At 42.9% G+C, this 124,174-nt stretch overlaps 3 protein-coding genes and 1 pseudogene across 5 annotated transcripts; 2 read left to right on the forward strand and 2 right to left on the reverse strand.

Annotated features, from left to right (window-relative positions):
* Positions 1–12,866: 12,866 nt before the first annotated feature.
* EYA3 (EYA transcriptional coactivator and phosphatase 3) lies at positions 12,867–87,178 on the forward strand. 2 transcript variants are annotated; one of them, XM_080921862.1, is made up of 18 exons: positions 12,867–12,956; positions 30,392–30,491; positions 35,243–35,286; positions 38,739–38,818; positions 41,963–42,029; positions 44,930–45,066; positions 54,823–54,960; positions 61,521–61,606; positions 62,904–63,087; positions 64,860–64,996; positions 68,985–69,068; positions 71,228–71,317; positions 74,877–74,935; positions 77,151–77,311; positions 79,513–79,627; positions 80,949–81,070; positions 82,923–83,023; positions 83,679–87,178. In XM_080921862.1, exons 2-18 carry the CDS (start codon positions 30,459–30,461, stop codon positions 83,757–83,759), a joined length of 1,719 nt encoding a protein of 572 aa, XP_080777988.1. In that variant the 5' UTR covers positions 12,867–12,956; positions 30,392–30,458; the 3' UTR covers positions 83,760–87,178. The 2 variants fall into 2 exon arrangements, with proteins under 2 accessions (XP_080777988.1, XP_080777989.1); XM_080921863.1 differs by lacking the exon at positions 54,823–54,960.
* LOC308424720 (NADH-cytochrome b5 reductase 2-like) lies at positions 50,986–51,798 on the forward strand (annotated as a pseudogene). Its single transcript has one exon. The product of its transcript is annotated as an NADH-cytochrome b5 reductase 2-like (transcript).
* Positions 87,179–90,739: 3,561 nt separating the features above from the next.
* On the reverse strand, positions 90,740–95,336 carry XKR8 (XK related 8; the record flags this gene model as incomplete). Its single annotated transcript, XM_080921251.1, has 3 exons — positions 95,022–95,336; positions 93,888–94,084; positions 90,740–91,452 (listed from the first exon to the last, which is right to left on the reverse strand). Exons 1-3 carry the CDS (start codon positions 95,312–95,314, stop codon positions 90,740–90,742), a joined length of 1,203 nt encoding a protein of 400 aa, XP_080777377.1. The 5' UTR covers positions 95,315–95,336.
* Positions 95,337–95,719: 383 nt separating this feature from the next.
* On the reverse strand, positions 95,720–116,154 carry SMPDL3B (sphingomyelin phosphodiesterase acid like 3B). Its single transcript, XM_080920612.1, has 8 exons — positions 116,029–116,154; positions 107,708–107,921; positions 106,349–106,446; positions 103,562–103,705; positions 101,823–101,995; positions 100,428–100,608; positions 100,172–100,305; positions 95,720–96,403 (listed from the first exon to the last, which is right to left on the reverse strand). The coding sequence occupies exons 1-8, from the start codon at positions 116,105–116,107 to the stop codon at positions 96,038–96,040; spliced, it is 1,389 nt and encodes a 462-aa protein (XP_080776738.1). The 5' UTR covers positions 116,108–116,154; the 3' UTR covers positions 95,720–96,037.
* Positions 116,155–124,174: the final 8,020 nt, after the last annotated feature.

Below are 124,174 nucleotides of genomic sequence, written 5' to 3' on the forward strand. Positions count from 1 at the left end.
AAAATAATAAAAATAATGATTTGGGGAATTATGGGGTCTCTCTACGGGGGGCGGGGGAAGACGAGTATAAACTACAGTCTTGGAAATGTACCCAGAGAGCCTTCCAAATGTAGCAGGGAGGCCTGAACTGTTAATGTACCCAGGGTTATATTCTTCTTTATTCTTTTATTATTATTATTTTTTTTATCAGACTTCCTTTATGTAGCCCTGGCTGGCCTGAAACTCTCTATGTAGACAACGCTGGCCTCAAATTTACAGAGATCCAGCTGCCTCTGACCTCAGGTTCTTAGATTACAGGCATTGATACCATGCCTAGCATTCATACTTGAAGTGGAAACTTAGAGAGTTTCTTTGGAACGTCAGTTGTGTTGGATGGTGTTTTGCTGGGGCAAACAGATGAAGGAATGTTTTGCTGAAGCAGACACAGGTGGAAGGATGTTCTGCTAAAGCAGACATGGGAAAGGACATAAGATGTTAAGAAGGACCCAAGCGACAGTGGGTGACACTGGATGACATTGGTATGTCCTGCCATGCCTGAATGGTTATCATATGTCATGACTTCATAGAAATGCATCAAAAGCCTCTGGTGGTGTTCTGGCAGCTTTGGACTCAGGTCAACTGGCAGAGTGATGTCAGCGGACACAGACTTGTGTGGAGTTTTGCTAAGACAGACTCACGTGGTGTTTTGCTGAGATAAGACCATGTGAGGACACGTGCTATTTGGAGGGAGAATAAATCGGACTCAACAGACAATGACAGGGACTTGCATAGCTAGCTGTGCCAACGCTTTGTTGGTCTTGTGTCTTTGTTTTTGCCGATCTTCACTTGGTTGGGACAGGCACAGCAGAGAACTTGTTCTGGTGTCTGTGCTGGTCCTGGTTGTTCATGCTGACTGGTACTGATCAGTGGAGGCCTGGCTGTTTCTGCTGGGTCACGCCACTGCTGCTGGTTTGCTGGTTTGTGTTTGCTATTCTGACGATACTGAACTGGACTCCTGGCATCCTGACAACTAAAGACTAAAACTGCCCCAAAGAACTATTTCTAAACAGGTCCATTTCCCCCATATCCTAATAACCTTTCTTTTCTACTACCTCTGGTAAGGTGGGCTAGAAGGGAGATGATGGACCCATGCTGAGGCATCTCTTCTCCCTGAGGGACCAGCTACACGATGGTATAGTACAGAACAGAGTTTATTCAGGGCATGAGGAGGGGAGTTAAGAAGGCAGTAGGGGCAGAGAGAGAAGAAGAGAGGAGTAGAGAAGTAGAGGCTGGCCATGATTACATGGACAGAGAGTGGGGAAGGGAATGGGGAGAGGAGGAACAAAGGGAGAGAGTAAGAGAGGGAGAGCAAAGAGCAGAAACACAAGAGAGAGAGGAGGGGGCAAGCACCTCCTTTTATAATGTCAGGTAACTTCGGTGGAGCATACTTGGATGTTGCCAGGTAACTGTGGGGTAAGGTTTACAGAATCCCAACAATACATACTTTGTGTGTGTGTGTATGTGGTGTGTATGTGCTCTTTGTGTATGTGTGTGTGTGTGTGTGTGTGTGTGTGTGTGTGTGTGTGTGTAAACCAGAGGTTCATGTCTTCTTTTTTTAAAAAAATAATTATTTAAAATATATGAATACACTGTGGCTATCCTCAGACACACCAGAAGAGGGCATCAGATCCCATTACAGATGGTTGTGAGCCACCATGTGGTTGCTGGGAATTGAACTCAGGACCTCTGGAAGAGCAGTCAGTGCTCTTAACCACTGAGCCATCTCTCCAGCCCCCATGTCTATTTTTATTACTTTTTACTTATTAAATTTTATTTTTTTTCAGTTTTATTTCATGTGTTTGGGTGTGTTTTACAACACATATGTCTGTGTACCACAGGTATGTAGTACTGTCAGAGGCCAGAAGAAAGCATTGGATACCTTAGACCCAGAGTTATGGATGACTGTGAACCACTGCATGCCTGCTGGGAACAGAACCTGGGTCCTTAACCCAGTGCTCTTAACTGCTGAGCCATCTCTCTAGCCCCTAAATATTGTTGTTTTTTAAAAGTGTTATGTGTACAGGTGATTTGCCTGCATGTGCATCTATACAAGTGATGCCCCACAAAGTCAGAAAAAGTCTTTTGATCTCTAGAACCAGTGTTATAGACAGTGGTGAGCTGCTAGATGTTTGTTGGGAATCAAACCTGGATCTTCTGGAAGAGCAGCCGATGCTCTTAACCATTTAGCTGTCTCTCCAGGCCTCTCCACCTTATTTTTGAGACAGGGTCTCACCAATTCTCTAGATTAGCTGAATCCTAGGGCACCTCTTGTCTCTTTCTGTCACAAACCACTGGAATTACAGGCTCATGTCAGCATGCCCAAGCTTACACTGGTTCCAGGGATCCAAACTCAGATCATAATGGCTGTAACGTAAGACTTTTACCCACTGATTCATCTGCCCAGCCACCCTCACCTCTTTTAAAATGTGTTGTGTTTGTTTTTGAGGCAGGGTCTTTTACAGCCCAGGCTAGCCTTGAGTTTATTACATAATCAAGGATGAACTTGAATCCTTGATTTCCTGTACCAGGTGACCTGGCTCTTACAGAGGGGCGTTTGAGTGATTTTATTTGGGATTTGAACTATACCCTCTTGAAGGAAAGGAGGAGGCACATTCCCAGCAACTCAGGACAGGAATCCCCTGCAGGCAGGCCAGTGGACGCCCTGTTACTGAGAGGACTCTGCTGTGTGGGCACAAACAGAAATGCCTTCTACGAACACTGTTCTCTTAGGGGTGAGGTGTAGGATTCTAACTTCTCCAGACACCCTCAGACTACAAAACAGTTGGTGCAAAAAACATTTCTATCTTCTCTTTCAAACTACGATTGTATCCTTTGCTACATTTGCTACATTTTTTTTTTTTTTTTTTTTTAGATTAGCACTATGGAGACCAGGCCTGCCTCTAACTCACTGAGACCTGCCTGCCTGTGCCTTCCAAGTGCTGAGAGGATAGAATATAAGGCTCACCAGAGCTTCACACTGAGTCTAGCCTGAGTTACAATCTGTCTCAAAGCAGGGAAAATGAGGGCTGGAGAGATGGCTCAACAGTTAAAAAGCACTGGCTGCTTTCCAGAGGACCTGCCTTGGATTCTCAGCACCTACAGGGCAGGTTACAACTTTTAAGTCCAGTTCCAGGGGATCTGATGCCCCCTTCTGGCCTCTGTGGGCACCAGACATGCATGTGATGCACTGACATACATGCAGGCAACACATTTATACATAGAAAATAGAAATATACATTCTTTCTTGTTGGCAAGAAACTTTCAGGTGACTTCAGTTTGATGCAGCTCACACTGGAAATGAACAGGGATAAGGGTGAGGCTAGTTCAGGTTAGTTGTAGGCAGCTGTCAATCATCCCTACATGGGGCGCCAACGAAGAAAGCAATGAGTATTGACAGATGGCCAAATGGAGTCACGTTAGGATTTGATAAGGTTGAAACAGTGACAGAAATCAGGAATCCAGACGTTCAGCCAGAAAAAGTAATTTGGCACTGATATGTCAAGGAACTGGCTGTGGGTCTAACGTTGTTCATGAGGTATCCCACTGTGCCAAGACAGCTGTTACTGGACATCTGTGCAAGAAGACTGTCTCGAGTGTGTTAATCAAAATAGAAAGGCATCCTAGGAGAAGAGGATTGGACATCGCAGGAGGATGGGGCTGTGTGTGCACCAGGCTCCCAACAACTGTCAAAATAAGGCTGCTGCAAGCAGTGCAGAAAGACCCCGGGCAGAAGCTTGCAAACGCCATATCCTGCCTGGCTCTCCTCCTCCTCCCTCACCTCTTCCTCCTCATTCCTTTACCTCCCTACTCTCTGGTTTTGTTGTTTTTGAGACATTTTGTCAGGTAACCCAAACCTGCCTAAACTGTTGTGATCCATCCTCCTGCCTCCACCACCCCAGGGTTGGGAATACATACCTTTGTCACCATACCTACCTTGAATGTTTGTTTGAGGCTCTGTTAACTAAGTCTTAAACATTATCTCGGGGGATGGGAATGTGGCTCACTTGGTTAAGAGCTTACCTAGCCGGAAGCCCCGTGTTTAACTCCAGCATTACATAAATCAGGTCAGGTGTCACATGCTTGTGATCCTAGCACTCTGGAGGTTAGACACCGGAGCATCAGCTCTAGGTTATACTTGGCTACTTAGTGTGTTTGAAGCCAGCCTGCGGGTATATGAAGCCCTGTCTCATAAAACCCCCAAACACATTTAAAACATATTGAGGTCTGGGGTGACACATGTAGCTCAGGTGGCAGTTGTCTAGCATGCACAAAGTGTTGGGTTCGGTCCCTAGCAACTTAACCTCATCACCAAAATGGTGAAGACGTGGGAGTAATAAATTCAAGGTTAGCCTCACCTACACAGCAAGTTCCAGACTAGCCTGGACTACATGAAAAACTATCTCAAAAAATTGGGATCCCAAAGGGCTTTTACTTATATGGTTTTTATTTATAATTTCTTTTCAAAACTAAAGGTGACTAGTTTTTAAAATACAATACACTACCATGGTGGGGCACATTTTTTTCTCCCTTTTTAAAAGGATTTGCTTATTTCTGTGTATACCTGTGTTCTGTTGCATGTCTGTTTGAGGGTGCCAGATCCTTTGGAACTGGAGTTATAAACAGTTGTGAGCTGCCATATGGGTGCTGAAAATTGAATTTTAGGACCTCTGAAAGAACAGCTAGAAGTCTTAACCACTAAGCCATCTCCCCAGCCCAGGTGGCACACATCTTTAAATCTAGCATTCAGGAAGCAGAAGCAGACAGATCTCTGTAAGTTCTGAGGCAAGCTTGGTCTACAGAGCAGGCTCCAGGACAGCCAGGGCTACAGAGAGAAACCCTGTCTCAAAAAAGCCAAACCAAACCAAAAAATACATGGGCAAAGGTACCATTACAGTGCTTAATGCAATCAATAGGTTAGTGTAGCCAGATTTTGGCTACTTTGTGGGTTCTTCTTTCAACTCTTTTCCACCTTTCCCACCCTTTCCACCCCCTAACACTGGATAGAAGAGAAAAAAAAGGATAGAAAGGGGTTGACATTACTGTTAAGACTACTTCCTGCTGATAAGGGGTGTCAAGTTCATTGGAGCAAGTTTGATCCTTGACTACTTCACAAACTGTGACCTAGAGCAACCAACAACAACCCACAACAACCCTCACAGAGGCCCTAGCACTTATATACCCTCTGAAAAGTCCCCAGAATGCCAAACATCATACAACCGCAGAAACTATTTGCCACTGGCTAATCCACTCCCCTGCTACAGCGTGAAGTAAATCATGGTGGGCAAATCATAGTCAGTTGCTGTAGAAAATCTGAAGTAGTCTCATTTTCCCACACCTGGGATTAAAATGAAAACATAGTCCCATAATGTTTCTGTGTTTTATTTTTAATGAAACCAAATCCCCAAATTGTCACTACAGGTTAGTATTTATTTAGTTTTTTCTCTGGTTACATATAACTATATCATACATATAGATTATAACACAGTTTTGTAAGGAATGTTGAACTCTTTATATTCTATAATTTGTGTATGTGTGTGTGTGTGTTGAGGTTAGGCGTTAACTTTGTGGAGTCAGTTCTCTCTTTTCATCTTCAGGTGAGTTTGGGGGATTGAACTCAAAAGTCACCAGACTTTCTTGGCAGACCCCTTTATCTGCTGAGCCTTGTAATGACCGTTCTTCATACTTTGCAGAAGAACTTCAGATGTACAGACTTTATATAATATTCATATCATGGGACATTCACCTCTAACTACTATGTGGATGCATTTCAGTTCTTTAGAACTTAAAAACTCACTGGCAAACATCAGGGGAACGGAAGAGTACACAAGTTTGTTTTACATAACTGCTTCAAAAATTAATTCAAGAAGATAAAGAGGCCAGCATATTTTCATAATCCCTGAGGATGGCAGTACCCAGTTTGGAGAGGTGATCCCTGAGTCCAAACACTTAGGTGGATTCAGGGTCGTGAAATCCTCAGTTTCTTTCTTTCAGACATGGTGTTGCCTATCTCCTTAGCACTATAGCCTGTGTCATTGATAACCCATGAAAGCAATTACAGATTTGAGCTATACTTTCCCTCTACTGTCCTGGAGCTTTTTGTTGTAGCTACTTGTTTCTTGAGATGGTGTCATAGTTAGGGTTTCCATTGCTGTGAACAGACATTAAGACCAAGGCAACTCTTATGAAGAACGACATTTAATTGGGGCTGGCTTTCAGTTTCAGAGGTTCAGTCCATATCATCAAGGTGAAGCATGGCAGCATCTAGACAGGCATGGCATTGTGCTGGAGGAGCTGAGAGTTCATCTTGTTCAGAAGGCAAACAGGAGAAGACTGGCTTCCAGGCAGCTAGGATGAAGGTCTTAAAGCCCACACCCACAATAACATACTTCCTCCAAAAGGGCCACACACTCCCTGGGCCAACCATACTCAAATCACCACAGATGGCATTTCCACTTGGCATGAAGACTAGACTGGTCTTGAACTTGTGGCGATCCTCCTGTGTCTGATTTCCAAATTCTAGGATTATGGAGGAGACTACTACACATGCTTCTAAAACTGGCTAGACGACACTTTATTAAACCAGCGAGTTCTCCCAAGGCTGCATCCATCCAAGTGCAGGGCTGGACCTGGTCACGGGTACTTTTATTGGGAGAACTAGCCCGTCTGGTGCTGGTAGCAGAGGTAAGCTTGTCTTCCCTCTTCTCTGCATTCTCTCTATATCCTCCAGAGTGATTCCTCTGTCATCTCTGCCTCTGATCTCCCAACCCTTGCTTTGATCATAGATTGAATTTTCTTTTTTTTTTTTTTTTTTCTTCCCTGAGACAGGGTAGCTTTGACTGACTTGGAACTCAATCAAACTCACTGAGATTACTTTTTTTTTTTTTTGCCTCCTGAGAGTTGCGATTAAAGTCATAGCCAGCCCTAAATTTTTTTTTTTAGGAACACTATTTGCTGTAGTGTCTGCACCAATTTTCAATCCTGTAACTTTCATTTTTTTTTCAAACCTTATTTGTAATGATGGTTCTTAAACACTTTAACCTTTCTTTTTTGCTCACCACCCATCACAGGGAGTGGGGGAAAAAAGGACACGGAGGGTTGGGGGGAGGTGGACCTGTTTAGAACAGTTCTTTGGAGCAACTCTCGTCTGTGTTGTCTGGAAATGGACCGTTCAGTTCACAGGTCAGCAGCGGCAGCTCCATCCACTCACAAACACCTCACACATACAGCAGCAGTCCGCTAGCTAGAGTCGGGTTAGCATAAAGAATCAGTCTCAGCCTAAGCTACGAGTCGGCAGGAGGGACACCCAGAGTTCTTTGCTGTAGCTCTCTCAGCGAAGTGAAGATCAGTGAAGACTGGAAGATGTGAGACTTAATGACCTCAGTATGGGTCATGCCTCAGCTGACATCACTCTGTCAATCAGTCCAAGTCCTTGGAAGTGGCAAGAAACTACAGCACAGCACCAGAAGTTTTTTTGGCGCATCTCTCTTTCTATAGAGTGCCAACAAATGCAGCTCAACTATGCAAAGTAAGATGAACCAATACATGTGTGTTGTTAGCAAAGAACCCTTCATCACGTGTCCTTTCACATGCTTGCTTTAACAGAACATCATTTCACCTGTGTCTGCTTTGGCCAAATGTCCCTCACCAGCTGGCCCTAGCCTTTCACACCTGTGTCCACTTTAAATGTTCCTTTACGTGTTTGCCCCAGCAAAACACCATCCAAACTGACTTTCCAAAGAACCCTTACGTTTCCACTTCACAATCCCACTATCAACCGATTTTAGAGGATCCCTGTCATATGAAATGCTTAAAACAAAATGGGAGGAGAAAGATGGAGTGCAAATCTGTAATTCCAGTATTCAGGAGGCTGGGGCAGGACTATCAGAAGTTGAGAGTGAGTCTGTGCTACACAGTGAGTACCAGGCCATTCAGGGTTATATAGGAAAGAAGGCTTTATCATACACAAAACTGGGCATGGTAGTACACAGTGCAATCACAGTACTTGGGTGGGTGAGGGCGGGAAGAATCAGGAATTCAAAGTCAGTCTGGGTTACCTAGCAAATCTGAGGTTAGACTGGGCTACATAAGAACATATGCCACTAAGCTAAATGGTATCTAGAAGTTACGTTGAGGCTGAGATGTAACTCAGCGGTAGAGAAGGAGCTTAACATAACTGAGGCCCAGCCAGGCTTTACTCTGTAATCCCACAATCCCAAATGAAAAATGTACCAAGGACCACGGATGGCCCAGGAAGATGATTCAATAGGTGAAGCCCAAACTTGAGGACTAAAGTTCAGATTTTGAGAACCCCTGTAAGACCCAGGTGGGTATGTTGACCCTGCTGTAATTCCAGTGACAGGAAGGTGCAAACAGGAAATCTCTGGGGCAAGATGGCTAGCCACACCAGCCAAGAAACTGAGTCCCAGGTTCAAGGAGAGACCCAGTCTCAATCTATAAAGCAGAGAGTGATTGAGGAGGACTCCCAACATCTGCCTTGAACTTTCATATGTCCATGCACCCAGGAGTCCATGCACACAGGTGTATATGACACTGCACACACATGCACCCACACATATGAGCATTCACCGATACACGAACTTACCACGCATATATACACATACACAGAAGGATTGAAAACACTGGCATATAAACTCAGATCATTCCTCTTCAGCCATGTCAAGCACAAAGCTTTACACTGACGACCATTATAAACATGGATCATACATGATCTTTTAGCTGGAAATAAGCTGGGAGTGGTGGTACATGCACTTAGTCCCAGTACTCAGGAGGCAGAGGCGGGTCGTATTTATAGGAGTTTGAAGCCAGCCTGGTCTATATATTGAGTTCCAGGACAACCAAGGCTATACAGTGAGACTCTGCCTCAAAAAATAAAGAAAAACAAATTAAAAACAAAACAAAAGAAAACCTAAACTAGAAAAATTCAATTCAGAGGTCTTACAGTCAGTTTTTAGTATAGTTAATTTTGTATTTTGATTTGTGCCTTGACTGTGTTTAGGAATATCTGTCTATAATAGTCTTCTTTTGTGCTAAATTTTGAGTGAATTAGTCCTTATCTGTAGAAAAATAGAAAACTGTATAGATATGTGAGTATTTGCAACCAAGCTTGAAGAAACCATATCAGCATTTTTGTATATTCATTAGGTTTGTCCTCAGAAATACTGTACTAAGGCAGGGGAAACAATACTCACAAAACATTTCCACTGACTGTAATAAATATCAAAGAAAGGGGTACTGCAGAGTATGCCTGGATTCTCTCACACTGGGAAGCAAAGATGGAAAGACTTTTAGGACAGAGAGAGATAGCAAATCCTGTCTCAAAACAAAAACCAGAGAGGGAAGGGGGAAAAAGAGGAGGAGCAGGAGGAAGAGGAGGGTGAGGATGAAGAGGGCAAGAAGGGGGAAGTGGAGGGAGAGGAGGAGAAGGAGAGAAGCATGAAATCTCTGAGAAACTTGTATACAAACCTCGTCCATCCTTGCCTCTCCTGTTGCTCTTCCTGAAGTGGGAGAGACGCGTGACCCAGCAGTTTAAGATCCTGGGCTTTGAAGTCATCCTGACCTAGTTTAAGTCCCTTTGACTGTTTAGTTTTGTTCTTTTTATGTTATTACTAAGTTCAAGAATAACGTTTTTAGAGCTTAAGAGAAAAGCAACAGGGCAGGCAAGCTGTGAGTCTTGGCAGCTGCCAGGAGTAGAGACAGAGCAGAAAGTGCCTTTTGAGTTAGGTGCAGAGGTCAGCAATGATGAGAGCTGGGCCCTGGAAGGATGCTTCGGAGGAGGAGTGAGAAAGCAGAGTACCAGGGAAAACAGGCATGTGTCTGAAAGAAAGAAAAAGAATAAAAAAATGGAAAAAGGAAAAGGAACACTTTGGGTGGGCTGCATGTAGAGGCTTCACTGGCAATGGTTGTTCTGTGGTTTTCTGAAACAAGGCCTATGTAGCCCAGTTGTTTTGTTTTGTTTTTTTAAAGATATAGTTCGCTTTGAGTACACTGTAGCTAACTGTCTTTAGACACAACAGAAGAGGGCTTCAGATCCCATTATAGATGGTTGTGAGCCACCATGTGGTTGCTGGGAATTGAACTCATGACATATGGAAGAGCAGTCAGTGCTCTTAACCACTGAGCCATCTCTCCAGCCATTTTTTTTTCTTAACTCTTATCTATTTACCCATGTATACGTGTATGGGTGTAAGTATAGCTTGTAAGGGGAGGTCAGAGAACAGCTTGCAGAACTTGGTTATTCCCTCCCACCATGTGGGTCTTAGGGAGTAAACTCAGGCCATCCAGCTTGAAGGGCAAGTATCTTGTTGGTCCCAGAGTGTTGTTTTTAATTGTTAATAATGCACAGGATTGATGTGTATGTATAATTTGGGCATAGTGTCTAGGGACATAACACTGTTTGTGGGCTCCCTCTGGTGGAGTTGATGGCTCATGTCAGTTTAAAAAAAAGCAATTAATCTAGTCTTTCATGTATTGGCTGTTTACATGTAACATACTGTGTTTTATTGTTAAACTAAACACACACAAAAATAAACATCTGAGCAGGACATAGAATCACACCTATGATTCTAGCACCTGAGAGGAGGAGGCAGAGGAATCAGGAGTTCAAGTCCATTCTCAACCACAAATTTAGTTGGGACACAAGAGACCTCATTTCAAAAATACAAAACAAAAACCAAACAAACAAACATGCCCCTAAACCCAAATCCAAGCCTTGTGGAATTTATATTCTGGTGGGGAGGCATTGAGCCAAACCCCCGGGCACCTTGTTGGACAAACGTCATTTGCACAACTATCAGGGGGTAAGAAAGTACAAGGGAGATAGATAATCATGCTCCCACTTAAAGCAAATCATCAGAGACGGTCTCAGTGAGAAGGCATACTTGAGGCTGTAAAGGAGGTGACAAGGTGAACCACAGCTGTATGAGGGAAAAGCACTCCAGTTAGAGGCAACAGAAAACAGACTGCACCCAAGCCTACCTGCAGGCCGGAAGAACAGTAGAGGCCAGTGTGCCTTAAGTGGATGGAAGATAAGACAAAGTAGGTTAGAGTTTTACTCTAGCAGACTTAAGTCTTGTGGGTCCTGTAGGCGATGTAAGGATTTTGGAATTCACACTGAGACAGAACCACAGGAAGAAGCACATGATCTGATTAAGGCTTTTATGGGAGGCTCCTGCTTCTGTGCTGAGTCTAGGGTAGTAAGCATATGAATAGGACAGTCAGAATTACACACCAACCGTGGTTTATACCAACACTGGTGGAAAATAATCTGCTTCTACAAAGACTTTGAAGACAGTATCTACTGATTGTGCTAATTAGGTGTGAGGTGTAAGAACAAGTGGTTAAGACGCTCCCCAAAAGTAGTTGCTTAGAAAATTGTTGAAGTAGAAGCAGTTAATAAAAATATTTTGTTTTTATTTGTATTTAAAAGCTAGGTGTAGTGGCTCTTCCTGGTTGTCAACCTGACTAGATCTGGAATGAACTACATTCCAGAATTAGAAGGCTCACCTTCGATACTGGTCCTGAAGCCGGGACACACAAGTTTCTGACCTGGATCTTGGCATGGAGATCTTCAGGTAAAGTGGCTATGAATCCCAGGACACCAAGGCAAGGAGATCTCTGAGATCAAGGTCATCTAGGACAAAGCAAGTTCCAGATCCAGGTCTTGGTGGTACACACCTTTAATTTGGGACACACTTTCTGCTAGAGACCTACATAAGGACATTGGAAGAAGGAAGACTTTCTCTTGTTTGCCTTGTGGGACTGAGCATCTGCTAGATCCTCAGACTTCCATTCACAGCTGCTGCTGACCATTGTTGGTGAGGTGGACTACAGACTGTAAGTCACTAACAAATTCTTACCATATGGAGACTATCCATAAGTTCTGTGACTCTAGAGAATCCTGACTAATACACTAGGTTTTTGTTTTTTAACTTGTGGTTAATCTAATATTGTATTTGTAATTCAGGGTCTTTTTTCTTGAGAATCTTTTCCTTCTTAGACTGAATACACTGAAGACTACACAAAACCTGCTTTTTCAACTCCATTCCTTGACCACACTTGAGTTGTGTTTTAAAATTAATAAAGCATTAAAGAAATGTTTGAGTAGAGAAGGTGGATCTTTGAGTTCGAGCCCAGTTGATCTATATAGGTAATTCTAGGTCAAGATACACAGAGAAAATCCTTCTCGAAAAAACAAAACCACCACCCCCAAAAGCAAAAACAAACAAAAAAATTATCCTGAAAACAATATTCACAAAATGTAAATAGCTGCAAGAAAGTGTAATATAATACTAGGTGTAAAATAAATTTTCGGATAAAAATGTTCACTTTGAGTTAGCTTTCGGGAATATCCATTTTTCTCTCCTAGCTTTTATAAGTCGACCAAGTGCAGTCAATAATTTTCAACCTCACCGTCCCTTGATGGTAGGCATCACACACAGTTTTTTTTAGAACTCACTTTCAAAGATGAGAGCGGTGGCTGGGCCATGGAAATTCTGAGTTCGAGACCCGCCTGAGCTAAACTTTGTTTTGGAGACGGGAAAGGGCAAGGAAAGGAGGGCAGGAGTACTTTTCACGAAGGTGGCCTCAGTTTAGTAGTACCAGCATCCAGAGAGGCACTCAGAAAGGCGTCGAGTATGTAGGAGCCAGGAAACCAATCTCACGCCCCTGCCAGCGAGGTGGGCGGAACCTAGGCCTTGCCCCGCCCCGAGAAACCTGACGCGTACTGAGGGTTCGGGCGGAACGGGGTGTGGATTGTTAGGCGGCCCCGTACAGCTACTTCCGGTTCCTAGGCATGTGCATCCGGGTCACGCTAACGCCGCGGTTTCCGCCACTCTGTTGGTGCCAGAGTGGGTCCGAAGTGGTCCCATGTCGTGCTGTGGAGTGTCTGCAGCCGTCTGGTGAGTCTCCGCCGCCGCCGGGGTGTGAACGCGGCGGCTCGGGTGCAGCCGTCAGGGCCCCGGCTGAAGAGTTCCTCCCCGGCCGTACTGGGTAGGGGTCCCTTCGCCGTTCCCTGGTCCCTGCCGGTCTGCCCGCGAGCATTTTCCGTCGCTCTGGCCTCGCCCCTTTTCACCTCAGCGCCTCGTCTCTCCCTTCCTTTCTCTTAAGCACTTCTTCCGAACCCGTGTGTTGAGAACCCACTGTTTTTCCACCCGGAACGTTGGGGTTCAGCTCTGTCCCCTCCTCTCTTCACCTGTGACCTTTCTCCCCTCCAGGGAATAGTAGATGACAAAAGTGTTTCTCCTGCCTTTTCGGACCGAGTCGAGGGCTTCTTCAAAGTCCAGTTCCCGGCTGCACGGGGCAAGTTCTGCCTTGAGGCTCGAGGTTAGACTTGAGGTCGCTTCCCCAGTTAGAGAACAACAAAGGCGTTCCCCGTTCCTCACTCTGCCTCAGTTTGCTGGGCTCTCTGAACAGCAGCGAACAGGTGGCGGGCTCGCTGTTGGGATTGTGTGATTTCCTTAATTGACAGGTCTTCGTCCTGTCCGTTTTGTGTCCTCTGTCCCAGGACATGCACAACTGAGGCCAAAATGTGGATGTTCTGCACTCTACATGGATTTAAAGTTAGAGGACTCCGGGTTTATAAACTTTTAAAACATTTTAGTGTGGTGCTGCTGTTTTCTGCCAAGATCCACCACTGTAACATAATTTTCCTTATAAGCCAGACATTATTTCTTAGAACATTCTTTTAACTTTTTTTCTTTAGTGTTGCTACCGTGATTTCGAAATCATAATCTTCACATTTTAAAATTTAAGACATTTTTCTGGAAGTTTTAAATCGTCTATAATGTAAAAAGGGTTAGACTTCATAATGGTTAATGTCCTGTTTCTCAAATTTTGTGATCTAAGATACATCTAGAGGTAAAAGTTTGGATAGTATTTTTTTTCTCCTCCCTTCAGTTTTATGGATGTTTGTAGCATCTCATTGGAGCTGTCATTTTCCTGTGTGTGATCAGTCTAAAATTCACTATTAATAATTAAATATGAACAGAACAAATACTGCACTTATTGGTTTCTCTTGGCGCAGTTCTTCCTCATATACACATGAGAGTATAGCATAGACTGGCATATTCCAAAACTGGACTGCTCTCTTCACCTATTTTTAGCAAAGAACTTTGGAGCTTGGCCATGCTAGTCCTAGATGCAACAGAGAAAGACCCTTCTGGTTGGCTTTCAGGATTAATCTGGCCAGGGAAGCTCCTATGAGCATTTATCCGTCTTCCCCTGCACCTACACCGACTGGAAAGAGTTGCCTTTGTTCAGCCTGACCTCCTCATTTCCCACTAACCACCCCTGTAAATGTGGCTACTTCCTTGGTTTCTTTACTTCAAGGTTTGACAAATATTTCTTTTTTTACATATATGGCTGATGCACAACCCTCAACTTTGTTTCTGAACTTTATGTTCCTTTCCTCCCCTTCACTACCTTCTTTCCCTCCTTCCCTCTGTCTTTTGACCCTAGGCTGACCTGGAACTTTGGGAATTTGCTATGTAGTTGAAGATGGCATTGGAGAAGATGTGATTCTCCTGCCTTCTAAACGTTGGGATTATGAGTCTGTGCTACTGTGCTTGAGTTTTTGGGAGTGGGCACGGTTGGGTTTTTTTGTTTTGTTTCTCTGTATACCTCTGACTGTCCTGGACTTTGTAGACCAGGCTGGTTTTGAATTTACAGAGATCCTCCTGACTTTGCTTCTGCAGTGCTGGGATTAAAGGCACATGCCACCATGCCCAGCTTACTTGATTGCTTCTTAAGCATATTTTCAGTCTGAACCTAGTGAGGGTGTTATAGTCTATAGCCAAAGGGAATTTAGAGTTCAAATATACTCCTTCAGTGATAACTCAGTATTAAGAATTAATGATGGACTGGTTGTGGTGGTATATACCTTTACCCCCAGCACTTGGAAGGCAGAGACGGTTGGGTATCTGTGAGTTTGAGGCCAGGCTGGTCTGCAAAGTAAGTCCAGGACAGCTAGGTCTATGTTACCCAGAGAAACCCTGTTTCAAAAAACAAACAAAAAGACTCTCCTCCTCCTCCTTTAATTTTTCTTCTTGGACTAGAGAGATGGCTCAGTGGTTAAGAGCACTGACTGCTCTACCATAGGTCCTGAATTCAATTCCCAGTAACTACCTGGTGGCTTGCAACCATCTGTAATGGAATCTAGTGTCTTCTTCTGGTGTGTCTGAACACAGAGATATACATATATGTAAAAATAAAAAAACAAATCTTTTAAAAAAGTTTTCTTCTTTTTAATATGAGTGCCTGGTGCCCTCAGAGGCCAGAAGAGGGCGTCAGATTTCCAGGAGCTGGAGTTACAGATGGTTGTGAGCTACTATGTGGGTGCTGGGACTGAAACCTTGGTCGTCTGGAAGAGTAGCCAGTGCTCTTAACTACTAAACCATCTCTCTAGTCCACCAAGATCATTTTAAAAGATCTTCTGCATTTGCATTCAGAGTGATGAATTTTAGTTCTCTGAAAACTGTAGATGAGTGAGCACAGCATAGGATTGGTGGGTGATTTTGATGGACTGGGTACACTGTCTGTCTTCAGACACACCAGAAGAGGGCATCAGGTCCCACTACAGATGGTTGTGAGGCACCATGTGGTTGCTGGGATTTGAACTCAGGACCCCTGGAAGAGCAGTCAGTGCTCTTAACTGCTGAGCCATGTCTCCAGCCCATAAGTTAGATTTTTAAAGTGCTACTTTCCTATTGTGATCTGTATTTAACATAGAAGCCCCTAAGTGAAGTAAAGATTCTATATTGTCACTGGGGCATCAGTGTTCATGTCCCTGGATGTAGGACAGAACATATAGACTTTCTAGGTGCTGAAGAACCTGCCTTTCTTACTTAGCTGCTGTCTTGGTTAATGTTCTGATGATGGGAAGAGACAGTTTTATAGGGTTAATTCATGATTATTATGGCAGGAAGCAGATGGGAGAGAGAACATGCAGGAGCTGAGTCTGAGCCTTGTGAACCTTAAAGCTTACCCCCAATGACCACCTTCTCCAACAGCTCATCCTCCAGCAAGGCCACACCTACTTCAGCCAGACAGCTCCCAGTCCTCCTCAGTTTTATTGAGGACCAAGCGTTTAAAACACATGAGCCTATGGGGGCCATTTGCTTTCTAACCACCCCAGCTGCCAACTCTCCAGACGCTAGAGACACTGCTTTTAAGATGTGGAGAGAAATGGCTGTAGGTTTTCTGTAGCAATTTTTACCTTATGTTTGTTTCAGTTTTTAAGTCTGAGTACTCAATTTAAAGAGCATTTCTGTATGTTTTATACTTACCATGTTTTCTGGGTTTTGCTTGATCATTTTTGGTTATTATTTTTGTCAACTTCCCATTATACTTTATTACAGTGCTTTTAATTTTTTTTCCTTGAAAACTATGATATTTAAAGGATGATGCAGTTTTAAATATTCAAGAAGCAAAATATACCTCCAACACACCCTTACATTGTACCTTGGTTTTGTGATCTGCCTACGCTACCTCATGACTTCATTCTCTACTTTTACAAATAAAGGGCTCTTATAAAGCTTTTTAGTAGCTTTAGTAGAAGCTTTTCATATAAAAGATTCTTGTGTATTGCATGTTATTGTGGTTTGTGCATCATTTAAATGGAGGAATACTAGTTCAAATAGAAACATACCATGCCAGGATATTGTCCTATAAATTCACCCAAGTGCTTTATACCAAAGATTGAATTCTATTTATAATGAAATAGAACAGCTGGGCTTTATATTCTGGTTAACTTAGAAATATAACTGCACGTTCCTGTTCCAAATGCGTGTCTTAAGTCTAAGACACATGAAATCTTTTATATCAGAGTACATAGCACATGATAGAACATACCGTCTTGATTTTGTTTAGCACAATCAAGTCATAAGGTAGCTGGATAGTGAATGTAGGAGTATTTTATTTATAGAAAATTTAAAAATTACACATTTAAGCCTGGTGGTGGTGATGCACTCCTTCAATCCCAGCACTCGGGAGGCAGAAGCAGGCAGATCTCTGTGAGTTTGAGGCCAGCCTGGTCTACAGGAAAGGGCTACAAAGAGAAACCATCTCTTGAAAAACAAACAAAATCAGACATTTAAAGTATGTGCCTTATATTTGTCTTCAATGTTTTTCCCCCTTTGAGTGTGCAAAATCATTTTAAATGAGAAGAAATCTAGTTTTAAGTATGACTTCTTTTTTTTAAATGAAAGTCATATATCCCAGACTGACCTCCAATTTCCTGTATAGATGAGGATGGCCTTGACCTCTTGACCTCCTGCTTCCATCTCTCAAGTGTGGGATTGTGTCAGCACAAGTACTGGAATAGTGGTTTATTTTTAGAGAAGTCTCCAAATCAGTGCAGTACAGTTATTGTTGAGTATCTTAAAGATCCCCCTGTAAACTGTGCTGGGTGCACTTTAACTTACTAATTTGGTTAATATTTATACCAGCTAGATTTTTTCTTCCATTAAAATAATGAACAATAATCTTTGTAATGTGGTTCTTTCAGTAAATATAATTTGGGTGTTTACTGTGTTCATTATAACACTACCTATTTAGACTGCTTACATGAATTAGGTGTTCTTGTGTATAGAACCAGCAATTAATTTAAATCTGAATCTTGTTCATAAATTTCTGAGTTAAATTTAAGAATTAATAGAATTAAACTAATTTAGGAGGAACATTGTACACATTTGTAATCCTGGCACTTGGGAGGAAGTAGGAATTTTGGTGAGTTTGAGTGAGATTTTGTCACAGAAAAATTGACCCAAAGTAAAATCGAAACTAAACATACAGAAAATGAATAACTTTTAGACATAAGAATGTGTTAACAATGATGATGGTGTGTGATTTTTTTTAAAACTAGATTTATGATTTCATATTGCCTTGAAACCATTTAAAGATTGTTGTGTAAGCCTATCATAGCTTAATATAGAGATTTCTTTCTTTATAAGTACAGTTATTTTTCATTTGGTCACTTTTTTTTTTAATAACTGAACCATAAAAATCTGTAGTAAAGAAGAAAAAAGAAAGGAAGAATAGTGAATTCAGGTGGGTATAGTGCCCGGGCTTGCACTCTCAGGACTCAGGCCACAGAAGGAAAATGGTGATTGTGAGTTCCAGCTGATCCTGGGCTACACAACAAGACTTCATCTTAAAATAAATACATACATGCATACATATATACCGACACAGATATCAAACTACATGGCATTAATGCCTGGCATCATTCTTTCCTAAATGGTCCAGACATTGTTAACTCCTGTTCTTACAGCCTTATGAAGTATATTCTCGTTTTCTCTGTGAAGAAACAGAAGCACAGAGTGTGTAACTTGCCCAGAGTAACAAAGCTGATTAAGCAGATTTGAATTTGCTCTTTGTGGCTTCAACTTCCTAACAGTGTGTGTTTGTTTGTTTGTTTGTTCGTTCGTTCAAGAGACTACTATTTTAATAGTGATGCATTGCAGTGTTTTCTGTTTTATTATATTCATTTAAACAAAACTGCTGGTTGCTTATCCGTCACAAAGTTGCTGCAATAGTTTATAATGCACCACCTATATTTTGAAAAATTCTAGTTTTTTTGTTTTGTTTTTTAACATTAGCTTTTGTGGGGATTGAAGTTGGGTTTTGGGAGATGTATTTTTAATTATGAGTGTTATCCGTGTCTTCCTGTGGGTGTGTGCACACTATTACAGAGGCAGTCGATTCCTGCTGGAGCTAGAGTTACAAGTAGTTGTGAGCTGTTGGGCATGGCTGCTGGGAACTGAACTAAGACAATTCAAACTTTTCATTGTTAAGTCATCTCTCCAGCCTCTGGATTTACTGGGTTTTGTCCTCTGAAAGTTACCTTGATTTTGTAAAGATTTTAGCTACATAATTAGGTGACACAATTGAGAGGAGACCCTACTCATGGTCTTAACTGCAGTCTACTAGCAGTGCATACACTCCTTGCTCTTTGGAAGTACTGTTAGGCAAGTCCAAGAGTTAAGGCTCATCCACAACTACAAATAGAGTTCAAAGCCAGCATCTGCCTCAAAAACCAGAAACAATGAGAGGAGTGACCATGATCAAAATGACTTACATACATAAATGAAAGTGCATTGTAAAACCCACTGTGTGTATAATTTATATTTTTTATTTTTATGTGTATGTGTGTATAGCTACATGAGTTTTTGTGTACATGTGTGCAAGTCCCCCCAGAGAACAAAGAGCATCGGATCCCTTGGAACTGGAGTTAAGGGCCGTTATGAGCTGCTTGATATGTGTGTTAGGAATGGAACCAAGTCCTCTGCAAGAGCAATATCAGTCTTAACTGCTAAACATTTTTCCAGCCCCTGTATATAAATTAACAGAATAAAAACATTTAAAAATTAAAAGTACCTGCACTGCTGCAGTAATCTTGAATCCTGAGGTTGTGAGAGTACTTGAGCTAAATAAAGAGTATCATTAGGATGGTTTCTGAGTTTCCACAGAACAGTCAAATTCAGGCCCATTCAGTGCTGCTTTTGTTCTGACATGTTATCAGTGAGTGGCAAAGCTGTGTTACTCTTCCTTTCTTTTCTCTCCATTTCAGACATTAAAGCAAATACATCATACTTCTGTGCTAGGCACCCTTAAGTTTTACAGACATAAACACATTTGATTCTGATGAGAAAGGTACTGTTACTCATGTTGTACACACAAAGTAACTGCAGTCCAAGAGGCCTTATCTGAGATTTTATGCCCCTCCATAGTGTCAGAGTTGGTAAATTCTGGAGTGTGATCCCACAGTGTACACCCAAGATTCTCATGCTTGCCAGGCCTGCTTCTTACAGGGATTGCTTTGTTGAAAAGGTGCTGTAAGTTAAAACTGCCTTCCTTGCTGTTCTTCACTGTGTAGGTTGAAGCAACAGAACTGGGAAGGGTGGTGGGGTTTGTTTATACATCTTTGAAGTAGAGTTTGGTGATGTGGCTAACAACTGTCTAACCAGCTTGCTCAGGGGATCTCATCTACACCTTCCCAGCACTGGAATTACAAATGGCCACCACACTCACTCATCGTTCATGTGGGTTCCAGGAATCAGAGCTCTAGTCCTTATGCTTATGCAATGAGCACTTTTACTACTGAGCCACTTCCCCAGCTTCAGACTCATTTCTTATCAGCCAATTCAGATTAACCCATTCCTTAGTTCTTTATACTGTGGCCTTACAGTGTAGTCCGAGTCTATCTTGAATTCGCAGTCCTATCTTTGCAGCCTCTGTGCTGAGATTAGGGGCATGTCCCCTCACATCAGGCTGTGTAGTTCATTTGTAGTCAGTAGAGGTGGATGAAGATGACTAAAACCTCCATTCAAAAACAGCGGAAGAGATTCTTACCTACCTCCTCTACTCCAGGGAAAACTGGTTAAACACATAACCTAGACTTAATAGTCAATTGTGGGGAACAAATAATTGAGAGAGGTGGCCATGACTTGTTTTCCTAGCTTGTGGCACTATTTGGGAGGCTGGAGAACTTTAGCACTGGGGCCTAACTAGAAATGGTCTTTGAAGGTCATAGTTCCTAGTTCCAGGGTTTTAGAATTAAACAGTTAAACCAGGTGAGGTGGTTTATGCCTGTAATACCTTTACTTGGGAGGCTGAGGCAGAAGGATTAGGAGTTCAGGACCACCCTTGGCCACTTGAGGACCCTATCTTAAAATATTTTAAAATAATTAAATGTTTAGTGTTTTTATGAAAAGGCATACTATTCTTTAGATGCCACAAAATGATGATGTAAATCTCTCAAAAAGAAAAACATGAACAATGAAGATAGGACTTCAGGGCTACAGGAAGATACTGTCTTGCAGATGGGTAGTCTTTTGTTTGATTGTTTTTGACTCTGGGTTTTGCTGTGCAGCCTTGGTTGTTCTGACACTGTAGATCAGGTTGACCTCAAACTCACAAAGATTTGCCTGTCTGTCTTCCCAGTGCTGGAATTAAAGGTGTGCACTGCTGTGCCTGGCTAGATGGTCAGCTTAAGAGGCTGTTTAACAAATACTGGTATTTGACTTCATTCTTAAAGCATTGGAAAGATTTATCAAGATAATAGAGTACCTGAAACTATTAGTATTGCTGTTTACTGAACATTTTTTCTTCAGCTTATCTTAGAATTGGACTCAGCATAAAAACAGGGTGCTAACTTTGGAGTTATATGCCAGATCTCTTTTAGACAAATTTTTCATTTATTTGGAATGTTTTTCAGTGTTTTATGTTCCTTCTGCCCTCCTTTTTATGTTACTGTTTCTTTTTTTGTTTTTAACTTTTTAAAAATGATTTATTTATTTATTTTATGTGAGTACACTGTAGCTGTTTTCAGACAGACCAGAAGATCCCATTACAGATGATTGTGAGGCACCATGTGGTTGCTGGGAATTGAACTCAGGACCTCAGGAAGAGCTCCTAACTGCTGAGCCATCGCTCCAGCCCATTTTTATTTTTTAAGTGAGATCTTAGACAGCTCAAGCTGCATTCCTGTATGTCCTGAGAGTAGTCTACAATAGCCACGTTTTAGTTTCAATAAGTGAGTTTATTTACATACATAGCAAGTAAGTAAAAGAAGAAATGGGAGAGCACTGAGAGCAAACCACTCTCAGGTACCAGACAAAAGGATTATCAAATCAGGGCTTAAAACACCCAGCCGAAAGCATCTGCAGAAGGTAAGCTGGAGTTCCTCTGAGAGCTTTCTCTCTCTGGTGAGCTTCCTGTGGATGAACTGCTGACTTGTTTCCACCATAGACATTTTTGTAGATGGGAACGACAGTAATGTCTGCCTGTAACCTCTAGCTGTTCTCAAAGACACAGTGTTTTTTTTTAATACCCTTAGCTGCTGGCTGTTTTCCTTCTTAATAGTACAGAGTTAAAGGGCCAAACTGTCCTAAGAAAAAGTGTTTTGGAGAACACTTGAAATGATGGAGTGTGGGACAGACAGGAATACAAGGCCAAACAACACATGACATTTTACCACTATAGAGTGCATTAAGCTGGTCTCCACCTCCCTATGTAGCTGAGTGTGATCCTGTTTGAACTCCTGACTCTTCTGCCTCCCGGGTTCTGAGGTTACAAATTTGTGCCACCACACCCAGCTTCCTGCCTTGGTTGTTTACAAGTAGTGGGTCAGTTGGATGTAAAGCCACTTCCTGTTATTTCCATACCTTTATTCACTCTTTTTTTCAGCTTCTATATTTCACTCAGTACCCAGGAGATAGCCAACAAGGCCAGAGTTAATAAGAAGACCAAAATTCTTTGCTATTTGTTTTCTGTGTCTGCTGTGGCAAATCACCCACATCCCCTCCAGGGTATCTCTGTGTAGCCCTAGTTGTCCTGGAACTTGTAGAACAGACTGGCCTTGAACTCAAAGAATCCGTCTGCTTCGACTCCCTAGCGCAGGGATTAAAAGTGTGCCACTGCTCTGGAGTCTCAAAACAGTAGAAATGTTTGCTCATAGTTCTAGGCCATCAGTAGGAACTAAGGCGTTAGCAGACTCCTCCAAGAGAGCTCCAGAGAAGATTCCCCACCATTGCAGGCTCTCAGTGGAAACTGCTAGTTTTCCTTGGGATGCCAGACTAGTCCTCCTCTTTACATGATTTTTCCTCTGTGTATTGATTATTGATAACTTGCTGTGAGCTGCTTCATGTGAAGAATAATAAAATTTAGTGTTGGTCACAGACCTCATAGGACCAAGGAAAAATGGGTGATTTAAATAGAATTTGTTGTTATTGTTTTTGGTTTTTGAGGAAGGGACTCTTAGGTCTTAGACTGAGAGTTAAGATGAACCTGAGCTCTGATCCTCCTGACTCCAGTGTTAAGTGTCCATTAGCCAGAATTGTTAACTATCAGACTTACAACCACAAGCAGGGGTCAGAGAGATGGGTTTGAAGAGCTTTTAATTACTAACAACTCTTTCACTAATAACATAGGTGTTTCTAAAGTTTGGGACATACTTCTGGTTTTTAGTTTTATTTTATTTCATAAATATAGATAGCTTTTCTCCATATTGTGATCATTGAAGAGCTCTAGCAGGCAAATGTGTGGTTTTGCCTTTCCCTCTCCTTGTTGAGAACATTTAGATTACATTCCTAAAGGTGGCCACCAAGGTCTATCCCCTAATTTGCTACTTTCTTCTGAGTTTGATCAGTGTCCAGCTATCAAAGTATCGAAGTTCAGCAATAAAAAGCCCCCTTTGGCTGCTCTAATTAACATGCCCAATTAAAGCAAACCAACTCATCCTAACATGTTCCCCCTTATAACCTGCCATTTGCCTATGACTTACCTCTGTTCCACTCCAACCAGAGGGAGTTCTTCGTCCCTCTGAGGCAGATTTCTCTCCCTTCTTCCTTGTTCTTTTTCCTTTCTCACTTGTCCTGTCTCCTGTCCTTTGTCCTTCTGGGGCAAATAAATCTCCTTTGTGCTAAGAACTTGGTCTTGGTATTTTACTTTATACCTGGATCTGAATGTGATTTATCTTCCTTTTTTGTTGTTGGTTTGTTTTGTTAAGTCTTTTGAGACAGGGTTTCTCAGTGTAGCCCTGGTTACCCTGAGACCAGGCTGGCCACCATCTCTGCCTCCCAGTGCTGGGACTAAAGGTGTGTGCCGCCAGCTGTGATTTTATCTTTTTCTTTCTTTAAGATTTATTTATTTTATGTATATGAGTACACTGTAGCTGTCAGACATACCAGAAGAGGATTCCATTACATATGGTTGTAAACCACCATATGGTTGCTGGGAATTGAACTCAGGACCTCTGGAGAGTAGTCAGTGCTCTTAACTGCTGAGCCATCTCTCCAACCCCGTGAATTATCTTCTTCTCTTTTTTAACGTGAAGTGACAGTTCTCACACTTTTTTAAAAGATTTATTAATTATTATGTATGAGTATGCTGTAGCTGTCTTCAGACACCAGAAGAGGGCATCAGATCCCATTACCACCATGTCATTGCTGGGATTTGAACGCAGGACCTCTGGAAGAGCAGTCAGTGCTCTTAACCACTGTGCCATTTCTCCAGCTCCATGATTTATCTTTTTAACCCAGATAACTTTTGGGGTTTTTTTTGTTTTATTTTTTGTTGTTTTTTTTTTTTTTTTGGGAGGGTGAAATAAAACCTAATTTGTATTTCTTCAGTTAGTAGTGAATGTGATCTTTGCAGTTACTTAAACTGCTTGTTTGTATTGTTTGGCAGGGTTATGTACCAAGTCATGGTACATTGTCTCATAATTATCAGTGACCAGTAGATATCGGTAAGGTTTGGTTTATAGTGTAGATATTAACCTTTATCCATCATAACTGCAGATATTGCCTTTGTTTCATCCTCTAAAGCTTACATTTGTTTTATTGCATGACAGTTTATTTCATACAACAGGATCTGTTAATCTGTCTCTTGTGTTTTCTTCTATTGCTCATAAATTTATCTCTTTATGGATAAGATGGCATACTGTAGCACTCTGTTTTCCCTCTCAAATTTCTGAAAGCTTAGTTCTTCATGTATTTGCAATTAATGCTAGTATATGATGTGAGTGTTCTCTACACATTGATAATCAAATTTTCTGACTGTTCTGCATACCAGTTTGCCTCTGTTGCTGACTGGAACGGTGGAACTCACTATGTAGACCAGGCTAGACTCATGGAGCTCTTCCTGCTGCTGCATCCTCGGAGCTGGGATTAAAGCTGTGCACTTCTAGTGTGTGTGTGTGTGTGTGTGTGTGTGTGTGTGAGAGAGAGAGAGAGAGAGAGAGAGAGAGAGAGAGAGAGAGAGAGAGAGAATCAACACCACATATTTTAACCATTTTAAAGTAATTTTGTTGACCATAGGTGAATTCACAGTGTGTAGCCATTATCACTATCCTCTAGTCTCTTTATAGTGGATTTCCACTTTAACTTACAGTAACATTATTTCTGTTGATCTTGGTAGATTGTTTAAATCTTGTGACTCCAAGATGCCACCTGTGTTAGGGTCTTAGGGCCGAGGTAGAGCTGAGGGAGGCAGTGAAAGGAAAAGCACTCTCACTGGCGCCCTGCCGCCCTCGTCCTCCAGCTGGTGCTGAGACTCAGTTTTTATAGCCAGTATTCTTCCCCACAAATAGTTATTATTGCCATTTTTGTCTAATTTTCAGTAAGAAATATGTAAGTATTGGAACCAGCCTTTTTTTACCTATTTGAAAGCTAATGGATAAAATCCAGATTCCCCTTTGTATCACCCACTTTCAGTCATTGGTAAGAGCAAGTTAGGATGGCAAGAGATTGACAGAGAAACCCTGTCTCTGGGGGTGCGGGGGGGGGGACTATGTTAATCTTTGGCTGTTTCTGTGCACACCTAACTGCCTTTGTGTATATAACATAAATTCCTTTGTGTATCCAACATAATCAGGTATTTCTCATTATTTATATACTTCTTGAAGTCATAATTAAGAGTGATATATACTTTTACATAGGCACAGTATATATAAATGTATACTTAATTTTTCTTTTTGCAATAGCATATTGAAATAGGCCAAGTTCTACTTATGGCCATTATGATCACAAGATAACTAATGTGTTGATCCAGCTGCAAAAGAAAGATAATGAAGTGGGAATATAGAATTTTGAAATATGAAGTATTTATTACTATCCACTTTCTAACTTCTTAGCCGTAAAAATAAAAGTAGTTGTGCTATTATAAAAAGGTTTGGCTTTGTTTATGCCCATGTGAAACTGCAATACTATTCTAAAGATTGGTAACAGCTCCTGTTGCCAAGCCTGGTGGTTTGAATTGAACCCCAGAACCCTATGGTGCAAGGAGAGGACTGATTGCTACCAGTTGTTCTCTGGGCTCCGCATGTGCACCGCACAAACCCCTTATCCCCCCCCGCAGAATAAACAAGTGAGAGGAAATGATGTTGGCATGGGAGTGGTGACTCAGCAGAGGACTGTCACTTGAGAGCAGGATTTCTTGGCAAGCCTGGGCAACATTGTGAGGACTCACAAAAGACAGAACTGTCAGCTTCTTTGAATCAAACCAGTGTTCAGCTTTTTTGTTGATAGTGTAGAGAGAAATGTGAACTCTTAGGAAATACTATTTTTCTTCTTCATATTTTATATTTATTTTTGAGATTGTAGTTTAATTGTACATTTCTCCCTTTCCTTTCCTCCCTCCAAACCTTCCTGTATATCCTTCTCCTCTTCTTCAGAGTCAGCATCTTCTCTTGTCAATTGCTATTACATGCATATATATTTGTGTATACATATATATCCTAACAGTAGCCCATTAAACCCATATGTTACTTGTGATTATATTTCCATGAAGACATGTGAATACTAACGAGTTCTCATCTTCAGAAAAGATGGTAAAGCAAGTGTTTTTAGAAACTAGTAGTAAGAACTGAAACTTGGAAGTTGTTGAGACTTTACTGCTCAAGTGCTTGAAAGGTGCTTAAACTAAAAGATTAATCCGGCATGTTTGTAACTTCATCAGCTAGTGACTGCATTCTTACTATTTAGTTCATTTTCATAGCACTAAAATCTTTTTACTTCTGTCATAGCTGTTGGTATTTGGTGTTTTTAAATTTCCATCTTACCACAGAATGTCAGGTTTCACTAATGGTAAAAATACATACAACTACAACTAATCCATGGAAACAAGAATTCTAAGATTTTTGCAACAATTCTGAGTGGAAACAAGAATTGTATTTATGTTATACAGCTTCCTAATGAGTGTGACTTTCTATTATATAGCCCGTGTCAATTTTAAAAAATGTTGGGGTGGCATAATGTTGGAAGTTTTATGGCTAAGCTGTAATATGCTCAATGGTAGACTATAGAATACTTAACCAGTGTGAGGCCCTTGGTTTGTTCTCTAGAATCACTCACACACACACACACACACACACACAAGAAAATAAAATAATACAAGTTTTAATGCAGTGATAAATGCTGAAAATGTGAAAACACTTGCATCTTTCTATTTAACAGACATATTTCAACTTAAAAATTATTGGAAGAATACTATTGAGAGCAATAGTACTTAGGTGTGCATTTTGCTGGATTGCAACAATATAATTTATTGCTCTTACTATATTTTATTCACAAATGTTCTAGAATATGTATTTGAAAGTGTCCCAAATATCATAATTGCCAGGATTGAGGAGATCCTGAAATAAATAGAGTTATTTCTTTGTAAGCTACTTTGATTTGATTTGGTTTTGGTGGATTTTGTTTCCTTTGACTTTGTTCGAGACAGTGTTTTGATGTATATATAGTTCAGGCTGTCCAGAGTTGCAGTAATTCCCATCTCAGCTTCTTGAGTGCTGGAATTACAGATGTGTTCTACCACACCCATATTTGTCTTAAAATCATGGAAATTACTGTGATAATTGACCAGTTACATAAAAATATTAAGCCTGAGTTTTCAAAGTTCTTCTCTCTGAAATATGGAAACTGTGTCCTTTTATCTCATTTGAAAAGCTGAGAGGCATTGAACTTCTATGCAGACCAAGCTGTCTCTGCCTTGCAAATGATGGCTTTCAACTGTGTGTGCCTCTGTACGCTACTTTGTTTTCTGAATTTGGAAAGAATTTATTCAAAAGAATTTTTTTGTGGGTTCATGTGCCATGGTTTCTTTGTGGTTTGCAAATTGACCTGAGTGTTTTTTCAGTGTCCACTGGAGTTGGAGTTAGGCCTGTAAAACTGATGAGGTTCTTTATATCTGCATGTCTATATCTGTTTCTGCCCTGTTCCCTTGTTTTGTCTTTTTTCTGTTTCTGTCTCATTTATTTCAAACTAATGTTTGGGAAGTGATATTGAAGTGATATTGTAGGTAAAACTATTGAATTCCTGTAATGGAATTTGTCTTTCTCTGCTTGTCCATTTTAGAAAATCCAGAAGATGTAGCTTCTGAATCATGGTCCTCATATCTTTAAAAGATACTCAAATATTAGAGCATGTTACTTCTAAAAAAAAAAGGAATTGCTATATTAATTGTAGATAGGTAATGTTTTTAGCTCATTTTTAAAATTCAGTACAAAGAAGTATAAAGTGAAAATTTCTAATTCTTCTTTGCAAACTTTCAGAGGTAATCAGTCTGATAGTTTGTAGAGATGACTGGACTTAAAATACAAAAGATGAAGCACTGAAATCTGCTGATGTTATAAAAACTTAAGGTACTATTTCTGAGGTTCAAGCCCCAGTAACATCCTTTCCCTTCCCTACAAAGACCATATCATTAAGTGAAAAAAAGAAACAGAACAATATGTATAAATATGTCTTTATTTCTTTTTTCTCTTAAACATAGTTTTTTTTCCAAAGTAAAAATGTTTCATTTTTAATAAAATACAAAATTATAATAAAAAAAAAAAGAAAAGCTGAGAGGAAGGAGATTGGGAGTTTTCAAAATGTTAATAAGAATGCTTATATTCAAAGAAATAGAAGTAAAGAAAATTATTTTCTAATTTTTTTATGTAATGAAGTTACCTTATAACTTACTATGATTCATCTTGACTAGCTCAAGAATATAACCTACCTTACCTTAAATTATTTTTGTTTCAGTTTGTGTAGTTTGAATATTTGATTATACATATTCAAGTAATATTTCTTTTAAAACTTATTACCCACTTTTGTCTGTAAAATAGTTATGTTCTCTTTTATAAACCCAATTTTTTAAAGTAAATTAGTTTCATGTTTTAAATAAAATTTAAAAATACTATTGACTATCATTTTTAATAATTGTCCTCACTTCCTCCGAGGTACATTATAGCTCTGTCGCAGGGAAGAGATCCCCCTCTCTTTGCTAGAACAATTCTTGAAAAAGTTCAGATTGCAGTTTTTACATTTATATCCTTGACTGAGAAACCATGAAGTGTTACCACTTTCTGTGTTTGCATGATTCAGTGTCAACAACTAAAGAGTGAAGATGCTGTTTCTCTAATAATTTGATTTTTTTTGCTCTTATAGGTGGAAGGCATATATTTACTAATGTACATTTGCATAGTGCAGTAATTAGAGATTTTAATTAAAGTAATTATAAATTGATAAGACAAAAAGTTTTTATTTTTTACAGTTACAAATCAGTTTCATGGTCACATAGATTATGCTCACTTATGCTCTTCCGTGCTGAGCAAAACAAGTCTGGGGAAGGCTGTAGCCATGAGCTTTCGTTTTGCATCCTGTAATTCCACAGTGCAGGTTGTCTGCGTCATATACTCAACACAGCTTTTGAGGCTCTGCATGAGCTACACGTGAGTGCACTAAGCATCAAGTACTTCTGACCTTTAAACTGTTTTTCTTTTGACATTTAAGAGCAGAGGAAGGATCTGCTTGTATTTCTTAAACTTGTTTTCTGTCCTTCTGGTTTTATGTGTGGCTCTGAAAAGTATATTATATCGTATAAACGAGAGCTATGCAAGTTGAGTGGGGCCCAGCAAAAAAAAAGTCTTTGTTTTCTCTGCTTCTGTTGTTCGTTTCTTTATTGCTGCAGCAGGAGTCTGAACTTACTTTATGTTGTTTCCCTCCATAGTTGTAGGAGAACTCATATAGGTGAGACTTAAGCAGCATTTCTCTGAGAAACAGCCAGTCTTAGTTAAGTAGGAATGGAGTGTTTCGTTTTTATAATGTACCCCCGTTAGCAGGTCAAAGATAGTGGTTTCTTTCTTTTGTTAAAAATTAAGGCCAGAGGAATAGGGTTTGAAAAGTAAAGATTTATTTAAATAATTACCTAGTATATTTAGTGGAAGTTCATTATTTCAGATTAAATTGGATACTAGCTTTACATAATTATTTTTCCTTAATTCTCATATTTAAGGTTTCATTTTACCTGTTTATTTGCCTTATCGAGATCCAGAAGAATTACATTTTCATTTAAATTGATTACATATAGATAGATAGTTGATTCTGATGTATTTAATTGATTTTCCAGTTTATCCTATTTAAAGCGATTCTGTGTCTGTGTTAACAGTTATGTAAATGTTCCACATTAAAGCAGGTTAGATGTTATCATAACTTACTGACCTGCTAGGCCAGTCTCTATCATTTTAAATGTAACCCTAATCCTTAAAAAAATTGTTTTATTATCTTCGCATGGCTGTCATTGTAAAGTGTTTAATGCATTAGGCACTATAGTAACCAGTAGAAGTGGCTCCACGTGTTGGCTTTTGCAGAGCCTTACAGAAGTCATTGTGTACAGCTCTCGTGACTTGGAACAGCATGTCAGTGTTGAGAAGCCACGTGCGAGTCTGAGATTGTGAGATTGGAACTAACGTAGAATGCTAGCTTGAGCAGCAACATATTAAAAAGTCATTCTGTGATGGCCTCGAAGATAATAGTTTACAAGTATATAAAGCTTTGAATCCCTCTCTTTACAGACAGTGTGTGAAGAGCGAAGAGACCTGCAATCCAGTCACTTAAGTGTGTAAAGAGATATTGGTCCTCATGGAAGAAGAACAAGACCTACCGGAGCAACCGGTGAGTTTTCCATTCAAGTTCAAGTTGGTTGTATAAAAGCTACTCTGAAGAGGTTTTGAATATTACTCAATTATATGTACAGAATCCAAATTAGAAATGGGAGCAAAGAACAGATTCCTTAGTAATTTTCTCCTCAGACAACAATGTTCTATGTTCTTGTTTTACTCTTGAGATGGAGCCTTGCTATGCGCAGTCTCTGCTGGCCTCACATGTGCAGTCAGTCTTCTTACTCAGCCTCCCAGATTGGAACCACAGATGTGTACTGCCTTGCCTGACATGTTGATGTTTTTAAACTTAAACTTGGCTGTCTTAATGTTAAGGGATCTGTTTGGTGCACTCAGTGTTACCAAATGAGCGTTACCTTTCTTTATGTGCTGAGAGTTGCATACTAATGAGTACTTGCTGTTCTGTTAGCCCTCTCAGTCAAGGAAACTGTAAAAGTTAGGGAAACTTAAGCAGCTAATAAAAAGACCTTTTGAAATTATTAAATGTGATTCCCAGTGCTTGGTGAGTTATTAATAATCAGGGGAGTAATAGTGTTGAAATCATCTTGAACAGCATGTACAGGATGTGCACTGTTAGCGAACTGTTGAACTGTAGATACTAAATGTATCAAGGAAAATGACATCATTGAGTGTTTAGTAAGACAAAAGTCTATTCATAAATTTAAAAAGACTTATGTGAATGTTAACATACTATTGAAATAGGACTTATTAGTTACTCCCTCCCTGAGTAAGTAACAAGAACTGTGAGACTAAGCTGCTAACGGCTCATCTCTTCTACTCTGCTTCCATTCCTTCCCGCTCTGGTCAGTTTCTGTAGCATTGTGCAAAGCCTACATGTTAGAGGAAGTAAGACACTGAAGCACTTTAAACCTAGAATGTCTGTTGTGTGGTTACTGTTCTAGAAAGTCACTTTCTTATTTGCTTGTGCTCCTGGTATAAATGTTTCAGTGCCGTTGTGAAAGGCACACTCTACCTGTCAGATCCCAGGGAGGATTGCCAGTGTCAGTAAGGAGGCAGAAAGCATCCAAGGGAAAACATAGCCATAGGCTTCATTAGATTTTCTACATAAAGATGAGGCAGGCAGAAATGGTATGACTCATTAAAATAGTTTTAGCAGGCTGTTTTGTGGTTTAGAACAGAGAAAACAGGAGTGTAAGGGCTTGGTGGCCAGCTGAGCTGGTACAGACCAGGAGCCCCAGCACTTTCTTTACTGATTCATTTTTTGCTAACTTGACAGAAGCTAGGGTTGTTTGGGCAGAGGAGCCTCAATTGAGAAAATGGATGGCTCCCATCTCTAATGCCTGAAATAGAACCCGCCATGGTAGCTGCTTCTGTTCTTTCTCTGGCTTCCCACAGTGAGGGACTATTACCTGGAAGTGTAAGTTGAAATAAATTCTTTGCTGCCCGAGTTGCTTTTATCACATCAATGGAAACCCTAATGGAGACATTTGGGAAGTAGAGGCAGGAGTGTGAGGAGTTCAAGCTCAGCCTCTGCTGCATAACATGTTCTAAGTCAGCAAGGGCTACATGAGACCCAGTCTCAAACAATGTCTAAAGAAGGGGTATTTGAGTTAGGTAGAAGAAAGCTCTGAATTCTAGGAAAGTTACAGCTTTGTCCTGTACGTAGGTCCTATAATTAGTAGATGCCAAGTGGAGTACTTACTGTTTAAAGAAAATACTGAAGAAGAGGGAGACCAGCTGTCCACAGATTGCAGTAAAGATCCCAGATATGATAGAGCACTTGGCTTTGCATCATACTGCTCAGAAGGAACAACTGAGTCAGCTCTGACTTCCAGTCTTTCCACGAAGGGGAGTGATCTGTAGGTTATAAAGGACAACCTCCCCAGCTGGTCCTGTTTTGGAGGCAGTGTCTCACAAAGAAGCCCAGACAGGCCTGACTGACACTCTGGAGCTGGGATTGAAGGAATATTGAGCTTTGGGATTTTAAATGAGTCCTAATCCTCCAGACTCAAAAGTTTTACTTCATAAACCCACTTATTTTCTTGAAACAAAAATCCCAGTTTGTGATCCGGGTGGCCATAAACTACAGGCAGCCCTTCTGCCTTTGCCTCTGAGTGCTCAGAGCACAGTCATGTGCTATCGTAATCAGTTGTCTGGTTGACCTGAGACTTAGAACCACAGTTATCAGAGCAATTTTGATTATCTACGGAAAAAGTTCTGGTGAGTGAGAGAGCTGTTTGAAACAGCTGCAGAGTTCTGCTCTCTTGCTGCTGCTTTATTCAACAGCAGTGGCGGAGGTGTGAAGGAGTGGGTGTGGAACCACAGACCTGAGCTGCTGTACGGTCAGCATTAACACCATCCTAAAACTGAGGACCTTAGAAAAGAGTGTGACATTCAGTAGCAATGTTGACACTTTCAACTTTTAGAATGAGTGACTCAAATGACTATATGATACTAAAATACCGACAAATTCTTCAAAGTACCAGGTAATAATAACATTTTTTCATGATTGCTTGCTCTATAAATTGCAGTGAGCCCTCTCCTCCCTTTTTTTTTTTACTTCCTTCTTTTGTGGGAGTGGTGGTGTCTTGTTTTGCTTTTGTATTCTTGTCTCCAGTACTAAAGATTGAACCCAGAGCCTCGTTCATGTAAAGCGAACAGGTGCTTCATCTTCCAGCTAGCCTTTGGGTGCTTCCAAGGTTTAGTTACTCTTTGTTTTCTCTATTCAAGAAGAGGCTTACACTGGCAGAGGGAAAGGGTCCTCCATCTATAGGCAGGATTGCTGTATTTTGTATGGTTGTTTATGATAACATTACAAAGCTATTTGTAATTTGATGGTTTCCCCTCCTTGTTAGCTAAGTGCAAATTGGTATTATTATTTGCTAACTGTTTTTCAAAAATAAAAATAAAAAAGGGTATACTTAGCCAAGTGTGGTAGCACAGCCTTTAATCACAGCCCTCAGGAGGCAAGACAACCAGATTTATTTCTATAAGTAAAGAGTTCCCGAGCAGCCTGGTCTACAAAGCAAGTTCCGGGATAGCTAGAGCTGTTACAAAGAGAAACCCTGTCCTGAAACCAAAACGGGAGGGGATGGTATCTACCATTTTCTTTCCTGTTTTGCCGTGTTACACTATGAATAAAGAATGCTGGCTTTATGCCTCCACATGTTTAAAGGACAAAAAGTGCTTTAAATTGATGAGATCATTCCCCTTCGTTTGTTATCAGATTTCTTATACGTATATATGTATGTACATGTTTTTGTGTCTCAAGCAATTTCGTCTAGCAACTCATCCCCATCTAATTCCTGAAATTAGCACACAGTTTAAAAATTATTATAATGAAGTGGATAATATGGGGAAATATATCCAAACCCAGCACAGTTCAGCTGTGGCCTTTAGTTTACTCTGAAATTTACTCAGGATACTGTCTCCCATCTGTGTTGTTCCAGTGGCCTCTTTATGTTTTTACATTTAATGTTTCCCTCCTATCCGTTTTCTATCTTTGTTTTATCATAATGGTGTCTAAAATTCAGAGTAGATTCTGTTATCTTGTAAGTGCTCAAAGGCTCCCAGTTATCCTCAAGGTAGATTTCAGCACCCTAATCTGATTCCTAAGGGTGGAGATTAGGCTGCATGCTACTCACTGAAGCTGTGTTATCCTGACCTCTTCCCTCAGATGTGCTACTTGTAGGGGCAGTGGGTTTTCAGTACTTTGAATTTCATGTTCTTTACTATCACTGAACCCTTATTGCCTGTTTTTTGTTTGTTTTCCTCTGAACACAGCTTTTCTCCACTCTCAGATTCCTTTCTCTTTCCTAGCTAAATTATTCGGTTTATCAGGTTTCACCTTAGACTTCTAATTTTCTTTCTTTTTCTTTTTCTTTTCTTTTCTTTCTTTCTTTTTTTTTTTTTTTTAGGGGATTGGCTTGTTTTTTAGACAGGCTCTGTATAGCCTTGGCTACCCTTGGAACTTGCTTTGTAGACCAAGCTGACTTTGAACTCTCAGAGATCCACCTGCCTCTACTCCGTCCCCCACAGCACTAAGACTAAACACATAGGCTACCATACTAGGGTTCTCAATTGAGTTAAAACCATAGGATATTATTTAAAGGTGTAAACTGGCCGTTTAACAATAGCTGAATTTTTTTTCTCTTCTAAAACTATGGCAGGCAGTAAACTGTTGTTGAATCTTTTTTTTTCCCTTCATTCACAGTCTCTGTTTACATCATTGTTTTTCTTACTACTTAGGCTACATCTCTTTCTCCCACTTCTACAATGGGGTTAGATTCTTTGTCAGTCTGCATGTCTTTCTGGGGTTCGTCAACCTCTTGGTTGACTTGTTGCAAATAACTACTATTACAAAGTTTTGTGTTGTGGCGTAATGACATTTTAGGTAAAAACAAAATAAAACACTAGCATATTGGTTAATGTATAGTTGGCCTTCTCTACCTACTGTCAGTCAGTATGTAAGTCTAACCAAGTGAAGGTGACTATAGCCGGCAGAGGGCATTTCCTTCAGATATTCTCATTTCCTAATAATATTACTAAGTAATACAGTGTAATAATATTCACATAGCACTTATATCGTGTTACATAATGTACGTTATTTAGAGATGCCTTAAAGTACATGAGAACTATGTGTGGTGATATAAAGGACTACAGAATTTCCTATAGTGAGAGTTCCTGGGGCCGGCCGCCCGAGATACTGAGAGACACCTGTATTTAACAACTAGGGTTTCAGAATCAGATTACTGCACTAATTTCTACATGTGCTAATTTTTACAGGTAAAGAAAGCCAAGATGCAGGAACCAGGAGAACAAACTTTAAGGTATTTGTAAAACTGGGCTTCTTTTTAACAATCTGCTTTTAATTTTTACCTGGTGCTGATTGGTGTGGGGTGTGTCTTATGCTGACTGCTGCCTTCTTGGTTTTCACTGTTACCTTTACATTTGGAAATTACTTGGTTTCAGATTAAAACTTCTCAAAATTGGATTTATTAAACCCCAAACCAAACCATAGACTAGTTTGGACAAATAAGCAAGACTCTATCTCAAAAAAAAAAAACAAAAAAAAAAAAAAAAAAAAAACAACTGCTTCTCTGACACAGCTTTTTATATAAAATATATGCAAAACTTTTGTTATGTGTTCAAGCATTTGTGGAGAAACTCAGATGAAAAAATGACATATTCTTCAGTCAAATGTACAGTGTACAAACCTGGAAGAAGAGACTGAAATAAGAGAAACACAGAATTGGACATTAATTATCAGTTGAGTATGATGCCCTAGATACTTGTACACTGCTGTAGAAAGGAGGCACCTTTTTAGCACCAAATGTTTTGTTTCCTATGCTGTCGTCTACTGCTGTAGTCGGACCTTGAGAACATTAGCTTTCTTTGTTCAGTTTCCAGTGTTAGGCTTGCCAGCAAAAGTATGTCCTTGTGTGAACCCAGCTGTGCACCTGTTCTATACATATCCCAGTCTACTTGCCAATAAAGCCACAACCTTTCTTAACCCCAGATCACTCATTTCCCTGTCACTGTAACACTGCGCTAGAACAGCACCAAACTACATCGCTCATCCTCCTTCCTGCTCATGCTTACATCTCAGGTAGACGCCCTTCCTGCTGTGTCTGATTTCCTTTGCCTCCCATCTTCTCCCTTTCTCTCTACTATGATTTTTACTCAGTCAGCTGGGGAACTTGCTACCGATTTTAAAGACAAATTAAGAGATATTAAAAAAGAAACATCGTGCCAGGTGGTGATGCATTCCTTTAATCCCAGCACTCAGGAGGCAGAGGCAGGTAGATCTCTGTGAGTTTGGGGCCAGCCTGATCAAGTTCCAGGACAGCTAGGGCTACATAAAGAAACCCTCTCTTAAGAAACCAAAAATTAAATACTTTTTTTTTTTTTTTTTAAAGCACCTTGCTTCTCATCAGATCTGTTGTGGATATTTTATATTTTGTCTTTTTACTTTTTCTGAGAAGTCAGTTCTCCTGCTCTGCTAACTTCGTCTTTTCCTGTAGTTTTCCCCCTTTGATAAGTTTTTTAATCTGTTAGTAAGTATCCTTAACATAGAATGCACCAGTTGCCCCTTCTTCCTTTAACAGAGTCTTAACTATGTAGACCATGCTAGCCTTTAACTTATGACCCTTAGTTAGCTTCCTAAGTACTGAGGTTTAAAGACTTGAACCACCATGCCCAGCCTTAAACCTTCTCCTCCTCCCACCATACTATGGATTGAGTCCAGCGCCTTGTATATGCAGTGTATAATTACTCTGGTGATAATTTTAAATAAACAAACAAACAAAGTAAATGTAACTGAAGAAACATTAATTTAACATTTAAAATATATCAGAAGAAAAAATTTTTAATTATGCTTTGATATTAGAGGTTAGCTTCACAGGTCATATGAGACCTTTAAATACTTATATGTAGAAACTACTTTTACCTCAATTAGGCATTTTTATCCTCAGGTTACTTTGACACAGTAGCCTTTTCCTCCCTAGGAAGAAAGAGTAAAGCAGATTTTTATCAGGCAACATAAATGGGAAGGGTGCATGGCTGGAAACAAGAAATAGAGCAGCTGTGGTTACTGTTGTCTTGTTGTGTCTGGACTTGCCCACTTGCTATGTGTTGCCCTTAACCTTATAACCCAGTGAGGTGGGTTCTGTTTATATCCTCACTGACAGACTGAGGCCTAGAGAGAATTTAGTGACTTGTTCAAACCATACAACTAATTATTGGAAAAGCGGATTTTGATTTGGCATTCCAGCTCTAATGCTTGTACTTGGTAAGAAAGTTAGCTGATTTTTTTTTTTTTTTTTTTTTTTTTTTTTTAAGATAGGTCTCATTTGGTTTTTGTAGACTGGGAAACTTATGATAAATCCTCCTGCCTCAGCATCCCAAGTACTAAAATTAGGAGTGAGCCACTCCATGCAGTTAGAATCTGTACTCTAACCAGCATGCACTTGTAGTTGGAAGTGACTGAGTGCTAGGACTTGAAAAGAAAAGAAGGGAAACATTCTAAAGGACTGAACCTGGAGTCATCTCAATTTCAGAAGTTCAGCTGCACACTTGTAACATTGTAGTTTCTCAGGAACTTCTTACAGCCTCTGCTGGCCTCAGACTCCAGTATTAGAAGATAGCCTTGAGACTGGAGAGATGGCTCAGCCATTAAGAGCACTGGCTACTCTTCCACAGCTCCTGAGTTCACTTTCCAGCAACCACATGGTGGCTCACAACCATCTGTAATGGGATCAGATGCCCTCTTCTTGTGTGTCTGAAGACAGCTATAGTGTACTCATTTACATGAAATAAATAAATCTTTAAGGGGGGGGAGGAAAGATGGCTTTGAGCTCCTGGTCCTTCTGCCTTGCCTCTCCCTAGTGCTGGAATTATAGGTGTACACCAACACACCAAACTTAACTCTCCTTAGGAAAAACTAAAGAGAAATACAGCAAACTGAACAGTTTTAAGGGTTCAGCACTCCTCCTTGGGATCAAACATATTTAATCTTTTTTTAAAAAAGATTTATTTATTTATTTATTATATATAAGTACACTGTAGCTGTCATCAGACATACCAGAAGAGGGCATCGGATCTCATTACAGATGGCTGTGAGCCACCATGTGGTTGCTGGGATTTGAACTCAGGACCTCTGGAAGAGCAGTCAGTGCTCTTAACAGCTGAGCCAACTCTCTACCCCATATTTAATCTTTAAAAACTACAAATTAAGATTTTTAGCTGATGATAGCCCACTGTCTCTAATAAGACATCTCCCTACTTTGTAGTAACAGATACGTAGAAAGGTATCGAAATAAGGTGCTGTATCTTTCAGAATTACGAACAGAATGAATTTCAAGTGTTGTCATCACAAAGAATGGGTTTGTTAACTAGCTTGGCACTGTTTCATAGTAAAAACTTCAACACATTACCTTATGATCCATCCATATATAATGCATATAATATTTTAAAAGTGATAGCATTGTCAGATGTTCTAGGTTGTTTTAGTGAGTAATCTTAGAGAAAAAAATGACTTGTCTGTGACTTAGCTGGGCCTTCCAAGTGATATAAAATTTTCAAGGAGTCAGGGATGTGAAAAGCAGTTGAAGGCTGAGGTACTGGCCCTGGCATTCTTTCAACTTAGTAGGTAAAACTAAGAACAGGGAGATCACCTAGGTTTACTTTTTACTGGGCTAGCCTAGGAGAAGATGGGTTTGACTTTATCATTCAGCATTGCAGCAGCATATTCAGGCCTAATGTGTTTGTTTTATTCCCCTAGTCAAGTAAACAACCCAGATTCTAGTGATCAGAAGCCGGAGACATCCAGCCTTGCATCAAATCTTAACATGTCAGAGGAAAGTAAGTACCATGTTTTATGCATGATGGATGTGGTATTTCTATAACCAAATGATGTTATTCTTGTATAATTGGTTTCACTGAATGTCAGGGTTGTCCAGAATATCTAGAAGGCTCTTCTACCCAGTGTTTACAGTATACTCTGATAAGCATCTTTGAATTCCAGCTGAGGACAAGCCTCATGGATCAGCTCATCCAAGGAGTCCTACTCAGTGACTTTACTTTTGTTTGCAGGTTCAACTTCTAAAAGCAGTAATATTTTATTAGAAATCAAAAAAGCCATGAGCTAAAATCTGACTGTTCCTCAAGAGCACTGAAACAAAAACTTAAAACTAAGTAATCTCACCTATCAGTCTTTAATGTTTCTTATATTTTTTCAGCCTACACCTTAACCTTAATTTAACTCAACTCTCCCTCTTCTTTGTAAACGTGTACAAATAAGTACATTTGTAAATGTGTACAAATAAATAAGCATTATTGGATAGAATTATATACTTAACTAGTAGTTAACTGCTAGTCATGACCTCAGAGCTTCAGGTGAGTGCTCAGTCTGTGTGTAAAGTCTTCACTTCTCTAATAAGTGTTTCCTTTTAACTTACAGCTCTTCTTCTTTTAAAACATCAGGATTCACTCACCTTTCCACATGCTTAACTTTTGTCTTCTCAAATAAAAGCTTCACACATGCAGCTCTTATTACACTACCCCCACCTCCAGGCTCCCCTGTCTTTGTACCCATACTGTCTTGTGTCCTCTTTGTTAGAGCTGAAGGGACTCTTGCTCTTGTCAAATACAAGTCCTTATATTTTCATTCTGTCCTCTCTGGCCTTCCCCAAGATTCGGTATGATGCTTATCTCACCTCCACTCCTGCACATCACATAGTTCTTCTTCTCATAAAGACGCGTGCTCTGCTAGCTCCATCCTTTTCTCTGTGCTTCTTGATCCGTCAGAGCCTCTGGAAAGAATTGCTCCTGCTTCCCCCTGTTGACTCTTCAGCTGGTTGACTAAGCTTCTGTTGTCTCTCTACCTGTGAAACTGCTTAGCAAGGCCCTTGATTGCTGTCGTATTGCCAGTTCTAGTAGCTGTTTCTCTTCTCATAGTCTGTCTTAGCATGTTTCCTCACTGTTCCTCCCTAATGACCCTTCTTCTAGCTATATTTGAATGTTCAAGTCCTCAGGTTTGGGTTCTAAGCTAACATTCTCTTCAGGGATGCTTCCATTATAGTACATTCCTTTAAATGTTATACATTGCTAACAAATGCCCAATTGACTTGTTAGGAAATAGAAGAAGGGTTTCTCTGTAGCCCTGGCTGCCCTGGAACTTGTTAGGTAGAGCAGGATGGGCTTGAACTCACAGAGATCCACCTGCCTCTGCTTCCTACTTTGGGTGTGTAGCATCATGCCCAAATACCACATTCTTATTTCCTGTGTAATTTCTCTGATTTCATTTCTATATCCAACTGCCTACTTGAAATCTATAAGAAATACATAAGAAACTTTTTTTTCTTCTTTTAACTAATCAGGTCTTTTTCCACATATGCCCATCGTAGGACATTATATCATTGTCTAAAAGAAACCAGAAAGTCATTCTGCGCTTCCCTGTCTTCCTTATTCCATACTTAGAGTTGATGCAATGGTGTGCTGGTTATTCCTTAGCTGCCTCATCCTCACCGTTGTTACTGTGCTCCAAAACAATGTGCAACTTTAAAAAAAAAGATTTATTTACTTATTTCATGTATATGAGTACACTGTTGCTGTCTTCAGACACATCAGAAGAGGGCACCAGATCCCATTACAGATGGTTGTGAGTCACCATGTGGTTACTGGGAATTGAACTTAGGACCTCTGGAAGAATAGTCAGTGTTTTTAATCGTTGAGCCATCTCTTCAGCCCAATGTACCACTTTTAAACCCCGTATTGTATAATATCACGTTATGCCCTGACTTTGTAATCCATTACTGTTTCCAGATTCTGCCAAACTCCAGGCTTAGTCTGGAGAGGAAGCCATCATACAGAATTTGAATTATCCTAGATTATGTCCCATGATGAATAAAATATTTACATTTAATTGAGATCACCTTCATTTCTGTCAATCTGAATATAGATAAAAGTGATCTTCAAGTTTTAATAATCTTTTAAAGACCTCAAATGATGGCATTGGACAATATCTTTTATAATAAACTCATAGGTGTTAGTCTTTTTCCTGGGTATAAAATGGTCCCTTATCTTCTCCTGACATTTCCTTTCTGTACAAGTCAGTCTTTCAGTCTTTCAGGGAACCTAGTTTAGATATAGGGCAGATGTTCCTCTTCAGTCCATCTTTGCAGCAGAAGAGCATCTTTTTTGGTGCTAAAGTCAAAACAGAGCAGGAGCCTGGCCAAGCATTTATGGTACACTTGTGTATAATGAACTGCAGTGGAGCTTAACGAGCAGCTTTCTGCACCTATCAGTCTTGAGACGTATTTATAAATTATAGCCATTATCCCAGTTGTGACCGTGAGGGTCAGGCTTTCATTGCAGCCTTTTCCATATAAAGTCATGAAGGACAAGAGGATGTCAGGTGGAAAGTACTTCACTTCATTAGTCTTGGAGCCTCTGCTTGGCCTTTAGTATAGAGCAGAAAGTAATAATACAAAAAGCTGCTCACATCTGTGCTGCTGTTGGTTCTACGTAGCAATAGGATGAGATTGAACTTCTCCCAAACCTGTCTCTCACTAGTCGGTCCCAGGGCTTTTCACTTAGTAAGCATCTAGAGTCTAAGAATAAGAGCATCAAGGAACCAACGTGATTTCTTAGGTACAGGTTTGGCTTTCTAAGTTTGTCAGTGAGCAGGGGGGGGGGGTTGCTTTATAGATAGTTGAGGTCAGTGACAAGAAAGTAAGCATGAGTTAGTTTACCTTCAGATGTTTTCTGTGTCCATATATCCCCCTCCATCCTGTCTTGCTTCTTTTACTGCCTCTTAAACTCTACAAACAGGTTTGTAAATGTGGAAATGTAAATGTATTTTCTCTGCAGTCTTTGAATTTTTTTTTGCATCCAGTCTGTGTGTTATTTATTCATCTTGAAGAGCTATATAGCAAGATATGTAATTTTTCTATTTAAGTTTTTTGAATGTTCTAACTTTTTTGCCCAATAATATCTTTCTTTCAGTTATGACATGCACCGATTACATCCCTCGATCATCCAATGATTATACCTCACAAATGTATTCTGCAAAGTAAGTTGAATAATTATTTCCAAACTTTTCTCTAGGTTCATTACAAAATTTTTTTTCATTACAAATTTAATGTTTAACTTTTTTCATCTCCCTTGTTCTCTGTCTTTAGTCCAATTTTTATCATCTCTAAATATACTCTTATTTATCCTTTTAAAAATAAGGTGGTTGCTGGAATAGATTACTGTTACATGGGAACCCACTAATCAAGTAGGCACTCAAAATATAGAATACTGATCAAAAGTATGTTTATAATCTGATCCTTTCTCTACATTGATATATGGATCAGTAAAAACAGCTCAATATCACTTCAGATTGGCCATTGCAAATCGTTGAACTTGAAATGGGCAAGTGTAATGGGTTGAAGTTAAAAAGAGGTGCATTTTAGGCCTTCACAGTGTAAGGCCAGTGTTTGTCCACAACCAGTTTAGTCATCTTTAGAGTGTATAGGGTACAGGACAATGTTTGTACCAAGTTGCGGTTGTGTATTAATGAAGAGTGGGCCTGTGCCTGTACACGTACACAGACAACTGTAATCATTAAACCACCGAGTTCTTAAGTATTTACAAATTCGAGATTCATAAAGAGATTCGTTGCAGAGGTGAGATCCCTAGGAAATGAAGCTCCAATTGTTTTCCTTGAGTGGAAACACTCCACTTCCACCTTTACTTACATAACGAGCTCAAGTTCTCCACATTCCCATGTTAATACTAATGTCTGCTTGGGCCAGTCATTGTCATGTGGTTTTCTTCTGTGGAGTGATTAACACTATCTGGAAGCATCATGGGGAGATTTTACATGCCTTGGGAGTGTTCACCCTTTTGACAAGTGACATTGTTATCTATAAATGTAGGTCTTATTCAGAGCTATCCTGGGGAGAATTCAGCCTGCAGGCCACAGATTGGGACACATGTAGGTTAGATACATCAGCTCCCAAGCTTTCTGCTAGCCAAGCTGTACTATGTTATTTAGCTTTAAAGACTAAAGATTGAGATAATGAATCTTCTCATTTCATTTTTGAAAGATTCTAACTAACCTGGTGGTGTCTTTGTAAAAGCATAGGAAAGGATAGTATGTTCTTTACAATATCTGGAAACTAACTGTTTTGAGACTCTTCTTCAAAGTAATCTCATTCGGCTTGAGTAGCAACTATTGTCTAAATTATCTTGCAGGCGTAGGTCTGGCTAAGGCAAGTCTCTGAGACTATTGAAACATGAGTATATTGCATAGAGCAAATTCACTCCTAGTGTGTACACAGTTGCTGCGATCGGACACTTCATCCATGTGTGCCGCTTGCCTTCGTCCTCACCTCCTCAGCACTGACAGGAACCATTGCATTAGTCGCCTTGTTTAACCAGACCTCCCTTCTGTTCTTACACCCTTCTAATCCATTTTAGAAAGCAGTGAGTCCAGGGCCTCCCAGCTGGTTTGGCTTTGTCTGAACCCTAGCCTGAGGGCCACAGTCCTATCCTATCTTTCTCCATTTTGCATGTTTCTGTCCTTTCTCAGTGTGCCTCCATTAGGATTCGTATAAGGCTTCCTCCTGGACCCTGAAGCCCTTGCCTCCTCTCTGTGTACCTTGGCCGGGGCTTTATTCTTGCCCTGGATCACTGTCTCTATTTTGTGGATAGCTCACTTGCTCAGTGCACATGCTACTTTTTTCTAGCCTTCCTTTATTATCTGCTCCCAAAGATAGGGTTTTTTGGGTGGGAGAGGGGGTAATCTTTTTCCTTGTTAAGATAGAACCCTTTGTCCCCTGTGTTATTTATTAAAACTTTCATGATATATAATAGCAATTTTTTCATACAGCCTAAAATGCCAAATAAAATTAGAAGTTTTATTTAGGGTATTGTAGAATGGATATCTACTAAGTTAGCAAGCCAGGGTGAAGTTTTGAGGTTTCACTGGTTGAGTTGGTTCCCTGGCAGTCCTTGGTATGGCTGGCCTCAATTAATGGCAGTGTGCTGAAGCTTAAAGTGACTTCTGGGTCTGTTAGCCAAGCTGGTTCCTGTTTCACAGACAAGTTGAGGATACTGAGCACATCTCTTCTCTCTGCCTTTTTTTTTTTTAAGTATGTTTTGTTTTTTTTCTTGAGACAAGGTCTCTGCATAGTCTTGGCTATCCTGGAACTTACTCTGTAGACCAGGCTGGCCTCAAACTCAGAGCTCCAACTTCCTCTCCCTCCCAAGTGCTGGGATTAAAGTGGTGCACCACCACCTGGCTACCCTGTTTTTTGATGTGGTTCCTTGTCTCTGCTCCATCAGCCCCACCTTTCTTGTCTTCAAAGCACAGTTGGCCCAGTGCTCTGGGTGGAGAACAGAGCCAGCTGCTCATTCTGCTCTGTCCGTTCTTCATTGTATGAAACTATTGCTTTTGCTTTCTTTCTTGAGACAGCATCTTAAGTCACTGGCCTCAAACTTACATCAAGGATGACTGAATTCACTCTGTAGGGAAGGGTGGCCTTGAATTCCTGATTCTCCTGCCTCCCACTCCTCCCACCCCCAAGTCCTGGGATAGCAGACATGAGCCCCGATGTCTGGTTTCTAAGAATCAAATGAGTGCTAGGCAAGTGCTCTACCAACTGACTATCTCTAGATCTTAGGCATTATCCAAACATAGGGTATAACTAAGCCATCCTAGAATCTCATTTGTAGGGTAATGGCTAGAACTTGGGAAGATGTGTGAAACTTTGATTTTCCATAAAATTATTCTTTGGAAAGATTAATAATGGAACCTGAAAAGGACCAAACTTGTGTTTTCTGGCCATTGATAAAAGTTATTTTACTATGGAAAGTTAATCTTCTCATTCCTGGATTCTTCGTTTCAGTGATGTTAACTGGTTTGCCCATTTTCATTAATTAAGTGGACCACATGGAAATGTTTATTTTCTTGATTTTTCCTAGACCTTATGCACACATCCTCTCAGTTCCTGTTTCGGAAACCACTTATCCTGGGCAGACTCAGTACCAGACCCTGCAGCAGTCTCAACCCTATGCTGTCTACCCTCAGGCAACCCAAGCGTATGGACTACCTCCTTTCGGTAAGCTATCGATTGTGAGCACTTCCTAAGAATGTGTTTATCAATCAGAAACATCTGGCTCTGCTTAGAAAGCAAGCATGGCTGATCAGACGCACTTATTCAGTAAATGTTTGGTAGACATTATGTTGACAGTTTTCCATAATTATTTGGTTACCCACCAAAATTTGATTATTTCCAAGCTCTTAACTCTGAAATTTGGATTGTGTCTCCCCAAGCTCAGGTGCTCCCTCCCATCATGCTAGGCCCTCTGACACTAACCCTTGCTTTCTGACCTTTGACCTTTTGAAACAGAATCTTGCTACATTAGTACAGTCTGACCTTGAACTTGGTGTGTAGCCAGTGCTAGCTTGGAAGTTTCAATTCTCCTGCCTCAGCTTCCTCAATTCGGGGATTACAGGTGCGTACCATCACACCCAGCTAGAAGCATGGAATCATTGTTTGGGAAACTGAATTGACTTACTTTATCTAGGACACAGTGCCAGGCTAAAATAAGCATAGTAAATATATTTTGAGGTGACGGATTTCAGCTAAAATCATTACATTAAGTCTAAATATTCAGCAAGACTGTGTCTCACAATAGGTTTTTGTTTTGTTTATTGTCGTTTTCTGTTTATTTCTTTTTTGTTTTTGTTTTTAGCTAATCTCTCCTCCTCCAAATCCCCAAATTAATCATATGTTGTTCTTTTTTTTTTTTTTAAAAAAAGAATTATTTATTTTATGTATGTGAGTACACTGTAGCAGATGCACCAGAAGAGGGCATCAGATCCCATTACAGGTGGTTGTGAGCCACCATGTGGTTGCTGGGAATTGAACTCAGGACCTCTGGGAGAGCAGCCAGTGCTCTAACCACTGAGCCATCTCTCCAGCCTTCATGTTGTTCTGATGAAGCAGAAATGCTTTTAGAATAGAGGATATCTGAAGTTATATGTATGGAGAGTTGTTTTCATTAGTGTTATGTGTCTTGGATATAAACTGTTAATCAAAGTGATTTACTGGAAGTTAGCTTGAGGTTATTTGAACATGTAATATCTGTGGCAAATTTTCTACATGTATAAAAAGATGAGTATGTACTATATGCTTATTGCTTCTTTGTTTTAACACTGATTTTAAAAATTATTTTAATATTAATTTAACATATTAAAAGTTATGTTTTAGGGGGCTGAAAGGATATCTTAACAGTTAAGAGCACTTGGTTAAAGGCCCACATTCAATTGCTAGTACCCACAGTTCAAGTCTGTCTGTGACTCTAGTTTTACAGGATTCGACTATCATCTTCTCTAGCCTCCTTGGGCACCAGGCATACGTGTAGATATATATGAAGACAAAATACTCATACACATAAATAAATCGTAGAAAAGTTACGTCTTTGGGACATCATTTAAACAAGCTTTTTTTTTCTTTTCTTTCTTTCTTTCTTTTTTTTTTTTTTTACTTCTAGAGAAATTATTACCTAGATTCTGGGTGTTTTGATGTTCTCTGCTTTTACTCTCTCCATACCTACTTCTTTGGGTTCACTTGGCCAGTGTCTTGTGTTACTGACAGCTGTCTAATTTTTAGGCTTTATAGCCTTTTTTGGCTCCTTGGTGAGTGCTAAAAGGAATTGAAGGTGCTTGCATGCTTGCTTGTTTTGTTCTATGGGGATCTATCACATGGCCTTTTGTACCCTAAACAAGCACGTGGTCCACCTCAGTCGAAAAATTTATTTTCTCTAATTTTTTGAAACAGTTTTTTAAAGCTAGGCTGACCTCTAATTCTAAATTCTCCTGCCTTAGTTTCCCTGAGTGCTGGAATAACAGGCATGTACCACCATAGACTCCTAGCTGGTAATAATTCATTACAGGGTCTGCCTGCGTCCCTGGAAGCTCAGTGGTCCTTCCTCTTGCTGCAGACTTCTGAAGTGCTGGAGAAGGCCTATACCCACCTCACCTAGCCATGTGCAGTTAATCTCTTTTCTTTTATTAAAGTCTATGTATTATGTATGTATTTTTTATATATGGGTGTTTGTCTGCATATCAGAAGAGGGCATTGGGTCCTGTGGGACTAGAGTTACAGACAGTTGTAAGCCCATCTAGGTGCTGGGAATTGAACTCAGAACTTCTAGAAGAACAGCCAGTGCTCTTAATTGCTGAGCCATTTTTCCAGGGCTGTGGTTATTTATTATTGCATATATTAAGCTAAGTTTTTCTTAGATGGCTCATAACGGACTAGCAGTTGTACAGTAATTACTTTCATATTTCTTCTCTCATTCTGATCAAAATTTGTGATTTACAAGCCCAAGCTCTATAACACACTGAATAGTTTGATTACATTTGTTGCTGAATAATAAGGTTTTTTCCTTACCCCAGACTCACGAGGTGCTCCTTGCATCCCTTATAACATTGCCCTGTATAGTCATCACATCTGTCACATTAAAAAAGGAAATTCTGTAAATAGAACTCTGCTGAGAACTTTGAGAAAGTATTGTGTTATAAAGAATAATTGGTAATTATGAATGTTTGTAGTCTGTTTATTGTAGTTACAGGCAAGAGAAACTTACATTGAACAAATTATCCTGTGAGTAAATGAGAAAAAATAATTATTTTAACTTGATTTGACTTTAAGTAATTGTTGACTTTTCAACTGACTTATGCAGATCTCCTCTGCTGGACTGGGATCAGAGGGCATGGTGTGTGGTATGCCGTGTGTGTGTATGCAGGTGCGGGCGAAAGGAGATCATTAATTAACTTCCTTGTCACTCTGTCTCATCCCTTTGAGACAGAGTCTCTCCTGAACCTGGATTCTGCATTTTGGGGTAGGCTGACAGTCAGCAAACTTCAGCAATCTTCCTGTTTCCATCTGGTATAACCCTGAGACCAGGTACAGACTGAAACCATTCCTAGACTATTACATGGATGCTGGGATGCAAGCTCAGGTCCTAATGATTGACTAGCAAAGTACTCTCAACCACTGGCCCTGTTTGCAATATTTCTTAAGGTTATTGTGTCTGTTTTGTTTCAATTTTGTTAATTTTGTGTGCACTGTGAGTGCAGGCACAAATGTGAGAGTCAGGTCTGTGCTGCCACCTTGTGGATCTGGGGAAACCAAACACGTCAGTCCTGCATGCGAGTGCCTCTTTCTACTGACTGAGCTGTCTTATTGCCATATGTTCTGTCTTTTAGGTCAGGCTGGCTTTGAGTTCTGTGTATATTTTAATTGAGCCTTTAACTCCCAATCCTTCGGTCTCTGCTTCTCAGATGCTGGGATAGCAGGCATGAGGCACAGTATCTTTAACAGTTATTTACTTGGGACCATCAGGATAACTCATCAGATAAAGGCTATTGAAGTGCGAGTCTGACAACCTGAGTTCAACCCCTAGAACTCATAGACAGGTGCAAGGGGAAAATCCACAAAGATTCCTTGTGTCAACTGCAAGTGTACACATTGTGTATGAGAGGGTATATACACATGGGTGCAACATAACTTAAGTGAATACTGTTTTCTTGGAATTTGATACATGGTTCTTTTTTGGTAATATGTTCATTTTGATATAAGAAAGCACTTGTTTTGGAGGCAGAGTTTTAGTCTCTTTGTTGTTATCTTAGTGCTATTTTCAGGGTAACTAGGTCTGTTACTATAATTCAGGTATAGACTTTGGAAAATATCATAATTATAGCCAACCATGGTTGCTCACTTTTGTAATTACAGTACTTGAGAGAGAGAGAAAGGCAGGAACATTGCCATGAGTTTGAGGTTAGCCTGAGCTACATGAAACCCTGACTCAAAAAACAAACAAAAAATCCACAAAAACCCTAAGTAAACTTTCATTATAATTATACTTTAAATTTTTTACTGTATCAAGCAATAGGTTATAACAGGATTTGACATTTTTATATTATTGTCTCATTTAATCCTTAAAGCAGACCTTAGCTGTAAGCAGTAGCATATGTCCCACTTCGGAACCTTAGAGTTGGTCAGGTCATTGTCCCAAAGTCATAAAATTAGTAAATGCTTAGGATTACATTTAAGCCTCAATCTGCTAAATTCTCCCAAATTTGTGTCTGTATCAAAAATATGGCCTCATTGTTCAGCTTGAAATCAAAGAGTGTCCTCTTTTTAAAATATGGGAACAAATTAGAAGAACTATAGAAAAGATTAGGAGTAATCTACTTACTCATCCTCTAGAGCCTTACACAGTCTGATTGAAGCCAGCATTGATCTGGTTCTCCTGATGAACTTTGTTGTGAGGTGGGAGACTTGCTGGTGCATACAGGAGTTCATTCCATTTCCACAGCAGATTCAGTTCTAGGAATTTATCCTGTGGAATTAGTTAAAACCACAGAAGGTTGTTACCAGAGATGCTCATTGCAGCATCATTTATAGCAGCAGGAAAGGAGGAACAGATGTGTAGACCAGAAAAGCCCTTGTTAGACTGAAGTCTGTCCATAGAATGAAAAACTCCCAGCCATGATAATTTATAGTCTCTTAGTATTTATGTCTTACTTTCTAATGGTGTGCAGGGAAGCTAGAAGGATGTGTGTACTCTGAAGAACAATGCCTATAGAGGCCGGAGGTATTAGATGCCCTGGAACTGAAACTACAGCAGCCATAGTCTACACAGTGTGGAAGCTGGGAACCAAGCTCAGATCCTCTGTATGAGCAGTACATTCTCTTAACCACTGAGCTATCTCTCTAGCCTATATTTATATTCTTAAAAAAATCCATGATTATTGGGAATGTAAATTTGTATAGCAATTGGGGGGGTTTTCAAAATATGTTAAATTGAACTACTCTGTGTATAGCTGGACTATCTTGGACCCACCAGCAGCATTATAAATAATGATATATGCATTATAAATAATGAAATATGGACGCTTATTAATATTTTAAAGTTTACACCTTTTGTTGGGTAGTCTCCTGACTACTCTAACACACCTCTTGGCCAGATATACCTCTCTGTTCCACTTTATCCATTTACCTCTGTCCACTGGCAAATCTCCTGCCTCTCAGTTCTTCTCCTACAGTCCTTCTCTCTACCTAGAAGTTACTCCTTCTATTCCCTGCCTAGCTATTGGCCAACAGCTCTTTATTAAAGCCAATCAGATACAATTCTAAAATGCCTTAGGCAGGGAAGGGAACATGAATATTTACAAAATATGAGACCAGTGATAGACCACTGGGGTATAGAATCAATAATTGAATATATATAGATACTTCTTTACACAATGTACCCCAACATGTGTGGCCCAGCTGTACCGTGTTGGGTTTATGTTTGGAGGACACTGAGTCAGCTACCACAGGGGTATTTGAATATTCCTGGTTATTACTTCACTATTCTCAGCAGTCAGGAAATGGAACCAGCATTCTTGTCTGTCAACAGGATTACAACCAGGTTTGGTGGTGGCACTCTGAAATAGCAGCAAGAAGATCAGAAAGGCTCAAGGTCTAAAAATGACAAAAACAAACAGAAATCCCAGAAATATGAAATCATGACATTTACAGAAAAATTATGTTAAGCAAAACAAGCCAAACCCAAACACCAAATGTTTTCTTATATGTGGACCCGAGGTCTAAATTATGTATAAGCAGAAAGAGCTCTTGTAACAAGAAAGTCATGGAAGAGGGAAAGAGAAGGCAATGTAGTACATGTGATGAGAAAGCCAAAAGACCTATGAGAGATGCCAGGAAGATGGGCTGTGGAGCCAGGAGTGTACAGTGTGTGTGTGCATGCTGGTGTTAGGATGAATCAGCACAAAGTATGGCACATACGTGTCAGTACCACAATGGAACCCATTACATTGTGTGCTCACTAAAAAGTTAGTTTTAAAAACCCACACATACGGAGTCGTGGTCAGAAGGTGCTAGTGAGTCCCCAAGCCATTCATTGCTCCACTGCTCCAGCCAGATCCGAAGACCACCGTGATTCTCACAGCCCTGAAGAAAATGAGTGTCAAGAAAGATCTTATCACCTTACAGGACCCTGAGGCCAAGTACCCACTGCCCTTGATTGAGAAGGAGCAAATCAACCACAACACCACAAAGTTCCACTTTGGACTGCCCTAACCAGAGCATGTCCTAGGGCTTCCTGTAGTAACTGTGTCTATCTCTTGGCACAAATTAACAATGAATTGGTGATCTGGGCTTACACACCTGTCTCCAGTGATGGTGATGAAGGCTTTGTGGATTTAATTATAAAGATCTACTTCAAAAATGTGCACCCTAGGTATCCTGAAGGAGGAAAGATGACTCAATACTTGGAAAACATGAAAATTAGGGACACCATCCTTTTTCAGGGACCAACGGGTTGCCTGTTCTATAATGAGCCAGGGACCCTTTTGATTAAAACAGACCAAATGAGTGAGCCTGAAAAAAAGCTGGTCCATCACCTGAGGATTATTGCTGGAGCTACAGGCATTATACCTATACTACAGCTGATTCACCATATTACCAGAGACAACAGGGATGGGACCAAGATGTCCCTCCTCTTTGCCAACCAGACAGAAGAGAATATCTTGCTGATAAAGGAGCTAGAAGTCGCCACAACCAGTTCAACCTGTTGTATACCCTGGACAGGCCTCCCAGTGACTGGAAGTATAGCTCCCGCTTTGTTACTGCTGACGTGATCAAGGAGCACCTCCTTTCTCCTGGGGAGGCCACACTCATCCTGGTATGTGGTCCACCACCTCTGATCAAGGAGGCAGCTCACCCAACCTGGAGCAGCTCGGCTATACCAAGGACATGATTTTTACCTACTGACACCTCCCATGCTTAGTGGGTCCCTCTGTTTCAGAGTGAGTTTGGCTTCAACCTGTTCAGCTGGGGTATTTGCAAGGTATCTCACCATGCACCCTTAGGCATGATGCTCTTTTTGTTGGGGGAATCTAAGAAAAGTTCAAGGGACTAAAAAGTGATTTTTTTTTTTTTTTGAGCTTCCAGGCTTTGAAGGCTGGGAAGGAAGCCACTTTCTCTGTGGCTTAGTAGAATAAACAGTACTACTCTGCAAAAAAAAAAAAGAAGAAGAAAAAACATGCATATAAAAGAAACATTTGAAGGGTTTTGTTTTGGTTTTTGGTTTGTTTGTTTGTTTTTTAACATTTGAAGTTTTAAAGCAGACGTGATAATGTGTTGCACTCTGTCAGGGTCCTGCACAGCCTGTCTGAGGGAGGACAGCTTCACACAGCCAATCCCAGGGAAGGCAGCTCCTGGCCTGCGGGAGTTCAGGCTAGGAAGTGTGGGAATAAATCCCAGCAGGCACCGCCAGGCCTGTGAACCACTGCTGGGTCAATGCTCAGCAGGGTGCTGAGATTAAAGCCCTGCCAACAGGGCTATTAACCCCAGCCTGGCTGTCCGGTAGCACTGCAGAGCCAACAATAGCCTCTGGATTAGAGCGTACATGGATGACAAAGGAGCCAAGACCAAGGAGAAGATTTCAACGTGTCTCTTTATTTTCCTACACTTTTCTCCTTTGTTCTGTCCCAGCCCGGGGTTCCAACCACCTGCTTCCCATTCATTTGCCCCTGAGATTGGCCATTGTTTTTTCTAACGCTGTGTGTGTGTGTGTGTGTGTGTGTGTGTGTGTGAGAGAGAGAGAGAGAGAGAGAGAGACAGACAGACAGACAGACAGACAGACAGACAGACTTAGGGAGTGGCTGGTCAGGTTAGAGTCTAGTTTACTCTCTCCTGTGGTTTGGGGCATGGCTAGAGCCTTGCACAGCTGCCCCATTGTGGTGTGTCCAGGCAAAGCCGATTTACAATCGACAATCAAGAGTTCAGAAAACACCTACTGGTTTATGATTATTTGCATAGTCATCGCAGGGGCTTCAACTGATTTCAACCTTTTGTACTCACAGCATTTGCCTTTTGCCCCAAATTCCCCTTTCTCTTTTTCCCCTTTGTTTAGCAGCAGCCATGTCTCTACAGATGTAGTCCTGTCTCTTGAGAGGCAGAGGCAGGAGGACATAAGTTCAAGACCGTCCTGGGCTATGTAGTTAGACTCTGGTTCAAAATATGAATGAGTAAGTGAGTGAATGAATGCATGAATGATGCATAAAGGAAAAAAGAAATGCTTCTGAGATGCCTGAGCTAGTAAAGGTGCCTGCTGAGAAGGCTGATGACCTGAGTTTGATTCCTGGATCCTAACATGGTGGAAGAAAAGAAGCTGTTCTCTGACCTTCATATGTGCTCATGAGCACACACAGACACATAATATATTAAAAACAAAAACAAAAAACCCTATGGTTTGGTTTCCTCATTTGCTCTGTGCAATAGTGCTATAGAATTCAACCATTTAGTCATATTTCTTAATATAAGGAGTTATATATAGGGTGCCTTTAAAGGAATATATTTACATACCTAAAAGACAATGATGCTAGAGGCAGTTTTCATATTGTCTTTCATTCCTCCTTTCCTCAAAAAAAAATGTATTTGAGTTTCTGGCCTGGCATGATGGCACATACCTCTAATCTCATTACTTTACTCACATAGTAAAATACTAAGTAATAAGGCTAATGGGAAATTCTTACTGGATGCATTGGTGTTGATAAGATGTTGCTTTATTTCTCTATGTTAATAAACATGTTCACAAATCTTTAGGGTCTAAACCTACTTGGGAAACATAATCACATTGCTTACAATAAATATGGTAGTTACTGTAATATGTACAGGATAATATGCTTAACAAAATATACAATGCCAAATCACCAAGAATCATTGAGCTGGTTCTTACCTTTTTAAAAAAATAAGATAGTGGCCCATAGAGATGGTTCATTTGAATCAGGGCTTGCCTCTCAAGCATAAGGATCTGAGGTCAGATCCCTAGGACCCAGGTAGACAAAGCTAAGTGTGGCAACTTATGCATGTAGCCCAGCTCTAGCAGTTGTGCAGGGGCCAGGAGGATCACCAGAGCTTGCTGGCTGTCACACTAGCTCCATGTTCAACAAGAGGCCCTATCTTAAAGAATAAGGCAGAGAGCGATGGAGAGGAATACCCTGAGAAATTCAGGTGAATTTTCTGCAATCCATTAGTAGTTGTTATAACTTTTCCTTATGTACATGTTCGTTCTTGTTTTATACAGTGTGATGCTATAAAGTGTAGACAGCCTTGATAGATAATGGGGGTGTTGGTCTCATGTAGCTGAAGATACCCTTAAAGTTGCTAGGAAGTCAGGATTTGCCTTTACTTCTTGAGTGCTGGGGTTGTTGACATGTGCTACCATGTGGTGGGATTGAAATCCAGGCTTTATATATGTGAAGCAAACTCTTTACCAACTGAACCACATCTGGGGCCTATGTAATTTTTTGTCTGTTTGTTTTTAAAGCAGACACATTTTTCTAATATAGGAAACAACGTTTATAAAATAATCAGTTTAAGAAAAAATGTATGTAAAGCGGTTAAAAAACTTGTTTTTTCTATGGTAAGTGTATTTTAAGTTATATAGGATATCTTCCGACTTGACAATTTGAATTTCTCATTGTACATTGACATCAGTAGTTCTTTCTGACAAGTACTCCAGTTTGGTGTACTTTTTTCTGAATCCTGGTCAATTGCTCCAACCATTGAGATAAAGGAACATATGTGCTACTGTTGGGATTTTAGCAGATTTTATTCCTATGGCCCCATCCACTGATTCTTTGAAAATATGTTTGCTTGAGTTATAAGTGGGCGAATTTGAATTTTCTCCTACAAGCAAATTTAAGATTTTGACTTGAAACCTACCAGCTGGTATTTAAAACATAGCCCTGTGTGTTGTTTGTAATTGGTCCACTTTATTATCTGATTCAGGTGCACTGTGGCCAGGTATGAAACCTGAAAGTGGTTTAATTCAGACTCCATCTCCAAGTCAACACAGTGTTCTCACCTGCACTACAGGGTTAACCACAAGCCAGCCAAGTTCAGCACATTATTCTTATCCCATTCAAGGTAAATAGGCATGGTTGTGTGCTTGTTATTTAACTTCTATCTTTATCTTTTTTAAATTGCCCGTATATCCAAACAAGCTGGATGATACAGGAGCACCATCTGAAGTAAAGGGGATGGCATGCGTTTGTGCATGCTTTTTGTGTTAGGAAAATCCATGCAGTGTGGTTTGTAAGTAGCTTAGGTTTTGAATGCGAGCTGCTTACTAGAAATGAAACCTTTTCTTGCATGCTGATACCTAGAAAGCTTCTCTCGGTTTTGCGCTGTCTGTTCTTAGTGGCATCCTCACATAGAAGTTGGCAACTCCTCAAGTCAGGATTTGGCTGGCTTCTATGTGAATTGTCAGTGGAATGTGCAATGTGACTGCTTTTCTGCTGGTGGCTTTGTGACACCCATTCCATTTACTACTTCTTGGTGGGAGTATTTCTTTTCCTCAAAATGATCACTATTGGGGAAAGGGTGTAGGTAAGTGGTAGAGACTTGCCTAGCATGTGTGAAGAAAAACAAGAAACGTTCATTTTTGTTTCTATTCAGGGTGAACTTAAACAACTTTACTTCCCTGAGTTCTTCTCTGACACGGTTAGAATTTTATGATTAGGGTGAGCAGGCAGAAGGGCAGTATGCTGTTTACTTGCCCACTCTCCTAAATGCACTGCTGTAGATTGGAAAGCAGTGGCCAACTACCTGACTTCTCATCTGCCTCCATGCTTCTGTTTTTGTTGTTTGTTTATTTTACAGCTTTATATTTATTTCATTTATTTATTTCATTCCTCATAAGATAAATTATTTGTGTAGTGGCACAGCCTTTAGTTCCAGCACTCAGGAGGCAGAGGCAGGCGGATCTCTTGAGTTTGAGGCTAGCTTGGTCTACAGAGTGAGTTCCAGGACTGCTAAAGCTATAGAGAGAAACCTGTGTTAAAAACAAAACCAAACCTCTAGAGGGACGAGTATGATTGCCTACAGCCTCTGTAGGTAGGAACTTGCTGGTGAAGAAGATTTTTAGTTTTAACGTGTATGAAGGCACCCACATGGTGCTTACAGAGGTCAGAAGAGAGCCTGAGTTACAAGCTACTACTGCCCAACATGGGCTGCAGGGATAGAACTCAGGTCCTCTGGGAAATCAGTGAGTACTCCTAACTGCTGAGTCATCCCTCCAGCCTTCTACTTTGTTCTTAAGACCTAGGTCTAACCTGTCCTTACCCCTGATTTTCAGAGTCTCTTCTTTTACATTTCAGTCTTTCCTTGCCTGCTCCTCCCTGTTTTCTTTCTCCCCAACAGGAGCAACTCAGGAGGAACAAAACTTAAGGACATGGTCCAGGCTCACCTTGAACCTGTAAGCCCAAAATAGGAGCCTTCTAACCTAGCCTTTGCGTCCATATGGAAATAGTGCACAGTACCATTTCTAACTTTCATTTTGTTTTCAGTGTTTTTCTAAGATAATAGGTTTTGGAGATCAACTATAAGCAGTAAGGTACCAGGTCCATCTAACATATCTCTGTTTAGGGATGTACATAGGTCATGAAGGAAGAGAAGAAAGAATAAGGGTCCTGAGGTATAAAACCTCTACTCTTGTGTAGTTTTTATTTACTTAGCTCTGGGAATCAAGTGATTCTTGGAATGGTTATTGTGCAAATATTTACAAAATGAGGAGCTTCAGAAGTCTTGAATTTAACACTTCTCTTCCTTTGCAGAATAAGTGAAGTAAAGGATTGCTTGACTTTCATTAACTACTGCCCTTACTTGTCATGTGTTGAGGATATGTTTTGTTTTTCCTTTGAACCTGTTAACCTAGTTTCCTCCGTTTTTCTATTAGTAGTAATTGCTGCGTTTATTGCTCATAACTAAGTTCTGAAACATTTTTTCTGACCCCTTTTAAAACTTGTATAGGTGAGTGTGGGTGTGTGCATGTCAGTGCAAGTGCCATAGAGACCAGAAAGGGGCGTGGGATCTCCTAGACTGGAGTTACAAACAGGAGCTGCCCAGAATACTTCTGGGCACCTAACTAAAGTCCTCTGCACAGTATTATGTGCTCTCATTTGCTGAGCCCTTTCTCCAGCTCTAGCAGACTTTGTTGTTAGCATACTTTTAGATTGACAGAACAGTTGGGCAGAGTGTACAGTGTTCTTAAATAATTTATACTGCTAGGTTAGAGAGAGAAATATAGACAGGAGGGTGAGCAACTCAGCAGTAGCACAGACTCCATCCAGGAAAAGGACTGTGCGGGGTCCCTAATGCAAGAACCAGAGCCTGTGGCCAGCTACAGCTAGGGCATTTACAGGGCAGTAAAGAAGGAAGAAGAGGACTGAAAAGAATTTTCAAGATATGGACTTAACATCTCCCATGGCTAACTATACTAGGGGCTTATAGGGTGAGGAGGATAAGAATCCAGAAAAATAAGTTACTTAGCTCTGGGAATCAAGTGATTCTTGGAATGGTTATTGTGCAAATATTTACAAAATGAGGAGCTTCAGAAGATGATATTATCACAAATATGTGCACCCTACAATTTTCTCTTATGAGTATGCTACATTTGGTATGATTAATGAACTAATATTAGAAATTATCAGTTAAGGAAGTAATTTAATCAAACATAAGATGTATCCTTAGGTTCCTGTAGACTTTCTGCTATGACTTTTCTAATTTATGATGGCCTGGGTAGCTTTGTGGATGCCTCTCTGTTAGAACTTGTCTGAAGTTTTATTCATGATTATATTGGAATTTACTCAAAGGGTCACAGGATAACATGTCATCTCATATCAAATGTACATTCTATCCCTATCACTTGAGACAGCTGGAATCAATTTGATCAAATGGCTCAAGGCTTGTTTGTCAGGTATCTCCACTAAAAAGTTACTCTCTAGATTGTCTAAATTGTGGGTTGTGTATTTGTGTGTGGTGCTTTTGAGACAGACTTTTACCGTGTAGCCCTGGCTGGCCTTGACTCCTGACCCTCTCAAGTGCTGGGATTATAGGTGTGAGCCACCACACCTGGTCCAGTAGTTACATCTGTGCTTAAAAGTTCTCTGCCCCTGTTTTATGGCCATCCGTTTCTCTCCCATCACTCTTTTTATTGATTATTTGTTTCTGGACTCACATACATTTATTTTATACTTTGAATTTTAATCCAGAACAGCTTTATTTGTAATCCCACATGGCCACAGGAAACACATTTAGTTTTTTTTTTTTTTTTTTTTTTACTAATGCCTGATGTCTTTTTACATTTTTTTTTCTTTTCTTTTTTTAAGGCAGGGTTTTCCAGTGTAACCATAACTGTCCTAGAACTCACTCTGTATAGACCAAGCTTGCCTTAAACTCTACCTGTCTCTGCCTCCTGAGTGCTGGGATTAAGGCACATAGCACCACTGCCTGGCTGACACCTTTTACATCAACACAACTACTGACCTGTTTTTTGTTTCTTTGTTTGTTTAGGGTGTTTTGTTTATTTTTAACTCTTTAGTATCTGACACTAAGATGTTCCAAGACATCTTGTATATTACCAAGTCCTGATGAGCCATTTCTCTGCAGAGGCTAAGTTTTTCTTACTGAGAATGGTATTAGAGACCAAGATACTGGAGTAATCTGGGTAAAGGCCCACTAGGCACCGAGTTTTAATCAGACATGCAGTTTCTGCTAGATCCCCAAGGCTAGGGATTGGTTCAGTTTTTGTTAAGTATTTTGGTTACATACTGAGAATATGTAACACTTTTTTAAAAGATTTATTTATTATATATAAGTACACTGTAGCTGTCTTCAGATACAGCAGAAGAGGGCATCAGATCTCATTACAGATTGTTGTGAGCCACCATGTGGTTTCTGGGATTTGAACTCAGGACCTCTGGAAGAGCAGTCAGTGCTCTTAACCACTGAGCCATCTCTCCAGCCCCGAATATGTAACTCTTAAGAGTAGGTAACCCGACTGTAAGCCTCTAACAAACAAGAAGACTATTTCTCCTACCTAGTTTGTACGAGACTGAATCTCACAAATAGTTATTAAGCCTCATCTTTTTTGTTTGATTGGATAGTTTTGATTTTTCAAGACAGGGTTTGTTCTGGCTATCTCGCTCTGTAGACCAGGCTGACCTCAGACTAAGAGGTCTATCTCACTATCTCCTGAGTGCTTGTTTAGAAGAGTGTACCACCACTTGCCCAGATAAGCCTCATCTCTTACTGCCGGGTCTTTGCTAGATGCTGGACATATTAAGACTGCAAGGTATGTCCTTGTAGAACTTACAGTCTAGTGTAGGGGAGAGTAGAAAACACAAACAGTGACTGAGTAAGGTTTCCCTAAGTGCTCTGAAGGAAGAAAGGATACATTTCCATGATGGACATTGTTGCTTTTATCATACCTGCAGTTTAATATAAAGGCCATCATATATGTCTGTAGGATGATTAGTAATTTTTTATTCCTAACTTTTTATTCCTAGTTCTTTTTGGGTAAAGCATATAGTGGTTATGTAAATTTTTAGGTACGTTAATTGGGGTTCAGTGATAGTTATACAAACCAAAATATACCACTTATTTTTTAGATTTAGGATTATTAATTTTTTAACCTTTTTTTTTGTTGTTGTTGTTGTTGTTGGTTTGGGGGGTTTAGATCTCATAAAGCCCATAGTAGCCTTGAATTCCCTATGAATATGAAGCTGCTTTGAATTGATCCTCCTTTCTCCACCTTCTCAGTGTACCATGCTTGGCTGATTCTTACATTTCTAAAACTACTTTACCAGAGTACCTTTCTTCCATGTATAGAGTGACCAGGTATAATTGAGTCTGGAAGTGTCCAGTGTTATTCATTAAGAGAATGCTGGGCAGGAGGAGAAAAGAAACTCCATACCCAAAGGAAAGGGAAGTTGGTCTGTAAGTAATGGCTGGAAGAGATGAGGAAGCTAGCCTTTTTCCCATTGCATGTCACTTGTTCAGCCTGTCCTGTTTCAGGCCTGTCTAGGATAATATATTGTTTATATTCTGGAACTACCAAAAAGTCTTTTTCCCACAAAATGATTAAAATTGCTTAAGAGTTATCTGTCCTGTGTACTATTGTTTGATGCTTCCTAACTAGGGGAGGAGCTAGGAGATGTAGTTGATTTTTGACCGCTGGGATTATCAACTGGACTGAACTTCTCTGGCCCAAGCTCTTCATCGGGCTGAGCCTGTGGCAGGAGCAGTGACTTCCCTTGTCTAGATGTAGCTTTTAGCACACTGCCCTCCAGAACTGGTTCTGATCTGGCCTACATTCTTCCTACTTCATTTTCCTGCATTCTGTTTTTAGTGGAAGTTTTCTTACTGGCTTTCCCCTGGAGAACTTTGTGCTGGTCAATTTGGTCCTTCTGGTGACTGCCAACAGGAACCATGTTTCTGTGCTTGTCCTAAGTGAGAAGAGTTCAGAACTGGTGCCTGGCAATACTGACTACTACCCTGTCTACTGGGCAAAGCCCTGTGGTATTTGCTAGTCATTGAAGTTTGGGGTCAGAACCTTATAGATCCTGTTACAAAAAGATGTAAAATTTAAAGACATTCCAAGTAGTTATCTGATAGAATACATTTCTACCTTGACCAGATAAGATTTAATATCTTCTGAGTCTTTGCAGGTTTATTGTTAGTTTCTAAATAACTAACTATGGTACTATTAAGATTTTTTATTACATTTGTGTGTGTGTGTGTGTATATGTATGTGTGTGTGTGTATATGTATGTGTGTGTGTATGAACACCCCAATGCATATGTGAAGGTCAGAGGACAACCAGTGGGAGTCAGACCTCTCCTTCCACCACATGGATCCCAGGAATCTAGCTCAGGTTACCAGTCTTAGCACCAAGCAGGATTACTTGCTAAACCATCTTGCTGGTCCTCATGGTGTTTTTGATCCACATTAATAACCCATTATTTGAATATAGCAGTTCTAAGCATTTTAGAATTTGGAGAACTAACTTTTTTTCCCAAAGTAATTATGTCTGTCAGAAGAGACATAGTTTGGGGCAAATGGCCATAACTAATGCTACAACATAGGACTCACTAGAGCTCTACTGACTGTCATGTCACTTACAGGGGAATCATTCTTCAGCTTCTAGGAAAGACTGGGATGATTTGGCTTAGTTCTGACTTTGCTAGTATGTCAGTGTGAGCTGTGAATTGTGTATGCATCTTTCTAGGACTTTCCATAGACTCAAATTGAAACAAATACTCCAGGTGTTTTGTTTGTGTGTAATCAAGCCTCACTGTGGTATTGCATAAAAAACAAATGTTTGCTTTTTTAAAAAATATTAATGGATATTATGTATATGGTGTTTTATGTCTGTGTATCATATGTATGCCTAGTACCACAGAGGCAGAAGGAGGCCCTGGAGTTACATACGATTTTGAGTCATCATATGGATGCTGCAACTTGAACCCAGGTTTTCTGGAAGAGCAGCTAGTACTCTTAACCACTGAGCCATCTCTCCAGCCCCAGCATGTGCTTTATTCGTTGTCTCCTTGCCGATAAGTTCAGTTAAAACGGGTTATTCTCCATATCTTTAAGCCATTTACATCTATTGCATTTAACATCTGCTAATCCTCTCAATCCTGTAGCGTCAAGCACAAATGCCAGCCTGATCCCCACTTCGTCTGCAGTTGCCAACATTCCAGCAGCAGCTGTGGCCAGCATCTCAAACCAGGTACTGTGCCCATTTGTTCACCCTCCTTGATAGGATTCACCCAGCGTTCACTTCCTCTCTTCTTTCCATGGTCAGCTTGCCCATCTAAGGAACAACTAGGACTAGTAGACTGTCGAGCCCTGTCGCTGGATGCCCTCAGAACTCTGACTGCTCTCCTGTTTCTCCTGTTCCTTGCTAATCCTCCCAGGAATATGGTTTCTGTCTGTAGCATTATCTACCGTGTTAACCCCAAGCTCCCCCAATGCTCGCCCTAGAGTGTGCACTCCAAGAAGGGCTGGGGTTTATTTTTCTATTTTTGATCAGTTTTTTATTCCCAGGGCGTAGACAAATCTTTGTCACTCACTTAAAAGGATCTCATAACCATGGAATGAGTAAATTCTGCCTCCACCCATCTCCTTATTAATTGTTTGTAGTTTGGTTTGTTTTTCTTTTCATGTTTGAGACAGGATTTCTCTGTGTAGCCCTAGCAGTCCTAGAACTTGCTTTGTAAACCAGGCTGACCTCAAACTCAGAGATTTTCATGCTTGCCTCTGCCTCCCAAGTTCTAGGATTAAAGGCGTACACCACCACCACCACCACCACCACCACCACCACCATCATGCAGGGCTGTGATTTGGTCTTGATCACTGTTATGTGTGTGCTTAAATGACCACTGTAATGTCTTCATTGTTTTAGAGTTCATTTTGTCTTTAACATGCTCAGACTTTCTCTGCAGCAACTACTGTGACCACTGTTGTCTCCACAGATTGTGGTTTGAGGCTACAATTAGCCTCCTCCTTGACTTTCTGTGCCTCACTGTTTCACTGGTGCTGTGTCTATTCTCTCTTTCTTAAGTCCACAAGTACCTCAGGTTCATAGGGGCCTTTTCTGTTTTGGGTGGGTTGGGTTTTGAGGCAGGGCCTCACTAAGTCCAGGCTGGCTTCAGACTTGCGTCCATCCTCCTGCCTGCGTCCTGAGCTGAGTTCATGAGCTACCACAGTAGCCTAGTGTTTCCACCGTGTTCCCAGCTCCATGCCAGGCAGTCCTGTATAGGCCCTCTCTTCTCACAGCCCTTGTTTTTCACCTTGGAAGGATAGTGTCTTTTTCTTAGTATAACTTACTCCTGAAGCAGGTTTAACCAAATTCACATTGTCCACTTAGATGATGTGTCTATACTCAGGTCTCTGTACTTGGAACTGTTAGGTAGGTGGAAAATAAGAAAATATTTTAGGAAAATAATTTTGACGAAGAGGAAAAACAAAGCCTCTTGTGTTAGTACCTCTTGTAATCATCTTGTTTTCCTCCCTTTGGCCCACAGGACTATCCCACCTATACTATTCTTGGACAGAATCAGTACCAGGCCTGCTACCCCAGTTCCAGCTTTGGAGTCACAGGTCAGACTAACAGTGACACTGAGAATACAGCATTAGCAGCTACAACGTACCAGACGGAGAAGCCTAGTGCTATGGTCCCTGCACCAGCCACACAGAGGCTTCCCTCTGGTAAGTAGAGAGAACCAGACTACAGACAATTCATCCAGCAGTGTTTCCAAGCGATGGGAAAAGCTTTTCTTCTGGGATGGGTTCGTTTCACCATGTTGTTGGTTTCCCTTTCTAAGTTTAAACTGTGCAATCAGACTGTGATGAGAAACTGTGTTGCAGGATATCTACAGATGCTTAGAACAGAGAAGTGCCAAAAGCGAGAAGTGTTTCTAGTGCACACTCTGCTCTCCCATATCTTCAGACTAAGAGCTTATTTGGTGAAGGTTGCAGGGCTCCAGTTTTAATAAAGGATTGTCTTGAACCCCTGCTAGGAACTCAGAGCACATGCTCTTTCTGTGTCTTAACCTTCTTTAAGGTTCTAAGTACAGCTACAACCCTTTCCCTATAATCCTAACATTCGACTCACAAGGCTAGAGACTGCTTGGGAGTGGCACTGGGAGGCCTGGCTCTGCCTGCACTGCCACCAGCAGCCCAAGGAGGTCCCTTCTTACTGTGGAAAGCCCAGTCCTTGACTATACCACAGAATCCCAGGATGAGCCAGAGTGAAACAAAGTTAGTGAGGTAACGTCAGGGAGAGTACATGCTTTGCAAGTACAGGTGTGGAAGTTAGAACTCTTGGTCAAAATTACACAGGCCTTAGTAACTGTGGCTTCTCAAGAGGAAGGCATGCACTTTGGTAGCTTTACAGTGGCTACAGGTGTGTCTAAGTTATGTCGTTCAGAAAAATGTAATTTACAACAAAGTTTGAAAAAAAACAGCTTAAATTTTAAGTAAAGTTTATGCTAAGTAAAAATGCTGGACACTTGGGAGGCTGAAGCAGGTGGGTATCTGTGAGTTCTTGGCCAGCCTGGGCTATGTCTCGAAAAAAAAGTTATGTTAGAGATTAGTTCTTTGATTTTTGGACTAGAGAGATGGCTGTGCAGGACCTGGATTCAATTCCAGGCATCCACAGGGAAGCTCACCTGTCTGGAACTCCAGTAGTTCAGGAGACCTGATTAGTTCAAGTCTCTTCTAATCTCCTGCGACACTGCATGCGTGTGGTACACAGACATACTTGTAGGCAAAACATTCATTTATGTAAAATAACAATAATAATAGTTTTTCAAAAAAAACTATAAAGCTGATTTATTTCTCTTTTAAATACCCTGTAGATTTATTTATTTTTATGTCTGCATGTTTTGTTATGCATATATGTGTGTATACCACTGCTTGTCTGCTGCCCTAGATATCAGTAGAGGGCTTTGGGTACCTTGAAACTGGAGTTAGAGGTGGCTCCACTTGGACCCAAGTCTCTTCAAAAGCAGCAAGTGTTCTTAGACATATCTCTCAGTCAGGGACATTTGCTTCAGTTCAGGAACATTGCTTCATTAATGAAACTGTGAGGTGCTTTTCATGGGGTACATTTAGGGATGAGAGAGGGATGCTAGTATAATTAAACTGGAGGTCACAAATGTTCTGGCCATAAGTAGACATAATTTGTTGTTTAGGCTATCCTTTTAGGATGTCTTTAGGAAGGCAGATGATGTCTGTAGATAATGTTTGTGTAGGCAGTTACCGTCTGTGTAGGTAGAGTTTCTCCCTGGAGGCCATTCTGGTTACTTTGGAATCCTGGCCAGATTGTGGTGTAAGGGGCTTCTTGCTCTTCCCAGGTTCCTTTATTTTTAAAATAAGGACTATCTTTTTCATTGCTTCTCTTGCCGACCCCTGCCTCTGCTGTGGTTCTCACAGCCTGGGACTGCTGACAGTGTGAATCTTACTTTTCCTTTCGACAGACTCATCTGCAAGCCCACCTTTGTCCCAGACTACACCAAATAAAGATGCTGATGATCAGTCCAGGAAAAACATGGCTGTCAAGAACCGCGGCAAGAGGAAAGCTGACGCCAGCTCTTCCCAGGACAGTGAATTAGAAGTATGTGAAAAAACTCACCTAAGTTACCTGTTCTGTTTTCCTCACCTCTGTCAAGCATATGTCTGGAATTTGGCAGAGATAATGTTGTATGTTGTGTCTGCTTGAATTCCTTTTGGGGACATTTAATTGGCCAAGAGGGAAAAAAATCCAGGTAAAAGAAAATCCCTCCATGCTCACAACTTAGCTTATATATCCTTTGATTCAGTCAACTTTAATAGAAGGGACAAATTGTTCTCCACATTCAGAAATCAGAAAGAATGTTCTGCGTCTTAGGAAAGAGCCAAGGGAGCTGTGAACGATGTCATAGTGTTTCCATTTAGAAGTCTAAAGTGGGAGGGATAGCGTGAGTGTATCTGTGGCACACAGGTGTGCTGCCGGCTTGATGAATGCGCCAGCACACTGTGTCATGCGGTGAGCACTGTGGGAATTTACTGCGGGTGTAGATCTCAGTTATGGTTGGAAAGAATAGAAGAACATACAGAATTCTAATGTTAGAATTTTTACATTACCTTATTTTTATGGCTTTAATTTTTCTTTGATGGTACTTAATAAAGCAAAGAGATATACTGAAATATGCTCTTAGACACAGATAATTGAAGCTCTACATAGTCTTTCTTCTTCCTTTCTGGGGAGCAAATATAGCAAGAAATAAGAAAACTAAAGTTTTCATATCATTCTTAGGAAAACTAACAATGTTTAACAATTGTACCACAGTGCACATTACATAAAACTTTACTGTTTTTGCTGGACATACTACACACCTGTAATCCTATGACTTCAGAAGGCAGGAAGATCAGGAGTCCAAGATTATTCTTGGCTGCATAGTTGGCTGAGACTCTACCTAAAACCCTTTTTTAAAAGGACTGTATTGTTTTGTTAAGATTTGAAAATTGTTATGAGTATGGGTGGGGTTTTCTTTAATGTGCGGGTATTTTGTTTGCATGTATGTCTGTGTACCACATGCATGCCTGGTGTCCAGAGGTCTGAAGAGGGTGTTCAATTCCCTGAGACTAGAGTTACAGACTTGTGAACCAAATTAAGGTTGCTGGGTGCTAGGAGTCCAACCTCTAGATGAGCAGAGAGTGCTCTTAACTGCTCAGCCATGTCTCTAGTCCCAACTTTATCATTTTAAGAGCATATAGTTCAGTGTTGTTAGATATGTGGGACGTTCTTGTGGTTTTGTGTTTGGCTTGCTTTGTTTGAGACAATCTCGCCCTTGCCTTGGACTCCTAGGCAATCCTGCCTCACACTCCCAAGTGCCAAGATGACAGGTGTGAGCCACTCTGCCCTGTGTTCACCACCTTTTCTCGATCCTAAACAGACTGCCTCCCTATTACACAGGGACGCCTCATACTCTTTCCTAGCCCATGCCAGCTGCTATTCTGCTTTCTGCTCCTGTGAATTTGCCTGGTCTGAGTATATCTGAGTGTAAATATACAGTGTCTGTACGCTGACCAGGCTCATTCCAGTCAGTAGAATGCACCTGAGATTTATCTGTTGCAGCACTGACCATAATTTCATTTCTTTCAGTGGCTGAGTGATACTCCACTGCATATGTACATGCATACTGCATCTTGCTTATCTGTGTCTGTTGAAGGACACGTCCACGTCTAGGCCATTGTAAATAGTGGAATTGCTGGAGCTTATTGTATGTTCAGCTTTATGAGGAGCTACCAGACTTCTACACTTTTGCACTTTCACATTGCCACCATTGACCACATTCTCATCGACAAGCAATTCTCCCCTCCCCCTTTAAATTGTATTTTAAGTGGTGGTGAGATTAAGTGCTCTACATACCTCCGGCTGCTGGAACTTGATCTGTGAATTAGGCTGGCCTGGAGCTCAGAGAGCTTCTTTTCACAGCGAAAACTACCCTGTTGTGTGTAAAGTGGCATCTCACCATAGTTTTTCACTGCATTTTCCTAATGGCTAATGGTATTCCGTGACATTGAGTCCTAAATTAAATTGCATGACTCCTCCAACTTTGTCCTTTCTCAAAATTGTTTTGACTATTTGGAGATCTCTTCAAATTCCCTTTGAATTTTTGAACAGTTTTTTTGTTTTCATTTTTTATTTAAATTTTTTTTATTTTTATATAAAAAATGTTTATTTAAAATTGGTAGTAATTAAATTCAGCTTCATGTAAACACTGTTTTAACACATGTTTAACAAGCACTATGGCTGGACAGGAGAGGTGGGTTAAGTAAGGGTGTTCGTTGCTCTTGCAGAGAACCAAGTTTTGGTTTTCAGTAACCACATGGTGACTCACAACCATCTATCACTCTAGTCCTAGAAGATCTAACATCATCTTCTGATTTCTAAGAACACTGAGCATGCACATGGTGCAAAACAGCCACACACGTAAGATAAAATACATACGTCTAAAGAGAAAAATGTTAAGTAAAAAACACTGGAGATTTGGGTGTGGTTCAGAGTGCTTTGGCATTGCCATTTTAGCAACATTGTCTTCCAGTCTGTGGATATTTATGTTTTTCCATTTTCAGTAATATGTTAGGGTTTTCAGTATATCGTGCAAATCTTTTGTTTCATTGGTTAAGTTTACTCCTGAGTGTTATATTTTTAAAGATTTGTTTATTTATGTATACGGTATTTTGTCTACATGTGCCTACACATCAGATGAAGGTAATAAGATCCCTTGAGACTACAGATATGGACGAGTTGCTGTGTGGGTGCTGGGAATTAAACTTGGGACCTTCGGAAAGTCACCCAGTGCTCTTAACAGCTGAGCCATCTCTCTAGCCTCCTGAGCATTACTTTTGATGGGATTGATTTAAGTTTTTTTTCCCAAATCACTGATTACAGTAAAACATCAGGTTTTTTTTAACGTATTGAACACATCTTCCATTCCTAACACACACAGAGTGAAAGGGTACTAGACTTTTGCCAAGTGCGTTTTCTTTCTTTGGTGAGATTATCATGTGTTTTTGGCTTGGTTGAGATTTGTGCTCTGTTTTTCACGAGGGCTGTCATCTTCCTGTGCCACTCCAGTCCTGCCTGCTTCGTGGTCTGCTCGAAGGGATGTGGCTTCACTGCATGAGTTAGAAAGTGTTCCTTTTTCATATGCTTTTGGAAACATTTAGGAAAAGTTATATTAATCCTTAAATGTCTGCTCTAGTTTACCAGTGACATCACTGGACCTCACGCTTTTCTTCTAGGGACATTTTAAATTACTTGATCCATCTATCTCCTTAGTACTAGTGTGGGTATTACCACATTTTCTGCTTTTTCTCTAGCTGGTTTAGGTTGCGTTTTGTGTTTCTTAAGATTAGAAGCCACCTGTTTATCCAATTTGTTGACATACAACTGTCGAGTCACTGTTGGTTCATTTACACCTGTGAGGTGGCAGCTCCGGCCCCACATGCATTCCTGGTCTTAGTCATCTGAGTCTCGTCTTTTCTTCCTTGGTCTTGGTAAATGTTAGTTCTGTTGATATTTTCATGTCTTTATTCTGGTCTCTTGATTCTTTCTACTTTATCTCTTATTTATTTCTTCCTTTCCCTAATTTTAGCTTTAGTTTACCTGCCATGTCTAAATAGTCCTTGAATATATAATATGACTATGATTTTAGACTTTTCTTCTTCTTGGACTGGGGATTGAACCCAGATCCTTAGGCCTGGAATTCTCTAAACATATATTTCAAACTCACAGAGATCCCCTTCCTCTGTTTCCCAGCTGCTAGAATAAAGTCATGCTCTTCCTGCCATTCCGTTTTCAATATGTGCACTTATAGTGAGTTCCCTGTCAGCGTTGCACTCACTGTGTCTCATATTTCTAATATGTTGTATTTGTTTTCATTTGTCTCTGATATTTTCTAATTTTATTTCTGTTTTTTTGAATCATTGATTCTCTATAATTGTGTTATTACACTTCCACATATTTGTAGATTTTTTTTCTAGGTTTTGGTTTTTTTGGTTTCTCATTCCACTATGATTGACAGATAACTCATTTTTTTGTCTTCCCCCCTCAGCGGGTATTTCTCTGGGACTTGGATGAAACCATCATCATATTTCATTCCCTTCTTACCGGATCCTATGCTCAGAAATATGGAAAGGTAACTGGAGTCTTTGATTGTAACTGTCCCTCCCCTGAAAATCCTGCCTCTCTTGCCCTATTGACTTTTTGCATATATACATATACATATACATATACATATACATATATATATATATATACATACACACATGTACATATATTTGACAGAATTAGGAATTAGGACTCAAGAAATGCATATAATTAAAAATACTTATACCCCTTACAAGGGACTTTGGTTTGGTTCCCAATGCCCATGTGGCAGCTCACAACCATCTATAACCCCAATTCCAGAGGATCCAACACTCTTTTGTGGCCTCTGCTGACATTGTATGCATGTGATACAAAGACATAACATGCAGGCAAAACATCCATATGCATAAACATTTGAAACAAAACAAAATATTGGGATCAAACCCAGGGCCTTAAAATGCTGTACCAATGAGCTATGTCCCTGGTCCTACCCTTTGGCTTGAAACTTGTCGTATATAAAACCTGACTACATGGCTTGTGTCCGGCAGGCTACAACCTAAGTAGCTTTGATGTAACACGAGACGCCTGGTTTAGGAGGAGTGCTGACTCTGAAGTTATTCAAGAATTGATTTCATGTTAATGAGATGACTTACCAGATAAAAGTGCTTGCTGCCAAGCCTGACGACCTGAGTTCAGTACTCAGTACCCACGGTGGACGTGATGAGCTAACTCCTCACAAGTTTTCCTCTGACTGTGCATGTGTGCATACACACACACACCCTAAATAAATAAGTGTACTTTTAAATATACTTTATAAGCATTAAAGTGTAGGAATAAGACTCAAAATGGATTGAAATCTCACGATTATATATTTCAAAAACTAACTTGTTACTTAAATTAACTTAAATTACTGAAAATTTCTCTAAGAATTTAATTTAGCCAAAAATGAGTTAGGGATAAGTAAATTAATCCTTTTTTTAAAAAAATATTTATTTATTTTATGTGAGTACACTGTACCTGTCTTCAGACACACCAGAAGAAGGCATCTGATCTCATCACAGATGGTTGAGAGTCACCATGTGGTTGCTGGGATTTGAACTCAGGACCTCTGGAAGAGCAGTCAGTGCTCTTACCCACTGAGCCATCTTTTCAGCCCATAAATTAATCTTATAGATAATATTTCTAAAACAGGTCATCGTGTGGCTCCGTTGTGTTGTTTTGTTTTGAGATGAGGTCTCATTCTGTAGCACAGGTTGGCCTCTAAGTCTCAGTTATTTTCCTGCCTCTCAGCCTCCCAAATGCTGGGATTACAGCCACCACCTAAGATCTAAAATAGAAATGCTTTTTAAAGAACCAGTTGTGCCAGACAAATTCAATGTGTTTAATCTTCAGTGTAAACATACTTTTAGCAGAAGAATGAGTTGTTATTAGTTCTGTGTATTTCTTTGTATTGAGATAGGATCTCACTGTATAGTCTTGTGTTCTTGAACTCCTGCCTCAGCCTCCTGACTGCAGAACTGTGTTTTGCCATGGATTATCTCAGGATCATTTATTTCTAGAAATAACTTATAAAAACAACTGTTTGCTAACTTGCTAGCTTTCTAGAATTTCCAGGAAAGTCTTCTGTGAGTGCTTTTACACAGCTGTGCAGCCGGCAGAGTTCCAAAACTACATTCCTGAGGCCGCTAATACTTCCACTCTGAGAGAAGACTGATGCTTTCTTTTAAAGCAACCTGCATTGGTTGCCCTGCACAATGCCCTACTTTGCTCTGGCCTTCTTTACTTCCTAGTGGGTTAAATTGTCCAGTGTCTGATATTCCCTGTGTCACAGGATCAGGAAAGGGACCATGCATATTACATTAGCAAGGGTTTTTTTGTTTTGTTTTTTTCAAGATGGGATTTCTCTGTATAGTGCTGGCTGTGTGGAGTAGGCTAGCCTCAAAACTCAGATCCACCTGCCTTTGTCTCCTGAGTGCTGGATTAAAGGCATGTGCCACCATTCCTTGGCTTTGACAGTTTCATTAATAATTACCCATAACCTCTGTATTTTGTAAGCCCAGGTTCTTATAAATTTAAGTGAAATTGCCTTGGTAAGATTTGAGATCCTGTTGTGTTGGACTAAGCTCAAGGTAGTTTTAAAGCATCTGAACATTAGAGCCTGTGCTGTGAGCTGCTTCAAGTGCTGTTCTCACTTTTTGTTTATTCCAGGACCCAACAGTAGTAATTGGCTCAGGTTTAACGATGGAAGAAATGATTTTTGAAGTGGCTGATACACATCTATTTTTCAATGACTTAGAGGTAAGTGCTTCAAATTGCTTTTCTCCTGAGAGGTGTTTTATTCTGTGAGGTGATTTTTTTCTGTGAAATGTTTGTTAGTGCCTGATAAGAAATTAGGTAAAACAAGGATGAAGGGGGAAGGAGCTCTACTAATAGGATCACCACAGGCTCTGTCTCCAGGAAAAACTGCATCACAGTTGAATTTCTAGATCTTAGGAGTTCTAGTTTAGACTTGATTGATTTTGTTTTGTTTTTTCAGCAGAGTTGGAGGTGGGATGTTTTGTTTCATTTTGTTTTGAGACAGGGTTTCATGTAGCCCAGAAGGGCCTCAAACTCACTATGTAGCTAAATACCACCTTGAACTTGTGCTCCTCTTGCCTCTACTCCTGAGTGCTAAAGTCCACCGTGCCAGGGATTACACAGAGCTGGGGAGTGAAGAACATTAGTGCAGGTTAGGCAAGCGCTGTGCCAACTGAGCTTGCCCAGCTTGCAGTTGATGGAGTGCCACTAAGAAAAAAAGTATGTGGTTTCTCAGACACACGTCTATAATCCCAGCAATTAGGAGGCTAAGATAGGAAAGCCTATTTCCACAAAATAAAAACTGATTCTATTTTGGTTATTTCATTTGGAAGTAAAGTACAGGAACACTAATATAAAAGTCAGTAATCCAATATATTAATATTAAATAAAATGAAAAAGGGTTTCATTATTTGTAGTATTAATTGTTTTTGTTTGTTTTGTTTGAGACAGTCTCACTGTGTAGCAGTAGCTAGCCTCAAACTATGTAGAGCAGGCTGGCCTTGAACTCAGATCCACCTGCCTCTGCCTTGCCCATGGATGACCAAAAGAGGACATTAGATCACCTTGGTACTTGAGTTACACATGCCCTTTGAGTGCTGGAATACAAAGCAGCTCCTCCGGAAGAACAGCCAGTACACTTGACCACTGAGCTGTCTTCCAGTCCTATGCCCAGCTTCTTGATTATATCTTGACTATTCTTTAATTTACTTTATGTATATTATATATAATAGTTTACCTTCGCAGTCTCTAGTTGATAGATGACTAATCTTACTGCGGTCAGATGGGTTCCCTCCACTTTCACTGACTATTTTTTCTTTTCAGTGTAATTTGTCAAAGGTCATTATATGGCCCAGATAACCCTGAATTTATATATACTATTATATTTTTCTTCTATATTAAAATTTTTCTGACTCTTGTTTAAAGTTTATTTGCCTATCTTCAAATGGAAAGATATTCTGTATTTTCTTGTAGAAACTTTTAAGTATTTTTTGTTCTGTTTTGGGTTTTGTTTGTTCTTTGGATTGGGTGTCTGGAAGTTCTTGAGACAAGGCCTTAGTCTGCATAACCCAAATGGCTTTAAACTCAAAATCCTTCTGCCTCAGCTACCTAAGTGCTGCCATTACAGGCACACAATAGAACTCCTGGCTCTCACTGTATTTCTATCCATTCGTATTATCCATGTGTAAGTGAAGCTTTATGTACTCAACTCTTATGAAAATAGAACACACAGGGAGTATGTGGTAAAGAACTCTGGGCTTTGCCTTTTGAGTTTCCCTTTAGGGTAAATATGGTATATATAATAAATAGATCACAGGACTGGGGAAATTCAGAATGGGAGTCTCAGGCTGGGAGCAATGTGTTTCCAACATGGGCTTGAGCAGGCATCCTGTTCAAGAAACTAGTAATAGATTGTTCTGGCCAGAGGAGAGGGTTTTTGGGAAACAGGACAGAAGCTGAGAAGGAGCAAGTACTACCACGTGTGACTTTACACTCTGTATTGTGTGCTGCATAGACTTTTTTTTTTTTTAAAGTAAAAGAACATTTACAAATACAAAGTTAAGGCAGTTTTCTTTAAATACAGACAGTTCTCCAGCAAACCAGATTACTGTGGTAAACTCCAGCTCTACAGTGCTTTAATCTACCCTCAACTATACTTATTGACAAAGTAAAACAACATAGTTTTTCATCAGTAAACATTAGTTGAAAACCTACTGTGTGTCAATAATTATTCCCAAATTGTATTTTTAATGATTTTCTAGACATAGTCTGAATTCAGGACTGAAAGTTTTGGAATAATTTGACCTGAATGTTTTCCTGCCTCCCACCCCCAGGTTAGTAGTTCTCAACTTTAGGAGACAAAAAGAATCCCCAGGCAGTGTCTTAAAATTGGAGAGTCTCGGACTTCATTCCTGAAGTTCAAGTAGGTCTGACATGAACCCCAAATATGGATTTAAAAAAACTTGCTTCCCCAGAGGATTCTGGTGCAGATACCCTATTGGTGTCAGGGACAACAGCAGCCAGTTAGGTGGTTAGTGCATCTGGGCTTGACCTCAGCTCCTCTCTCTCCCACTTACCAGTAGTAATGTAAGCATTGACTTGGATGGTATGCATTTCTCTTCCGACTGTTCTGATTGGGAGGGCTTTGTTTTGTTGTGTGGGGTGTTTTGTTTTGGGGGGAGTCTTTTGGGTTTTAATTAAGATTTGTGTACTTCATATGTTCTATCTGCATGCAGGCAGGCCAGAAGAGGGCTTCAGGTCTCATTATAGGTGTTTGTAACACACCATGTGGGTGCTGGGAATTGAACCTCTAGAAGAGCAGTCAGTGCTCTTAACTGCCGAGCCATCTACAAAAAGTAATTCTAAACAAGTCAAGAATTAATTGTAACAAGTTGGGCTGTAGTGACAAATGCCCTTACTTAACAGTAGCTCTTGAGAGGCAGAGGCAGGCAGACCTCTGAGCTTAAGGCCAGCCTGGTACCCAGAACAACAGCTAGGCTACACAGAAACCTTGTCTCAGAAAGACAAAAGTAATTGTCTGCCTGTTGCATAAGGACATTGGACTAGAGTGCAGTGATGCACTGAGGTCTGTAACTGGCTCATGACTAAGCACTTACTGCCCTGAGGACCTGTGTTCAGTTCCTAGCACCAACGCTCACAACTGTCTATAACTCTAGTCCCAGGAAATCAGACCTCCTTCCGGCCTCTGTGGATAGATTGCACTTGTTATAAATGCAGACTCACATATACACATAGATAAAAAATAAGTCATCCAGACTATAGTGGAACACACCTTTTATCTCAGCACTCAAGAAAGGAAGGATCTCTGAGTTTGAGCACAACCTAGTCTATTGAGTGAGTTTTAGGACAACCAGGGCTACACAGAGAAAACCTGTCTTAAAACAAAACAAAACCAAAAAAACCAACAACAAAAAATAGTAAAGTAAATCTTAAATGAAGCAAAGGAGATAGAATATCTGAGTCCTCAGCCTCTCTTGTAGTAGAATTTATAGTCTAGAATTTATAGAGGCACAGGGCTGTGTGATATAGTTGTGGAAATGAACTGTTGAAATAAGAGCAGAACCGAGCAGTAGGGCTGTGAGGAAAGTTTCATAAAGACTGTCAGCTATGTATCAGGCCATAAAGTACTTGGGCAGTGGGCCAGGGAGACTATGAGGAATTTCATCACCCCGTCATCATATGTGGCCTTTTTATACAATGACATGGCAGTGGCAGCACCTCTGTTCCCTGGAATGAACATGTGCATTTTGTCTTTTAACAGGAGTGTGACCAGGTGCATGTGGAAGATGTGGCTTCTGATGACAATGGCCAGGATTTGAGGTGTGGTAAACACAGTGATCCTTGAACAACAGTACACCCAGAATGTGCAAAACCCTGCATTCAGAGGAAGAGAAAGATTACAGTGCTCACAGCCTGCTGTTAGAAGAGCCAGAAACCAGTGTAACTAACTGACACAGAGTAGAGTGAGGCGGTGATAGAAAACCAGTGAGAAGCAGAGGAGGAAGTACATGGTACTGCTCTGTGAAGGGAACAGGAGGCGCAGTTAGAGGCCTCAGTGGTGTAGCATTTGACCATGGTCTCAAGAATTACCAGGTAACATTACTGGATGATGAAGGAACATCTCAGAGTAAAAAGTGACTCTGCTAACTGCCTTCTCTTTATAGAGATTTCCTGCTGGGAGAAAGCATGCTGCTGGGCTGGATAGTTCTAGTTGCACATAAGCATCAGGAATTTTGCCCAGTGAAGGTTTGATGGTGTCTGAAATATCCCTATAAACTGTTGTCTTGACTGTTGTATTTCAGTGAAGACTACACAGAATATTCTCATTGTCAGCTCTGTCTCCTCATTCCTCTGTTGGTTTCTTCTGGCCCGTTGGTCTTTTTTTAAAAAATACAGGGTGTGTGTGTGTGTGTGTGTGTGTGTGTGTGTGTGTGTGTGTACACTTGTGCATATATGTATGCATGGAGGTCAGAGAACAAGTCTGGGGAATCAGTTCTTTTACCTTTACTTGGCATCTAGGAGTTGGGCTCAGGTCACCAGTCTTGTGTGGCAAAGCACATTTACTCATCGAGGCATTTCAGTGGCCTCGTCTAAAAAGTATCATACATAGAGCTGGAGAGATGGCTCAGCACTTAAGTCCTCTGGCTGCTCTTCCAGAGGTCCTGCGTTCAGTTCCCAGCACCCACATGATGGCTCACAACCAGAAAGCACATGTTTTCTGGCATGTAGATATTCATGCAGATAACACTCATATACAGCCAATCAATAAATCTTTTTTTAAAAGTGCAACTCATATATCTTTTCATGCTAATGTGTTTTCAATGTTTTATAGGTATACCTCATAGGTGAAGTATTCTTCCCTCTGACTTCCCTAAAATTAAGCTTTTCATCTATAGGTGTTTCTTTGTTTGTTTGGGGTTTTTGTTTCTGTCTTGTTTTTTGAGACAGTGTTTCTTTGTGTAACCCCGATTGTCCTGGAACTTATTCTGTAGAGCAGGCTGACTACAGACTCAGCACTGAGTGCTGAGACTACATATCATTCCTTAAATGTGTGGCAGAGCTGAACACATGGTCCATGTGAGAACCAAGAAGGAAGCCCTCCCTGCAGAGCAGCAGCCACTCCTTTCATGGCTGAGGCTCTCGGCCTCGTGAGGAAAGCCTCCTGTCAACCATCTTATAGCCTGTGGGCTTGTTTGTTTGTTTGTTTTCTCTTTTATATGACTGACTAAATTTCCTATTTTATGTCTTGGCAGCTTTTCTTTTTTGTTTGTTTCCTTGGTTGGTTGGTTGGTTTTTATTTGGTTGATTGGTTTTTCCCCCAAGACCAGATTTCTCTGGGTAACTTCCTGGAACTCCTGCTGTAGACCTGGCTGTGCCCCAGCTTCTTGGCCATGCTATTTAGAATAGAATAGAATCTTACACTTTTGTATTGAATGTCTTTTGTATTGTGTGTATTGAACCCTATTTTGACATGTTTGGTTCTTTTGGAAAAGAATCTATCCCAAGCTGTCCTGGAACTCATTGTGTAGCCCATTTGACCTTACACTTATGATCATCTAGCTTCAGTTTCCCAAATGCTGGAATTATAGGGGTGTATATGGCCGCCACAGCCAGCTCTGCTTCTTCTTTTTCTATAGCCATAACCATATTTACATAGTTGTATTTATTGGCTAGACTGGTATTTTTTCACTGTATAGTATTCTGTCATCCCAAGTCAGCCTCCGAGGAGCACTGTCTCCTTTTTCCTCAGTGGTCGTACATGATGATACACACTTGTACTTGTTCTAGCACTGAGGTTGGAGACGGGGGGTTAGAGGTGCAAATCCAGCCACAGCCACATAGTGAAGTTGAAACTAGCCTGGCTTACATGGAGCTTTTTCTCCAAAATAAGAAAAAATAAATACTATCAAAAGGATTGTTAAAGCATTAGTTTTGTTTATTAGATACCAAGAACAGACCACAGATTCTCAGGTAAAATTTACATTCTTGCCCTATGGGTATGGATTTTAATTTTCATTATCCTCTTTCTTTGCAGCAACTACAGTTTCTCAACAGATGGTTTCAGTGGTTCAGGAGGCAGTGGTAGCCACGGCTCATCTGTGGGTGTTCAAGGAGGTGTGGACTGGATGAGAAAACTGGCCTTTCGCTACCGAAAAGTGAGGGAAATCTATGACAAGCATAAAAGCAACGTGGGTGGTGAGTGTGACCAACCATTCTGAACTGATCCTTGATGCTTTCCTGCATTCCTCCCCCCCCCCCCCCCCCCAGTGCCCTAGATCTGTCTTGTAACTTTCTAGGAATTTATGCTAAGTTACGTTAATTTAAAAAGTAGAAGTCTAGCTGAAACCCTTGAGAGTCTGAGACTCACATTAAAGCATACTGCCTGCTGCTTCCAAACAGGCCCTACCTAGAATCAGTAGTACCTTCCCTGTGAACCAGCCTACACCACATTAGCTTTTGGGGTTATGGTTTAGATATGTTGGTTGGTTGGTTGGTTGTTGAGACAGTCTTGTTAGGTAGCCCAGAACCATCCTTTCTCCCAAATACTGGGATTCTAGACATGCCACTCCCCCATACCCATCTTGGCACATCTCATTGTGTAGTGTTATTACTATTTTGAGTCACACCTACTGTTGGTACTGGTTAACAGACTACCATATTTTGAAGAGCAGCTGTCTCTATCCATCATAGCAAGTTACATAGATCCAGTTGCTACATTGACTGGGTTGTTGGCCTAAGGTTATAGTAGTAGATTACAGTGTCCATGTGAGATAATCTGCCCAGAAGTATTGTAGGTGTTAGTATGCTTAAAATTCTGTTATTTTGAACTAATTAGTCATGGATTGTTCAAAATGGGAGAGACATTAGAAATCTACTTTAAATACGTCATTTGGCATTTGAGAAATTAACATCATCATGCAGGCAAGAACAACATACACAGTTACATAGCAAGTTAATACGATGGCCACATTCCCTGACTCTCAGTCAGCGCTGAGTGACTTTCATGTCACTAGTGATGTCATGAATGGTGTGGCTGAAAGCACAGACAGGGCTTTAAAGTTCAGTTGGGTCATTTTTGTGACAGTCCTCTAATACCAGATAAAAATCATGGGCTTTCAGATCTCTGGAATCTAATTTTTTTTTTTCAGATCCTCCTCCCCTAAGCCTAGGTCCCTGATCTTTTCTATGTACTAACTGAACCTAGTTTCCCAAAGTGATACAGCACCTGTGAGTCTCCTGAGCCTACTTGGGAGAATATATAAAAAGTGATGCCAGCCAAGTGTGTGGCACTCACCTTTAATGCCAGCACTGGGGAACTGAAGTAGGTGAATGTCTGAGTTCAAGGCCACCCTGATGTGCACAGTAAGTTCTAAGCTAGCCAGGGTTTCATATTAAGACTGACTCAAAAAACAAAACAAAAGAAAAAGTAATACTTCCCTGTGTGTTTTTGTAGTGAAAGTAAAATGTAGGACTTAGTTAACATTTGCTACAGAGAATTCTGAGTCACACTTGCTCTTTGAATATACTAACTCAGAATATCTTGTGGAAGTGGGCTTCCACAAGAGACTTGTTATGTCTTATGCAGAATCAATCTAGTCTAGAGCAGTGAATATAGGAGAGGGGTTGGTCCTTCACTCTGGAATCCTGGCTGAAATGTTCCTCTGCAGGCAGAGGAACAGTGTTGTCGCTGGGAAAAGGCCCCGACCATGGCATTCCCATTGTCTGTGGAATCCTAGGCATCCTCCCTTTATTCCTCGTTCTCTGTATTAGAGATAAGAACTGTTCTAACAGTCATTTGTCTCTGCATGGTTCTTAGTGTTATGGAGTAGTAGTATTCAAGTGTGCTCCGTCAGTCTGTAGATAACACCCATTGGAAATAAAGAAGAAGCTTATACAGAGCCTAATTACGATGTTCACATCAGCTGCCCTTGTTGTGGTGTGCCCACAGAAAAGAAGACATTTTGCCAAGGAGTCACATTCTCAAAGTTTTCTAAAACATGGAAATGCATACACTCAGGGGCTCGGAGAAGTGGCTTCTTCATATAGCAAGTACATTGGCTACTTGTTTCCAGCACAGCACCTGACAAAAGGGAGCTTAAAGAAGGAAAAGCTTACTTTGGCTCACAGTCCACTACTGTGGTGAAGTTAGAGTAGCAGGAGCAGGAGGCACACTGTCACATGGAGTCCACAGTGAACAGAGATGGAGAGCGCTAGTTCGCAGCCTGACTCCTTTTAACTCAGCCCAGGATCCCAGCCCATGGACTGGTGCCACATCAGTAATCTAATGTTGATGATCCCGTTTCCATGGTGATCCTACATCCCATCAAGCTAATGACCAAATTGATGATCCTAGCAAGTTCATGCTGTCAGATAACATGGGTCCGCTTTTCTGAAAGGTCTTCTCAGCCCCCAAAGGAAGGAAGCACTGCAGCGGCTCAGAGCAGAGATTGAGGTGCTGACGGACTCCTGGTTAGGAACTGCGCTCAAGTCCTTGCTTCTCATCCAGTCTCGGTATGGAAATGGCCTTTATAGCTCATCTTCTAGCTGTTTTCTAATCCTAGAATAGGCTGAGCCAGCCCCTAACATGGGATTAGGTGAAAAAAACAAGCCTCAGTGGTTGTGGCAGTGGAGGCAGAGGGCAGTTCTCTGTGAATATGAGGCCAGCCCAGGCTATAGAGAGTTCCAGGACAGCCAGGACTACACAAAGAAACCTGTCTCTCAAAAAAACAAAAGCGAGTATGTGGAGGGGAGGTGGGTTAGCAGGGTTTAAATGAAAGGGGGTCTACAGCCAGGCATAGTAGTGCACACCCTAATCCCAAGTCAGAGAGATGGAGGCCATCCTCAGCATATATAATGAGTTTTTGGGGGTAGTCTGAGCTTTATGAGACTGTCTCCAAAAGAAAATGAAGAAAAACAATGAATGTGTTAAGAAGACTTAGGGGGCCAGCAAGGACTCAGCAGAAGCTTGCTGCCAAGCTTGATAACATAAATTCAACATGCATAATAACTGATTTTAGAAATTAAGATGATTAGGAGGATTTTTGCCTTGAAGCCTGGAGTGGAAAATAAATGCAGCTATAGCAGTTCCAGTACCGTCTTGTTCCTTCCCTCTCTCCCTCATGTCTATAACTTAGGAGCAAACAGCTCACACTGAGGTTAAGGACCTAGACTGCATCTTCTGGAATCTGAGTGGTGGTTATGTGAAGAACAGAAAGTGGTGTTTCCATTAAACAGAATAGCAGATGACAGTCCTGCACTGTGTACCTGTTTTCTAAAATGTGGTATCCATAACAAGAAGACAGGAATAGTAGCTAACAGACTGCAGTGAAAAACTGGCCAGGGTAGAGATGGCTCAGTAGTTTAGAGCACTCACTGCACTTACAGAGGACCCAGGTTCAGTTCCTAACACCTGCATGTGTGTGTAAAAGCCATCTCACTAGCCCTTGTCCCCCTTAATATAGAAAATAAAATATAAGTAACAGTAATAATTGAGCTGGATGTGGTAGAGCAATGCTTTAATCCCAGCACGAGGGAAGCTGAGGCAGGAGGATCTCTGAGTTTGAGGCCAACCTGGTCTACAGAATGAGTTCCAGGATAGCCAGGGCTACGCAGAGAAACCCTTCCTGGAACGGAAGCGGAGGGAGGAAAGAAAGAGGGGGGAGGGGGAGGGGAAGGAAGGGAGGGAAGGAAAGGAAAACTAATATTGGCATTTAACAGTAGTGTCCAGCACTTTGAGACTTCCTTTTAAGTGGGATCCTAAAGAGCTGACCTATTTGAATTTGTCCTCCTGGGTTGCTTCAGTTTCACTGTCTCTTTCCTTACCCCCTTTTAGAAAGAATTGTGTGAATGTTCTGATCACTACCACCCAGTTGGTTCCAGCCCTGGCCAAGGTTCTCCTGTATGGACTAGGAGAAATATTTCCGATTGAAAACATCTACAGTGCTACCAAAATCGGTATGATGTTACTGTCCCATGGCCTTTCAGGAACTTTGATTGGGGCTTGTGTTATTGCCAGTCCTGCTGCCCATCCAACAGCCTCTGATGAGGTGGTTGAGGCTTAGCAGTTACACTGTTTGCTTAAGATGTAAGAACTAGAAAGTTAGGTAAATATGGTCCTCTCTCCAACAACATCAGCATTTTTACCTTAAAATCTGTTATTGAGACCAGCTAGCTGGCTCAGATAGTATCTATCACCAAGTCTGATTACCTGGGCTCAATCCCCAGGACACACACAGTAGAAGAAGAGAATCAGTCTACAGGTTGTCCTGTGATCTCCATGGCACATGATGTACATCATCACCCACTCACATACAAGATAAATTAAAACCTTATGGAGAGATGTCGCAGCAGTTAAGAGCACTTGTTCTTCAGGGGGCCAGAGTGAGTTCCCAACAACTAACTATATGCTGGCTCACTCCTAACTTCATGTTGGGAAATTTGATGCCCTCTTCTGGCCACTGAGGGCAGTAAATACATACATGATACACATACATGTAGGTAAAACACACATAAAATGAGTACATTTAATTAAAAAATTTTTAATATATATATAATTTTAATATATATAATATATATATAAGTGCCTTAGTTCCTAGATTAGTATATTTGTGTTATTGGTTTTTGTTGGTTTTGTTGTTGATGTTTTCTTTTGGTTTGGTCTAGTCCGGTCCGGTCCTGTCCTGTCCTGGCCATTCTGAGTGCTGGGATTAAAAATGTACACCAGCACTGCATGGCTTTTTTTTTTTTTTTTTAATGAATGAAGCGCTTTAGAACTTTTTATTTAATGAATTTTTATGTGTGTATGTGCTCATGCAGGCGGCAAGCAATCAAGGCACACATGTGTACGTCAGTCTGCTCTCTTTCCTGTGTATGGGCTCTGGGCCTTGACTGGAGTCATCAGACCCGGCAGGACGCTTCTTTATGCTCTGTACCATCTCTGTGTGCTTTACAATCACTTTCCTGCAGATGGCCAGCAAGTGTGTTGAGGAAGGGTCTTGAAGTCTGTTGAGGAAGAGCGAGGCCGACTCGCAGCACACACCTGGGTTTGGCCTGAGTGGCATTGCAAACCTTTATCATTCTACCCCCAGGTGCCCCAAAGCAGCAAGGGCTATGATTTCCCCTTATTTCTTCAACAAAGTATCTTTCCCATAGCAGTACTCTGCTTGTGTCAGAAAGATTCTTAGAACTGTCTACCAGGCAGTGGTACACACCTTTAATCCCCATGCTTGGGAGGTAGAGGCAGGTGGATCTTTGAGTTCAAGATCAGCCTGGTCTGCAGAGTGAGTTCCAGGACAGCTGAGGCTACACAGAGAACCTGCCCCCCCCCCAAAAAAAAAGTTAATCCCTCATTAATGGTTTAATGTGGTCTAGTAGCAAAATGCTTCCCTAGTGAGAACATGGCTCTGGTTTGGTCCCAAGCACCACCAAAAATCATCATCATTTCAAGACATTTATTTCCCACAGTCAGATGAATACAGCCTCTGAATTGCAAATACCATGTACAGTTGTTTGTTTATAACCGCTGTTGGTCACATAGATGGCCCTGCTTAAAACCATGTGACACAGAAATTCATAAAGGTGGGAAAGAGACGTTGGGAGCCATGGGAGTGGGATGGGCATAATCAGAACACATTTCTATATACAGATGAAATTCGAGAGAACATCTGCTGTAAATCCAGGCTATAGCCTGGATTTATAGTAGAGTCACAAGCCAAATCTAGCTGCTGGCTAGCTTGGGATTTGGAATACATCACTAAACCTGTGATGGCCCATTCTCTATAACATGAGGACTTTTTTTTCTTTGTAGGTAAGGAGAGCTGCTTTGAGAGAATTGTTTCGAGATTTGGGAAAAAGGTCACATATGTAGTGATTGGAGATGGACGAGATGAAGAAATTGCAGCCAAGCAGGTAACTGGAAAAGGAAAAATTCAGTTTGTGGTTGTGCATGAAGCAATTAGAAAAACTATATAGGAGAGCCAGGGATATACATCTATACACTCGGGAGGCAGTAGGAGGAATGAGCTACACAAGGGGTGAGCAGGGCTATGAGTGAAGGAGGAAGAGAAGTCTGAGGGTTAGCTCACTTGGTAGAATTTGAGCCTGCTAGAGCTAAGGCTGACAGGAAATTAACTATCTGCAAGGAAGTGAGACTTACCATAGTATCAACTTCTTTCCCAGACTATCAGATGTAACAGGATTTTCTATTACTCCGTCTGGCCTCAATCTTATAATTCCTTTTGCCTCAGCCTCCCAAGTGCTAGGATCACAGGTATTCACCACCATATTCAGAAATACCTTTTTATCTGAGCCATTTTATTTAATCCTGAAGACATTAAAAGCTGGAATAAGTTTCTCATACAAGTACAGGTAGCATTGAACTCTCCTGAAAATCCCTCACATCATTATAGTATCCTGTATTGTACAGTTATTACACATGACTTGATCCTTCAGCCCTGTGAGGAGGGCAAGGATAGATGGGTACCAAGAGCCTCGAGATGTCTGTGGAGGAGGGGTCCAAGTTGAGTTCCAGAAACTGAGCTAACTAGCCTTCCTTCTCTTCCAGCACAATATGCCCTTTTGGAGGATCACAAACCATGGAGACCTGGTGTCCCTGCACCAGGCCTTAGAGCTTGACTTCCTCTAAGAACTGGAATGTGGAGCCTTCCTTCCTTGTGAGCTTCTTTTTACCTCTGACAGGAGCCAGAAGCCAGACCCCTGAGCCCCTTCTCTCCTGTCTGTCTGCGTGTCTCAGCGCTCCCTCCCCTTCTCTTCTGCTCTTTCTCTCTCCACGGAATGCTGGCGAGAATACAATCAGAACCAACAACTGCAGTTTTTGCTGAGTGAGCTGCAGCCCACATCCACTGTCCAGCAGGAGGTGGCTGGAGAAAGTGCAGACCGACTGCAACTGCCATGCTTTCATTTCTCTGTTTCATTTGAAAAAGGAAGAAAAGCCGACGCTCAGGCCACAGTTGTACTCTTGTTGCATGGGCAGACTGGGAGCTGCTCCTGATTGTGTGGATGGAAAATGTGTCCCCTTGAGATCGTCTTCTGTTCTCTTAGCTATAGTACGTGTCTCCCAGTGGATGGGTATGTGATTTTTATAGGTGAGGGTCTGGTCTCTAAAGCAGCCTCCCCCACTTTTCTATGAAGAAAGCAGTGTGTAAAGTTTCTGTGACAGTAGTAATGGAACTATCTAAAATACCTCCATGACGGGACCTCTTCTGGATAGGACAGAGGATCCAGTGCTCTGCTCTCTAGGGAGGCTCCTTGCCATCTAGAGGGCCCTGATCACTTAGATTTTGGCATCTCCCATCTTGTAAACCTCAGTCTCCTTGGGAATAGTCCTTCATTTGTAACCAAATGGCACAACCCTGGAAAATCCTTCCCACAGACAATAAATCTAAGCCTTTAGTTTGTAATTCAGAAGCTCTGTCCCAGGAAGCTCAGCCTCCAAACTGAAGAAAAGGGGCTTGGACTTATTGGTAAGATTTCACCTTGTGTTCCTGCAGAGCAGTATTCCCAGCAGATGCTTCCTCTGTGGTTAGCTCAGTGGTCAGATGCTGGGCACACTCCCTGCCCTGACAACCACCTCTCTCAATGCAGCTCTGGCCAGTCCCTACCCACTTGATTCAAGTAAAAAGGCCAAGCGCAGACTGGCTGCTTCCTTCACCTGCACTTACATGCAGTGAGCCCACCTTGTATTTACACAGATCTGTGCCTAGGAGTGGAGAGCAGAGAGCTAGAATCAAAACCCAGTTCCCATGAAGTACCCCACTGCTCTAACTCCATGCTGAAGTGGGAAGCCAGGCCAGAAAGACTTTCCTGACTTAAATGCTTGAAAATACAATCCTGAGTAGGTGCAAGAGCACCTCTCAAACCTGTGCCCCTGCACCCTAGACAGTTAGGAGGGAAACTGGGCCTCAAGCCCAGCTGTGTTTTTTGGGATTTTTTGTTTTTTGGTTTTTTTGTTTGTTTGTTTGTTTTGGGGGGGTTGGATGTTTTTGTTTTTTAAGGCACTATCCCTTCAGGACCAATGTCAGTGCCTGCTTAATTGGATTAAACTTCCCTAGAGTTGAAGAAATGTGCAGCCTTGGTCTTCAGGCTATAATCACTGTCCCCGGAGATCCCGACGCACAGAGGCAAAATTCCTCTGTGCCAGGCTACCAGATAAGGACAGAAAGGCTGACAATATCTTCAGAACTGTTGGACACTTCTGAGGACTTCTGAGACCAGCAATTGAGGAAGGAGCTCAGACAAGGAGGTGAGGTTGGTGTCTTGGCCACTCATTTGGCTTTGGTTTTAGGTACAGGGTTGGGAGCAAGGAGCTCAGTCTAAGCCAGATCTTCCTAGGCTGTATATAGCACTGCTATCCTGCTATCCTAGTCCTGGCCAGCCTTGCTTCCTTCGTTGCCCGTGTAGTTTCTTGTCCTGGACAATGGCCACCTATTGGTGCTGTGCTTCAGGCTTACTAGACTGCCAAGTGGTGACACACCCCTCTGCACACAGGTACCACCACAAACACTTCATGGGACACACTATTCTTAGAATATAACAGGGAATCCCCTCCTCTTGCCCTGACTGGAGAGGCAAGGAGGTGTTCTGAGCTGAGTGGCTACTGTTCCAGCCACAGCCACTCTGTCAGGGCAGACAGGGAGCAGGAACGCATTGGTGTCCAGGAACTGCTGCCCTTTGTGCTGATTTTCTCTCCCACAAAGGCTTGTGAAGGAAAATGAGCCAGCATCATTAAGAGCTGTGCTTGGTAGTTAACAGTACCCACTGCTTGTGCAGAGGTCCAAGGTTTGGACCCACAAGACTTCACAACCTCTAACTGCAGCTCCAGTGGGTTTGTTGCCCTTTTCTGGCCTCTTCAGGCACCAAGCACTTACATGTAAGAAAACACTCATAAGTATAAAATAAAATTTATTTTAATATTAAAAGCTATTGGAAGTTAGACTTGAAGGAAACTGGGTCCTTTCATCAACATTAGAAGGCAGTCCTTACTGGAAGAACACCTTGAAGAAATTAGCTGGTGAATTCTTTCCCTGCTGATCCTGTGTTCTGGAAGATTAGTCTGGACATCTCATGGTGACAGCTAGTTCTAGGAGTGTCTGTGGAGTTGCAGGAATGTCCTGGGATACAAGGTGGCTTGACTTTCGAATGTAAAAGTGACTGTGCCTTAGCATCACCCTGTCCAGTGCCCCGGGGCAGCTGGTGATGTCCGAGAGAGTGGATGCCTGCTCCACATTTTAGGTGCCTATTTAGGCTTTTGATTTGGGGGTGTTCTCTTCTCTGCTAGTTGGGTGTCAGAGCTAGTGTCCCGAGAGACTTGGCACAGCTTGTTTTCATTCACCCAAACCCAACCTTCACAGCTCCAAGTAGAATCTGATTGGCAAACCACAGCTGCGAGCACATGGCGCTTCTAGACAGTGCTTTGAGTGGGCGGTACACAACTGACTTGGAGCACAGGCCAGCCTCCAAGTGCCAAGCTTGGGCCTCGTTCCTCACTCTTCCCCAGGTTGTAGCTGAGGCCCTGCTTGAGTAAGCTTGTGCTCCTTGATGCTCACCTGGTCAGGCAGGCTAGACCTACCCAGACACACTCATTGTAGATACCAAGTTGGAATTCTGAGCTTCCCAAATATCTTAACCACAAGAGGGAAAACTCTGCTTGTGCCCCAGCCTTATCTGCGGGCCGTTCGCCCTCCCTCTACCCTGAGTCAATTCTAGTGAGCATGGCTCCCTGGCTGCCTCCTCTCACACTGAGCAGAACCATCCTAGTTAAGGACCATTTCTACTTGGATCATCACTCTCCCTTTGGACTCCAGATGCCTCTCTAGCAGGAAAAGGCATCAGTTGGGTTGGATATATTTATGTGACTGCGGGCATTTGTGGTTATAGAGTCCTTGACCATAATGTTATATGTAATGGAAACTATCTTATAAACTTGAAAAAATAAAGTTTTTATTTTCTATACAGTTTTCTCCTTTGTCTTTTCTAACTATGGTTAGCCCGTTTGCCAAGCCGTTTGGGGTCCTAATCAGGGCTTCATTAAGATGTCTGCCTTTAAGTAACTGAGTCATTCATTTCACACATACAAAACGTCATCATTTGGTCTATATGTTGGAAAATAAAAAGTTGTAAAGTTTGCAAAAGAAATGAATTGTTTCTAAAATACACTGATTTTTAAGGTATAGAAATGAAATAGATTTCATGAGCTGTCAAGTGTGCTAAACTTTACTAAAAAGAAGTCAGTCTGTGCTGAGCATTAAGCTGCAAACCCAATAAAACTAATGAACTAATATGAAACTTTGATCTGGCTTGATTTCACGTCACATCAACCAGTTTTTCTTCATTCTTCCACGTTTGGTCTGATTGGTCCCCATTAGCTTAGACAAAAGACCCAAGAAGCCATTTGTTCCAAGAAGGAAATTAGGATTTGTTTCTAGTTTCCAAAGGTTAGATGTGTGAATTTCCTCCAAGAAGTAGAAAGTTGTCTCGGTCTCTGGTTGGTGATCTTTTGAGCCACAGTGCAGCTGAAGTAGACGGTTAGCTGCACTTAGTTACAAGGTTCTAGTGTTGCCTGCTTTCCAAACCCTGTAGCTTCGAATTGGACCTATTTGGCTCCAAGCGGGCCAGATGTGCAATGCACGCACCTGCCCAAGAGCTCTCTGGATTTGTGGATGAGACACACACACCATCTAATTTTGATATGCCTTGACTAGCTCAGTGGCTGGGCATTTCTTAACCATGAAGTGTGCACACATTCTCCCCTCCAACTTTTTTGGGTCAACTTGTTTAAATCAACATTTCATCTCTGCTACCCCAGACCCAATTGGGAGAGTGAAATCCTTCTGCTTCCAAGTCCTAGAGATTGTCCTCCCTCCCTCCATCCCTGGCCCACCTCTTTCATCTTGCTCAGCCATGGGCCCTTGACAACTTTATTTCCCAATCTCAGCCAACTGGGGGCAGGCTTCCTTTTAGCAAAGCACATTCCCATGTGATTCTGGAAACTGAATTAAGACAGCATCAAAACCAATCCCCAACAAACCCAAACAGCAAACACCATCTCCCAAAAGAACATTTCTCCAGCAGACCTTTCAGTAATGTAGATTTTAAGGTTTATTTTTCTAAAACAGGTTTCTTCACATTTCAAAGTTCTCAGTCAGGTTTGATGTTTGTAACCTTAAGAAGCTGAAGTGGAATTATCAAGAGTTTGGGCTAGCCTAAGCTATAGTGTGGAGCCTTGTTTCAAATGACCAAAAACAAAACTACATGTGTTTCACTGGCAATCTTCAAGAACATTTTCTAATTACAGATAATGTCACTAACCTGGTTTTAAATTCTCTAAAATTTTAAGAACTTTGCATGGTAGTGTTAAAGCTAAGGCAAGAGAAGCAAGCAGGGTGTGCTCAGGAACATCTCAAATAGGCCAGATTGTGTGTCACAAAACAAGAGCAATATTGTAACATGTTTTTTTAATCTTAAAAAAACTGATATTTTTGTTTCTGTATATGCATGTGCAAAGGCCAAAGAGGATGTTGGATCCCCTGGAGCCAGAGCTAGGTCAGTTGTGAGCTACTCAGAAGGAGTACTGGAAACCAAACCTCAGTCCTCTACAGGAGCTGGGAGTGCTCCTAACTGCTGAGTTCCAGTCCCAGCCCTGAAAGTTTTTTTAATCCCAGCACTTGATAGATGGAGGCAGGGGGATTAGTAGTTCAGCCCCAGCTATGTTCTATGTTCCAAGATAGCATGGGCTAAGCCCTGATTCATAAACACAAAGTATGACTGAGTGTATTTTAGGTTAGTATATGCTATGTGTTTTAGGTAGTATATACAGTTTGGATTTAATTAAGTACGTTACCATCACTTGACAACTTCATCTGGACAACAGATGAAAGCTCAGCCAAAACTAAAATTCTAAATATATGCTGTGGTCTTTATAATTTTTGTTTTGTTTGCGGCAGGGTCTCATATAGTCTAAGCTAGCTTCTGACTTTGTCACTGAACTCCGGATGTCCTTGCCCAGACTGGTAGGTGTGTCACTCTGGCCCAGCCCTCAACAGATCTTCCCCTTTTCATAAATTAAAATAACAATGATTTCAGGTGTGTACCTCCCGGGACATCTGATTATAGAATGGTGCCTTCTGATGTAATTACATCTGTTTTTTTCATGAGATAGTGTAGACAGAGGTAGCGATTGATTTTCATGCCCTTTTAACATCAACAACCACTTTGGCTCCTTTTACAGGTTTGTAAAATTCAGGTCTGGAAATCACTAGGTCCTTTCTGTCCATAAGAGTCAGCCCATACATTTTTAGTATAAGGAGCACCTTCTCCCAACAGCACCCCACAGTCCTCTTGTGGGATTTGCAGACTCCTCCAACATAACCCACCCACAACTCTAGGCTCTGCTTACCACTCAGGGACTCCAGGCTGCAGTCACTGTCAATGCCTCAGTTTCCCTAATGGTGCTTTATAAAGCTGCAACTTGCACCCACAACATATATCCTCCCTTTCACTTCTTCCATGTTTTTCTTTAAGCACTTGGCATGATGGTGCGTGTTTTGGCCACAGTTTATTTCACCGCCACGCAAACAAATGATGGGTAGAACTATCTTGGTCCCCAGCACTGGGACCTAGAACCCTTTCTTCTGTCCCTGGTACCTTTCTCCTGTTCCACCAGACCACTGACCTCCCCGAGTAGAACATCACATCTCCACAGAACCATCGATCACATCCCAGGAACCACCTCACCTCTCACCCACAAAGGGCACCCAGTACTTCACCTTCCACCCAACCCCTCAAACTTGCCTCTTCGTCCTAAAGATGCCATGTCCTCTTTAGGTTCAGCACAGAGCTGCTAAGAGAATGCACTGGAGCCTACCCATGAATTCTGACAGCCAGATGAGCAACCTGCCCTGGCTCACTCGCTCCTATATCAAACAAAATTGAGTCAAACCTAAGATGGCCCACATCTGTATGCCAGGGATCTGTGTCCATTTTAAGGGGTCCCAGGCCCCTGGTACATGTCTGTAAAGAGTGATATATTGCACTGGATGGTACATACTGGTTTGGAGAATCTCATGAGGTTTTAATACTGTTAAACACATGCACACATGTTCTTCTTTCACATAGACTGAGGTAGGAGAATGAAAAATACTCAATGGGCATCATATAACCTACACCACAGGTCCCTAAGGCACTTGGTGTGAAGGTGGCCTGAGAGCCCGAGCATCGGCGTCTCTGGCCTCTGCTGTTGAGGAGTCTACCAGGATCCTTCCAGGTGGGCAGGGAAAGAAGCTAGCGTGGCAGCCAGTTCTCAAGTCAGGATGATGCTCCCAGAACATAAAGTGCCTTCAGCATTTGTTGGTTGAAGTAAATGGATGGGATGGGACATGGAAGAGTTCTGGAGAACGAACATCTCCCAGAATCTCTGCCATCTAGAGCAGGCTAGGGAACCAGGAACCAGGACACCACCAATCACCTGAGAGGTGAGAATGGTAACAACTGAAGATTTGGCAACAGCAGCTCTGTTGGCTGGAGAAGAAAAAATGGCTTGCATGTGATTGGCCCCCTTGTTTCAATGCCCTACTCTCATCTTCCTCACAGGCTGAATCAGACACCACCTCAGATGACTCCATTCAGCTCTACCTCCTGTGACAGGGCAGCCTGAGCTTTGGTCTTGGCAAAGAAGTTCTGTGCTAACCGAGTGGCGCGCCTGTTATAAATCCGCTTAGGACGTCTGGGAGGAAGGAGTCTTAGGATTCCATCCACGAGGTCAGGTTCCCAGCTGCAGCTAGGGTGCAGCCAGAGGTAGTAGATTATACGCAAAGCCAGTCCCAGGAAGAAGCAGGCTCCTCCTATAGTGACCCACACCGACAATGAGGCCCCACTGGGGAGCCAGGTGCTGTGTGTCATGCAGGAGGCAATGACCAGCAGAACACTGTCACTGAAGATGAAGATCAGATGGATGATGGCCCGGCCTCGAGTGCGGCCCCCAGACACATTGAACCAAGAGAAATAAAGGATGAGAGCGACTGTCACCCGGTAGAGCCACTCACCGTTGGAGTCTGGCATAAACTTTGTGTCTTGAAGCCAGACCCAGAACAGTAGTACCAGCCAAAAGCTGAGGAAATGCAGGGCCACATAGTAGGGGAAGACAGCTGAGAACAAGGCGACGGCACAGATTCGGGGCCCCAACAGCAGCAGGTTCCACAGGAAGTACACAGCAGAAGAGCTCCAGCCCAGGCGTGACTTGGAGGGAAGACATGTACGCAAGGACCGATGGTAGTCCAGCAGTGCCCATGAGATGCCCAGAAACGATGAGCTGATGCCAAACCCTACCAAGAGCAAGAAGAAAGAAGTCAGCCTGTGTGTAGCCTGTCTATCAGCCCCCAGACCCCTCGTAGAAACCCAGAACCAGACCTTAGAAGCCCCAAATTGCTCAAGAGACAGTTGGAGAGGGAGAACATTTGGAGAAGACAGTGTTCTGCTTTCAAGTGCTGTCCCAGTGACATTCCTAAGTATGAAAGGGTATGTGACAGGAAGACCTGACTGTACCTCAGTGGTGTCTTAAGCCTCTTCCAGGTTCTGTAACCTTTCCCAGACAAGCCCATGTTCTCAGGGTCTGACAACTTGGCAGCTCTTGCCCCCCTTTCTCCATGTCAGAGAGTAGACAGGTATCAGAGAGTAGTAACAGGCCTCCAATTGCAGCTCTCCTCGGGACTGGGAGTGATGGGCAGCCCACCCCTCTCCACTCTCCTCCATGTCTAGCCTAGCCCATTATCCTGATCTAGGAGTTTATGATAGGGTTCATGTCCCACCTCTGCATTGCCTAGGGCACATGGGCCTCCAAGAAGAGAGTATCATGGGATGCCCTACAGAGTGTCTCTCCTCAGCTCTTCTAACTCATCCACTCAACAGGAGTTTACTGATAACCTACTGCATACTCAGAGCCCACTTGTGGCCTGGTATCAAATCTCTACCTGCCAACTCCTCACCCTACAAACCCCATCCTGGATAAATTCTGGGGCTACCCATCTAGGTTCCACTCTGCTGTCAGAGACCCCTGAAACAACCAACCTACCCCATTAACACAGCAATTACCTGCTTTTCTGGTTTGGTGATTCCCACACACACTCACCCTCATCCCCACCCCCACCATCCACCAACACCTCCCACCATCCCTGAGACAAGGTTTCTGTGTGTAGTCTGGCTGTCCTGAAACTCACTCTGTAGACCAGGCTGACCTAGAAATCAGAGATTCACCTGCCTCTGCCTCCCAAGTGCTGGATTCAAAGAATGCACCATAATTGCCTGGTCTTTATTCTACCCTTGAGCTCCTGGAGGATGAGAAACTTATTCTGCTTACCTGGGACCTCCAGGTGACCCAAAATGCATAAATGTTGGCTCAGTCAAAAGTAGAGGGAAAACTATCTCCTCATGCTCTACCGACAATGCAGACCATCTTTACCTGGTTCTGATCTCAAACATATGTCAAGAGCCTAGCGGGTGCTGAGAATGAGCAGTCACCTTTCTGTGTCTCTCTTCTATGACATGAGGGGTTCTCCCAAGTTCCACCACAAGTGATGACAAGCGCCCGCAGAGGACCCTGAGGTACGACGTGATGGGCAACAGAAAGGGGTGCCCTAGGCTCTCAATAAGGTGTGAGGTAGTCTCAGGCTGGGCCTGTGGTCTTGAGGAAGTCTCTCCCAAGGTTCCTCACTGTTTATGGGGCCCTGCCACCTGCCTCCTCTGGTCATTCAGTACACCTAGTGTAACTATTTGTTTTACAGGCGACTGGCTGGGTGGAGACTCTATATCTGGTTCCCAGCTGTGTCCCCAGCATTGTGACAAAGAAGAACCTTGAGTATATGAAAGTACTCTGTGGGAACCAAGTGAAGTCCTGACTGGATGTGTATTACTGACATGCACACAACCACATCAAGGACCCCATTGCCTCAGACCCATGGGGATGGCAGGGACCCCCGGTCTAAGGACGGATATTTAGAAACAGCTGTCCTTTAGCTGAAACCAGTATATGCAGACACTGTCAACTGCGGCTCCACCTCCCATGACACAACCTGAGATGGATCCCCTACAGAAGCCTCCAAATGTGCTAGGCTGCTGCTGCAGAGCCCAAGGCCTACCCAACACCAGCTCTTTCGTGTACCTGTTGTTTCCCGCTATGGTTGCCCGTCAGGTCAACCCCTAAACTATAGGGGGGTTCAGACAGTGTTCAATAAAATGTCCATTATCTACTAACCCTGTAATGTGTCAGGTAGCCTACATATTTTATGTATTACCATCAAAATAATAAAGAGTTCAGTACTGGGGGCGGGGGGATCTCTGGGAGCTCGAGGCTAGCCTGGTCTACACAATGAGAGCCTGACTCAGAGATGGAGAGCAATTGAGAAACACACCTGACACTGACCTCTGGTTTCTGCACATACACACGTATCTGTAAATGCACACAAACATGGACACATACACATAAGTCCCCGGACCTTCTATGCGTGTAATTCCCCTCATTCCATCTTCTCGTTACTCCATAAGCTAGGCACATTCATTATGCCCGGTGCTCAGCTGAGAACCAACTGATGGTTTGAGTCACTGTTCTAAGCTCATGCAGCTGGAAAGTGACTTTACATTTGAATCCAGACCAACTGCCCAAAGTTCAGTCACACCCCCTCCTCCCCAAGTTTTTTCTCCCTGTGCATAAGAGTGAGAACACCCCTGAGGGGAGGAGAGGTGACAGCTGTGGCCCAGCACTCACACTGGTAGTATTCAGCTTGGCCACTCTGCAACACAATAGCCAGCACCAGTGTGAGCTGTGGTGTCGCCTCCAAGAAGCTCTCAAAAAGCCGTAGCATGCTGATGTCCAGGGAGAGGAAGTCTGCATAGGCCAGGTCACACTCGGACGGTACCTCCTGGTAGCACATGGACAGCCCTTGATGCATCCCATACAGGCACCTAGGCAGAACACACGGGTGCCCAGTGGGCCAGGTCAGCATTCTGTGAAGTTTTCCATCTCCTACCACTGAGTGCATGGAGGCCGACTTCATCCTAGCTTGTCACTTAAAAGCTACCTGGACGGGCCTGAGAGACGGCTTAGTTGTCCTCCACTGCTCTTGCAGAGGACCAGAGTTTTGGCTCCCAGCACCACATGAGGTGCGTCACATGTAACTCCAAGAGATCCGACACGTCTCTTGGGGCCTTGCCAGTACTGTCCTTCATGGTGGTCTGAGCTATACTCAGGATGATACAATTGTTCAGGCAAAATGCAAACATTCCAAGGTCCCTCCCCACAGCTGGAGACTCTGCAGCTTTGCCAAGATCCAAGACTTTTAAAACAGATTCCGGATCCATCCACCACACCCCAGCCCAGCCCACTTCAGGAAGCCCTGCTTCATCACATGATTCTGACCCCCTGATTTCGTTTTCTCCCATCTAACAACCCAAGGTCCTATTCACATTGAGAGAGAGAGAGAGAGAGAGAGAGACAGAGAGAGAGAGGAGAGACAGACAGAGACAGGGCGGGGGTGGGCAGGGGATGTTCTCAGGCCAGCACTGTGCCAGGGACTTTCTCACTGTCCTTCAGACTGAACCTGGGTCCTACCCAGTTCAGAAAAAACACACAATCCCCACACATTTTCCAATAACCAGTCTGTGTCCAGTCCTGACTGGCTCCAGGAACACAGATAAGTCAAGCAGGACCCTCTTCCATCCTTGATGGGAAAGCCAATGTTCACAGGAAAAGACAGAAATGACAAAGAAAGGGACGGGGCATCTCTGACTCCAAGACCCTGAGGCTCTCCCTCCCTCTTTCTTGGACCTGTGTTTCCACCTACGCCCAGGAGAAGACTGAACTGGCTGTCAACCCACTTTCCTCAACAGGCCGGGCACTCACCTATACAGGTAGCCAAGCTGCAGCAGGTGCAGCAGAGCCAGGAAACGACGCGAGGGCTGCAACTGGTGCAGCTCAGCGGGGTCAGCTGTCAGCCAGAACCAGCTGAAGAGCTGCAGCAGCACCGAGGCTTGGCACAGCAGCACCACCACCAGCGCGGCCCACAGGTAACGGCCAACGAGCACGTACTGGACGATGGCCCACAGGTCGGCGACCAGGTCCAACAGGAAAGACAAGGTACTCACCAGGCCTACGACCAAGTCTAAGGCCACTTGGAGGTTCACGGACTGAGGCATGCCGCCCCAGGCAACCTCACAACCGCGGAACTACCTCCAGCCCGGGTGGTCAAGCAGGAAGGGGGCGGGACAGTCCTCCCTGGAGGCCGGGCTGCTGGGCGGAACTTCCCCCATCTCGCTCCGTCCGGGGCGGAGCGAGCCCGCGACCCCGCCCCCCAGGCCCCGCCCCCAGCCCACCCCGTCCAGAGCCCGGCTTCTACTGGTTTGGATTCTGTTTTTGTAGCTCAAGTTAACTCGAGTGGCCACAAAACTAGAGCCCAGAGTCCGAGCCGTAGCCATGATCCCTCACGGTTGCACTGTCGCGAAACCAAATCAGAAAAGTCTTTTATTTAAAAGGACCAGGGGATTTTGCAGACCACGTGGGTTCCCGGTTCACATCAAAAGCACAGAATCTCCAGGGCCCCATCTTCCTGCCGGCTCACTTTACTGTGATGATCAAGTGCATGGTACTTTGATATGTTTGTATTAAAGGAAATAATGCGCCAAGACATGTACCACAAACAAGTTTTGTGGATAAAACGTGAAACTTGGAAGAAATGTGCTTCTTAGCGCCCTCTCTGGTGAGTCCAAATGTCCCATCCCACTTTCCTCTCCACAGACTGATGGCAAAGTTCATCTCTCTCTCTCTCTCTCTCTCTCTCTCTCTCTGCATCCTGTAATGTTGCCCAATTTTACTTGGAGAAGGATGAATCAAGTAAGAGGGTGGGCTGCCAGTACCTACAGTCACAGCACCTCCAATACGTGCAGGCTTGGCAGCAGAGTCAGTACGAGCAGGAAACCAGGCACCAACTTGGCACCAAGACCATGCAAGCAGGTGGCATAAGTGTTGAACGCCACGTGTTGTATAGCACAAACATGCTCCGTACGGCAGATGTCCTCACAGGGCAAATGGTTGTAGCTGACCGAGTTATAGATGTAATAACGTTGCAGGACGTGCTGCTCACTGGCGATGCGGGTCAGTGCCGTGTGCATGGAGCTGGCGCTGGCATCCTGCACCTGGTAGGCCTCTGTCAGGCGGTATTCCTGTTCCCACCGTGGGGTCTCTTGTACATTAGCCTGCCTCAGGTTCAAGAAGTAGGTCACCATGTCCTGGATTAGAGGCACAGGGTATGTCAGCGACGAGCAGTTGATTACTTCTACCCACAACCCAACCTATCCCCAGGCTCTTTCTCCAGGTGGATCGAACAGCTGCTGTTTGTTACCCTGTGTCTGGTTCCAATAAGGTAACTGCATCCGAACCCCCATTCTACTGGTGAAGACATGGTTTGAATCTGAAGTAACCCCACTGGCGCATTCTGAATGTTTGTTCCCCCAACTGGTAGCACTACTTTGGTTGGCTGTGGAATTTTTAGGTGGTTGGTTTTTAGGTGGCGTGGAATTTTTAGGCGGCAAAAGGACACCACTGAAGCTGGTTCTGGATCCTGCACCCTGGCGATATGAGGGGTCCCTGATACATGCCATGCCCTTCGCCACCGTTAACTCTGCCATGCCTTCCCCAACAGAATAAAGTGTGGTACGCTCTAGAAATAGTGATGTTGGTATTGCAATCACAGCGTTGCGAAGTAATGTGGCCTTCTCAGAGTGTGCAAGCAGCAAGCATTCTGGGGCGGGGTAGGATTAGGATCCAGAATAGGACCTCACTATATGTATGTTTCTGTGTATGTTTCCTGTCCTGCCAAACTGGCAGGCACCACACACTCTTCACAGAAGCTCTAATGCTCAGGAAATCTTCTCAGAGTGAAGGGGAATAAAAATGGTGGCAGTGGGGGCGGCGGGGTGGCTGATGTTAAAGAATTGTGGCTGATAAGGGTTTCCAGTTCAAACAAGATCCTCTAGGACTCAGCAGTGCCCTCAGACAGACAGGTAAGAGGGGCTGGGTGGATGGGTGGGAGCTACATGTGCCAGGCACATGGCATTGTTGCACCAAGTCCTCTCTGTGCTGTAACTTCCGGTGTATGGGGGAAGCAGTAGTCAGTGGATAGACTCTTAAAAATCCCCAGGCCTGGCGCCAGCAAGATGGAACCGCAAAACGGAAGGCATGATAGAAGGTAAGAACTAACCTTGTCAAGTCTTACACACACACACACACACACACTCGTACACACAGTTGTACACAGACATGCACACACACACATGCACACACATGCACACACACACGGTTTTTTTTTCTATTCCTCAGACTTGAGCAAAAGAGATGGTTTTGTGTTTAAGAGTACTTTTTAAACATTTACTTTATGTAAAGAGAGTATCTTGTGTGTTATTAATCTACGGCCTATAGGAAAGGGTGGAATAAAAGGTGGGTCAACAAAGAAAGAATTCTGGGATAGAGACAAGCTCAGGAGGTTCGACAGAGGAAGGTATTAGGAGACAAGTCACATGGTACCTAAACACAGGTAACCATCCATGTGGCAGAATGTTGATTAAAATAAATGGGTTAAGGCTGGAGAGATGGCTCAGTGGTTAGAGCACTGATTGCTCTTCCAGAGGTTCTGAGTTCAATTCCCAGCAACCACATGGTGGCTCACAACCATCTGTAATGGAATACGATGTCCTCTTCTGATGTGTCTGAAGACAGCTACAGTGTACTTATATATAATATAATTAATAAATCTTTTTAAAACATTTTTAAAATGGGTTAATTTAGGTTATATCTAGTCAGAGAAGGGCCTAGCTATACAGCCCACGTATTTGTAAATATGTCTTGAGTCTGAGTATTATTTCTGGGAGCAAGGGGTTGGAAGGAAGAACCAGGACCTAACTACACTTTGCTTTTTAATTTTTCGAGGTAGAGTATATGCACAAGTGTACAGGAACCCACAGAGGCCAGAGGAAGGTGTCAGATTCTCTGGAACTAGATCTACAGGCAGTTGTGAGCTGACTAATGTGGGTGCCAGGGACTGAACTTGAGTGTTCTGCAAGAACAGGATATACTGTTAACCACTGAGCTATGCCTCCCAAGGGCACTGTTACACAACTGAGGAACCTAGTTTATATCCTAGCTCACCCTTCCCACCCCTATCCCCCACACCAAGCAGGGCACTGTGGCTCATAGCTGTAATTCCAGCACTCTGGAGACAGAGGCAGAAAGGATGTATCAGGGCTGGTGAGATGGCTCAATGCTAAAAGAACCAGCAAAGACCTGGGTTCAATTCCCACATGGCAGCTCACAACTGTCTGTAAATCCAGTTCCAGGGGATCTGACACCCTCACATAGACATACATGAGGGCAAAACACCAATAAATAAGCATTAAAATTTAAAAAGATGGGGATGGGGAGATGGCTCAGTGGTTAAGAGCACTGGCTGTTCTTCCAGAGGTCCCAAGTTCAATTCCTAGAAACCACATGGTGACTCACAACCATCTGTGATGAGATTTGATGCCCTCTTCTGATGTGTCTGAAGAGAGATAGCTACAGTGTATGAATATACATAAAATAAATACATCTTTTTTTTTTTTTTAATTAAAAAAGAAAGGCTGCACCAAGCATCTGCCAACAAATCTGGCTCCTCAGCCTCTGAAATACCTTCAGGCTCTGATGCTTCTTGGCAGCCTGGCCCCAGCCACCACCCTCTGGCAGCTGGTGTCCTTACATCCCAGACCTTAGTCACAACAGTCTGATTTTGTGAAACTGTGAATCAGATCAGTTTGCGTTTCTGTCCCCAGCTCTTCAGATCCAGACCTTGTCTCTTGGTCTTGAATTCACTATGTGGTCCAGACTGGCTTTAAATTTCAGCCCTGTGCCTCAGCCTCCCAAGTACCTGGCAGTACAGTCCCATGCCTGCAGGCCCAGCTACTACCCTGCCTTTCCTGTCTCCCAGGTTAAGTTTCACTTATTTATTTACTGTCTTCCTCCTGTAGGGATTTTGGCACAGGACAGTGGTTATTCTGTTGTTTGGTTTTGCAACTCCTAAGCTTTGAACAGGGCGTGGCATGTGGCCTGTGCTTAGTACATTCTGTTGAAGTAGTATCTCTTTTGCCATTTCAACAATCCCAGCACATCCTAGGAGGTGAAGAAGTGTTCACGGGGTTAGGGTCTGGGTGCTAGCTGGTGAATGGAGGGGGGCAATGGGCTTGAACTCAGACTGTGAGAAGTCTTCCATACCAGCCTCAGGAGAGACATTTCTATCTTGAGGGCACTCAGGAGATCTTTAAGGTTTGTGAGCCGCAGAGAGGCAAAATGAAGTCCCGTGTTTTAGGAAGACCAATCCCTTCTGGATATGGCAGCAGGGAGATCAGGCAGTCTTAGTAACCCAATACAAGGAAAGGCTTGGGGGAGGAGTAAACCTGATTTGGTGGCAGGTGTCCAACAACTAAGGTTCTAACCAAGATTCCACTTTCCACGGTGGTTTAGATATGGCTGGCTAAGGGAAGAGGCACTGTTAGGAAGTGTGACCTTGTTTGGATAGGTGTGGCTTTGTTTGAATGGGTGTGGCCTTTGTTTGGATGGGTGTGGCCTTATTTGAATGGGTGTGGCCTTGTTTGAATGGGTGTGGCCTTGTTGGAGAAAGTGTGTTCCTATGTTCCTGCTCAAGCTCTGTCTAAGTGTGGAAGAGAGTCTCCCGCACCTTCCAGTCAAGCTGTAGAATTTTCAGCTCTTCCTCCAGCACCATGTCTGCCTGGACTCTGCCATGCCTCCCACCATGATGATAAATGGACTTAACTTCTGAAACCGTAAGCCAGCCCCAATTAACTGTTGTCCTTTAGAAGAGTTGCCTTGGTCATGGTGTCTCTTCACAGCAATGAAACCCTGACTAAGACATCGTGCAAGGCTCAGTGGCTAGTAGCAAGTTAGCTGAGGGTTAGGAAAGGTGGTGAGAGGCTTAGATTCTCCCAACCCAGCAGACACAGACTCCTAACCTTCAAGTTGAGTGTGGCTCGATCGTACTCAAAAATGCGGATCGCTGGATTGTTGGCCCCATCGACCACTCCAGGTAATGTGGTCTTCCACGGGGTGACCCCAGGTGTGAGGAACATGACGCTTATGGGGGCACCTTTAGGGGGAAAAGACAGCAGGCTGAAAGGGGTAAGGAAAGAAGAGGCTGACAGGAGACCAGTTCCCTCAGGATGGGTACCTGTGTTACCATAAAACATCAGGATGGGTACCTATGGGTACCTGTGTTATCATAAAACATCCGGAAGCTGTCAGTATGGTGGTGTCCAAAGAACTGCCCTGCTATGACGTGATGGTGTTTCTGGATCACCTTCAGATACTCCTCATTGAAGCTCTCTCGGAACCAGGCCTTGTTCTGTGTCTTCTCAAAGAACCCTGGGGGTACGTGGCCAATAATGTACACCTGCAGGAAACAGATCAGAGATGCTCTTTCCAGCCATCACCACCTTCCAAAACCTGTCCAAGCCGTCCCTCTCAGCGTAGCCCCGCAACACACCATCCACAAACACTTCCTGATCCTTCAGAGAGGGCTCCTTGGCTCCCAGAACTAGGCCTGATCCTCCGTGGCTGTGTGAGAACACTACGTGGTCATATGCATTTGTGTTTTATGTTCCCCAAGGCAACTGGGCACTTGGCCACCATTGCAAAATGTAGACGGGGGTGGGGCAGAATTAAGAGCATGTGCTTAGCCAGGGGTAGTGACTCACACCTTCAGTCCCAACACTTGGAAGGCAGAGGCAGGCAGAACTCTGGGAGTTCAAGGCCAGCCTGAGTGTGTATATATGTCAGACAAGACAGATACACACGCATATGTGTGTGTGTGTGTGTGTGTGTGTGTGTGTGTATGTATTCAGTAAGAGTGCTCTATCTGCATGTACACCTGTGTGCCAGAAGAAGACATCAGATTCCATTACAGATGATTGTGAGTCACCATGTAGTTGCTGGGAATTAAACTCAGGACCTCTTAACCTCCTGAGCCAACTCTCCAGCGCAAGAGCATATATTAAAATTAAAGGGCATGCATGAGCTTTGGCCTCTAACTTCAGCTAGGACACCAGCTGCATGTCATCTCTCTGAGCTTCAAGTTTCTCGTTTGGAAGAATTTCCACCTGGTGGAGCTTGCTACCAAATTAAAAGAGGGGGGAGTCTGTCCAAAGCTCTGCGTGTCTGCTGTCGGCATGATGAGCGTTCACAAGCACCAGCCACGGAGTCCTCCTGGGGTCTGCCGGGTGATGCATGGACTCACACAGGAGCCATTATGCCAGTCAGACAAGATGGACGCCCCTAACATCCAGGCACCTCCTTGGGGACACAGTACGCACTACTGCTATGAATGTGGTAACGACGGAAAGACACTGGACCTTGGAGCAAGGACACTGGGGTTCTAGGCTCTTGCTTACTGTGGGATGAGACCATCACAGCCCTTTGAAGCCCTAAGACATGCAGTGTGCTTCAGGGCCTCAACTCACAGGGTGGCTGTGGTGAGACGAAGCCTCTTCTGGGACTAGGCTGCTGTAGGTCTCTCAGGGATGTGAGAGTGGGGTTGTAAGTCTGCGCCTGGTGGAAGATTTCTATCAGGAAGTATCCGGGTGCACAGGAAGAAGCAGGAGTGCTTACCATCTCCCCATCCCGAGATGCATTGTTCAGGACATCTCCCAACCACCGGAGCTGCTGACCAGGGTCGGCCATGCCGGCTGTCTGCTCATTGCTGCTGTAGTACAGATTGGTGTTGAGGACCACGACTCGCCCTGCCCTGCTGGGACCCGGCAACTTCTCAGAATAGAAGGCACCTAGGAGGTCATAGTCAGGAAGAGCCTGAAGTGGGCGTGCCTCAGCCACCCTGCACCTCACATTCTGACCTCTTTCCCTGGCGCCCTCCCTTCCCATAGGAGGACCATCTAGGAATAAGAGCAAAAGGTTCTGAAGCCGAGTTCTAATCCTGTCTCTACCATTCATTTAGCTGTGCAACCTGGGAAAGTTACTTCACCTCTCTGTTCATTATTCCTCATCTGGATAGTGGGCTAAAATGATGTGTGGTCTCTATCCACTGCTGCCTCTCCTCCATCGCCCCAGAAGCTGACTTATTTAGGCAAAATCAACAAGCGGCTCCCATGCCTGCTGTGCTATGGTTTGTCCAAAGGAATCCTAGCAATGGGAGACCAGGGATAGGGAAGACGGCAGTCAGGAAAATGTTGAACTAGCTATATCTCTATACCAATCATTCTCAACTGAGCAATGTGGCCCCCAAGGGACATCTGTCAATGTTCAGAGACACATTTTGTAGTCACACTAAAGATGCTACTGGCATCTAGCAGTCTGAGGTCAGAGACACTGCTAAACACCCTACTTGTAGTGAGAATTCTGGAATTTTGGCTTCTTTAAAAAATAAAAGCAAAACATAGTAATAGCTAGGCAGTGGTGGCACAGGCCTTTAAGCCTAGGACTCAGGAGGCAGAGGCAGGCCAATCTCTGTGAGTTCGAGGCCAGCCCAATCTACAGAGTAGGTTCAGGTCAGCCAGGACTACACAGAGAGATCTGTATAGAAGAAAACAAACAAACAACAACAAAACAACACAGAAATATTGTAAGAATGTACTTCCATCTTAATCCCAGGTGTTATGGATGTAGGGCTGCTTCAGACTGTCTACAGCAGCTATGATTTGCCCCATGCGCTAACAGAAGCATGGTTTTGCCAGCTGAAAAAGTAATTTCGGCCATTGTGTGATGTTTGGAATGCTGGGAACTTTTCAATCCCAGCTTCCCAAGAGTCAGTATCAGCAGTTGTTGGTCATTGAGGGAGGTTTGTTGCGGTTTGCTAGTAGCCATGATCAAAAGATGAAACAAAAGGAAAGACATTAGATTCAGGGGTTTTCTTAATTCCCCTCTCCCCCTCTACTCTCCTATCTAGTGTTAGAGGGTAAAAACGGGAGATAAAGGGTGGGAAAAAGAACCTACAAAGTAGCAAAACCAGCCACACCTGCTTTTGTAGGAACAGAACAGCTCTGCGGGACAAGGAGCCCACCAGCCAGACTACAAGGGCCGGAGATGCTTGAGCTGAAGATTCTGGAGTGTCCTAGGGTTGCTAGGCGAGTCCAGTAGGGCACTGTGGATAGTGCCTGGCACCTGCTGGTGTAGGAGCACCTTTACTGCTATGAGTTAGGTACAGGGTTGGGGAGCCGTCCTAGATTCTGTTCTCAAATCCACTGCCAAGCCGTGTGACCTCTGACTCATTCTTTTGTTCTGTAAAATGGGGATAAAGTCTGTACCTATCTCAGGGCTTACTGTGAAGATGAAACTGGGTCAGACCCTGCCTGACATACAGAATATGCCTGTAGGGTTACAAGCGTCATTAATACCTTCTTTGAAGAGAGCGAAGGATTCGTTACTGAGCCAGGGTCTCCACAGTTCTGCCACCTGATTGTAGATGCTGTTGCTCTGTGCTGGGAACTGGTTCTTAGGGTGAAAGTCATGATTTCCCAGAGCAGCGTAGACTTTAGTATCTGAAAGAAAAAGAAGAAACGTTAAGGAAATATGCAAAAGCATCCAGCATCTTCAGCAGTCACAGGCCCTCAGAGCCAGAGGGGAAGAGAGAGAACAAGGAAGAGAAAAGCAAAGATAGGCAGAAAACCCCATCAGAAAACATCTGGCAGAGCATCACTTAGAATGGGGAAGGAAGAGCCATCAGCTGCCTGACTCCCATTTCCCAACCCTATCGTAGCAGGGACTATGCTGACCCTTTCGAAAAGAGGCCCCTCAGATGATAAGGGGGAAAAGCAATTCCTTATGGTGATTGATTAGCCACTGGCGTTCTTGTCATTGACAGATTCTCTTGCTTCTGGGAGGAGGTCTGGCACACCTCATGAGGCCTTAGGATTTCCCCTCATTCAGGTGAATCAATAAATATTCTATTGCAAACCTGCCATATGGCAGCATGGAGCTGGGCCAGGCTCTCAGATCCAGACACAGCAGTGCAATAGACAGGGAACAGTCGGGTATGTGAAGTCTGTGCGCTGTGGGAAGAGTAACAGAGGTGGGGAGAAGAGAGCCGGAAAATCCCGCCTTCAAGTGGCCTATGGATAAGATTGAGGTATAGGGGAGCCCTAGAGACAGCCTCCTTTGAGACAGCCTCATGCTTGCTTTTTATGTTGAGAGTTGTGGTGGGTTATGTTTTGTTTGTTTTGTTCTTTTCTGAGACATATACAGTCTCACTGTGAAGCCCAGGCTGACCTTGAACTCTGCATCCTCTGCCTCCTACTAAGTACTATATAGGGCTGCTACAGCACCTCAGACTCACTGCTGCTTTTGTTTAGTCTCTGTGTCTGGCATGCTCTAGTTGCCCAGTAACTATTTAACAATGAACCACAACAATAGAAATTCTTAGAAAAAGCTACACACCTTTGATCCCAGAACTTGGGAGGCACAGGCAGGCAGATCCCTGTGAGGTGGGGGCCAGCCTGGTCTACAGAGCTAGTTCTAGGTCAATCGGGCTACATAAGAAAGAGTCTGTCTCAAAAAACTAATAATGATAATAATAATAATAATAAAAGTTTACACTGTCTGCTGCTACTGTGGGCCAGCTCCCACCATAAGCAAAGGCTGTGTGAAGGCTTGACCTTCCCTCTTCATCAAATGTCCCCACTTTCCACAGTCGTAGCTCAGGAAGAATCTGCTGATTGACCGAATGACTGGATAAATTACTAATAATCCTCAGAACAAAGCCATAGAGCAGGCGTCACCATTTCCCCATTTGCACAAGCAGAAAACAGTTGCTGAAGGGATCGCCTAGCTGATGGCAGAGTAAACTTTAAGGTCTGTTCGGCTGCTGCCTTTCTGGTCCTGCCTTGTCCACCTACGTTCTCGGCCTCTCTGACACACTAGAGAGGCGAGACTAATGTGCCATGCGATGGTAGGAAATATAGGAGCACCATAACTGGACAAGCAAAACTCCCCAGGTCGGCCCTTCCTTCTCACACCCAGGGACTGTGCACGGCAGGCAGGCCCTCTACAGCAAAGGCTCAGGGTTGGTTATGAGTCTGAATTCATCACTAGAAAGTGACTCCTGAGCCACCACTCCCTAACTGCATTGTGGGTAATAATATTGTAACTGTGGGTGGGTCAATAGCCCATTTGGATCCTAAGTAGCGACCTCTGCTGGAAAAGGAACAAGCCCTAACTTTGTGAAACTTGCCGGGCAGAGACAGATAAAGCTCGACAGATCCAGGAGTCTTTGCAGATGCTGCTTTATGTCAAGGGAGAAAACCACAGGAACCAGAGCAGTGCTCAGATGCGAGCATAGAGCCTCACGCTTGCCACATGACCCTGACTTGATGCCAAGACTCATTAGGAAAATTATAATAGCTCCTGTCTGCGGTTGTCATGACAATGGATGCACTGAAGTCTGCCAAATTCTTAGAGCAGTTCCTGGTACTTAGCACTCAATATATATATAGCTGTTGATTATTCTTAGCATCATGATTCTAAGTATGTGGGTCCCGGGGGGCCATGACTATGACCTTTAGAAGGAACAGAAGGAACTGGATACTGATAGGCCGCTATCTCAGGTTCCCAGTTGGCAGCCTGTGGGCCTGATTCAGCCCCCGGGACCTTGTGCTTTGCGTGGCCCATTTAAAACCGTCTTCAAGGGCCAATAGCTGGGGCACACAGACCCTCTTTTCCCTGTCATGTCCCTTAGGGTGGCTCACACACTCCCATTCCCTGCCCACTCAGCCTTGCTTGAAATGCTTAAGAAGCTCTGAGCGACAGCACTTGGCTGGCATCTCCCAGATGGTGTGAGGACAACAGATACCAACACTAGTGTCAGGGCAGGACACAAGGCCCTGTGTCAGCCCGAGTGAGGCTTGTCCAGGGACACCTGTGTGTAACTGTACACACCGTGACATGTAAGTCTGACATCAGAGAAGAGTGTGAGACACACAAATGTCAACCAACTCTTTAGCGGCTGCCTGTGTTGCCACAGGGCGATTGTGCGAAAGGTAAGAAACACTGGCTGCCAAGCATTGGAAACCTGGAAGCAGCCACTGTTGTCAGCAAAGGTCCTTACTCCAGTGCTCCTAACGCTGCCATATCCCATGCCAGGCCCCCCAGGGAACAGGGAACACTGGCAATCAGACAGCGAGTCCTACCTGGAAAAACCTCCTGGATGAGGTTGGTCAGGCGCTCCACAATTGCCAGCACAGCTGCCTCCCCTAGCCTCTCATTGGAGACGTGTGGTGTGTCATCCCTGTAAAACATCGGTGAGATGGTTGGGACAGGCACAGGAGAAAGAGATGACAGCGAGTGACCAGAAAGCTGTAGATATGGCCCCACACATCCATCCACATGACCAGGAGAGACAAGGCACAGTGCAGCCAGGCAGGACAGAAGTAAAACCCATGCTGTCATTTCCATGCTGGCTGTGAAACCCTGAGAGGTTGGTAGCCTGTCTGAGCTGCTATTGGCTCATCTGTAAAATGGATAATGACGGGTACGTAACCCTAGAGTCATATAAACTGAATAAAAATAAAACATCTGCAGCTCTCTGGGAGATGTCTTTATAACACAAGAGCTATAAAGAACCCTAGAAGTCATCTTGTCCAGTGTCATTCAGATCTGCAAGCTCCTAGAAGCTTCTAGAAAAATGCTGTCCCTGGGGAAGAATCACAGATTTCCCAGAATCTGTATTTCAAAGTGTTCTACAGTTTTTAGGGCCCTTCCTCAGAGGTATCAGAACTCTTCCCCCCAAGCAAGACCCCCTCGAAGGATTCTACTGATTACTGGGCCCAAGACTGGGTAGTGGTGGCACATGACTTTAGTCCCAGCACTCCAGAGGCAGAGGCAGGCAGATCTCTGACCTGCCTGGTCTACAAAGAGCATTCCAGAACAGCCAGGGCTATGTAGAGAGACCCTTTTTTGAAACAGCACCCCACCCCCAGCACCTGCCACCAAAACAAAGAAACTGAGGATTGTCCAGGTCCTCCTGAAACATTGCCATGTGGAGCTTATCCTTAAGAAGGTTAGCCTTTCCTCCTGCACTGGGCCCATGGCGTGGCCACTCCCACTTCATAGTGAGGAACAGTCAAGAACATCATGGGTTTCATCCCAGCTCCTAGAATCATCACTGAGACTGGCAGAGGGAGCACCTGGAGCCATGAGGTCCTCATACCTATCCTCACACCCGGGACACCACATCCGGTAGGAAGTGCTCCCCCAATCCTGCCGTGCTGGTCAGTTGCCCTGTGCAATTCCCACACCCCCACAGGTTGCTCTGCTGGCTGGAAAGTTATGGTCACTGGGCTCAGCTGGATCCTCTGGAAGCCTGAAAGCCCTCAGAAGACCAGTCCCTGTCTCTGCCATCTCAGTTCCCCAGGGTCTACCCCGGGACTGAGCAAGCAGCAGGCTGACTGGCCAAGTTCTCTAAGTCCTAGGTGTTCACCTGAGATGAGGATTAAAGGAGACTGAGGAGGTGAGGGGCCCGGCTCGTATGTAAATAAGACTGCACTTACCCTGTCCAGAAAATGAAGTCTGGCTTTGGTTCGAGCTCCTTCATGGCATAGATGGAGAAGTTGATAAGGGCCCAAGGAGAATCACAGAGGTAGTCACCCCAGGGGCCAGCATTCGGCACAGGCTGGGAGCCGGCTGACGGGCACACCTGGAGGGGGTCTTTGGATACGGTATAGTTGGGGTCCAGGTGCAGGTCAGAGATGTGCCAGAACCTCCCTGTGGGAAAAAGAGAACCTCCCTCAATGCTGACTGAGGAAGAAGCCCTGAGATAAACAGACTCCTCTGGACACCAAGTTTCAAGAAAAAGTTCTACGACCGGCTCTGCCCAGCCAGTGGCTTTTTGTCCAGGTTCTTACCATTGCCCATCCCTGTACCCACAGCAGCTGCATGAGGGATGGGGCCACATGACCCTCAAAGTGCCGAGCCAGGTGCTGGTTAAGGTGAGAAAAGTGTATAGGTTTAAACACTCAGACTCTGGATCCATCTAGGAGCTGTATGGCCTAGGGCAAGCTCAGTCACTCAGCGACTCTATCGCTAGATCCAGACCCTGCATACCCCTATGAGATATTAGAAAATAAAAATAAAAATCTGACCTGGGGGAGAAGGCTTACACCCAAATGAGTTGGGAGACCTTGAAACCCTGGGGAGTATGTGTGGAAATGAGAGAAGATCAAAGCAGAGGAGGATGGAATGTCTGATGGACAGTGCTCCTCACACAGATGTGCTCCTCACACGGGTGTGCTCACAACCATACAGATTTGGGACATCAGCATGCACTGTGGGAGTCATGTTTGTTGCAATGGTTGACAGGATTTTGCTCCAAACCAAAGGAATCTGGTGTAACACAGAAAAAGGAAATAGAAGCCAGCAAGGTGGAGCATGGAGCTGGATAACCAGTCTCTTTCTCTCTCTCTCTCTCTCTGTCTCTCTGTCTCTGTGAGACAAAGCTAGCTTTGAGCCCAAGATCCTTCTTCGTCAGTCTCCCAAGTGCTAGAACTACGGGTGGACCGCCACGCCCAGTTCTCCATGACTGCAAATCGAAAGTAGGTCCAGCCTCTGCCCTGCATCCTGTGTTCTGGGCTGACATAGAGAGAAGCCTGGGGATTACCTCAACCTCCACCGCCGATGTAACTTCCTCCTCCACCTCCTCAAACTCAGAATGAAAAGCCCGCATCCTTCCCCACAGGAATCTGAGCCTGAGGCTGGGGCCAGAACGTGAATGTGGAACCAAAACAGGCCCTGGCGCCTCTCGGTCCTAAACTTCTCCAGGTACTCTTAAGAGCTTGAGGGGGGGGGGGGGGAGGCCTTGCCTGCCTCTCCTGACCTATGCCTGATTTTTGGAAAGGACCTAAAACTTGCTCACACTAAGATATGAATGACTGATTAAGCAAATTGTTACTCCTCCCGTGTGATTTACAGCTGCCCTGCCCACACCCAGGAAAGTTTGATTATTATGTCCACTTTGCTGATAAGGAGGCAAAGTTCAGAGGTCAACAGGCCTGAGATCATGTGTCTTATGGCTCTGACTCTAGAGAGATTGCTGTGTGGTCAGCTCAGTGCCCTACTGTCTTCGATGGGTGTCTAGTTAACAGTATGAGCCTACATTTTGATATTTTACCCAAATAAAATTTTTGTTTCTAACGGGAGGGGATTTACCTTTCCACAGATTTCAACCCCTATGAATCAATTCCTACAGGAGCAAAACCCTAAGCCAGGGTAAAGGAATTCAGTGCCCCGTTCTAATCAACAGATGGATGGGCTAGTGTACCTTCTGAGTGCCTGGGCATCTGCTTTCTCATGCCTGTGCCATGTTTTATGCCAAACTGGCCAGCGTAATGCAGCAAGATGATACCAACTTCTGTCTGGCATCCTCGGAGGACCCGGGCAGAGGTTATTGCCCTGCCTCAAGGAGGATCTTTCTCAATTAACCACAAGCACTTGGTCTCTCTGATATTAGCCACAGTGAAAGTTTCTTCATTCCAGAAAGTCCTAGCTAGTGCTAAGGCCAGGCCAGTTGTCAGTAACTAGTAAAAATGAAACTACACCCAGGGGCCCCAGCACTTTCTGAGTGATGTGTGTGTGTGTGTGTGTGTGTGTGTGTGTGCACTCGAGTGCATATGTAAATCAAACTCTAGCCCTCCCCGAACTGCCTTGTTTTGGGAAAAATCTGCACAGAGAGATCTCAGGAGTTCAGGTGATCCTTCCCCTATTCAGAATTCCAAGTAGCTGGAACAAAAGGCATGTGCCACCACTAAGCAGTTGAAGTAAAGATTCTTTTTTGAGGGGATTAGGAGGTGGGTGGGGTCTTAAGACTGGGCTTTTCTGTGGAGTCCTGGCTATCCTGGAACTCACTCTGTAGCCCAGGCTGGCCTTGAACTCAGAGATCTGCCTGCCTCTGCCTCCTGAATGCCGGGAAATAAGGCCTGTGCCTCCTCCGCCTCCCAGAAGTAAGGATTCTTACACTTATTTGCGAGACAAGGAAACCCAAGTTCAAAGTCATCCTCTCTGAATCTGAGGCTGCACACGGTGCTATAGTAACGTGAACTATAGATCCCAGGAAGCTGACTGTTTAGATGTATTAACCATAAGAAAGTGGGGGGAGGGAGCAACCACAGTCACGCCCACCTCTTATCCCCGAAATTGGGAGGCAGAGACAGAAAGAGCAGGAGTTCAAGACCAGCCTGGGGCTAAAGAGATAATTCAATGGTTAGACCTAGTGCCAGCACACCAAGCTGCACATCCCACCACTGTAACCCCAGCTCTGTCAGTAGTGAGAAGACACAATCCCCAACTTGAAGGAGAGACCCTGTCTCAAAAGAATAGACAGCGAGTGACAGAAGGCACCTAATGCTTTCTTTGGGCCTCCACACACTTGCACAGGCACACACAGAATTAATGAAATCTTAAAAAACAAGAGCAGAGGCTTCAGATGCCTTATTCAGACTTCCACTGTTTGGAAACGGACTATTCACTTGAGCTATTAAAAAGGAAAGCTGCTGTCTTATGCAGTGGCCAACATCTGTAATAGGGAGACTAAGGAAGACCACTAGAGGTCAGCCTGATCTACATACTGGTTTCCAGACTAGCCAGGGCCACATTCTAAGGCCCTGTCTCAAACAAACCATCCAAAAATAAACCAAGCTGACTACTACTTGTGAGTCATTATTGCACGCTAATATTATTAGTTAATTATTATGGATATAAGTAAACTTGGTATCGAGTTCAGTGAGAAGCTGAGGGCACAAACCTCGGTAGATAGGAATTCTAGATGTATTGCTCACAGCTGCACAGACAAGGATGGCTGTCTCTGGGGAGCAGCTTGGAGGTATGTGAAGATGGCGTCTGGCGAGATGGGATAAGCATGCAGCAGGTGGACAAGAGTCAGTTACTTTGTATTCAGTCTTTGAGGGGTGTCTGAAAGTCCTCCCTGCAGAAAGGACAGGTCCTGCCTACCCAGCCTGTCTCCTTGGGACTATCCTCAGCAGGTAATGAGGCATATTTAAAGGAGGATAACAGACAGTCTGATGTTGTCTTATTCTGGTTCGGTCCCCAGACCCAATAGGCCATCTCATGTTCATTTTGAAGGTTTAGACCAGTAAAAAGACAGAGCAGGTGAGGCACCTGCCAACAAGCCTGAAGACCTGGAGACCAATCTCCAAGACCCACATGGTGGAAGAAAGGAACCAATTCCCAAAATGTTCCTCTGACACCCACCCATGGCATGTATATGTGCATGCACATATAAATAAGTAAATAAGTATGATTGTTTTAAAAGATTTATTTATTTATTATATACAAGTACACTGCAGCTGTCCTCAGACATACCATAAGAGGCATCAGATGCCATTACAGATGGTTGTGAGCCACCATGTGGGTGCTGGGAATTGAACTCAGGACCTCTGGAAGACCAGTCTGAACCACTGAGCCATCTCTCCAGCCCGTAAGTTTCCAAAGGTAAAAGTCACACCAGTGACTGGCCTCAGGTTTTCTGAGGCAGGGGGTTGTTTTTTGAAAGGAGATTAATGATGTTTGGAATCAGGGAAGCCATACACCTTTGTTTATGAAGTCAGGCTGATCCACACAGGCAGTGGTGATGCGAACCCAGCTAGATTTCCCTAGCTGAACCTCAGTTTCTTCACAGGGAAAGCAAGCATGAAGAAGCCCAGGGAAAAGGGAGACTGATGAAAGTCCTCTCCTGAGAAGCCTGGAATAGGGGTAGTAGTGGGGGCTAAGACACCAGCCTTAGGATCCATTGCCAGAGCCAGACTGTCTCTAGAAGCGATCCTTCCCCTCCCCTCCCCTCCCCTCCCCATTCCCTCCCCTCCCCTCCCTTCGATTCTCTCTTAGGCCTGTCTCCTTCAGTGAAAGATGATAACACTACACAAGGCTCTTTCAAAATTCTAGCTCCTCAGATTCTATGATCTGTCTGTCACCACGTATAACCCACAAAATGCCCTTGCTACAACTTCAGTCCTTTGCTGTTGACACTCAGCAATGATCTAAAGGACATCGTGGGTGGACAAGATGGCCCAGCACGTAGACATGTGCTGCCAACACTGAACACCTGCGTTCGATCCCAGGGATGTACATGGTGGCCGGAGAGAGATGAGTTCTGTAAGTTCTACCTGTGCACACATCCCAAGTAAATAAATGAAATAAAATTTTAAGCACCTCAACTGTAATTCCTTCTCTGTAAACTAAGACTTGAGGTAAACAGGGCAGTGGTAGCACATGCTTTTAGTCCCAGCTTTGGCAGACAGAGGTGGGCAAATTTCTGTGAATCTGAAGCCAGCCTGGTCTACAAGAGTGAATCCCAGGACAGCCAGGACTACACAGAGAAACCATGCCTCAAAAAACCTAAAAAAAAATATAAAAATAAAAAAAAATGAAATACTTGAGGGTGCTAACATTAGCATTTCCTGCTCCTGTGCTAACTACATAACCACCCCCCAAACAGCTCCCCAGTTAGTGTCTCATGGGTGAGGAAGCTGCGGCCATGCTCCCTCAGCCCCCATGCAGCCTTCAGGACATTCCCAACATTGCTCACCCATACTGGTGGGACTTGTCTTCCTCTGTATCACATGACTTGGGGGAATGAGGGATGTGAGGTGTGACACACAGGCTGCTTGGGAGGACAAGGGATTGCATGATGGGACAGCACCCCAACTCCTGGGTAAGGATGGTAGACCGCACAGCTCAACGCAACTTGGAGGCGACTGCTGTCTGATCAGGAACTAGGCAATAGTCAGTGTCCTGTCCATCAGGAAGATGCTGAAGACACTGCAGGTGCTATGGAATCCTGTTTTTTGTTTTTTTCTTACAGATTTCTTTTTGTTGGGGGGGGGCGGGGGGGGTGTTTAGGACCAAACCCAGGTCCACAGCCTTGCTAAGCAAGTGCCCAACAACTGAGCTAAATCCACAAGCCCTTCTTTTTGTTATTTTAATTATGTGTATTGAAGAGTATTTGTCCACTAGAACGAAAATGCCTGTGGGGGCCAGAGGTGTGGGATCCCCTGGGGCTGGAGTTACAGGAAATTGTGAGCCTCCCAGCATCAGTGCTGGGAACAGAGCTGTGTTCCTCTGCAAGGGCAAACACATGCTCTTAACTGCTGAGCTGTCTCTCTAGCTCCTGGAATTCTTTTGGAAATCTCCTTTCTGTTTTAAAGTTATACATGTGTGAATTTCAGCAAATCTGAAGAAAATAGAAAAGATAGTCTTTAGAAAAAATTGGGCTGGAGAAATGGCTCAGTGGTTAAGAGCACTGACTGCTCTTCCAGAGGTCCTGAGTTCAAATCCCAGCAACGACATGGTGGTAATGGGATCTGATGCCCTCTTCTGGTGTCTGAAGAAAACACGGTGATCTTATACATATAAATAAATAATTTTTTTAATTAATCCACAGTTCTAGGGAAAGCATAGAAGGGTACTCATCTTACAACATAAAAAAAAAACAAACAAACAAAAAAGAAGAAGAAGAAACCCCTGACTGTGGGGTCTCAGACAGGCATCGTCTCCCACAAGCTTCCTCTGAAATGAATGTGGCGGTAACAGCACCCACTGTCCTGGGAATGTCCAGACACAGTGAAGCCAGATGTGGTGGTGTGTGCCCGAGGTCCTGACTATCAAGGAGGTCAGGAGGGCCACTTGAGCTCAGAGGTTCAAGGTTAGCCTGGGCAACCCAGGGAGCTTTGTGAGATTGTGTAATCTGTACAGCCAGGGGATCCAGCAGCAAAGGAGTTGCCACCAAGCCTGACGGCCTGAATTTTATCCCTGGGACCCACAAGGTGGAAGGAGAGAACTAACTTGTCCAAGTTCTCCTCTGATCTCCACACAATGTATGTGTGTAGACATATAATATACATACATATATATTTTAAATGTATGTGAACACACTGTCACTGTCTTCAGACACACCAGAAGAGGGCATCAGATCCCATTACAGATGGTTGTGAGCCACCATGTGGTTGCTGTGAATTGAACTCAGGACCTCTGGAAAAACAGTCAGTGCTCTTAACCACTGAGCCATCTCTCCAGACCCCTGTTTTGTTTTTTTGTTTTTTTTTTTTTTTTTGTTTCTTTTTTAAATCAAGATTTTTATTTTTTTTGCCTTCAAATAAGTTTTTTTCTCTCTCTCTTACAACTTTAAAAAATATGGAACGCTTCACGAATTTGCGTGTCATCCTTGAGCAGGGGCCATGCTAATCTTCTCTGTATCGTTTCAATTTTAGTATATGTGCTGCCCAAGTGAGCACTCAAATAAGTTTTAAAGAGACGGTCTTCCAAGAACCTAATGCCACGTTTAAGATCACTGAAAGTGCTGGACAACTGTTAAGTGCCCCTGGTCTTCCTTAGTGGGCTATTCCTGCAAAATACCACATTATAGGCAGAGCTCAGATGGACAGCCTGGGTTCAGGTCCAGACTCAGCAGCTCTGGGACCCTGGGTTAGTTACTCTCTAAAGTTCAGTTTTTCTGAGTAAAATGGAGATTAAAAATATGTTACAAGCTAAGTTGTTGTACAGGTATTACGTAAAATATATATATATATATATATATATATATATATATATATATATATGCACACGGGCTGGAGAGATAGCTCAGTGGTTAAAAGCACCAGTTGCTTTCAGAGGATTCAGGTTCAATTCCCCAGCACTCACAACTGCCTTTAAATCCAGCCCCACAGCATCTGCCTCTTTTGGCCTCCACTGGGCAGCAGGCACACATGCAGGCAAAACACTCACCAAGGTAAAAACAATAAACTTCCTTGAGCAGTGGCTTGCAAATCTTTCCCACTACACCTACCTCCTTTTCTGAGTTGTAATTCAAAAAGCAAGCATAACTTTTGACTGGTGCACACAGTCACAGCCTTCAAACCCAACATTTGAGAGACAGAAGCAGCTGGATCTCTAAATACAAAGCCAGATTGATTTACATAGCAAGTTCTAGGCTAGCCAGGGCTATACAGTGAGACCTTGTCTAAAAAAAAAAAATTAAATTAAAAAAAAAAAAAAAAGCCTTCAAGGTCACCTTGGAATTCTATACCTTAAAAACAACAACCACCACCTGGATTATTTCGTCCCAGCCAAAGGAATGTTTCTTGAAGTCTTGATTTTTTTTTCTCCCTGCTTTCTTTCTGTCTTTCTGGTTCCTATACTTACCCACGGTACAAAGATGGGCTTTTAACTAATGGTTTTGTTTTTAAGGGTTTTGGGGTTTGGTTTGATTTTGTTTTACATTTATCTATGTATGGGGTGGGCAGACGCCACCAAAGACAATTTGCAGGAATAGCTTTTCTCCTTCCACAATACAGGTTTGGGGAACTGGAGCTCCGTTTGTCAGTCTCGGTGGCAATGTTTTGTGCGTTTCTTTGCTGAAGTCCCAGAGATGGAACCCACTCATTTGAACAACCACTGTACCGCAGTTACACCTGAGCCTTCCATCAGAGTCCCGATGAAGTTCGGGGATCTTCTCTGCCACCTGCTTCCTGTCAGTGGCTGGCTTTCATGCATTAGATCCTTAGCCAACTCTCTGTCCTGCTGTTAAAGTCTGTGTCCTGCTTCTAGCGACTGCTAAAATCCCCTGGCACAAGGAGCCTCTTTGGTTTGGTTTTGCTAGTGGACCAAGGTGTATCCTAGACTGCCCTTGAACTCTGTCGACCAACGCTGCTACACAAACAGCCTTGATAGCTAAGTCTCTGTACTTTAACCTCTAAGATACTTTCCTTTTTCAGCCTCGTTCTATGAGCGGTTCCCAGCAGCCCAGACCCCACCCCCAATTCCTAGTAGGAAACGAAGATCAAGCAGGTTTTTCCCGTAGCCCTACCTAGTTCAGCCCCTGCGACACCCCAGGGGGGCAGGAATATCAGCCACCCGAGCAGCGTCATCCTCAGGATCGCCTTCATCTTCGGGATCGCCCCATGGCGGCAGAAGCTCCTCCAGGTCGTCTGCGCCGCAGGTTCCCACCAACTTGTGGCCAGCCACGTGTCTGAGCAGAACTTCCCGTTTGGCTGCTACCAGAGTTCCAAGTTATCCTGGGCGGATAGCTGCTCTTGCTTTTCTTCCCTTGCCCAGCAGGGCGTGCGTTTGATTGGAGGAGGCACGCACCAGTGAGCGCTGGAATATCCTGCAGGTCTCTGTGGAAACCGCGTCTTGTCTTGCAAGATGCTGTGTTAGAGTTCTTGACTTTTCGAGCGTAATACAGAAGTACTGGGAGCAAAATGATACGATCTTTGAGGTATGCTTTAAAATCGTCTAGTCGAATTGAAGGCGTTTCAGTTCAGTCAGCCTCCAGAAAATGCACCAAGCACTCGTCCCCTCCTTGCAGATCAGCTTCACGGATGAATGAATTAGCTGCCTCTGGAAACCAAAGAGCCTTAAAAGCTAGGTGGAGCTGTATGAATAGAGAACCTAAATTTAAGTGGTAGCCTTTATTCAAGGATGGTCCCAACACTCTTAAGGGGGAGGCAACAGGATTAGGAGTTCAAGGCCATCCTAGGCTACTTTGATGATGTTGGGGCCAGTCTGGGATACCTGAAGCTATATTACAAACAAACAAACATAGAGTTCTTCACTGATGGGGACAATATACCTTGAGACAGGGTTGAATCACCTCTCAGCGAGTTACCTAACCTGAGACGGAGAGGAGCACCGTGACTCAGTCTGAGGAGGGTGATGGGAGGTTTCTGGGAGATGACAGAAACTTAGTCCATTTGGTTTGTTGTTGTTGTTTTGGGTTTTTTTTTTTTTTTTTTTTTTTTTTTTTCTTGCTATTAGGGATGTTTTGTGTTTTGTCATTCTGGTGGTTTATTTTGTCCTTTTCATTTTGTTGTTCCTGTTGTCGATTGCACAGGGTTGAGACTCAGATTCTCAAGCAAGGCGAACTACCTCACAGCCGTACGCCCGCCCACGCTTAACCAGCTCGAGCTTGAACAAAGGAAAAACAGCTTGTGTGGGGGTGGAGGGAGTGTTAGGGAGGCAGAAGGAAGAGTGGAGAGGGAATACTTTACAAGGGGGTGACAGGACGGCTGAAGCTTGGGAGCAGGCAGGAGCCCCGCTGTGCTTAGATGTTTGAGCTGGGAGTTTTGGGGAGCCAGGGAAAAGATCAATCACAGGCAAATTGGAGCTGGAGAGATGTCTCAGCAGTTAAGAACACTTGCTGCTCTTGCAGAGGACTCGGGTTTGGTTTCTGTCAATTACATGGAGGCTCACAGATGTCTTTAACTCCAGTTCCAGGGCATCCAGTGCCCTTCTCCGGCTTCTGAAGGTACCAAACACACACACTGCACATACATGAAGGGAAAATACTCATATACATAAAATAGGTATAAATAATTTTTTTCTCTTCTTCCTTTCTTTTTTCTTTTAAGATTTATTTATTTAGTATATGTAAGTACCCTGTAGCTGTCTTCAGACACACCAGAAGAGGACATCAGATCTCATTACAGATGGTTGTGAGCCATCATGTAGTTGCTGGGATTTGAGGTGGATCTCTCTTAGTTAGAAGCCAACGTACTCTACAGAGTGAGTTCCAGGACAGCCAGAGCTACACAGAAACCCTGCCTCAAAACACATAATAAGCAAACAAACAAATAAATGTATATATGAGGCCAGTGAAGCAGGAGAGTGGACTTGCCTAGATGAACCAGCGACCCCCTGGGGAGCTCAAGGATGCTCTCATAGAGAGTTTGAAGCCTGGCCTACAGGAGACCCTGTCTAAGGGAAACAAGGAAAGAAATGTAGCTCAGATTGCTTGCCTAGGTTGTGCAAGGCCCTGGGTACCACCCTTAGCATTGTACAAGCAAGCAGGGAAGGAAATGAAAGTGAGGGAGGAGGCAGCGAAAGGGGAAGGGGTGGGAAGGAGGGAAAACAACCTTTGTCCATCGGAATGGTTCAGACTCTGTCCTGTGAGCAGAGTGCCAGCAGGGCTAAGTTCTGTGCCCATGCAGAGTCCTGACTCACCCAGAGGAAGCAGGTGTCAAAATGGCTACCAAATCTGAATTTTCTGCCAGGGAAAGGAAAGAATAGAGTTCAGAGAGTGAATGCTGTTGACTTAGCCTCAGGAAAGTCCTTTTGAGTCAGAGTGCTGGAAGGTGTCTAAAGCATGCTGGGACATGGGTCAAGGGCTGCTACCTCCAGGGCTGACAGGGAGTTAGCAACCAGTAGGCCTGGAACTGTAATGAGTAGGGATGGTTCCTCCTCAACCCATCTGGGGGGTGCTAGAGAGCCACCCATCTTCTGGCCAGGTGCAGGGGCTTCTCTTAAAGTACTTCAGTTTTGCTCTTTGTTTTGTTTGTTTGGATTCATTTTTGTTTGTTTTGTTTTTTTTTTTTTTTTTTGGTTTTTTGGTTTTTGTTTTTGTTTTTGTTTTTTTAGTTTTTCCACGAAGCTCTATCTCTGTCATCACTACTAACTAATAAGACAACACGTGCACATAGAATAGGCCTTTTGTTTGTTTAAAAAGTTTGTTTTAAGTGCTCTCAGCTGAGAGGTAATAGCAGTGCATGCCTTTAATCCCAGCAGAGGCAGGTGGATGTCTGAATTTGAGGACAGCCTGTTCTACAGAATGAGTTTCAGGACACTACAGCCTACACAGAGAAACTCTGTCTGGAAAACACAAAAACCAAACCAACTACAACAAAAAGTGTTCTCCAAGGTCAGAAGTGTAAGGCAGATGGAGCTGCAGTGACAGTTGTGTGAGCCGTCCAACATGGGTCCTGGATACTAAACATAGGTCCTCTGCAAAAGCTGTAAATTCTGTTAGTCACTGAGTCATTTCTCCAGCCCACCTTCCGGAAGCTTTTATATGAATAAAACAAAGGATGCCCTCATCCCAAGCAGACACAGTTGGGCCTCCGACTGAATCTATGGGAGTAGGGTTTCTGCCCTGATTCAGTCCTTTGACAGAACCTGCTACCTCAGCGGTTATGGTGTTTCCAGAGCTGAGCTGGAGCCAGCTGGATCCGTCTTTGATTGACTGGAAAGGTAAGGAGATTAAAAAATCCGAGTGGTTTGGACTTTGCTTTCTTAAGAACAAGACGGCCTTCTGTTAGAACACTGGCCTGTACCTTTAGGCCTGATCCCATAGCCTGGGTCAGGACACAAGCCCACAAGACTCTCTTTGGGACAGAGTTAGGAAGCAGTCTGTGCTGAGACTGGAGAGCTCTTCTTCATGTTCTCTGTCTCATGAGCTATGCTGAACTACATGATGTGACATGAAACATGCCGAATTCCCTTATAAAGTTATAAAGGAGACTTTCTTTTTGTTCTGGGGAATAACCTGAGACTTTCTTAGGGGATTCTGACTGAAGGGTGTTCTCTCTAAACCACCTCTGCTCCCCACACATCCCTCTCATGGTACCTATTTCTTTCTCTCTTCTTTGTCTCTCTCCCTTCTCCTTCCCCCTCCCAGTGATGTTCCTCTCCAAGCTAAGTCTGTTCTTTGTTAAGCCATATATTTTATTGTTGCTGTCTAGTGATCTCTGTCCCACCTCAAAGCATCAGGACCATGAGGCCCTTTTATTAATAAAGTTTTGTGTCAGTTTGCCTTTGAGGACGAAGCTGTTGCTGCTATTTTAGCTTTTTTTAAAGATTTATTTTATTTATATAAGTACACTGTAGCTGCTTCACACCAGAAGAGGGCAGGGCACCGGATCTCATTATAGACGGTGTGAGCCACCATGAGGTTGCTGGGATTTGAACTCAGGACCTCTGGAAGAACAGTCAGTGCTCTTAACCGCTGAGTCATCTGTCCAGCCCGCTATTTTACTTTTTAACACTGGGTTCTTAAAATGACTCCCAAGCACATGTATGACTCTTAGCAGCTGTAATTTCTACAGTCCCCATCACACTATAGGGGGAAAAAGGCATGTTGGGGCAAAGCTGACAAGAGTCAGATATGGTGGCCCATGACTATAATCCCAGCATCTGGGAGTCCGGGGCAGGAATTTAGAGACAGCCTGGGCAGCAGCTAAGAGGTAAGCATTCTCCAGGGACATTTCCCACCCTCCCCTGAAGCCCAGAACTTGAACTATGCATAGAAAGCAAACACCTGTTGCTGAGGTCCTTGTGGAAGAGAGAAAGCAGCCTGCAGGTGCAAGTGACCTTTGGTCACATGTGGCCTCTGAGCCTCTGCATTTGTGGTAGATCCGGGGATGAAGTCCACAGAGAACTTAGTCCAGGAAGAGAGGACTGATGAAGGCACCAGGGTCGAATCCACAAGAGCTGATAGCTAACTTGGCCAGTGAAAAGCACCCGAAAGTTGCCCTCCTACGCTCATCGGGGAAACACTTCCTTCACTGGCTCCTTTGGTCAGTGTTCAGTAAGCAGCCTCTTTGTGCCAGACACTGCCCGGTGCGGGAGAAACAATAACAAACACCTTACAGTTGAGGGAGAGAAGTAGGCTTTGGGCAGATTCATACAGCTACATATAAAATCATAACAGCTATGTCCCAAGTGGGGATGCTGCTCTAAAGGCCTTAAATCTTTTAAGTCAGGGAGGAGACATAAAAGGCCTAAAGGGGCACAGAAGTACCAAGGTCATAAGATGATTGGTAGGAGGCCTACAGACATGGTCCCCAGATAAGAGCATTTGCCCCTCTTCCAGAGGCCCTCCATTCAATTCCTAGCACCCTTTTGTTGGTTTATAATTGTCTGTAACCCCACTTCCTGGTGATGTGATGCCCTCTTCTGGCCTATATGGGCATCAGCCACTCTTGCAGCCAAAACATAAAATAAGTTTGGGGGGCAGGGTATCGTTTGTTTGAGACAAGGTCTGTCAACATAGCCCTTAGCTTGTCCTGAAACTCACTTTATAGACCAGGCTGGCCTTGAACTCAAGAGATGCAAATACCTCTGCCTCCCAAGTGCTAGGATTAAAGGTGCACACCATCATCACCTGGCCTTTTTCTATCTTTGAGCTTTTAGAGCGTGCAAAACTGATTTGGCTCACCTGGGATCCACAGGCAGCCCAATGTGTGGCACATAAATGTTTGCTCAATCAAAAGTTGAGAAAAGTCCTGTCTCCTCATGCCTTATTTACAGTGTAGACTGTCTCCACCTGGTTCTGTCTTCTTTGGCTCCTGGCCAGAGTCCTAAGACCACTTGCCCTGATACTCTGGACATTCTCCTTCTTTCTCTGAAGGCTTTGCCCCCATGTAGCCGCTCGTAAACCTTTATTGCTTTCTTTTCTTTTCTTTTTTAATTTATATATTATATAGAAGTACACTGCAGCTGTCTTCAGACACACCAGTAGAGGGCATCAGATCCCATTCCAGATGGTTGTGAGCCACCATGTGGTTGCTGGGAATTGAACTCAGGACCTCTGGAAGAGCAGTCAGTGCTCTTAACCACTGAGCCATCTCTCCAGTCCAAGATGTTTAACTTGTTTGCCTTATTCCAATTCTTTTCTCAAATTATAATAAAATGGTCCTTGAAGGAAAAACAAAAGAACACATCTCTCTTTTTATTGGGGGATACTCTAAACTGACTTCAAACTCAAGAGCCTCCAACCTCAGGAAGTGTTGTCAGCCTAGGTCTGCACCAATACACCTCATTAAAAATAACTAGCCAATGGTTAGGAGGCTCAACTAATACCAAGATATGTATACGTCCTCGCTAAGCAGAGGTTTCTAAGATGGCTAATGACTCCACAGTGTGAAAGGTTACAGGGCAAACAATGATAGTACAGGTCTGTAATCCCAGCTACCCAAGAAGATGAGAGCAGAAGCCGAAAAATGGCTGTCCTTAAGAACACTTACTGGGGCTGGAGAGATGGCCCAGTGGTTAAGAGCACTAAGTTCAAGTCCCAGCACCAATGCTGGCTCACAATCATCTGTAATTGCATCTAATGCATTCTGTCATGAAGGCATATGTGCAAAGAAAGCACTCATATGTGTGTGTGTGTGTGTGTGTATGCATATATATATATATATATATATCGTAAATAACGAACACTTGACAATCATCCAGGGGACACAAGTGCAGGGGATCTGACACCCTCTTCTGGAAAGCTTAGGCACTCACATATGCATAGCATGCACTCACACAGACACAGACACCTGGATAAAAAGAAATGAAAATGAATAAAAAGCCACTACAGGGAGCCTGTAACAGAAAAAGGAAAAGGAAACCTCAGAAAATCTGAACCTGGCTCAAGACCTTGCCCATACCAGACAACCAGGCAAGTGATCTTTCACTAAACTACAGCTACAATATACACATACATATATATGCATATACATACATATATACACACACGATTACACCTACAAACACATACACACACATATATACACAAACACACATACACATATAGACACTACTACACCTAGGCACACATATACAAACACTACTACACATATATACACATACATGTGTGTGTGTGTGTATATATATATATATATCCTTCTATACTTACATATACATACACATGTACACACCTACATTCATGTACACACACCTACACACACCCACACATGTTTAATGGTATTAAATTACCTTAATGTGTTGTACATGTGGAAGACAAAGGACAACTTTCAGGAGTTGGTCCTTGAGGCCGCTTCTGTTTCTGCGGTTACACTCTAGGGTAGCGAGCATGGGTGCTTCTACCTTGCCTCAGGAGTGCTGGGACTGCAGATGTGCCATTGCATTTGGCTTTGTGTGTGTTCAGGGTTTAGAGCTCAGGCCGACAGGCTTGCTCCTGCCCCTCATGAGCTTTTGACACACTAAGAAGCCGTCCCTCTAGGCAATAACCATTAAACTGAACACATAGGACCAGAGGGATGCCTCAGGGGTTAAAGGGCATGTCGCTCTTGCAGATCACCTGAGTTAGGGTTACAGAATCCATATGGACATTGGCAGGGGACAACTGCCTAGGACACATCGAGAGAGCCCTAAGACCTCCTCTGGCTTCATGGGCACGGAAACCCATGTGCAAGTACCCACAGAGACGCATAATTCTTAGAAAACTAAACCAAAGGTCTATCAGCTTTTAGGCCAAGGTGTGTGACTCATATAATGACTAGTTGAAGTCACAGGAGAGAACAAAGATTAGACTGGGAAGGAGGCAAAGCTGGGGACAAGAGGGCAGGACAGCTTCAGATCTTTTTAACTGTGGTCATGAGGTTTCTTTTGGTTTTTCTTTCTTTTTTCTTCCTAGAAGATTATTATATATTAAGTACACTGTAGCTGTCTTCAGACACACCAGAAGAGGGCATCAGATCCCATTACAGATGGTTGGAGCCACCATGTGGTTGTGGGATTTGAACTCAGGACCTCTGGAAGAGAGCAGTAGGAGCTTTTAACACCAAGCCATCCCTCCAGCCCTTGTTTGTTTTCCTTGCTTTCAAAATAAAGTTTCTGTGTGTAGCCCTGGCTATCCTAGAACTCACACTGTATACAAGGCTAGCCTCAAACTCACATAGATGCACCTGCCCATGCCTCCTAAGTGATGGAATTAAAGGCATGTGCCACCACCACCCCCAGCTAGGGTTGCTTTCTTTGAAAACACGAACATGTATATTTATACCCTGGATACAAGCCTGTGCATGTGAGAACATGTATGCTTGAGTGTGTGCTTGTGTGTTTGTAGAGGACAACTTGTGAGGGTTGTGATAGACCAGCCTGCCTCCATCTTAAGAGCATAAGCCATCTTATTATACCCTCAAAATAACTTCATTCCTATTTTCTGTAAAACTTAATTTTACCAGGTCTTGACCCATTTTCTGGATTTTGACAGGTTCCACATCCTATAACCTGATCTTCACCCTGATAGATGTTCTGCAAAATAATACTGAAATGTTTGGCCAAGTTCCTATGTAACCCTTGAAAACGCCCATATTCTTGCACTTTGGAGGGCTAATATAAACTGCACATTGGGTAATTGATCCTGTTTTTTCAAACACCGATTTGGGGAGATAGCCATGTCTGACACAATAACGCTTGCTTAATTTGACCAAAAGGCTAACGGTCTT

This window comes from Micromys minutus (genome assembly GCF_963924665.1).
Source record: "Micromys minutus genome assembly, chromosome: 9".
In the NCBI taxonomy this organism is placed as follows: domain Eukaryota; kingdom Metazoa; phylum Chordata; class Mammalia; order Rodentia; family Muridae; genus Micromys; species Micromys minutus.

Bases quoted from the DNA above. Each gene is read 5' to 3' on its own strand.
- EYA3 (XM_080921862.1), top strand. From the start codon at position 30,459: ATGGAAGAAGAACAAGACCTACCGGAGCAACCG. The intron at 35,287-38,738 runs GTATTTGTAAAA...TTATTCCCCTAG, and splicing joins CCAGGAGAACAAACTTTAAG to TCAAGTAAACAACCCAGATT. The intron at 77,312-79,512 runs GTGAGTGTGACC...CTTTTCTGAAAG, and splicing joins GCATAAAAGCAACGTGGGTG to GTCTTCTCAGCCCCCAAAGG.
- SMPDL3B (XM_080920612.1), bottom strand. From the start codon at position 116,107: ATGAAGGCGATCCTGAGGATGACGCTGCTCGGGTGGCTGATATTCCTG. The intron at 106,447-107,707 runs GTAAGTGCAGTC...GATGTTTTACAG, and splicing joins GACTTCATTTTCTGGACAGG to GGATGACACACCACACGTCT. The intron at 100,609-101,822 runs GTAAGCACTCCT...TGTTTCCTGCAG, and splicing joins CATCTCGGGATGGGGAGATG to GTGTACATTATTGGCCACGT.